Source organism: Delphinapterus leucas, chromosome 10, assembly GCF_059928025.1.
Source record: "Delphinapterus leucas isolate spDelLeu-1000000601 "Yukka" chromosome 10, BTC_Dleu_Yukka2, whole genome shotgun sequence".
Taxonomy (NCBI): Eukaryota; Metazoa; Chordata; class Mammalia; order Artiodactyla; family Monodontidae; genus Delphinapterus; species Delphinapterus leucas.
Window position 1 is genome coordinate 39,990,633 of NC_143138.1, and position 111,020 is coordinate 40,101,652.

General features: G+C 52.6%; 2 protein-coding genes across 2 annotated transcripts; one reads left to right on the top strand and one right to left on the bottom strand.

Annotated features, from left to right (window-relative positions):
- Positions 1–19,621: 19,621 nt before the first annotated feature.
- Positions 19,622–27,501, top strand: SPDEF (SAM pointed domain containing ETS transcription factor). The gene is made up of 5 exons (XM_022581658.3): positions 19,622–20,984; positions 23,107–23,304; positions 24,703–24,750; positions 24,863–25,009; positions 26,926–27,501. The coding sequence occupies exons 1-5, from the start codon at positions 20,459–20,461 to the stop codon at positions 27,102–27,104; spliced, it is 1,098 nt and encodes a 365-aa protein (XP_022437366.2). The 5' UTR covers positions 19,622–20,458; the 3' UTR covers positions 27,105–27,501.
- Positions 27,502–30,252: 2,751 nt separating this feature from the next.
- PACSIN1 (protein kinase C and casein kinase substrate in neurons 1) lies at positions 30,253–94,328 on the bottom strand. Its single transcript, XM_022581656.3, has 10 exons — positions 93,546–94,328; positions 38,379–38,503; positions 37,299–37,455; positions 36,126–36,361; positions 35,571–35,726; positions 35,291–35,466; positions 34,797–34,917; positions 34,570–34,697; positions 33,418–33,605; positions 30,253–32,924 (listed from the first exon to the last, which is right to left on the bottom strand). The coding sequence occupies exons 2-10, from the start codon at positions 38,439–38,441 to the stop codon at positions 32,815–32,817; spliced, it is 1,335 nt and encodes a 444-aa protein (XP_022437364.1). The 5' UTR covers positions 38,442–38,503; positions 93,546–94,328; the 3' UTR covers positions 30,253–32,814.
- Positions 94,329–111,020: the final 16,692 nt, after the last annotated feature.

A 111,020-nucleotide genomic window follows, 5' to 3' on the forward strand; every position in this document is an offset into this window, starting at 1 on the left:
CATATTTTAGATTCCACATATAAGTGATATCATATGGTATTTGTCTTTCTCTTTCTGACTTACTTCACTTAGTATGATAATCCTTAGGTCCATCCATGTTGCTGAAAACGGCATTCATTATCTCACTCTTTTTTATGGCTGAGTAATATTCCGCTGCATATATATAGGTGTGTGTATATATATATATTCTTTATCCATTCATCTATTGATGGACACGTAGGTTGTTTCCAGTGAACACTGGGGTGCATATGTGTCTTTTCTAATGAGAGTTTTGTCCAGATATATGCTCAGGAGTGGGATTGCTGGATTATATGGCAACTCTCTTCTTAGGAGGACAGGGCCTCTTAATCTGGGGTTCATGGAGGGGCTGCAGGGGGTCTGTGAGCCCCTGGAATTGTGTGTGTATTCTGAGGTGGGAGATCTACAGCTTTTAGTAGATTCTCAAGAGTGACCAGCTCCCCACACAGGTCAAGGCCCACATGTGTAGGAAAGAAAGTTGCTTTCCCAGCATTGCATCTGGTTGCTGTTGAGAGACGTCAGGTCCCAGGACCTCCCAATCTTAGCTTAACCCTGACTCTGCCCTGGACCCCAAACCCTGCCAACCCTGTGTCAGGAGCTGGCCATTCCTGGCAGCAGATGAGAGCCCCAAGCACTTCCTGCCTGGTGGTGCAGCTGCCTGGCCGGGGTGTGCCGCCCACAGCCCTGGCCCCTGGAGCAGCTTTAGCTGGGTCAGCTTAGGATGGTTCTGGGAACCTGTGGCTGCCACTGTATCTGGAAAGTCACCATGGGGGAGGGGCAGGACTCAGGGTCAGGGCACGGGCAGTAGGATCTGAGGATCGGATCCACACAACCAAAGGGCACAGCGGCTCCCTGACTGCAGCAGCTGGCAAAGGGACATCTTTCAACACTAAGTCCCACCCCACCTTCCCCCAACCTCTCCCTGCCAGCCCTCAGAAATGCTTTATATTTTTTTCTTTTCATATCCCTTTTCCCCTTTTAGCATCTTCATTCATTTCATTCACTTATTCATTTCTTTCATTTATTCTTGAGCACCTAGAAGGAGAATAGGAGACTGACTAGGAGCACCAGGCTCGTACGTCACCAAGCTGGGCTGGAGGAAGCACTTGGTGGGGGGTGACGGGGAGAGGAGGCCAGGGGAGGCCAGCAGGGAGCATGGGGCCAGCCAGGGTACTCCCCACGGTGTCCCCAGGCATCCAAGCTGGGGCCCTGCAGGGAGGTGGGGGCTGAGCCCATGACTGTAACCCCCTGAGCTGAGCTACAGAGCATGGCAGGGGTGGGGTGGGGCTCATGTGGGAACCTCATCATCTAGGGCTCTGGAGCAGAACAGGAGTCAACTGGAAGAATGTACCCAATGAATCTCCAGCACCATTCAGTGGAGAGGATGCCCTGAACCCTCAATTGTGCCTCAATTTCCTCATCTGTAAAATGGGGACAAGTTGGGGGCAAAGTATAGGAGGATTAATGTGAGAAATAAGGGACTTCCCTGGTGGTCCAGTGGTAAAGAATCTCCCTTACAATGCAGGGGACGCAGGTTCGATCCCTGGTTGGGGAACTAAGATCCCATGTGCTGCGGGGCAACTAAGCCCGCGTGCCACAACTACTGAGCTCGCACACCTCAACTAGAGAGCCCGCGCGCCACAGCTACAGAGCCCACACGTCCTGGAGCCTGCGTGCCACAACTGGAGAAGAGAAAACGCGCATGCCACAACTAGAGAGAGGCCCGCGCGCTGCAATGAAAGATCCCGCATGCCTCAACGAAGATCCTGCGTGCTGCAACTAAGACCCAACACAGCCAAAAATAAATAAATAATAAATCTTTTTTAAAATGTGAGAAATAAATGAATTAATTCACGTAGCATTGCTGGTAATAACCTTGTTTCTGGGTTGGCAGTGGGTTCCCTGTGTTCATTGTATGATTAAAAATTGAGGGCTTTACTGGTGGCACAGTGGTTAAGAATCCGCAGGGGACACGGGTTCAATCCCTTGTCCGGGACGATCCCATATGCCGTGGAGCAACTAAGCCCGCGAGCCACAACTACTGAGCCCAAGCGTCACAACTACTGAAGCCTGTGTACTCTAGGGCCCGTGTGCTGCAACTACTGAGCCCACATGCTGCAACTACTAAAGCCTGTGCACCTAGAGCCCGTGCTCCGCAACAAGAGAAGCCACTGCAATGAGAAGCCCGCGCACTGCAATGAAGAGTAGCCCCCACTCGCCGCAACTACAGAAAGCCTGCATGCAGCAATGAAGACCCCAACACAGCCAAAAATAAAAAATAAATTAAAAAGGGATATCCCTTTAAAAAATTTTTTTTGAAAGGGCCATGCATGGACTCTTGGTGAGTGTGGGTCATAGACCCAGGATTATGGTTAATCCAATTAACATTGGTCCTAAAAAAAGCCTCTAAGGTGCTTGACACATGCTGAGTGCTCCCTAACCCTGGCCACAATGTAGATGACAGAGACAGAGGTCCCCACAGGGAGAACCTTCCAGTGTCGACAGGGCCTGGCTGTATGCCAGGCACTTGCACTTTCTCTCGTTTGCTCCTTACAGCATCCCTTTGAAGAAGGAATCCTTGTTCCTCTTTCACTGAGAAGAGAAACTGAGGCTGAGAGGGGAAGTGACTTGCCCAAGGTCACACTGTGGGACTGCAGCAGAGCTGGGATTTGAACTCCATTTCCAGACTCAGTGCTCTTCCCCAGCAGCCCAGATGCTTCGGGCTTCTCCAGCTCAATAGAAACAGTGCCCTAAGGGTCTCTGGACCGCTTCCGCCACCACCCCAGGGCCCTGAGGGGATGGCCTACCCAGCAGCCCACTAGTTTGAGCCCCCTCAGCTCTGTTTTCTCATCTGTCTCCTTAGAGCTCATCTGGCCTGAGCCAGGCCCTGGGGTCTGCCCATCCTGGCCCCATGACTGCACAGGCCACCATGCCCGTGGCTGCCCCTTCTTCCCTCCAGGCCACTCATCCTTCGGGAGAGCAGGTGTGTGTCAGGAGGGAGGGGGTTGAGGGGTAGAAAGGGGCTTCTACTGGAAGAACATGCTGTCAAGGTCAGGCCATTGGTGGACCTGGACATCCAGAGGCAGATGGAGAACACAGAGGGTGGTAAGGGAGCCAGAGGACCATGACACTGGGCAGGGGGCACTGAGGGCAGACCCCCCAGCCCACAGCACCATCCACATGCACCCTGCAGTCCTCCAACCAGGGCCTGAGCCCCGACCCTCAGCCTCAAACACGACGTGGTGGGCCCCTTGTCTACAAAAGGCAGAGTCAAATGGCTGTGAGTGCTGCACTCCCAGGCTCAGCCCAGCCCCCAGACTGTCCAACAATGGCCAGACTGTCCTGCCCAGGGCCCCAGCAGTGCCCCAGGCTGGGGGCAGCAAGCATGCAGAGAGAGATCCTGGCTATCTCTAACTCCTGCTCGGCTCTGCTGCCGTTGTGCTGTGTGACCTTGGGCACTTCATTGCCCTCTCTGATCCTCAGTATAAAGGGATCTTGGAGGACTGGTTGATCTCTATCCTCCTGGCTCAGCCCTTCTGTGTCTGTGATTCTAACCCCATGGAGGAAGAGAGTTAGAATCCTTCAGGTCTTGATTCAAATATCACCTTCTCAGGCAGGCTTTCCCTGACCCCTCACCACCACCCCACACACACACACGCTTAAAATTGCCCGACACTTCCTATCCTACACCCCTGCTTCATTTTTGCCCCATTGTACAGTCATCACCTTCGGACACCCTCTTAGCTTACTTATTTGTGTTTATTTGTTGTCTCTCCCCATGGGGGAGTGAGACTGGGGGAGTGAGATTGGTCTGTCCCTTCACTGCTGCGCCCCAGCGCCTGGCGGGCAGCAGGTGCTCAGCAAATAAACGTTTGCTGAGGGTGTGACTCGGGGGTCGGCCATGTAACAGGCCTGGGCGGCCAAGGAGGGGGACTGGAGAGTGGGTGCTGCAGTCTGGGCGTGAGGTGCAGTGTCAGGGCAGGGTGAGAGGGGGCGCCTGGGCAGGGTGTCCCTCTGCCTGGGAGGCGCCCACCGGGCAGTGACCGGGCAGCCTGAGCCCGTGTGAGAGAGGGGCCCCTTCCCAGCTTGCGGCCCCCCTCATCATCTCCTGGGGCGGGCAAGCGGGCGGAAGGCAGCCTCCTGGTCGGGACACGAAGGCCCGCCTGCCCCCGACTCGGAAAGCACGCAGCCCTGATAAGGTGGGTAAATTTCAAAGGGGCTAATGGGGCAGGGCCGCTGATAGCAGGACCGGGGCGCTGCCAGCGGCCTCCCCTCACTTCCCACCACCCCTCGGCCCAGCCCCCCTGCCGGCCTGCGAGCAAAACAGGTTCAATTGTGCTCTTATCTGGGCCTGCGGTTTTGTCAGGGCTGCCAGCCCCGCACTAATGGGGAAAAGGCAGCAGCCAGCTCGCGGGCGTGGGTAGTGACGCGGCCCCTCTACCTCCACCCCCCACGAGGGGCCGGGCCAGGGGGTGTACCTGGCACCCGGGAGCGGGGTCGGGAGGGGCGACTGACGCACCGAGGTGGGGGGGGGCTGCCACGGCCGAGGGCCAGGCTTGGCTTCGGCTCCTGGCTCCACGGCTCGCCAGGTGAGCTGCCTCCCTCTCCCTGCCTCAGTTTCCTCACTGATGTTTGAATAGGGACACTGATGAGAGGGGTGCTGCCTCCAAGGGCTGTCAGGACACTGACATGAGTTACGCTCTGTAGAGCAACTGACGTGGCCCCGGGCTCATAGTGAGCCCCGGATAAGGGAGGTGCTTGGCAGGAGGACCCGGGAAATTGAGGGGCCAAGGCTTCCAGGCCCTGCCATCTGGCCACGCTGCCTCCCTGGCCTTTTCCCTCTCCACTCCCCGCTCTCTGCGCAAGCCACACCGGCTTCCTGACGTTCCTCAAACACACCAGGCATGAGCCCACCTCAGGGCCTTTGCTCAAGCTTTGCCCCTACCTGGAATGCTTACAGGTTACTCAGGGCTTCCTGTTTTTGCTCAAATCCCACCTTCTCAAGGAGGTCTGCCCTGACCACCATATTTCATGCTGCTCCCCATGCCCCACCCAGCACCCCTGACACCCTGTTTTTCATGGCACTCATCAGAGTCTAGGGTACTATATAATTTACTCATTTATTACTTTTCCTGTTGACTATCTTTCTCCTCTAGAATGTAAACCAACCAAAGTTCAGTGCTATGTCCCAGGGAACCATGCCTGGCCCACAGTAGGCCTTCAGCACATATGTGTGGAGTGAATGGATTCAGAAGGCAGAGATCAGGCCAGGGCTGAGGTTGTATCTTGGGACAGCACCCTGCTGTACCATCGCAGGGGCCTAAGGGGGAGGAGAGGATGTTCCGTGTGTGTGTGTGTGTGTGTGTGTGTGTGTGTGTGTGCGTGTGTTTGTGCATGTATGTGTGTGTCTTCTTTGACCCCCAGATAGGCCTGCAGTGTTCCGCAGGCTTGGAGCCCATCTCTGGCAGGAGCTCTGCATGACTCAGTTCACAGGGAAGTCTGGGTACCCTGAGAGCTGTGCTGGGGCCCTGGGGTGGAGTGAGGCCTCCTTAGATGGCATCCCAGGTGTGAATCAGTGATGGGGTGGGTGGATGAGGCTATAGGCAAGAGTGTGTGTCGGGGTTGGAAGGGTGGGTACAACCAGGCCTTGGACACAGGAAAGACTGGCCCATCTACTCAGCCACGGTTGGGGGGAGTGTCTGAGGAGGAGGAGGAGATGGCATTGGTGAGGAAGCCCAGGGCCTGGGGAGCCAGGCCCCGAGCTGGGAAAGCCTTTGGCATCTCCTACCTTTTGGTTTTTCCCAGAGTGGAGAGGGTCATGCACACAGTAAGGTGCTCCTGAAACCAGTAACCCACAGATGGGAGAGATGCTGGAGGTCATCTGTGCCCTCTGAGGCCACCAGGCCATGAACACCTACAGGACAGATTGTGCCCGGCCACCCTGCCCCTAGTGCCTGTCCAGGGCCTGGCACAGAATAGGTGCTCAGTAAATGCTTGCTGGCCTGCGCAGAGCACCATGTCATGGCCCAGGGGGCCCTGCGTGCTCCAGGTGATGGAAATGCAATGCATGGATATGTGGGCCTGAGGACACAGCCCCCCCGCCCGTTGGCTATTCCTGGTCTCCTCGTCCACCATCCAGCTGCAGTACAGTGTCCTGGAAAGACGACTCCAGCAGACCCAGCCCGAATCCTGCCTCTGCCACTTCCCAGCCTTGACTTTGGAGCCTCTGTTCCTCATCTGCCGTGAGAAAGGTCAGTGAAGCCGCCAGTTGCTGGACTTACTAGGATGAGATGAGATAGTGCATGCCCCCCATCCAGAGCATGGTTGGGGTCTGGACTCAGATCCCCACCCTACTGTGTGTCCTTCAGGTCTGTCCCCTAACCCCTCTGGTCTCAGGGGCTTCCTCTGGACTGCAAGGGCTGGGTGGTCTCTGGGTCCCACAAACCAGGCTTTCTGCCCACACTGCCCCCACGGCCCCATCTGGGTGACCAGCCCCAGACTCTTCAGCAAGGGAGCCCTTTCCCAGGCTGTTCCCTTCTCATAGCTGGAGTCTGGGGCAGGGCAGGGCCTGGTGTCCACCAGGCAGGGGGAGGGCAAGAACCAACTGGAAGCCCTGTCTCTCTGTGGCTGACGCAGGTCCCAGCCTTGTCCTTGCCATCACTCCCAGGCTACAGCTCCTAGGAGGGTGGGGATCCAAGGAGATGGAGGCAGCAATCTCACTGACCAACTGACCAACAGACAAAGACAGACTGCCCTTTCCAAAGTACATCCACTTCCTTTGTCATTTGTCATTCACCCATCACAAGGCCCCACCAGGATCCCCCAAGGCAGGATCAGCAGGGCAAGTATTATTTCCATTTCACAGGGGAGGTGAGGGAGGCCCAGAGGGGGCTAGTAAATGGCAGCGCCAAACCAAGCCCTGGGGCCTGCCTCCCATCCAGCGCTCTTCACTCTCTGATGGACTAGTGCAAGAGAGGATGCACGCAGGGAGGGAAGCTCTGGAGCTGGCTGCTCCAGAAATCATAATCTGTGTTGGGTCTGAGGCTGCGGGCTGCTCGAGGGTCCCTGCCCTCGAGGAGTAGAATCTTGGGAAGAAAAGAAGCACTGGGAAACAATTAGAGCACAAAGAATTGGGACATGTGAGGTCTGCAAGCACTAGAGGGGACGTGGGAAAGCTTTCTGGAGGAGAAAGCTCTTGAGATGGGGCTCGAAGGATGAGGATGCTTTCAATCGAAGTAGAAGGAACTCAGCTCCATTTGAACAACAGAAAAAGAGCATTACTGGTTCATCCAGGTGTCCATGGAGTGATGGCTCTGCCAGGCTCCTCTGGCTGTCTCAGCTCACACCCCCTGGAGGTGACAGCTCCCAATACTCACTCTCAGGGCTTAGAAACCCCAGTGACCAGAGGGAATGTTATCTCAGTAGGTCAGAGCAAAGTTCCAGGATGGAGTGGGTGGTGTGTTGGACCCCAGGTCTGCAGCAGGTGATGTAGAGAAGGTATTGCCCGTAACAGATGGGTGGGGTCTGGATGGGGGAGAACAGGAGGGGGCACATTTCACCCCCTGAGGGTTTGGCCAGAGGAGAATTGAAGAGGAGGACCAGCCTTGAGGAGCTGTGGGCAGGAGGCAGGAGGTCTAGTAGACCAAATGACCTGTGCGAGAGACCTGGGACTTGACCCCAAGGGGACAAGGCGGGTAGTAAGAGGGTCCTATCAGGCGCAAGGTGATTGAGGAAACTTCAGATTTGAGCTTATATCTGCTTCCCAGCTATGACCTTGGGCAAGGCATTTTAAACATTTGGGCCTCAGTTTCTTCACCTGAAAAATGGGCACAGTAATAGTTACCTGGAAGGGCTGCTGTGGGGAGTAAATGACGTGGCCTGTAGTTGGTGGTCAGCAAGCCCTGGAACTTGCTTGTTCACAGAGCACTTTCACAACATTATCTCACCCCTCACCACAGCTCTGAGGGTTCCCAGGGCATGGGCAGAGGGGAGTCCAGCAGGTTCCAGCCAAAGTCACAAAGCTGGAAGGCGACAGAACTAGGATGTGTATTCGGGTCAGATCCTGAGCTGGTGTCACAACACCATGCTGGATGGATCAAGGTGCTGAGGGGTGTGTGTCACCCAGAGTCCCCTAATTGGCCCTCCCTTCCCCTGGAGCCCACCGGAGTTGCCCCAGGTGGGCACCAAACTGCCTTGAGCCCACCACTGACATCCACCCCAAGCAGCCTCTTAGCACCTTAGCCCATGTGAGCCCCAGCTGAGCAGATGGAGAGTCCTCTCCTTGCTACCTCTTGGATCTTTCGAGCTTCCAGAGGCACCCTTTGTTTCCTTACTCCAGGCCTGGGCTGGTAGAATCACAGTCCATGCTTAGCACAGCTTAGTCTGGCCCATCCATTCAGGCCTACTCATTCCTGAGGACACCTATGAAGTGCTCCTTTGGTCCCAGAGCAAAGCTGTACCAGCATTCAAGGGGCAGCCTTCCCAAAATCAGGGTTTTCTGTAGTATAATCAGTCCCCTTACAAATGCCACCCAGCAGTGAAATATCCTCTCTGGCTGCAAGAGTATTCTATCTTCATCTATCTCCCCATCTTCTGGTCTATCTCAAATAGAATCAGACTGGGCTTTGAATAATAAAGACCCCACTTAACAAAAGCCAAAGGTCTATTTTTCTCATAAAAGTCCTGAGGCAGGCGGTCCAAAGCCAGTTTGAAGGTTTTATGCAGTCCTCAGAGACCTAAGCTCCTTCCAGCTCACTGCTCCTCCATCTTGTCTTCATGGTCCAAAATGGCAGCCAAGATTCCAGCCATCACAGCTGCATTTTGGACCATGAAGACAAGTAAGGTCTTGTCTTGAAGACAAGACCATGAAGGCAGTAAGACAGAGGAAGGATAAAGAAGAAGGAGGTGAATGGTACATGCTAGTTTACTTTTTTTTTTTTCTTGGTACTTTACTTTTAAGAAAGATTCCTAGGGCTTCCCTGGTGGCGCAGTGGTTGAGAGTCCGCCTGCCGATGCAGGTGACATGGGTTCGTGCCCCAGTCCGGGAAGATCCCACATGCCGCGGAGCGGCTGGGCCCGTGAGCCATGGTCGCTGAGCCTGCGCGTCCAGAGCCTGTGCTCCGCAATGGGAGAGGCCACAACAGTGAGAGACCTGCGTACAGCAAAAAAAAAAAAAAAAAAAAAAGAAAGATTCCTAGAAAATGACACATGACACTTCTACTTAGTCACACAACTAGCTGCAAGGGAGTCTGGGATAGTTTTAATTCCAGGTAGCCAAGTTCCCAGGTGAAAAGTAGGGCTTGTTTACAGAGGAAAATGGACATTGGGGGTAACTATCTCTGATACCCCATCCCTTCAATAAGCATTTATTGGATACTCCTTGTACTTACCCATGCTATAGTACTAATATGATTAATACCTTAGTATCTCATGAGCTATGAACAGTGCCTGGCATATAATAATTGCTCAGTGACCATTAGTATTACTGCATCAGAGTGCTGATATAAGCACAAGCTTCTGTGAGAGTGGAGAGGAGGTCCCACCTGGGAATGTAGGAGGTCTTTCTTTTTGCTTGATCCTGGAGGGCTGGGATGGTCAACTGTAGCCACTTTAGGACCTTGTGTTACCTCCCTGACCTCCATCCCATCCCACCTCAACCTTCTCTGGGGAACGACTCTGATAACTCTGATAACACCTAAGCATAGGCTCTCCAGGGTGAAAAGTGCAACCATATGTTGGAGAAATTTGGCATCGGTTAGGGTGAGGGGGCTAGTTCTGAAGACCCTGGAATCTTCCTGAAGCCCTAGAATACTCATACTGTAGGCAGTCACACAGTTACTTCTGAAATTGGAAAATAACACTAAAACGCCTCCATCTGACAGCATGGGGGTTGCAGATGCTCTGCGCCCTTCTAAGGTGATCCAGAGGAAGGAAATGCCAGACTCTGCCCTCCGGGGACAACCCTCAACCCAGGGCAGGATGAGGAAGAAGCTGAGAGCTCAGCTACACGGCCTTCCTTGGACTCGTGGAGGTGGAGGAGCCCGGGCAGTGGGTGCCTGGGCTTGGGTACCTCATTCCCTCCCTCTACAGGGACTGTGGAGAGCAAGCTGCTGCTGGCTGACCGCCACTCCAGGCCTGGGAAAACGAGCTACCAGTCCTTCCTGAGCACCAGTGTATGACAGGCCTGTGCCAGGCCTGTGGGGCACAGAGAGCATGGGGTGGGTGAGCCCATGAGCCTCAGGTCCCTTTCCCCAGGGTTCTCTGAAAGCTCCCTCCATCCCTGACCTGGGGAGCCAGATAACACCTCCTCCAGGAAGCCCTCACTGATTTCCCTTGCCAGGTGCCCACCCTCATTGTTCTCCCACAGCCCTCCACTGGGCTTTTTCCAATGCTGCTTGCTCAACTGTCCCCCACCCTTGGCTGATCCCTCTCAATATATCCCCAGTGCCTTGCACACGAGATGAGCTCTGTAGCTATGCATCAACTAATGAACAAGTGAGTGAATGAATGAATGAGTGAGTGAGTGAGTTCCCTGGCTGCCAGGGTGTGGGTCCCCCAGCAAGGAGGCAGAGACCTGCAAGGGTTAACCAGGAGCCCGCCTGTAGTCTGAGGTAAGCAGGGAGCGTATTTGTTCAGGTAAATAAGGAAGGATTACTTATAATGGGAAATCAGGCCCCAGCCAACTCTTCATCTCATGCTGCCTGACTTCCTCCCAGCACATTCCTGCACTCTGCCCGTGTCCACACTGCCTCACAGACCCAGTCCCCTGAGCCCACCGTGGCCTCCCTCGTAAGCCCCTCCGGCTGGGTCTTGCTGTGGTGTCAGCAGGTGGCCCTGGACTGGGGGCAGGGGGCTCCCTACAAGGGCACGCAGCCCTGAGATCTCAGAGGGCCACACCTCGAGGGTGGCCAGGCCCCCAGCGGCCCACCCGATTGCCACCTCTGACCCCAGCCCTGCTGGCCCCTGGTACCACTGGCCCCCCAGATGCCTGGCTGAGACCCAGCAGTGACCCAAGCTGCCCACACCTCCTCCTGGCCCCTGAGGTTGGCACTGCAGCAGACGACTCCTTGGGCACCAGGCAGCTAACGGGTAAGTCCAGTGGGGGGCAGTGCCCTGCCATGGCGGCCTTCCCCTGCCAGCAGTGGGGAGGTGGGTGGTTGAGGGTGCTTTCAAAGCCAGAACTGGTCTCCTGGACATCAGTGACCCTGATCTGGGTCCTTCACCTTCAGAAGCCCCTGATCCCTCTGCATGCTGCCCAGTCTGCCTCCCTGGGCTGACCCCAGAGCCTGGGTGAGCCCCCCTGGCCTGGAGAGGCCTGGGGTACCCCATGTCTGTGACGACCCCATCTGGGCTCCACATTGAGCCCAGCCTTGTCCAGCCTGAGGGGAGGCAGCTTTGTAGGTGCGGAGCCGCAGCCCTGAGACCGGGCCAGTTCTGCTTGGCTAACGAAACACAAGCAGCCTTTCTGCTGCTGCCAGCCACAGCTGCTCTGCCAAGGGAAGGGTCTCTCTGGGGCCTAGTCACGAGTTGGCAGGGGTTTGCTGGAGCCTAGAGGCTCAGGGCCAGGGCCAGGGTCCAGGTTGCAGCAAGGGGTACAGTCCCAGAACCCAGGGGCTGGGTGGGGCAGTGGTGGGCACAGGAGCCAGGGGATCTGGGAAGCTGGGGAGTAACCACCTGGGTGCTTGGGTCCCCAGGGAAGCATGGGGCCTGTGGACCGGAGTCTGGGCACGTGAGGAAAGCAATGGGTTGTGGAGGGACAGGGGTGCTTGAAGGTGCTCATTTCTAGATTTGCCAGATGCCTCCTGTGGGGAGAGAGGGAAGTGGGTGGTGAGGATGACAGGGTAGAAAGCTGAAGGGTCTGGATGGCTGGGGGCTCCCCCTAAGCTGGACAAGGTGTGTGCATGCGTGCGTGCTTGTGCATGTTGGGGAGGGGGAAGCACCCTGAGCTAGTCCCGGGCCTCTCACCTCGCTGCCCTCTGGGCCCAGCCAGCAGCCCGCACCCAGGCCACAGGCGTCGAGTGGCCTGTCCCCTGTATGATGGTCATGGCCTTTCTGTTCCTTCTTGCTTAGGCCTGGGACTTGGCCTCATTTCCTGCCCCCACCTCCCCAATAAACAGCTTCACAGCAACCCCCAATAAAGCAACATCTCCCCACACCAGCTGCTCGGCTGAGTAACAAAGCAAACAGGCATCCGAGCTGCGCCAGTCCCAAGGTGGCGGGCAGGGATGGGCAGGAGACCCCCCACCAGACGGGGGTGCCCAGGCCACGGCTCAGCCTGGCTGGCCAGTCCCACTCGACCCCTGCCCACCTGGGGGAGGGGTTGGAGCCAGGAACTCCCAGCTTGGAGCCCGCCCACCCCCAACTCAGGGAACTTCGGGGAGAGGGAGCATCCTCAGAGCCCCCAGGGAGGTTGGGGTGGTCTCTCGCGGGGTGGGCGACCACCCTCCCCTTTGAGAGCCTGACAGGCGCTATGAGGGTCCCAGAGCTGAAAACTCAGTCCCTGCCAGACTTGGTTATTGTATTACTGATTATAAAACACGTTGGCAGATGTGATGTCATTTGGTTGTCACAAGGACCCTCTGAATTATAGAACTTCTCTTGTCAACCGAGCCTGAGAGAATAGGGTGGCACTCAGTAGATGCTCAGTCAATGCAGAATGTGTGATGCTGGCAGTAAGTAGAAGAACCAGGAGAACCCACTGTCTGCCACTGAGGTCACTGCAGTTAAAACATTAATAACCCTGAAACAACTAGAGCACAACTTTGTGCTAAACGACTTGGTGCAGCTTGAGTATAACCTGGGGACAAGGCCCTCCGGTGGAGGGCAAGAAGGGGCAGGTTAGGACCCACAGTGTGTGACCCTAGGCAAGTCACTTTTCCTCCCTGCACTTGCAGCTCCTTGTCTGTGAAATGAGAGGGTTGGACAAGGTGGCCTCCTTTGTTAACGGAGGCTTCATGGAAGAGGCAACCTGGAGTGGGGTTTTGAAGGCTGTGTAGGAGCTGGTGGAGGCAGGCTGTCTGTCTGGATTTGCCAGCTTTACAAGACTTGTGTGCTTTCCCAGCCTTGTCTCCTAGGCTGAGGTCAGGGGAGGTAGGGGACTCTGGCTCTGGCTCCTCCTAGAGGCCAGGGAGGAGTGAGTGAGGCCAGCAGCTGCCCTGGTCTGGGCTAGAGAGCAGGCTGACCTCGGAGCAAGGTCCAGGCCTCTCCCACCACCGTTTTCAGCTCTCCCCCAGACTCCACCCTTTGGCCCTGCCCCTCCCTCCACCATCACCACCTGCTTCTTCCTTTATTCCCCTCACTCTTCACCTTATTACCTTTCCCTCCCCTCTTCTCCAGTCCCATCCCCTCACCTGCTCCCAGGTGCCACCTTCATGCCTGCTCAGCCCATCATAATTCACAAGGAATTTCCATTTGCCCTCCCCCTCAATCACCACAACCCCTTTAAGACATGCTCTTGACAGACAATTCAATAGATGGGACAACTGAGTCTCTTGCCCCAGTGCCAGACCTAGAGAGCAGGGAGTCAGGGCTCCAAACAGTGCGGGACCCTCCCCCTGCCCCCACCCACACCACATTTCATGCCCCACCCTGTGCCCCCAGCCAGGTGAGTGACCTGTCGGGTGGAACAACTCTTCCCAAAGCAAACTTTGCACAAGCCGAGTTGCCCTGGGCTCTTCCTGACATTTAATGCCAATCTCCTTCCCCTGCCTCGTTTGCATGTTCCCAGCCCAGGAGGTGCCCCCTGCCAGATTCTCCTCTCCCGCTTCTCAGGGGCCTCTGGACTAGGGGAAGGTGAGCCTCCTCTTCCCTCTGGATCACTCCTTCCAGGCCAGGGACTCTGGTGGGGGCCTAATGGACCAGAGCCCACCCCGGGCTGTAGAATGGAGTAATGAGGTTTCTCTGGGCACCACCAGAATCGAAGGGGCCCTTCCTTTTCCCTCCAGCTCTGGGGTTGAGGAGAGTGGTCTGGGAGTGACAGTCTGGGTTAGGGTCCCAGCACCTGGGACTGGTGACAGGGGTGGGGCCCAGGTCTCTGCTCTTGGGGCAGCGAGTTGGTCTGAGGGCTGCTGAGATCCAGCTCTTCCTGCCTCTGACTTCCATTCCAAGTCAGGCTGACAGGCAAGACGGAGGTCATGGGGTCATAGACTCCAGACAGTGTCTGGGCCAGAAAAGCTCTGGGAGATGACTTACCCAGTGGGAGAACAGAGGAGGAGACTGAGGCCCAGAGGGGACCAGGGGCTGCCCAGGGCCTTACATATGGTGGGAACAGGGCAGAATATGAATCCACATCTCCAGATGCTGAGGCCTCGAGTTCTTTCCAGACCACACACCCTTTGGAGCAAACTCAAATACAGGGGTGAGCTTGGGGCTGAGGTGGGTCCCCGTACCTCCAGGCTTCAGGCATCGGTGCCACCCAGACCCCCCCAGGGCGACTTTTGTGGGGCTGGGGTTTTCTAGGGCTGGGCCCGCAGGTAGCCTGAGCGAGGCGACAGGGGTGGTCAGCAGGGGTGATCCTAGAGGTCGGAAAATGCCAAGTCATCAGCACCATCTGGAAAGAGGGCACCTTGAGTTCCAATCCCTGCCCGGTCACCATGGACACGTGCCCTGAGGCAGCCACCGCCCCCTGCCTGTCAGGTGGGAATAATCCTGGCTGCGCCACTGCCCCAGAAGACAGTGGGAGAGCCAAAGCAGTTTATTTAGTTGGACTTCACTTTGTCCCTGGAAGAGTTGGAGGCGATGTCAGTGGCGGGGTGTGTGGGGGGGGATTGGGGGTGTTGGATGCCCATGGTACCCACACCACGGGAGCAAATGGGAGACAGTGCTGGTACAAACGTGCCTTCGGGCTCCTGGCTGCCCCTGGGAACTGTGGGCAAAGCAGACCTGACCATAATTCCTTGATGTTACCTGACTCGTTTGTTTCCTGTCCCCCATCCTCCTGCTACCTGGCCCTGTTCCCTAACTCCCTACTCCCAAGTCTCCCTGGGCCCGTGGGCTGGCTCCCCAAGTTAAATCTTCCCAAGTTGAACCTTTGCTCCTGCTAATTGGATCCAGCTAGTTTCTCTTCTTTTCTTTTCCTTTTTTTGCCCGCGCCACGCAGCATGTGGGATCTTAGTTCCCTGACCAGGGATCAAACCCGCGCCCTCAGCAATGAAAGCGTGGAGTCCTAACCACTGGACCGCCAGGGAATTCCCTGGATCCAGCTAGTATGAAGAGCAGTTTCAAAGGACGAGGGAGCTGGGTTTTCATGGGAGGGCAGGAGTTGTCCAAGGAGCAGTGAGGGGGCTGGAGGGAGAGTAGCAGCGTGGGAAGGGAATGTCTAGGGGAGCAGGAAGGCTGAGGCCAGAGGCAGGGAGGGTTCAAGGAAGCTAGACAGGTGCAGGCAGGCCCAGGGCACTGGATTGGGCAGGCCCGGCTTCTCTCCAAGGTGCTGACCAGCTGACTGGGGGTTGGGGGGACAGGCCCCTGTGGCCCCTGCCCACTCTGCATGGCTCCTGGCCAGGTCCTGATCGCACCCCCAAAGCCCCCTGATTCCAACCCATGAATGCAGGCCCAGAGGTTTGGAGGGAGGGAGGGAAGGGCTGACAACAGTGGGGAAACTGGAGGAGGTCTGCCCCCAGTTGGTGGAGTAGGCGGCTCTGGGCAGAGTGGCAGGCTCTGTCTCACCCTGGCCCCAGCCTCTCGCCCTCAGCGCTCTTCTCACGGGGCCTGCAGCTGGGGTGCTGGGCTCTGGGCAGACTAAGGTTGTGTCTCAGGATTGAGGTGGGGGCTCAGGCATATTTACCCTACCCACCACCCCCTTGGGGGTAAGATCTGAGCCTGGATTGAGCAGGACGTGAGAGACAGGCTCCAACCCCATGACAGCCCAGGGCCTTAGTAAAGACTCTGGTAACTCCATTTCCCTGGGGCTGTGGTTTTAGGAGATATCTGAGCATCTTTTGCATGTCAGGATGGGAGTGAGAACCTGGAGGCCGGGGAGTTGCCTCCCAAGGGGCAGGAAACAGCTGCTGTAAGTCTCTAACTTTGGGTCCCTCTGCCTTCTCTCCTTGCTCTGCCTTCCTGGGAGAATTCGAGGCACTGAAAAGAAGTGGCCCAGGTGGCTAATCCCTCTGGCTGCTACCCTGCGAATCCGCCTTGTTTCTGGGCCTTGGCCTCCGCCAGCTGTTATCAAATTTCTTTGTCTGGAGTCAGAGCCAGTACCTCTGAGGCAGGAGGGAGGCAGGACATGCTGAGCCTTAATCCAGACACGTGGCTTAATCCAGAAAAGACCAGCTCGAGGTTTGGAAGCTGGAGCCATTGCTCAGGAGACGGGCAGCCCCTCGGGGCCAGAGGCTGTCAGGAGGGACCTGGACCTGGCAAAGCCTGGGCTTGTCCCAGGACCCTAGGCCTATGGTGCAGTGGTCCTGGCTCTGCTGTGTGACTGTGGACACATCCCTGCCACTCTCTGAGCCTTATTTTCCCAGGGCACATGTGTCCCCATGGGTAGACAATCACCCATGAATGTAATCACAGCTGAATTGCATGGCACAAATGGGGAGAGCTGGAAAGTCAGAGGAGAAAGCTGCTGGGGACGGCTCCCTGGGGGAGGAGGGTTTTGGGCTAAACTGTGATGAGAAGAAAGGGGCATCTTGGGCAGGGGGACGACAAAACAAGAGAAAATAGCCATGTCATGCCCACAGCACAGGGGCCAAGGGAGAAGCACCGTTCTCATCAGAGCCTGGATATGTGGTCACCATGTTGATCTCTGGTTCTGGTCCAGACCCTGCCCTTAACCACTGAATACATCTGTTTCCCGCTCTGGCCTTCACTGTTCCCATCTATAGGGATCACATAGTATACGGTCCCTTCCAGCTCTGATTATCTGGCTCAGAGGTAGGCGCCAGCCACTGGGATCAGGCAGGGCAGGCAGTGGGGAACCATGGGAGGTTCTAGAGCCCAGGGGTGCCTGATGAAAGGGTTTTGGAGGGAAATGAACTTGACAGTGCAGTGGAGTGAGCAGCTAGGAGGCGGGCAGGAACTTTGGAGGACCAAGCTACCTGATCAGGAGGTGGGCAGGACCCTGGGAAGATGGGACCGTCCGGAGCCTCAGAGGGAACGTGGTACAATGAGCAGAGCCCGCACATGGCCAGCTGGGGACCTCGGGCAAAAGCTGCACAACCTCTCTGAGCCTCACAGTCCACGTCTATAAAACAGGGCTCTCGAGTCCCCTGTGGGTAGTAAAAGGGTAACATGTACCAACGCTCTGGGCCCAGGAGGTGCTCCCCGTGTGTTCTCTTCCCTCCCAAGTCCAGTCCTAGAGCCTGGAGGAGGTGCCAGGGATGCAGGCTGGGCACACCAGCCCCTGGCTCCCTGATCAGTAAACCCAGGTCCCCCACGCTTGGCTGCCGGGGTCCGAGCCTTCTGCACCACCTCCCCACCTGCGGACAATCGGCTCTTGCCTCCTGCCGCATGGTTAATCATTAACTTTTTTTTCACTAGATAGGTGTTGGAGCTGGGACCAAGCCTTGGTTGAGAGCAGGTTCCTTGGCGTTTAGGAGCAAGGTGACGGGGAGCTGGAATGTGGGGTGTGGAGGAGGAGGTGGGAGTTCTCTGCTGGTGAAGGAGCCCCGGGCCAGGAGCCGGAAGTCTTTTAGTTCTCTGCACCATAACTTCCCCACCACAGCGTAGGAATGAGCCTAAGGCCTGAGCTGCCGCTCTCCCGGGAGGGAACGAAGGCGAGGGCTTCAAAGCTCACTTGACAAATGTGTCAGGGATGTGTCATCACGTCCCCACCTGGCAAATGCTGCCACCTGTCCTGCCCATTCATCCTCACTGACCCCTCACACTGTGCCCCGAAGCACAGCAGCTGCCTCCCATCCTACCTGTGGCCGAGGCCAAGCAAACAGGAGGGCCACGAGGGAAGCAAGTTCCCCCGCTTCTCGGGAAAGGTTCCGTCTCCCTGGCACCCGGCCCAAGGTGTTGGCAGGGACTGTCCTAACGTGGCAGGCCGGGGAGTTCTGGGGACGTGGATGGGGCGGGAAGCAGGAAGGGGGTGATGAGGGAAGGGTGGGGTTGAGAGGGGCTCTCCAGGGGTGGGGCCACCCAGGGGGTAGGGTGTGGACACAGGCTGGGGCGGGGACCCAGGGATAGAGCGGGCTGTTGGCTCTGCTTGGGTAAATAATGTGGACCCACAGCACACACGTGTGTTTGCACAGAAGGACTTGAAATGATTCCAGGCCTGCCCTCTGTCCCCCGCAAGCCCGGCTCCCCGATGCCTGCCCACCCCACCCCACCCTGACCTCTCCTTCCTTGTCACTTAAAGGAGCCCTTGAAAGGGAGATGCAAAATGAAAGTGAACAAACACTCTTCTCTCTTTCTTGCGTTCTCTCCGCCACGGAAAAGCAGGGCCGCCGTGTACAGTTGGGAAGGTTGGGCACTGCACAAGATGGGGGACAAGGGTGAGCTGAAGTTCCACTTGGGCTCCATTTACCAAGCCACGCCACCCAGAGAGAAAAGGGCATCATTTTCTGAGTTGTACGCAGTTGCACCAGCTGCGGCCCTAGAGAAGCCAGAGCCTTCCAAACGGGGTTCTCTCTCTGCCTCACTTGCACGTTGAGGCTGAGCAAGTCAGTCTCACGAGGTGACTGGAGAAGGGCCAGGGAGCCCCCGCCCCACGGTCCTGGTGCAGCGCAGCAAATCCCACCGTTAGAGAGTCTACCACTCGTTCCAGTAAAGCCTACCCCTCTTACTGGCCAGATGCCTTCAAAGCAGCAATTTGCAAACTTGAGCACTCATCAGAACCACCCAACGGACCTGTAGAAACGCATCGCCAGGAATTCCCTGGCGGCACAGTGGTTAGGACTCTGTGCTCCCACGGCAGGGGGCCCAGGTTCAATGATCAGGGAACGAAGTTCCCACAAGCAGTGAGGCGCAGCCAAAACAAAAAGAAAAAAAAAGAAAGAAATGCACTGCTGGAAAAAAAAAAAGAAACGCATTGCTGGGCCTCCCCCCGCCCTACTTTCCCCCCCCCACCCCCCACCCCCGAGCTTCTGATTCAGTTACTCTGATGAGGGCCTAAGAATTCAAGTTCCTCAAAAGTTCCTGGGTGGTGCTGATGCGGCTGCTCCCGGCACCACATTTTGAGAACACTGTTTAAAATGTAAATACCCCCAAGAAAGGACACACATTAACTTGCCCTTAACAGGTTTACCTGCTCCTTTCCTCCTTTCGGAATGATCCCCTGTGTTATGGGGAACATATGTTGTTGGTAATCTTCCACCTCTGTCCTGATTTATTCTTGAGTTTTGAGCCCACAAATCATGGAAATATCCCAGGGACCCCAGTTCTTTGGTGTATGTACATCTCGCAAGTTCCCTGCCTCACCCAAAGCACGGACTCCAATATGGGGCTCAGAGAAAAGGGTCCAGGGGAAGCAGAGCCTGGAGACCCATGGGGAGGGACACTGTAGTTCCTCGTGTTGAGGCCAAATGGTGCCCCTTGGGAGCTATTGGGGCGGCAGGTAGGAGAGGAGTGGGGTCTGACTTGCTGAGGGACCCATTTGTCCCCCAGGGCCTGGGCCTTCTGACCAGCCCCTGCAGCTGTGGGGAAAGTGGGCCTGTAGGTCTGCACCTGGCACCTCCCACCTTGGGAGCTGTGAGTTCTTCTGGGCGTGAGGGGAGAGAAGAGGGCCTGGGAGCTGGGAGGGGCTGGGCAAGCACCTTTCAGGAAAGGACAAGGAGGGTAGGTACCAGGAACCCAACCCTGAGTAGGGGCGGGGCCAAGCACACGTGTACGTTGTTGTTCAGTGACCACCTCAGCAGCGTTAGGCCGGGAATTTATTCGCACCCGCCAAGTGGCCCTGTGGGAGAGGAAGGGGGTCCGCCTCCCCAACCTGGGAGGAGATTCTACCCTGCCACACCCCTCACTTGCTCCTTTCATTCTTCACCCGGCTGGTGGAGATGATGGTGACCTTCTCCCTTCCCTACCCGCTCCAAGGTCAGAGTAAAAGAAAACAAGCTTTGCTACAGCAGAAAAGATTAGGTTAGCTCTTAGAAGGAGCTTCCTCGACAGGACAGGGGACTGGGATCTGGGTGGGGGCCGGCCCAGGGACAGAGGGCTGGATATTAAAGACTTCTTGTCCAGGCCTCAGTTTGCTCATCTGCCAAATGGGACTAATTGTGCCTTCCATTGTGAGGACTGAAAGAGGTCAAGAGCCTCAGAAGATTGTTTTAAACAGGCTACACGTGTAAAGATTTGCTGCTTGCAGCCAACCTGGCTTCCCTGGGGAGTAAGGGAGCTGTCTGTTTACCGTCCTGCCCACTCCCACCCCACTGGCTTTCCAGCCACAAGACCTGTCTTCCCAGCCCTGTCCTAGCTGCCCAGTGACCCGGAAGCCCCAACTCTCTCCCAGGCCCAGCCACTGCCCGCTGGGCTCCTCATCTCTGTAACCAGCTTAGCAGCCCCCATGGGGATGGGGAAGCAGCCAGGACCTGACTCTCCTTCCTTTTTTATTTCTGTAGACGCAGCCGCCAGCCCAAGCAGCAGCGGCATGGGCAGCGCCAGCCCGGGCCTGAGTGGCGTCCCCCCAAGCCGCCTCCTGCTGCCCCCCGACACTGTGCTACGGACTGGCCTGGAGAAGGTGGCAGTAGGGGCAGGGGCAATGGGGCCCGAGAGACGGGACTGGAGCCCCAGCCCACCTGCCACACCTGAGCAGGGCCTGTCCACCTTCTACCTCTCCTACTTCGACATGCTGTACTCCGAGGACAGCAGCTGGGTGGCCAAGGGCCCCGGGGCCAGCACTCGGGAAGAGCCGCCCGACGAGCCCGAGCAGTGCCCCGTCATCGACAGCCAAGCCCCGGGGGGCAGCCTGGACCTGGCGCCGGGTGGGCTGACCCTGGAGGAGCATTCACTGGAGCAGGTGCAGTCCATGGTGGTGGGCGAGGTGCTCAAGGACATCGAGACGGCCTGCAAGCTGCTCAACATCACGGCAGGTGAGCCCCTCCTCACGCCCCCCTCCGCCAGGGGGACACAGGCCAGCGGAGGTCACAGGGAGGTGTGGGGGCACCGCCTGGTGCACTGTGGTCACCCCCAGAGATGCTGGTGCTTCTACACGTACACTCAGCCCCTAACACACAGCAGCTGCGAGCCTGGGATCCAAGGTTCCCACTCTCTCTGTGCCCCAGCCGCACCAGCCCAGTGTCCCCACTTGGTAGGTGCCGGGTGAAGCAAATACGAGCTCTACACCGTCTGGCCCACCTCCTCCTCTCACACTTAAATCCACTCTCCCCTTATTCACTCTGCTCCAGCCACTCCTGCCCCTTTGCTGTTACCGCAACACACACACCTCAGGACCTTTGCACTTGCTGGCCCCTTAACCCAGAGCACTCTTCCCCTACATACCTACCTGGCTCACCCCTCACCTCCTTCAGGTCTTGATTCAAATGGCACCATCTCGATGAGGCCTTTCCTGACCCCTCTATTGAAATTGCTGCCCATACCCCCACGTCTTATTCCTCCAACCTGCTTTATTTCTCTCACGTTTCCTACCGTCTGATATGCTGCATATGTATCTTGTTTACTGACTGTTTCCCCCACTGGAATGTACATGCCCCGAGGGCAGGGATTTTCATTTGTTTTGTTCACTGCTACATCCCCAGTTCCTAGGATGTTACCTTGTACATAATAGATGCTCAATAAACAATCACTTAACATACCAAGCCCTGTTCTAGCACTGGGGAATTCAGCGTGAACATAGCACAAAGGCTCCTTCGTTCACGAAGCTAATGTTACAGTGACAAAACAGATCATAAATAAATAGGATAATGTATCACTGGTCCAGTGGGGATGAGGGCTCTGATGAGGGGGGGCACATCAGGAGGCCAGGCACGTGTCTGCGAGGGCCTGGAAGGTGTGGTTACGGAGCTTATGCTACTGGTTGAGGGGCTGCTGGGTCTCCAGTCCCCTGTCCCTCCATCATCTCTCCAGCTTTGGGCAAGCCTGACCCATCTCCTTGGCCTTTGGGCCCTGGCATCTGAGACTCGCACACAGGAAGGGTCTTCAGGCATCGCTTAGGCCTGGCTCCTCCTCCTCAGTCACCCAGGCCCAGCCCCTGCCACCTAGTAGTCCCAGCTGAGGTCCCGCCTTGAGGCAGCTCCTGCCCAGGCCCCATCCTCCAGTGGCCCAATGCCAGCCCCCAACCCAGGAGCTTTTCCCACGGTGCCTCCGCTCCCACACCGAGTTGGGGAGGGCCCTGCCCTCTAAACAATAGGGACAGAAACAAATTGCTTTGACCCTGAGGAAGAAAATAGGTTTATTAAGTGAGGGCAGGCCAGTCTGCAGGTCACCCAGCTTAGACCACAGCGTTCACTTGGAGGCCCCATTGTGTCTGTGCCTGCAGCTTGGCCACCACCCACGTGCCCTGCTGGGCTCACCCCAGGGCAGCTCCCCAGGGAAACTTATAGGACCAAGCCAGCCACTCGCCTCCGGGCCTTGGCCCCATGGCCACCCTGTACCCTGCCACCGCTCCCCCACATTTGGTGCACGTGCACTGAGCAGCTCCCCAGCACCCAGCCCTTTGTTAGGTGTTGGACGAGGGAATGGAACTCTCTCTGTGCCTCAGTTTCCTCATCTGTAAAACACAGTGCGGGTGGAGAGTGGGGTTTGTAGAGCTAATTCTTGGTTGGGTTTTTCTCTGGTTCTTTGAAGGGTTTGGGGAAGGCAAGAGGCATCTGGGAAAGAAAGAAGCTTGGGTGTTTCTGGTTTAATGTCACTGTCCCGTCCAGGGCTGTGGCTCCCCAAAAGGCCCTTTGGAGGGGCTGGAGGGGTCTGGGAGGACCTGAGGTCCAGGTGAGATGGGGGTGCAGAGGCCCCAGGCTGCCCTGCCCTGAGCCATGTTTGCTTCAAGGGCCCTGGTTCCTTCCTGTCACTGCCCCCTTCTTCGGTACCCCCTCCACAGAGCCCCTCAAGGCCCCATGTGGCCTGGCCTGGCCCCATCTCAGGAGTGCGTGGTCCCAGGCCACCAGTTCCTATGGAGGCTGCATCAGAGCAGAGGGGCCACCTTGGGGGTGGTGCCCTCAAGCAGCCTCCAGGGCTGAAGGAGTGTCTCTTGCCCAGACCCTGTGGACTGGAGCCCTGGCAACGTGCAGAAGTGGCTCCTGTGGACAGAGCACCAGTACCGGCTGCCCTCCGTGGGCAAGGCCTTCCAGGAGCTGGGGGGTAAAGAGCTGTGTGCCATGTCGGAGGAGCAGTTCCGCCAGCGCTCGCCCCTGGGCGGGGACGTGCTGCACGCCCACCTGGACATCTGGAAATCAGGTGGGACAGGCGTGGGTAGAATGCCCCACCCCCCACCCCCCACTGCGGGCTGCAAGCCAGGGACACCAAGGGGAACAGTTAGGTCAGCATGCCTGTCCGGAGGCTACACTCCACTGGGTAGGCAGCCCCTTGTCCCAATCTGGGTTCTGTTCTGAATCCCAACCCCAATGACAGCTGCCTCCCCGGATCCTGGGTGAACTCTCCAGCCCTGACCCACTGCCTACCCTGGTCAAGGCCACAGAACTTAGGACAGAGCACATGGGAAGTTAAAATTAGAAGTTAGACTGTGAGGACACAGGACATCAGATACTCTAAGTCCTTCTTCTTTGTCCTTTTTAAAATTTTGTGTTTGTTTTCTGTTGTTTTCATTAAAGAAGAAATGAGGTAATAAACGTGCAGGATTTTTTAAAAGACCATCGTGAACAACAGTATACCATGAAGAATAATCCTCCCTCCCACCTACCCCGGCCCTCCAATCCCCCTCCCTAGAGGCAACCACTGTTGCCAGTTTTGTGAGTACCTTGCCAAGGAAAGTCTATGCATATACAAGCAAGAGTAAGTGTGACTTCTACCCCTTTCTAACATGAATAGTACGAGTATCACGCTGTTCTGTACTGAACAGCGTATCCTGGGTCTTGTTTCCCATCACTCTCTATACAGCTGCCCCAGTTTTGATGGCTGCATGCCAACCCCTTAATGTTTACTTGGTCTCAATCTTATCGGGCGCCCAGTGTGCCCTGCACAGAGCCGTGCACTTCAGAGGGGTCAGTCCTCGCTCCACGAGTCAAGGCCCCTGCCCCTCAGGGCCCAGGGTGAATAAAAGGACAGGTCCCACTCTCATGGCTCAGAAACCAGTGTCCTGCCCCAGCCCAGGCCCCTTGCCGGGGTCTGGCAAGAGCAGTGGACAGTGCCAGGCTATAAGCCGGGTGGTGGTGTGGATAGAAGCTGGCAGCTTCCGCCTCCCACTGCTTGTCTGGGGAGGGGGTCAGGTGGAGAGCAGGAGGGGATGGTGGTGCTCGGGGAGCTTGGCAGCTGGAGGGCAGGAAGTGTTTTTATTATGCTGGGCACCGTGCAGGCTTCACCACCCTGCATCCTTGCAAGACCTGTGAGGGGGTGTCCCAGCCCCATTTCACAGGTGACAGAAGGGAGGCAAAGCAAGGCTTGACTTCCACTCCTCTCTGAACAAGGGGCTGCCTGCAGGGCCTCTAAGGCCCCTCCCAGCTCCGAAATCCTACCTTTTCTTCCAGGAGGAGGCTTTGTAAACAGCTGGTCTTCACAGGCTGGCAGGAGGGAGGGAGCCACGGGGGGGCTTCTCTGGCCCCACAGTTCCACCCAAATGCCCTCCTCCTCCCTTGGGGGGGTCTCTCTGGCCCCCAACTTCCTCTCCTTGTCCCGCAGCGGCCTGGATGAAAGAGAGGACGTCCCTGGGGGCGATTCACTACTGTGGTGAGTCAGGCAGGGCAGGGAGGCGGCCGGGGCTCTGGGGTCTGGGGGTGGGCTGGGGCAGCCATTGGAGAAGGGGGCTCCCCACTCACCGCCACCCTCCCTGGCTGCCCAGCGTCGACCAGCGAAGAGAGCTGGACGGACAGCGAGGTGGGTTCATCCTGCTCCGCGCAGCCCATCCACCTGTGGCAGTTTCTCAAGGAGCTGCTGCTGAAGCCATACAGCTATGGCCGCTTCATCCGGTGGCTCAACAAGGAGAAGGGTGAGCAGTGCCAGGGGCAGGAGGGGAGGGGGCTGCTGGGAGCCTGTGGTCCTGCCAGGCGCTGGGCAGGGAGGGTTGGGGGCAGGGCAGAGGGCTGGAGCTGCCCCCACCTTTGCCCTGAATGCCGCACACGCACTCTTACTGGACCGGCCCAGGGTCTGTGTGCCGTCTGTGTCCACGCGTGTTCCCCGGCTGGGCTCTGCCTGTTGAGGGTCCCCAGTGACACACGGTGCCTGGGACATAGCAGGGCCTTAAGACTCTGCTGAGAACCGGACACGGTCTTTACCCTCAAAACATCAGAGCTTGACGGAGGAGACTGATGGTATCCAATGAAAACTACAGTGCGGGCAACAGAGGTAATATTAGATTTTCAAGTAGCCACAATTAAAAATTTTTTTAAACAGGTGAATTTAATTTTAATAATACATCTGTTTAATCCAATGTTATAAATTCGTATAATTTCAACATATGATCGATACAAAAATTATTAATGAGGTATTTCCTAAGTCTTTGAAATCTGGTATACATTTTATGCTTACAGCACACCTTACTTCAGACCAGCCACATTTCAAGGGCTAAGAGCCACATGTGGCTAGTGGGGACCACACTGGACAGCAACAAGGCTGGATGGTGTGCGGGTGTGTGTTTTAGAAAAGGCTCGGAGCCAAGAAACCTGGGTTCTAGGCCCCCTCCTGCCATTAGTAGCCGTGGGCTCCTGGACCCCAGTCTTCATGTTTGTGAAATGGACTAGATTCATTCATCCAGCAAACCTTCCCTGTGCACCTCCTCTGGTTCCACACTTGCTCAGCCGACATTTATGGAGGGTTACAGTGTCCTGAGGGTGTGGGGAGAATTCAGCGGTACCCCATCCTCCAGGGACCTACAGTCTTGCAGGAGAACCAGCAGTGAAATGAGCTGGTGTGCAGAATGTGTTGGGCTGTGATGGGGTCAGCTGTGCCTGGGTCCAGGAGGGCTTCACAGAGGAGTGACTTTGGGGCTGAGTGTGGAGCACGGGAAGGGGTTAGGAGGGGTGGAAAAGTTCCTGCACAAGGTGTGGTGATCCCGTGTGTATATTTGAGACTGAGAGTGAGCCGGTACTCCAGGGAGACTGTCCCATGAGGGCAGGGAGATCAGGGAGGGTGGCGTGGTCTGGGGAGCCTGCCTGGAGAGGGTGTGCTGACCTGGGCTTTGCCAGGTGGTTTAGAATGAGAACTGGGGGTATTAATGAGTAATAGTTCATCCTAAGGGGTACTTCCTTCAGGCTCTGCTCTAAGCGCTTTCCGTACGCACTCAACAACACGATGATCACTACAACCCCCTCTTACTGACAGGAAAACGGGGTCTCAGACAACTTCTAAAGGTAGAAAATGGCAGAGCCAGGATTCCAACCCAGGTCAGCCTGGCTCCAGATCCACTCTTTCCACCATCTCCTACCAATTAATCCTGCCAGAAAGGGCTGTGTGGGCTTGAAGTGTCTGAGAATCGCAAAGCGGTCTTTCAGGCTCGGGAACTGCACGGGTGACCTTGCCAAATGAGCCATGTCTGCAGCCCGGAGCCCCGCAGGGCTTCTGCGTAGGGTGTGCACACCCCACACTTAGGAGCAGAGGCTGGCAAGGATCAGGCCTTCAGGGCCCTAAGTCGCCAACCAACGTAATGCAGGTTCACCCTGCACCAGGAGGTCTGTGAGTCCGTGGTAGGATTTACCACTTCCTGGGCCCTGTGGAACACCCTTCCCACATGTTCCTTTAACCCTCACCACAACCATGGGAGAAGGTATCGTGGCCCAGCGCCTGGCCCTACCCCGGGCGACTCTAGCCCCCCTGGCTGCGAGAGACTGACCTGCTGGTCTTGGTCTTTCTCCTTCCTGCCGCCCCGCCTGCACTGCTGGCTCTCTCTGGGCCCTCCTGCTGCCCCAGGCATCTTCAAAATCGAGGACTCCGCGCAGGTGGCCCGGCTGTGGGGCATCCGCAAGAACCGCCCCGCCATGAACTACGACAAGCTGAGCCGCTCCATCCGCCAGTACTACAAGAAGGGTATCATCCGCAAGCCGGATATCTCCCAGCGCCTGGTCTACCAGTTCGTGCACCCCATCTGAGTGCTGCGGCCGGGCCCCGGGCCCGGACCTTGCCCTCGCCAGACCTCCCTCCTGCCTGCCCGCCCTGCCTCAGCCAGACCCGGAGCTGGGCGACAGGGCAGTCTGCTGGCATCCGGAGTTCAAGGTCAGGGAGGGGATGGCCCCTCGCTCCACGGGTGTCAGTGAGCTCTCCGGGGCCCGAGGGACCCCGGGGTGGGCGTGCTTTCTCTTTGGGCCTCGCTGCTCCTGCGCCCAGTCCACTGGAGGACGGTGGAAGCCAGGGCTGTTCTCAGTGTTCATGGCACCCCAGGGAAGGCCCTCCCTCCACCCAGCCTCTGACCCCAGAAGTTCCAGAGCAGAGCCGACAGAACCGCAGTGACTTGGCCAAGGCCACTCGCAGTCCAGTGCCCTCTGCCACCCATTCTGTACCATGCCTGGCATGGTGCAGGGACCTACACCCCCCAAGTTGGGAAGCCAGGGGTGCCCTGGGGATGGATAATAAAGATACTAGAGAATTGACATGGCCCCAGTGTCCTACGTACGGTGAGGGAGTGGCACAGCCTGGAGGCCATCAATGCTCAAAAGGCTGTGGTCACAGGGGCCTGGGGTGGTCAAGGGAGGCTTCCTGGGGGAGGTGGCATTGAGCTGAGCCTAAAAGGAAAGGGGCAGTTGATTGGTAGAAGCAGTGGGAAAGAGGCAGTGAGTCCTCAAGGCCAACGAGGGGCTGGACTGGCCCTCATCTCCCCTGACCTGGTGTCAGCTGGAAGGAGGGCGTGGGCTGGGGCTGAAAAGGGTCTACGGCAGGACTGGAGAGATGGTGGCGTCCTTCCCATCCTCCTGCCCTGCTTTAGATCAGGACTTTCCCCTGGGGTGGGCCGAGGGCTGCCCCTCTCGTGAGGGGGTCCACAGCCCTTGCCTCTGCTTGGCCACCTGAAGGGGCTCTGGGCTGGGCAGCAGGGCTGTGGGAGAGGATGGAGCCTTCAGTCTTCCTCATGGGACACTGGCTCTGCAGCAAACAAGAGTGGAAGAGAGGTTGGCTTGCTGGCAATTCCTCTCTTGAGAGAAGCCACAGACCTCCTCAGGGGCCCGGAAGCTGTGAGCCCTGCAAGCTAGGTGTGAGGGGCCAGGGCTCCTGACGGGAAAAAGGGGTGGGTCTGAGTGTTCATCTGTGTGCTGAGGGAGATGGAACCCACCGCCTTCTTTCCTGGGCAAAGCAACTCGGCTTCCTCATGCTCCCCTCACGTTTGTTCATCCAGCTCAGCTGACCTGAGGGCCGACTAGGCAGCCAGGTGCTTCCACTGCTCTTTGTCATTAACCTTCCCAACAAAACTGTGAGGTGAGGGTCCCCCCCACACGCTACTCGGCAGCTGGTGAACTGAGGCTCAGAGCAGTTAAGTGCTCGCTCACAGTCACACAGCCAATCAGCGGCAGAGCCGAGAGCTGAGCCCACAAGGACAGGGCTCTCTCTCCCTGTTCCTCCATGCCTCCTGCTCTGTCAGCGCCCTTAGCCTCTGTAACGCTTAGCTTCTGATGACAGGCTTCCAGGAGACAGCCCAGCGCCACCCAGACCACTGAGGGTTAAATGCTGCCCTGTACTGCACCTTCTGCCCTCAGCAATTTTATTGTCTCCAGAAGAAAGTTTACTCCTGGCAGTGAGCAAACAGCACCTTGGCATCTGTCAGCTGGGATTGCACTGGGAGGAGGAGGAGGCCCTGCCCCAGGCCAGTGCCTCGCTGGGCCCCTGCTGTCTGCCCACCCCCGGGGAGGGGGCAGACTGGGCCCTGGCCAGAACCCAGCTCGGCTCTGCTGAACTGCTGAACTGGTTTTGTCTCCGGCCTGCCCACCCTGCCCCCAAGTCCCTGGAGCCACCTGCTTGCACGTCCCCAGCTGGGCCTGGGCCTGGAGAGGCCTCGGATCTCAGGCTGGGCCTGGGAGGGAGGGAGGAGGATTAGGGGTGAGGAGTGGGGAGCTGGAGGCACTCCAGAACGCGGAGCTGCGGGGGGGCTTGGGTGGGGCAGCTCCCTGCTGTGTGGATCTGCACGAGGCACAGAGGCACACACGCATCCAGTGACACCTCGCGTGCTGGCAGCAAACTCCGGAATCCTTTTTCTCCTTCACACACCTGCCTGTCAGAACTCCATCTAGCCTAGGTACTCCCTGACCTTCTGCAGGGGAGCCTGCCTCCAGGGCTCCCCATAACTGCATGGAACAGCCTGTCCAAATAAGGCAAACTTTTATCTTTACTTGAAGAGTCCTCTGGCTAAAACCAGGGGTTTGGCCCTGGAGGTGGATCTGGGGGATGAAGAATACGGGGGAGAGAACAGATCCAATCCCCAAATGGACCTTTTCTCCCTGCCCTGAGCATGCCCCGAGGCTGGGGGAAAACAGTAGGGGTGAGGGGACTATAGTATATTTACCTTGAACGAGGGTTTGTGTCAGGACCCTGTCAGGCTGTCAAGGCCAGAAGGGCCTCAGAGAGACATCTAACCAGACGGGGGAGGCTGAGACCCAGGGTGGGGACACAGTGACCTGATGGCAGGACTGGGACAGGGACTCCTGCCCTGCCCCAGAGGGGATCTGGCCGGAGTGGGGAAGATGGAGCAGGGGCTAGGACTGGAGCTGAAGCTGGGCTGGGGGCTGAGCCCCGGTTATAACAGAGTTAGGAGCCCAGAGCCTCTGTCCTGTCCCACAAGGGGCCCCACACAGAAGTGCTGTCCGAGGTCAGGCAGGACACAGGAAAGTGTGGCATGGCCTGATGTCACACCACAGGGAGCCGGGACTGTGAACACCAGAAGCCACAGGCCTCAGCGGCCACTTTTAGAATTTTGCTTTAAAAATGGAAACCTATTTAGGGGTCAAATTCATCCTTGAACCATGAGTTTGGGACCCCGGATGCCCCAGGTCTCCTGGTCAGTGCTCATCACCAGGCACCCGGATTCTAAAGGCCACAGCCTTGGAGCCTTAGAGAGCATCAGGTGTGACCTTCCCTGTACAGACAGGACCCAGGGCCCTGGAAGGTGAAGGGACCAGCCCTCAGGCCCCCAGCCCGTGGTGGTCGCCAGGACAGTACCCAGCATGCTCCCCAACAGACGTCCAACCGCAGGCAACTCTCAGAGCGCTCGCAAGACACACAAGACTCAGGATGACAACGTCCAGCCAGGTTGACACAGTTCTGGATTTTATCCACAGTCATACAGTCACAGCTTATATATATATATATTTGTATTTATATACCTTTAAATTACACAATCATGTACAAAACGGGTGCATTGCTGAGACCACAGCACTTCTCGGAGTTTCACAGGTGTTGGACTAATGGAGTCAGGAAGCCTAGGGTGGCAGGCGGCGGGGCAGCCCCGGCTCCTCGCAGAGCCAGGCCGCAGAAAGGGCGCTTAACTGGGGACAAAACACGGTACACGCCGAGCCCCGCAGAGCGCCCTGCGCAGCATCCAGGGGGCGGACGGGGGCTGCAGGAGGCGGTGGGCGTTGAGTGACTGACACCAGCACTGACAGGTGGGGCTCAGGGGGACTTCCGGGTGGGAGACCCTCCTGCCCTGGGGTCCTGAGGAGCCTGGGGACTGAGAGGGAGTGGTCCCCAACAGGGCCGTGGAGGTGGTTGCTCAGAAGGAATGGGTTTCGAGTCCCTGCCCCGGAGTGGGCTGCTAGAGTGCTGAGGGGGACAGGCCTGGGGTCCAGCCAGGGCCACAGCCCCTCCCCAGGTACCAGGAAGCCGCGGGCACAGAGAGGGGGAGCCCAGACCCAAGGTGCAGATGTGCTCGCTTCCTGCCTTCCAAGGGCAGAGGCCTCCAACCCCAACTCCTGCCCTTGGGGAGAGGCTGAAGAGGCTTTTGTTCTGGAGTCCGGAGGCCTGAGGCTTCCGAAATCTTAGCTCAGGCTCTGAGGGGCCTAGGGCACATCTCAGGCTGCAGCAGAGGCCCAGAAGGCAGACAGTAACAAGAACAGGGGTGCTGAGAGGGGAGTCTGCCCGGCCCTGGGGGTGCCATTGTCCCCAAACCCCCAACTCCCCTGGCCCCAAAGGAGGCCTGCACCAGCTCAGGCCCCTGTGACTCTGCCCAGGTCCTCACATGACCAGGCTCAGGGCCCTGAGGCTGGGGTCTGCGACCTCCTGAGTGGGCTGCTGGGAGAAGAAGCACGGAGCAAAAGAGGACGGAGGCTGATGGAGGGGCTGGGGTATCACACTGTCTTTACCTGGAGGCCCGGGGTCCAGGTGCTGCTGGAGCTGAGCGGGTAGGGTGTCTGCAGGCCCGAAGCTCAGAAGTGGCGTCAGCTGTGAGCAGTAACCTCACCTGGTGCTGCAGGAAGCCTCAAGGCCTCACCCCGGAGGTTCCCGAGACTCCTCTTCCCATCATTCCCCTACCTCATTGGGTCTTGTCCTGCCCTGGTCGGCTTCTCAAGCACCCTCGCCCCACTCCTATGGGCAAGGCTGGTTGGTACCTGGTACGAATACCTGGTAATCCAGCACCACTTCCTTTCACCAACCACAGGAAACACTCCTGCTCTTGCAGGAGGCCCTTTGCCTCCTCCCACCCACAAAAGTTCTTTAACTGAGACCCAGGCTTGGAGAGATGGAGGGGCTGCCAGCAGGAGGGGCTGCCAGGGGCTGGGGTTGGGCGAGAGGGGACGAGGAAGAAAGACCTGGCGACTGTCCTGCTCCTGAGGCCGGGGCTCCTCCCTCCTGCAAACCCATGCCTCTCCCATTGGCCACAGGCACCGGGTCCCCAGTGCCTCCGCAGGCAGGCCAGAGCAGGGGAGAGAGGCATGGGAGGCCAGCTTAGCCCAGTGGTTCTACAGTTTTAGAGGGACATGGAGGGAGGGAGGGAGGCAGGGAGGGCAAGAGGCCCTCCTCCCCAGGAGGCTGCTACTGTTGTTGGCTTTGCGCTGGGCTTTGGGGCCCCTCCCCACGGCCTAAGGCCTTACAAGAGCAGGGGCGGGGGTCTGAGGAAGAGCCTGTGCGGGAAGTACTGACAGCTGCAAAGAAGGGCCCCAGCAGGGTCCTGGTCCTTCCGCTGAGCCTGCTCCCCGTTCACTCACCCTCCTACACCCCAGTCACACTGTCACCAACTCCAACTCACCCCTCTTCATGTCCTGGGGAGTCTAGGGACCCCTGGAAAGCTCTATAGGAGAAGAGGGTGACTATCCCTCCTCCAGCCCCACCAGTCCGGAGGCGCAAGGCTAGGAGAAGGGTACTCCCCAGGCAGAGTGGAAGACTAAAGAGGAGGCCCCCTTCTTGGGGGTCTGCAGGGGAGGTCTTTCACAATAGGGAGGTGGTGGGAGGGGAGCAGGGTGGGGCTGGAGGCAGAGGTCATAAAACCAGGCCCAGAAAATGGAGGCAGGTGCTGGCAGCCTGGGGTGGGCAGGGGAAGGCTGGGGGGACTGAGGCAGGGTGAAAGGGTCCAGGAGACACCCCTCTGGGCTCAGGAGACTCTCTGGTGGGATCTGAAGAGAGGATGTTGTGATGTCGCTGTTGGGCTAAGTCCTAAGACCCTCACCTACCCTGGGGCCATCACCCCAAGTCCCACCACCCTGGCCTCCAGGCAAATGCTCTGTCTCTTAGTATTTTTTTGTTTTGTTCTGTTTTGACTTTTAAAAAAATAAAAGCTTGATTGGAAAATATGTCTGGAACTCTATGGCGAGGGGAGGAGGACAAGAGTGGGCAGGGAGGGGAGGCGGTGGGTGAGTAGTGGGAGTGATGTGGAGGGGAGCGGGGTAGCTAGATGGCCTCCACGTAGTTGGCGGGATAGAGGCCCAGCTGCCCGCTGTCCAGCCGCCCGCGGCACCAGCCCTGCTCGTCCTCCTCGCCAAGCTTGGTGAGCTCATCTCCTAGGGAGGGGACACAGAGGAGCTGGTTGACAGGGACTCAGAGAGGACTGACGCCCACCCCCACCTGCTGGGCAAGCCCTCTGATTAAACTGGGCCGACCCCAGTGCCCCTCCCATTACTGCCCGGATGCCAGCCCCCCCCCCCACCACGAGATCAGCCCCACCCACACCTCAACGCCCACGGGCGGCCCAGCCAACCACCTAATCTCGGCTCCACCCCAGAAACCCAGGCCCCGCCTCCAGCTTCACTGCCCTAGTCCTGTCCGTCCTCCTGGCAGCCCTGCCCTCAGGCTCCGCCCCCAATACTTGTTCTGGCCCTACCCCCACCCTAGTCTCAGGTCCAGATTCTGCCCCTGGCACCCAGTTGCCACTCTCAAGCCCTGCCCTTGCTCTCCAATTGAAGTCTTGCCCCCGAGGCACAGGTCGCCCTCCAGGTCTTGGCCGCGCCCATGCGCCAGGCCCCACCCCAGGTTCGACCGGCCCCGCCCCCTTACCAGCCTTGAAGCTGAGCTCGTCCTGCTCCTGGCCGTCGTAGTCGTAGAGCGCCCGCACACGCACTCCCTTGGCGTCTTCATCGAAGGGGTTGGAGCCCCCGTTGGCTTCATTTCCCCCAAATGGATTCCCGCTCTCGTCGTCCGACCACTCAGTGGCGTAAGTCTGGCCCCTGTCGTAGCTGCTAACACTGAGAGGCAGAGAGAGGACCCAGCATGAGTGGCCTCTCACCCTGTCCTTCGGGCTGCCCCCTCCTCCCAACCAGAGCCCTGACCCTAAAGTCCACCAAGGCCAGTGGTTCTATAGAGCAGGGGTCCGGAGCCAGTGACCCTCACTGACAGCTCTTTAACCAGATGGGAGGCAGGACTATTAGCATTACTCAGCCCTTGAGTGAGGAGGTGCTGAAGGAGACCCCAGAGAACATCTGACCCCTCATCTGAAAGGGGTATTATTACAGCCCAGTGGGTAAGAGTGAGGATCACTAGCACTAGGGATGTAATGTACAACATGATAACGCTGCTGTATGTTATCTATGAAAGTTACAACAGTAAATCCTAAGAGTTCTCGCCACCAGGAGAACAATTCTTTTCTAATTCTTTAACTTTGTATCTATATGAGATGACGGATGCTCACTAAACTTATTGTGATAATCATTTCATGACATATGTGAGTCAGACCATTATGCTGTACACCTTAACCTTATACAGTGCTATGTATCAATTATATCTCAATAAAACTGGAAGAAAAAAAAAACAAAACAAGAAAAAAGAAAGAAGGCCAAGGCAAATATATGAGTGAGGATTCTGGAGCCAGACCTCTTGGGCATCATATCTTGGCTCTGAGGCTTACTAACCAGCTGTGTGACCTTGGGCAAGTCACTTAACCTCTCTGGGTGTTGATTTCTCCATCTGTAAAATGGGAATATTTACACACTCCTCAGAGTGTTGAGAGACATCAAGGAGCTAATCTATGGAAAATGCTTAGAACAGTACCTGGCACACAGTAGGTGCTCTCATGGGGTTATCTATCACTACCTTTGAGAGGAGCCCAAGCTTGCCATGATTTAGACCATTTCTTGTCTCCTGAGGTAAAACTCAGCTGTCCCAGTATGTGGACCCCCCTGGCCCCCAGGAAGCTCCGTAGGAGGCACTTACCTGCCACGGTCCCCAGCCTGGGATGTGGACTCCACCATCCCAGCAGCATTGGTCAGCACTACCCCCTCTGCCTTCTTGGGCTGTTTCTCCTTCTTGGTGGTGGTGTGCGGGAGGTCTGGGTTCCACTCCTGGGGGGTGTCAGGGGAGCAGTCAGGCTGGGGGGGCTGCCCCCCGAGGCTCCTTCCAGCTGTTTCAGATTCCCCTTCCCCATCCCCACACATCCTCACCTCAAACTGGGGCCAATTCATGGGCATGCCAGGGCCGCTGGTGCTGCGGAACCATCTGAGGTCGTCCTGGGCGTCGGCCCCCCGGATGGCCTGCTCCAGCTCCCGGTACACTTGAACATAGCTGTGCACGGGGGAGATGGAGAGGTGCAGGGCAAGATGCACCATGGCCCCATCTCAGCCTCAGTGAGGGCCAGGGCCTGTTCAGGAGACCAGGGTGCTGGCGTGCCCCCCAGCTGGGAATCAGGCTGCTTCCCAAGGAGCAATCTCTGAGCGGGCAGCTCCAGGTATGCCCAGTGGGCACCTTTCTCCATCCCCACCTTAGCCACTCACCCATCCATCCAAGCACGTTTCTTGAATATCTGGTGTGCGTCAGCTTACACCCAGGCAGCTACTGGCCCCTGCAGCCCCGCCCTCCCCTTCCTGTCACTATAACATAGGGCCCAGGATGCCCTGCTGCCTCTGCCTGTGCCCACCGTGCCGCCACGCCCAGCTACCTGCTATTCTCAGCTAGGTTGAGGTGACGTTTGATGTCTAGCAGCACCTCCTTGAGGAAGACCAGCCTCCTTTCCTCAAATTGCTGGCACTGTTCAAACACCTGCTCCATGCCCTCCATGTACTGGGGTGTGGTCTTGCCCACGTCATCCAGCACCTTCTCATACTTCTCCTGTGTCTATAGGAACCAGGGCAAAGTGGGGGGTGGTGGTGAGAGCCAGGCCTGCAGCTCCCAGCTGCCACCCACTCCAAGGGGCCCTGAGACCCCAGCCCGACCAGCACCTTCTGCACATCCTGCTTGCACTTGTCCACTTTGTCCTGCAGCTTCTTCTGCTGCTCAGGTGTCACCGACTGCTCCGTCTTGCTATTCATCTCCCGGGTCATGGCCAGCTTCTCCTCTTTGCAGGCCAGATGGTAGGCCTTCTTGGCTGCCTCTAGCTGTGGGGAGGGGGGAGAGGGGGCAGGGTGTAAGCAGAAGCAAACGTGTTCACTTTCAACCCCTCCCACCTGCCCACTCCACCGGGAGCTGTGAGCACACATTCTTAAAAGGCAGAAGGGATGCAGGCCCCAGCTCCAGGTATTCAGGAGCAGTGCCCACCCATCTGTGCATTTCCCTGCACCGCCTGCCCCTATGGACGCCCTCCCCTCGGGCACTGCAGTGCCTGCCCCATCTGTGGGTGTTTCTCTCTGGCAGGCAGTGCTGCTCTCCTGTGGGCCCAATACCAGCGGGCAGTGCACTGCCTGCCACATCTGTAGAGACCCTCCCTCTGATCAGTCTGCCCCTCTGAGCCCAGCTGCCCAGCCTCGCCCCTTCCGTGGCAGCCGCCCACCAGGCACCTCCTTCATCTTCTTGGCCCAGGGCTTCTGGGCCTTGCGGAAGCCGTCTTCAGCCTCCTTGCTCTCCTTGAAGCCGCCCATGATCTGCTTGTGATAGGCATCCTTCTGCCAGTTCTTGACCTTCTCCAGGTCCTCGTTCAGCAGGCTGTTCTTCACCTCCTGGTGCAGTTCGCTCACCTTGTCCGCCTCCGTCATCATGGCACCCCAGGCCCGTTCCAGGCTGCCATACTGTGGGCCTGAGGAAATGGCCATGTGGTCACCGGGTCCTCATTACCCCTGGCCCAGAGGCTCGCCTCATGCCTCCTTTCTCTAAGGCTTTCCCCATACTTCCCATGGCAGCAGAAATGCCCTCCTCTGCTCTCCCTACAGTTTTATCCATCTTCCAGGGCCCAAGAACAACCACCTCCTTCAGGAAGCCTTTTCTGAGTACTCTATCCTCACACACCTCGGCCTCCAGCCCTCATGAATTCTTCTTACAGCGTCCATCTCTGGGCCTACTCCCTGTCTCCCCCATCAGCTTGTGAGCCCCATGGGCGGCAGCCTGGACCCCCATGAGCTCTCACAAGCCAGCACAGCACCAGGCACACAGTCGGTGCTCCAGGAATGTTGACTGAAGGTAAAACTGAAGAACCAACTGGTGACAGATAACAGGAAGCCACCGGGACCAGACATCCCACAGGATCTGGACCAGCAAGAACAATTGCTATAATAAAATTTGCATATGGGCCACATTAAACGCCCTGAATTTGATAGCTGAACTATGGTTATGTAAACAAATGTTCTTATTCTTTGGTGATACATGAAGAATTTAGGGTGAAGGGGCATGTCTCTAACTTGAATGGTTCAGAAAAGCTATGCCTATAAATAGAGAGGGAGTGAGAAAACAAACGTGCTAAAATGTGAGCTGGTGAGTCTAGGTGAAAGGTATGTAATTCTCTGTACTATTCTAGCAACTGTTCTCTAAGCTTAAATTATTTCAAAATAAAAAGTTGTTTGTTTTTAATCCAACCTAAAATTGCAGAAAGTAGAGTTGACCGGGGACAGGGAGGTCTGCGTGGTTTGGGAGGGGAAGTGTGCAGAGGCAGGGCGCTCCCGGGACCCAGACAGTGGGGGGCCGGTTAGCGCCTGGGGTGTGCGCGAGGGCTGGGCATGGGGCAGGAGGGGGAGGTGCACCTTTCTCGATGAGCTGGCGCCAGCGCTTGGCCCAGTCGGTGAGCTGCTGCGCATACGCCTTCTCGATCTTGGCGCGCTCCTGCACGCAGTTCATCAGGTCGTTGCACAGCCGGTGCCCGTCATCGATGCGCTTCACCGTCCGCTTGTAGTTCCCCACCTGGCGGCCGAGCAGCGAGCACGACTCCCGCGGGCTCCCCGCCTCGCCCGCCCGGCCGCCCTGGCCACCCTGTCCTGCAGGGGGCGCCCGCCGGGCCACCCCGCGCTCACACCCTGGGGGCTCTGGACCCTCAAACTGATGGAGACTTGGACACCCCCCTCACACCCCACCGTCTATACACTCCCTCATCCCACTTTAAACAGAATTTCCTCACTGCCACCAAGTGCAGAAGGATATTTATAATTTGGACTTAGACTCAGATGAATTATTCATTTTGTACTTGCCGTGCTAAATCTATTATATTTATATAGAGTCATATAAGCGTTGAGCTGATCTGCAGCTTCCTGACACAATATTATGTTTTGTAGACATCTCACTAAACACTTATTAATTTAGGTTTGGCAGTTTTTACTTTGGGTTTTGGAAGCCGATGGAAAACTTCTTTCTGGGTCTCCAATATTTTGGAAGGCTCCTGCAATGCTGACTCCACCTCTTTGTCGCTGCGGGGCTCCCTGAACTTGTAACACTTCTCTGTGACCAGTGCTCCGCCCCCTGCCCACTGCATAGGGTAGGAGGCAGGGCACAGCTGTGAAAGGCCACGTAAGCTGTAAAGTGCTGCACCTGCCTGCGTGAAGCACAAGGAGTCTGAGCCGCGGCCCCCAGAGCAGAGGGTCAGGAGGGCCCTGTTCCACATCATAAATTCCACAGGATCTCTCCAGGGGCAGCTGTGAGGCAGAGGGGCTCTGGGCTCAATGGTCTGTAGGAACCACTTGGTGGCAACAACTGCCCGCTGGACATGGAGGGCTTTGGAGGGGTCCGTGGGGCTGGGGAGCAAGATCTGAGGTCACGGGTGGGTGGGAGCCTGGGCCTCCACACAGCCAGGCTGCCTGGTCCCCAGGACCTGGGGAGCATCTAAGCCTCACCTCCCAGAAGCTGTCGGTGGTCTCCTCTGGAGCGAGCGAGGCCTCATCGTAGGAGCCAGACATGGTGTGGCCGTTGCGGGGTGGACAGGTGTGGAGTTGCGGTCAGCAGGCTGGCTGCTCATGTGCTGGGAGGGCAGGAGAGAGATCCTGGAGATGAGGGCAGCTCCCCGCATGCCCCATTCCAGGGCCGGGGCCCCAACTTGCTGTGGGGGCTCTACAGGCATGAGCTCGCATTGGATGGGGGCTTCCTGCCCAGAGACTGGCTCCCCATCCCTAGGGTAACCCCAAGAGCCACCCTGTAGCACCCCTCGTGCCCACCACCCGGTCTCTCCACCATAAGCCCTTCACTCCACATCCTGTCCCTTCCCTCTCCCCTAAGTCCGTCATCCAGCTCAAGCGTGGGCACCTCTTCTCAGAAGCCTGCTGCAGCCACCAGAACCATGGTGCCTGCAACTGTTTTTGTGCTCCTGGACTCTGAGAGCTAAAACCTAGGGCCACGTAATTACATATTTGCTTTATATAAATCCGCAGTTTGCTTCACAGACACACACAACTCCTCAAAGCCAGCAATCAGACTTATCTCTGTGCGTGTCCTGCACTCCCTCCCCAGGACCTGGCACCTGGGGCTCAATGATGAACCCTAGAAGGCTTCTCAATCTGCCCACCTCAGTACTGCCCACCCTGACATAGCTGAATCCTTGCACCTGGTGCAAAAGACCCACCTCAGCTCCCCCCCAATCCCCAATTGACGCAGAACCCCTGGTCTCAGCCCCTAGAACCTCCCTGAACCCCCCACCACCACCTGAAGCCTGGACCCAAGCCCCTTGGAAAGCTGGCAGCAGGGCCCCTCCTACCTCCCACCCAGGCTCAGCGCCTCCTCAGTTCTCTGAGCTACTGGGCTCCTGTAAATGCCCTTCCGGCTGCCCTGGTGCCCAGCCTCAAAGCCTCCATTAGCCGCTTACGTATCTCCTGAGTCCCAGACATGTGGCTTCCTGGCCCACAGGTCAGAGCACCGCAATCTGCGTGAACATCAGGGTGGCTGCGTGTGCCATGGATCTGTCAGCAGGCATCACGGCTGTTCAATCTAGGCCATGTGCTGCCCCCGGGCCAGGACAGGCACTGCCCTACTCCCATCCCCCAGTCCTCATTGCCACCCTGGACAAGAATGGCTCAGTAGTTAGGAGACAGGACTCAGAGAGCTAGGGGCCTGGTCTTCAAAGGGGCAGCGAGTCCAGGCTGGGTCTGACCCTGAAATGGAGCAGGACCCTATGATCCTTGCTGCCCATGTCCTCAGCCTGCCTTTTGTCTGTGGAAAAACTTTAGCCAAACAGTAAAGTTTAATCAGATAAGTGAGAAAATGCAGAAACAAGACTAAAAATCTGAGTCTAAACAAGTCCAACAAGAGAAAATAGTAATAGTTTAGTCATTAAGCATAGTCAAGGACCTTTAGTTCTTCTTCAAGGGCTATAGATAATATTCTGAGCCATATCCTGTGAGCTGTCTTACAGATACTAAAACCCCCACCAGGTGGAAGAAGTTAACTACATGATGACCAGGCTGTAGCCATGACGTAAGCTGCCACAATTCCAAGAGCTGGCCTCAAAGAAACGGGAACAAACCGACCCTGGAACTGAAAACTAACTGTACGTAATCAAGATGACACTGATCAGGCCACCGATGACCAATTTCAAGATGACTGTCACAGCTGACTGTGCTGTTTCTGCAAGTAGCCCCTTCCCTTCACCTATAGAAGCTCTTGCCCACTGATTGTCAGTGGGGGAGAATTGGCCTTTGGACAGGAATCCGCCCTCCCCCCAGGTTGCTGGCCTCCAAAATAAAGCAAACTTTCCTTTCCACCAAACTTGCCTCTTAATTGGCTTTACAGCAGCCAGCAGCCAGATCCCCAATTTCGGTAACAGTTTTTGGCACCCGACGTAGGGCTGCCGCACTCTCACAGCATCTGGCTCCCTGGGGTTTTCCCGAGCAGACCCGCCCACCATGACCGAGTGCTGGGATGGCTGCGAGGAGCCCGCTGCTCGTGGCTAGCTGGTCCTGAGAGAGGGATTTCGGGGGGCGTTCCTAGCAGCTGCCAAAACCATTTGTTTCAGGAATCCTCCCTGTTTCTCCCCTGCTCAGCACTGGCTGCCAATGTACGTTTTTCCTTGGTGGAACGGAAACATGCATCTAGACGACCTGACAAGCTCCAAGACAGAGTAAGTCCACTGGTGTGTACCCAGGCAAACTTCTATTTTGAGCACAAAGTGCTATCTGGGCATTTTGCCAATTGGTTCTGACATGTGTCTGACACTGAGGACCATTTGTGTTGGGGAAATATTTGTTTGGGACTCTGTACCAGTCATCCTCTTGGAGGATTTGTGACAGTTCTGTCTTCTGGTGTGTGAGTGTATATATATTCCATTTGTGTGATTGGAAAAATTTTAGCTATGAGATTATGGCTAAAGAAAAAAGACAATTTTTTTTTGGCCACACTGCTTGACATACAGGATCCTAGTTCCCTGAACAGGGATCGAACCTGTGTCCCCTGCAGTGGAAGCACAGAGTCTCAAGAACTGGACCACCAGGGAAGTCCCAAAGATATTTTTTGTTACCAATATAAGACAACAGTATTCTTTAGACTCTGGAGAAAACTGGTTAAGATGAAACTCTTTTGAAATTCCAAGAGTTTTGAAATTCTTCTGGTTCTTTCTGCATCTGCAGTTTGAGAAAGCTAGCTTGATAAAATACTCTTTTCAGAATTCTGACCCTCAGAGAACAAAAATATGCCTAGGAGAAAACTTGAAGTTAACTCTTATCATGTCCTTGAAATACAAACACAGCCCACTTTGCCTGAGACTTCAGCCTTGGGTTAATTAGTAGAACTTCAAAAGATGTTTGGGTTTATTAAACATGCATTTTGTACCACAATAAAGAGAAACTATGCTATGCGAAAAAATGTGAGTTTTTAGAGGTTATGGAATATGTTCTTTTAAAAATTAATTATTTTATTTTTGGCTGCGTTGGGGCTTTCTGTAGTTGCGGCGAGTGGGGGCTACTCTTCGTTGCAGTGGACGGGCTTCTCATTGTGGTGGCTTCTTTTGTTGCGGAGCATGGGATCTAGTTGCACAGGCTTCAGTAGTTGTGGCAGGCGGGCTCAGTAGTTGTGGCTCGCATGCTCTAGAGCACAGGCTCAGTAGTTATGGCACATGGGCTTAGCTGCTCCATGGCATGTGGGAGCTTCCTGGACCAGGGATTGAACCCGTGTCCCCTGCATTGGCAGATGGATTCTCAACCACTGTGCCACCAGGGAAGTCCCAGAATATGTTCTTAAGTTTGCCAATCAGTAAATGCTGGTATAACAGTTCAATTACTTATTTCTTGGTTTTTTTAAGGCTTTTAAGTGTTAAAAACTGAAATATGTAATTAAAGCTACTAAAAATGATAAGGGAAGCATTTCAGTTGTGTAAAGCAAGTAGGATATGCATGGTCGGCAGAGAAGGTATAAAGAATGGAGATATTTTTGTTGAGGAAAAATGATGGTAATAATCTTGTCTTAGAGCTGGTTATTTCTGGATGGGGAAATCATATGGATACAAAAGTGATAAAAGGTTTGCAAAAAAAGGGAACCTTGAGAAAAGAATTTTGTACACTGTCAGGAGTGATTAAGATTAGATTGGATTTAATTAGGTAAATATCTATAGTAAGCTGGTAAAGACTGGAATTTGGTTTCTTTCTCCCTGTTAAGAGAACAAATTTTCCTGGAATACTGAGCTGCTTTTAATAACAGATTATAAGTTTCTTTCTTTTTTTTTTAAATAACACCAATATTTTTAAAATTAATTAATTAATTAATTTATTTATTTTTTGGCTGCATTGGGTCTTCATTGCAGTGCATGGGCTTTCTCTAGTAGCAGGGGCTACTCTTCGTTGCAGTTTGCAGGCTTCTCATTGCGGTGGCTTCTCTTGTTGCAGAGCGCAGGCTCTAGGCGCGCCGGCTTCAGTAGTTGTGGCACACAGGCTCTAGAGCACAGGCTCAGTAGTTGTGGTGCACGGGCTTAGTTGCTCCACAGCATGTGGGATCTTCCCGGACCAGGGCTCGAACCTGTGTCCCCTGCATTGGCAGGCGGATTCTTAACCACTGTGCCACCAGGGAAGCCCATAAGTTTCTTTCTCTAGCCAACTTTGAGTATTCCAAAAGGCCTCTAGGCATCTCAGAAGAAATATTAAAGCAACTAGAATTTCGTAAGTTAAATTATATGGACAACATTTGATAACTTTCAGATCGTACTGCTGAACTGGGTAAGAAATTTAAAGAATTCTAATGAAAAGCTATTGTTTTGCTTCAAACCATATGTATATATGTATTTGGCTGTGCTGTGCAGCATGCAGGACCTTAGTTCCCTGACCAGGGATTGAACCTGTGTCCCCCTGCATTAGGAGTGCAGAGTCTTAACCACTGGACTGCCAAGGAAGTCCCTAAAACCATATTTTTGACCCCAATGCTCAGGATGGAAAAAATTGGCTAGTTAAGTTATCATAGAGTATAATTACTTATGATGTGTATCACTGCTGGCTTTAAGTTTACTACTAAAAGAACATGTACAGGGACTTCCCTGGTGACACAGAGGTTAAGACTCTATGCTTATAATGCAGGGGGCCCAGGTTTGACCCCTGGTCTGGGAACTAGATCCCACATGCATGCCTCAACTAAGAGTTTGCATGCCACAACTAAGGAGCCCACAAGCCGCAACTAAGGAGCTGGCGAGCCACAACTAAGGGGCCCTCGAGCCGCAACTAAGGAGCCCACCTGCCGCAACTAAGACACAATGCAACCAAATAAATATTTTTTAAAAATAAAAGAATATGGGGCTTCCCTGGTGGCGCAGTGGTTGAGAATCTGCCTGCTAATGCAGGGGACACGGGTTCGAGCCCTGGTCTGGGAAGATCCCACATGCCACAGAGCAATTAGGCCCATGAGCCACAACTGCTGAGCCTGCGCGTCTGGAGCCTGTGCTCCGCAACAAGAAAGGCCACGACAGTGAGAGGCCCGCGCACCGCGATGAAGAGTGGCCCCCACTTGCCACAACTAGAGAAAGCCCTCGCACAGAAACGAAGACCCAACACAGCCAAAAATAAAAATAAATAAATTAAATGAAGGCTCAACATTAAAAATATATATATATATATTTGAAAAAAAATAAAAGAATAAAAAATAAAAGCACATGTACAGTGCTTGTGTGACAATTGGGTATTAGTGCTAAAATGTGTAGCCTATAAAATGTTTCCCCATCAGCATACCCCTGTATTAGTTTGTTATGTCTGATTAGTTTTCCCCCATCATGGATAACTAGGCCAATATATAACCAAAAAGTAGGTCTAGCACTGAGGGACATGAATGAACCCAGAGCAGGCAATGGAGCTACATCTGGCAGTGCTGGAAAAATATATTGATTATCAATGCTTTCTATGCAAACATTTGCAGTTAAAGTGGGGGGGAAATGATGGAAGAAATTTTCACATATTGAGGTATGGGGAAGTCATTCTGGCTTACACATGATTTAATATGAACTTTAGACTAACCAAAACAGCCTGTTTGTGGCCTAGTAAACATACATTGTATATCTGCTTTAACCATTAAGGGAAAAAAAAAAAAACACATTCAGAGAATAATACAAAGATGCATTTTTACTGTTATCCTCATTGTAATATGTCTACTAATTTTCAAATGTTTGTCCAGGTACTATGACAAGTAATCAAAGAGAGAGTTAATGTTTTCATAATATAAAATGTTGGGGACTTCCCCAGTGGCGCAGTGGTTAAGAATCTACCTGCTTGGGCTTCCCTGGTGGCGCAGTGGTTGGGAGTCCACCTGCTGATGCAGGGGACACGGGTTCGTGTCCCGGTCCGAGAAGATCCCACATGCCGCGGAGCGGCTGGGCCCGTGAGCCATGGCCGCTGGGCCTGCGCGTCCGGAGCCTGTGCTCCGCAACGGGAGAGGCCACGACAGTGAGATGCCCGCATACCACAAAAAAAAAAAAAAAGAATCTACCTGCCAATGCCGCGGACATGGATTCGATCCCTGGTCCAGGAAGATCCCACATGCTGCAGAGCAACTAAGCCCGTGCGAGACAACTACTGAGCCTGTGCTCTAGAGCCCGCGAGCCACAACTACTGAACCTGCGTGCCACAACTACTGAAGCCTGCGTACCTAGGGTCCACGCTCTGCAATGAGAAGCCACCACAATGAGAAGACGGCACACTGCAACAAAGAGTAGCCCCCACTCGTCACAACTAGAGAAAGCCCGCGCGCAGCAACAAAGACCCAACGCAGCCAATAAATAAATTTTTTAAAAAATGTTGATGCTAAGCTTGCAACTTGAGATTATTTCCAACTCTATGTCCATTCCCAAAATGAGGCAGGACTATGCCCCACTTCAGCAGGAAGTAGCGAGAGCAGTTGCAACACTCAAAGATTTGGGGGAAACTGGAACAGAAATGGAACTAAAACAGAACTCCTCTACCAAGTCTACAATTAACCTCTCTATCCAAAACTTTATTCCCTTTCTTGTTTTGTACCTGTCCCTCCTCAAGACTAAGGAGTATCAAAGAAAACGGGGTATTGAAATGGAGCAGGACCCTATGGTCCTTGCCCCACATGTCCTCAGCCTGCCTTTTGAGTGTGGAAAAACTTTAGCCAAAGAGTAAGTTTAATCAGAGAAGTGAGAAAATGAAGAAACAAAGGAAAACAGTCCAATAAGACTAAATAATAATAGATTAGTCATTAAGCATAGTCAAGGACCATTAGTTCCTCCTCAAGGGCTATAGATAATACTCTGAGCCATATCCTATGAGCTGTCTTATAGATACTAAAACCCCACCAGGTGGAAGAAGTTACCTACATGATGACCAGGCTCTAGCCATGACATAAGCTGAGAACTGGCCTCAATTCTGAGAGCTGGCCTCAAAGAAATGGGAATAAACCAACCCTGGAACTGAAGATTAACTGTAGTTAAAATAATCAAGATGCTCTATGTCAAAAAAACAAACAAGCCAATCAGAAAATGGGCAGAAGATCTAAATAGACATTTCTCCAAAGAAGACACAGAGATGGCCAAAAAGCACATGAAAAGATGCTCAATATCACTAATTATCAGAGAAATGCAAATCAAAACTACAGTGAGGTATCACCTCACACTGGTCAGAATGGCCATATCAAAAAGTCTACAAACAATAAATGCTGGAGAGGGTGTGGAGAAAAGGGAACCCTCCTACACTATTGGTGGGAATGTAAATTGGTATAGTCACTATGGAAAATAGCATGGAGGTTCCTTAAAAAAACAAAAATAGAGCTACCATATGGTCCAGCAATCGCACTCCTGGGCATATACCCGAAGAAAACCATACTTCAAAAAGACATGTGGGCTTCCCTGGTGACGCAGTGGTTAAGAGTCTGCCTGCGAATGCTGGGGACACGAGTTCAAGCCCTGGTCCGGGAAGATCCCACATGCTGCGGAGCAACTAGGCCATGCACCACAGCTGCTAAGCCTGCACTCTGGAGCCCGCGAGCCACAATTGCTGAGCCCATGTGCCACAACTACTGAAGCCTGCGCGCCTGGAGCCCGTGCTCCACAACAAGAGAGGCCACTGCAATGAGAAGCCCGCGCACCACAACGAGGAGTGGCCCCTGCTCACCACAATTAGAGAAAGCCCATGCACAGCAACAAAGACCCAATGCTGCCAAAAATAAATATATATATAAAAAGACACATGCACCCCAATATTCATTGCAGCACTATCTACAATAGCCAAGACGTGAAAGCAACTTAAATGTCCATCCACAGAGGAATGGATAAAGAAGATGTAGTACATATATACAATAGAATATTACTCAGCCACAAAAAAGAACGAAATAATGCCATTTGCAGCAATATGGATGGACCTAGAGATTATCATACTAAGTGAAGTTAAGTCAGACAGAGAAAGACACACATCATATGATATCACTCATATGTGGAATCTAATTTTTTTAAATGATACAAATGAACTGATTTATAAAACAGAAACAGACTCACAGATTTCTAAAACAAACTTATGGTTACCAAAGGGGAAACATGGCGGTGGGGGGGGGAGGATAAATTAGGAGTTTACGATTAACATACACACACTACTATATATAAAATAGATAACCAACAAGGACCTACAGCACAGGGAACTCTACTCAATATTCTGTAATAACCTATATGGGTAAAAAATTGGAAAAAGAACAAATATACTATATGTAGAACTGAATGACTTTGCTGTACACCTGAAACTAGCACAACACTGTAAATCAACTCTTTCAAGATGACTGTCAGAAGTGAATGCTGTTTCTGCATGTAGCCCCTTCCGTCTGTCTATAAAAGTTCTTGCCTACTGATTGTCATTGGGGGCGGGGGGTTGGCATTTGGACAGGAATCCACCCTCCCCCCACAGGTTGCCAGCCTCTGAAATAAAGCAAACTTTCCTTTCCACCAACCTTGCCTTTTAATTGGCTTTAGAGTGGCGAGTAGCTGGACTCCACTTTCAGTAACAACACTACTAGGAGCTGTGAGCCTTGAGCAAGGGACAGCTCACTACTTCTGCACCGCAGCCTTGGACACTGTGAACCCTGACCAGTGAGGATGCTGGGCGAGGGCTAGTCTCTGCAAGATTCAGCCCAACCAGGGGATCCAGGCTGGCCCTCAGGCTCTGGGCAGACATGTGGCACCAACACCTAAGGATACTTGGTCAAGGGTGTCTCTCCCCTTCTCGGGCCTCAGCTTCCCCATCTGTTCAGAGGCTGGTGCTCTTTTGCTCCTTGCTCCTCTCAGGCACTAAATATATTTTGTTCCTTTTGCCTTAGCAAAGCCTCAGACACACCTTCCCACACTCACGCACAGTGGTGGTAGGTGGGCAGGAAGGCAGCTGAATTCATCAAGGGACAAAGAAATGAGTCTAAATTTTTTTTCTTCTTCATTTGGCACTTTTCACTTATAAAGCAGTACTTGCTTCATAAAGAACATTTTGAATTTAGGTTTGAAGAAGTAAAGGGCAGGGATATTTAATGAAAGACTTAGACCATCTAGAACCCTTGGAGTCACAGAGCTCTGCTCTTTGGGATCTCCAGCACGTACAGCTGTTAGCAGCTGGCGGTGGGGGCGGGAGGGGGGGTAGGGACATTTGGTTATGGGAGCAACGGCGACACGGTTGAACCCACCCCTGGTAGTGGGGAAGTGACTCCACACAACCTTGACGGAGGGCAACTTGGTGCTCTCTCCCACCCTTAGAGGCACACACCCTTCACCCAGCAGCACCACCCCTAGGAATTTACCTGGAAGGTAGTGCCACCCAATTTTATCTACTGCAGCACTGCTTGTAAAAACCAAAGGCTGGAAACAACCCAAATGCGAGGCCGCAGGGGACCAGTTAAGTAATTTACCATGCAGGCCTGCAACACAATGCTCCGGTCTTGAAAGGAAGGAACCCTCCAAGCCATGTCACTAAAGCAGAACGAGCCAGGTTCAGCACAGTGTGGCTGGATGCTTCCATTTTTATGGGGGGAAACATATGAGCAGAGAATATTTTTGGAAAGCTGAGTAATGGTAGTTGCCTTCAGGGAACTAGGTGGCTGGGGAACGGGAACAGGGAGGGATTTTTCACCATGGGTCCTTTTGTGTCCTTTAGATTTTGCCTTGCATAAATTGTATATTTTTTTAAAAAGCCTCCAGCCAGTGCTGGAGAAGAGCTGAGGGAGCTGGGAGCCAGGACCGAGGGTGCACTTGAGCCGTGGAGGGAGGGGACAGAGCAGTGCAGATCTGGCAAGTCAGGCTAGAAGGGAATGCAAGAAGGCAGAGGCCACTCTCCACCTTGTCCAGATCCAGGGAGGGTGGGACTGGCTGCGGCCCCACCCTGGGTGTAGGCAGGGTTTCCCAGCCTCCCGGCTGAGGTAGCACGTCTAGTAGAAATAGCTCTACCCTTGGGGTCCCTGCTCTGCCACCAAACTGCTGTGTGATGCTGGGTGACTCACATGGCCTTGCTGTGAAATGTGGGTGATGCAACCAGACTTAAGGATTAGATGAGCCAGCGGTGAGGGTCCAGCCCACACCCTGGGAAAGACCCACACAGAGGTGGCCCAGGAAGACAGGCAGGCAGCGTCAGGGAAGGGACGTGGGAGGGGGCATGGGAGCACCCCATCACCCCGTGGCCAGACATGCCACCCCACCCCGCCCTTGCCTCCTCCAAATCAGCCGCACACCGGCACCCAGGGGCTTAACTCTGGCAAATGCCAGGTCCTTCCTGAATGGCGGTCAAGGGCTGCCATCACTGAGAGTGCGGCATCTCTCAGGTCAGGAAGCTGGCGTGGCCGCAATCTGCTGCTCCCGGTGGACAAGCCCCATCTGCTCTCAGCTGTCCTCAGCCCATCAAACGGGCACAACGCCTATCTGACTTTTCTCATTGTGGTTGTACAGCTACTGTGGTCCTGGAAGCCCTGTATCGTTAATAATAACAGCTGGCATTTATGGAGCACGGACTTGGTGCCAGGGCCTGTCGGCATGTCTCAGTGCCTCTAATCCCCACTGCAGCCCTGTAAGGCGGGGGCCGTTCTCACCCCCACATTGTAGATGAGCGCCCAGAGGCTGAGACCCGACTGAAAGAGCCTGTCAGCTCTCACTTCTGATTTGTCACCTCTGTTGCTGGAATAGGGGTGAGAGTCCCATTTCAGGATGGGCCCTCTCTGTCTGTGGAGCCAGGGAAGGTGCCGGGCCTTTCTCACCCCCAAGGATGCTGTAGCCCTTGGCACACATGTGGCACGGGTGGTATTGGGCTCTGGCCCCAGCTTGACCTCTTTTACCAGTGAGATCTCGGCCGGGTTGCGTCATGGGTGTCTCAGTTTTCTTACTCGTATGATGAGAAAACAACACTTGAGTCTTCAAAGAGCAAATGATAAAAGGGTGGTAAGTTCTTTTTGAAAAACACAGACCACTATGGAAATTTGAAGTTTTAATGCAGGCCTTGAACTTGCCTTTAAGGAGAAAAGAGCCTGAAGGTGAAAGGTGTTCCCCCTCAGGCCCCAGGCCCACTGCCAGCTGCCTCTAAAAGACCTTGGGGGGCAGAGGCCTTGGTCATGTTCCCTTGACCCCTGGCTTGGAGAAGGGATAGAGGAATTAAAAGCATGAGCCCAGGGAGGGCAGGAGGGTGTGGACGGCACCGTGTAGATTCCTAGGCATTAGCCACTAACAACCACAGGCCTCGGAGTCACCCAGCTCCTCTTTCTTCTCGCACCCCACACCCAACCCATCAGCAGATCCTGAGCAGTGCCTGGCACGTAGTAAGTGCATGATCCTTATTTGTAGAATGATGAATAAATGCTAAGGACCTTCTGGAACATTCCTTCATTAAATAGCAGAAACACTGAATTCTGTACCCTAGAGCCAAACATAGTCACCTGCACACAGTCGGTGTTCAATCAGTGTTGATAATGATGGTGACACAACCAAGAGCCAAATCCCAGAGGAGGGGGTCCCAGATCCCTCCTGTCCTCTGTTTCCGAGCCCCTCCTCTCCTCTTGGTCAACCCTCAGGGTCCAGTTCCAGGGTCTCTTCCTCCTTGATCCCCCCGTGATGATTCTGCCCTCGGGATGGTGCCCTCCATCCCTAGGGATCCCGCAGCACAGACAGAATAGGTAGCAATCGGGCTGTCACGTCACCCTCTCTTCACTCTCTCTTCATATTAACCACAACCATTTTTGAATACCTACTATGTGCCAACCTCTTGATGCACTTTATTTCTAATTCTCATAACAACCCATTGAGATGAGTGATGACTTCCCTGCCTTCTCCGAGACTCAGAGAGGTTAAATAACATGTCCAAGGTCACACAGCAGGGAGGGGGCAGAGTCGGACCCAGACCCTGACACATTGACAGGTGCCCGGTCCAGAGCCCATACTCCATGGGTGTCACCCCAGCCCTCCTGGCCTAAGGGACTGGCTCAGCTCAAACCTGGGTGGGGCCATGAGAAGCCAGAGCTGCCTCCCCCTCACCCAGGGTGGGTCTCCGATCCCACAAACATTCCCAGCAGCTCCCCCACCCCTCACCTCACCCAGAGATGGACGGGCTCACTGTGCCTGACGTGGGGCCGCCCAAGGACACTTACCAGCCTCTGCTGGGGCTTCAGATGCAGCGAGAAGGATCCAGGTCAGCTGGAATATGCTGTCCTTCCACCCCTCCCTGTGATACACACCCCAAGCTCATTCCGGGCTCTGCTCCTTTGCTCACGCCTTCTCTCCTGCCTGGGGCGCATGCTATCCTCCCTCCCATGGATCACCCCTCCCCAGAACAACCCTGCTTCCCTTCAAGGGCCAGCTCAGTCCCCCGCCAGAAGCCTACCTCAGCCCCCACCCGGGTGCGGTTCCTCATCACACCCCACCGTCAACCACGTCCTGCTGGCTTCAGGATGCAGCCTGCTCTCCCGACATGCACAGCACCTCCCACCAGATCAGCACTACGAACAAATTAGTTAAGGGCCCTGCCTTGGGGCCAGACAGAGCGACTGGGTTCAAATCCCGGCTCTGCCACTTTACTGGCTGTGTGACTTTGGCAAATTGCTTAAACTCTCTGCGCCTCAGTTTCCTCATCTGCAAAATGGAGATGACGATACCACCAACCCCATGGGGTTGGCGTGAGGGTGAAGTGAGTAGCCACGGGAAGCACCATGTTAACTGTTATTATTACTATGGGTTTTATTACCCGCTCTTGCCACAGCTGCAGAGCTTTCAAAACAGGAGACTGTCTGGATGATCTCTCTGGATGACCTCATGTCTCCTTCTCCCCTCTTTGGACTAACATCCCCACAGACCTTTGCTAAGGACTGACTTGTGTTCCCCTCCAATTTATATTTTGATACTCTACCTCCGCAAAGTGACTGTATTTGGAGATAGGGCTTTAGGAGGTAATTATGGTTAAATGAGTTCATAAGGATGAGGTCCTAATCCAACAGGATTGGCGTCCTTATAAGAAGAGGAAGAGCTCGCCCCCTCTCCCCGGGATCAAGCAGAGGGAAGGCCGTGTGGGGACACAGCGGGAAGGCTGTATCTACAAGCCCGGAAGAGAGGTCTCACCAGGGCCCTGATAGGCTGGCATCTTCATATTGGACTTCCAGCCTCCAGACTGTGAGAAATAAGCGTCTGTTGTTTAAGCTGCCAAAACTGTGGTATTTTGTTACAGCAGCCTGAGCTAAGACCACCTTCCATGACGGTTGGGTCTCGTCTGGAACCCCAGGTCTCCAGGTCCCCTGTGAAGAGAAGATCCCAGGCCTGGCTTTCTCTTGCCTTCTCTTCGGGTCTATAAAACAGGCTCCCCAGCCTCCATCTCCTGTGAGGTAGGTCCCCAGGGCAGTCCCCAAAGCGCCCTGCCTTCAGAAACAATAAACTCCAAGGTGGGGAGGCAGGAAGAGGATGGAGGTAAATGGGGAGACTGAGGGAGGCAGAGCCTGGGTCTCACTTGAGGCTGGAGGGCCCCAGAGGGACGCAGAGCTGAGGGAACGGGTGGGCCACGGGGTTCATCCCTGCGGGAAAGGGTTGAAGGCACTGCACCCCAGCCGCCCCTGGCTGGCCTCCCCTCCCCTCCTCCCGGCCACTCCCCTGACTCCAACCTTCAGCCCTCACCACCCCTATCCTATCCCTTCTCCCTCCAGCCCCATCAGGCCCCAGGCCCTCTCTCTCCTCCAGAAAATCACCCCCAAAGGCAGCCCTCCACACTCCCCTGCTCCCAGGCCGCGGATGGGGCCACGTCTCCTTAGGCCCACCCGTCTCTAAGACCATTCTAGGTGCTTCAGGCTCAGCAGGGAAGGAGACCAGGCCTTCCCCCCATGGAGCCTACACCCCAGTGCAGACAGGAAGCCAGGCAGTGGATAAACATCACCACATTAGGTGATTAACATTAACAACAGTTGAAAAAACCAGGCAGGGAAGAGGGTGGTCAGGGGCAGTCTCAAGTAATGACTGGTGGAACAGGTGTACACACACCCCAGCTCCGCACCTTCCTGGCTACACTGACTCTCAGAGGTGCCCAGTGGGATCGAGCCCCAGCTGCCCACAGTGGGAACCGGCTCACTCAAGCTCCCTTCATGCCTCACCTCCACACTCTGTGTTTCCAGGGACCACCTCCCAATGAGCCACTCTAATCATAGCCTTGTCTCAGCCTCCACAGATGAGGAGGCAGGAGTGGGAGCCGGTGGGAAGACAGGCCCCCATCCTCCCTGCTCTGGATGCGTCTCCTCGAGACCAGTCATCCCACACATGGGCCCTCTGTCCTCACAGGGTGTGTCCTGTCCTGAGCCCTCTGCATCTGTGGTCTCCTGGAGGGCAGGAACCAGGTCTGCCCGCCCTGTGGATGATGCTCCTGGTGGGTGCACAGCAGGCTTTCCCGAGGCACAGAACTCTGACCAGGAAGAAGGGGCCCTCCATCTTGAGCAGCACTGGGGGTGGGATGCATGCAGCCCACTCTTCTCCCCTTCCTGGCCGGGTAGAACTGTCCTGGCCATGGCTGGGTCAGAAAAAGGCAAGAAGTGTGCACCCAGTCCATGCAGGACATCCTGTCCAACTCGATGCCCTGGGGCAACTGCCCAGCCAGGGGGGCATTGCATCCCTTCCCCTGTGAGGGCTGAAACCATTACAGCACGGATGCAGGGGGCCAGCCACTGAGGCAGAGACTCCTGGCTTTAACTGCAGCCCTGATCCTCATAGTGCAGCTCTGGGCTACAGCATGAGCAAACCAGAAACCCGCCTGCCTCATGGAGCTGACATTCTAGAGGGCTAGACAGACAAGAAACCAGATGAAAAAGTAAATGATCAAGTGCGGTAGAAGGTGACAAAAGCTCTGGAGAAGAATAAGGCAGTGAAGGGGTCAGGGAGGGATGGTGGGGACTTAGGAGCAATGCTGTTTTACACAGGCTGGTCAGAGAAGGCCATTCTCAGAAAGTAGCATTTGAGCAAAGACCTGAAGGAGGTGAGGGAGGGCACCATGCAGATATCTGGGGGAAGAGCATCCAGGTTGAGGGAACAGCCAGTGCAAAGGCCCTGAGGCACAAGCATGGCTGCCATGGTTAAGGAACAAGGGGGCCATGTGGCTGAAACAGAGGGAGTGAGGAGAGGGGAAGGCTGAGGTCAGAGAGGTTGGTGGGGAAGGCGGGGAGAGAATGCAGACACGTGATGCCTTGTAGGTCAGAGCGAGGCCTGTGACTTTTCCCCCATCAAGTGAGATGGGAGCTACTGCAGGGTGTGAGAAGAGGTGGGATGTGATCTGGCTTAGAGTTTTTGTTGTTGCTGTTGTTTTTAATATTTATTCATTTATTTATTTGGCTGCACCGGGTCTTAGTTGCCGCGTGCGGGATCTTTTAGTTGCGGCATGCGGGATCTTTTAGTTGCGGCACGTGGGATCTAGTTCTCTGACCAGGGATTGAACCCAGGCCCTCTGCATCGGCAGTGTGGCGTCTTAGCCACTGGACCACCAGGAAAGTCCCTGGCTTAGGTCTTAAAGGATCCCTGGCTGCTGGGGGCATAGGAATAGGGGACTATAGGGGGCAAGAAGTACAGGGCACCTGCTGGCAGGTGGCTGTAGCCCTCCCATCAGGGAAGATGGGGGCTCAGACCAAGGTAGTAATGCCAGAAGCAGTGAGGGGTGGGTGGGGTGGGAAGTACTCTGACGTGGGGCCAACAGAATTTGCTGATGGTTTGGCTGTGAGTGCGAGAGGGAGGAGGAGTCAAGCGTGGCATCAGGGTTTGGGCTGGAGCAGCCAGCAGGTGGGGTGCTGTTTCCTGAGCTGGAGAGCACAGTGGGAGGAACGATTTAAGGGAGGTGGGAGCTCAGTTTTGGCGCCCTGAGAGCCAAGTGGAGATGTTCCTTCTTCTCCCCAGAGCTCCTGCACTGGGGGCACGTGGGGAGGGGCCCCCCTGGGCCAAACTGTTCCTCTAGTCCTGGGGTCCCGGCCTCTGAGTGATCCTGGGGCTTCCCTTCAGCTCCCTCTGATGCTGGGAAGGCTGCTGGAGGTGGGGGGCATGTGCCCTGGGCTGTGAGCCCACTGGGGGTGATGGGGTGGGGCTGGGAAATGGGCCCCAGAAGGCCATTCTGCTGGCTAACTGCCCCAGAGCCTGGGGGCAAAAAGGGTAGGAGAGAGACAGAGCAAGCAAAAACAGACCCCGGGGGGCACGGGACAGAAAAAAATTGAAGAGAAGGGGAATGTGGCCTAGAGAAGGCCAAACAGGAGTGGGGTGGGGGCAGTGGTCAGGGCCAGGCCTGAAGGGCCTGGGGAAGGGACAGATCCTTCCAGCTCTTGACCTCCAGGCCTCACGGGCCCTTGTTGTGGCCGGGATGGAGGCTGGCCCAGCTGTAGGAGGTGAAGCAGGATAGACGCCAGTGCCAGCCCCAGGCCCTGATCTGTGCCGGGGCTCAGAGAAGCAGGGGGCAGATGGTGACAGTGCACACGGGTTACTGGACTGCCAGCTTCTGGGCAGATCTGCAACCCACACCCAAGCTCCTGCCATCTGAGACCCGCCCTCTCACCTCCTGGGCCCTTAACCCTGAAGTGGGAGGCCCTTGTGCCTATACTCAGCAGGTGCAACTAAGGTTTGCAGAAATGAATGGAGCCACGTCAGCCTCTCAGCACGTATTCCCCGGCCCCATCACACTGGGCCCTGTCCCGGGTGCTCTCACTCCCCAAGTGCCCGAGACGGGGAAGCTCCACAGAGTGGTACCAGGACCCAGCCAAGCTCTCAGGGGGTGCTGGGGACTGAAGGCAGGCAGGAGAAGGGGGCAGACCCTCCAAGGCCCAGGCACCCTAGGCACGCCTGAGATTGCACACACCACCCCCGCCCCCTCAGGCTGGGATCTCCTCCCCACGCTGGCCGAGGCACTTTAGCTGTGGCCCAGGGCCCGCCAGGACCAGGTGCACTCCACCCACTGCGCTGCTGCAGGCCCTCCTGCCCCCTCTGTGCCCAGAGCCAGGCAGTGCGGCCCAGCTCCTCCCCAGGCCCGGCCGCACCCCCTCCTGGGCAGCAGGCAGCGGCTCCTCTGCAGTGCCCCGAGCTCCCCCAACAGCAGTGGAGTCATCCCCAGAAGCAATGCAGCAGAGGCACAGAGAGAGGGGGAGGGAGGGTCACAGGCACCCCCCACCCAATCAGGGACCGCTCTCCTATACCCCAGCATGGAGTCCCTGGGCTTGCTGGGGCGGTGGGACAGGGGTCCTGGGGGAACTGGGTCTGCAGGGGAACAAGGAGGGGTAAGGGCCTCAGCTTGGGGGAGAAGAGAGATGCCTCTCCCCTGACCGGGGCTCTAAGCCCAGGGCCTGAGAGCAACGGGGCCAGCAGGGAGGCTGCTGATGGTGGTGGTGGTGGGGTCTGCTGGTTCCAAATGGCCAGGGCCCAGCAGTGCCCTGAGCGGGGCCGGGGGGTATCCTCACCCACGCCCCCCCCCCCCAGCCTCAGAATAGGGAGCAGTCACTTTGGGTTCCTGGGACTTCCAGCCCCCTTGGCCTGCTCTGCCTGGGAAGAGGCATTTCTCCAGTCGGGACCTGTGGCAGGGGTGGAGAGAGGGACAGAAGTGCAGAGGAGGAGAGGTAGCAGGGGCACAGTCCTCCTGATGGGGAGGACCCAGGTTCTGAAGAGGCCTCTCAGGATGCAGGCTGCTCCCCACCAGTTCTACTGGCCCTGGCTCCTCGGCCCCTGTGCTTGCCACCAGGTACTGCCGGTAGGAGGGCAGGGCAGCCCCGGGCCCCCACTCTCCGTGCAGCCTCTTCTGGCTGTCCCCACCGGAATGCCTACCTGGGCCCGTCTGGGCACCTAGCCAGGGGCACGTAGGAGTGCACTGTCCCCACTGGGCCAGGCCAGGGCCGGAGGGGCCGGCTGTCCTCTTCCTTCTCCGTGGTGGCGGGCAGGGAGGGGGCCTGGCGCCCGGGCCGGGAGCTCTGTCCTCTTGGGTTCCCTCCACCGCTCGCTGCTCGGGAAGGCAGCAGCGCCCGAACTGCAGAAGCCAGCTCCCCGCCCCCACGGCCGCCTCCTCCCCCTCCCGCCTCCCGACCCGCCTCCTTCTCCCGCCACCCACCTCCTTCTCGTTTCTATGGCAACCGGGCAATGCTCGCTCAGCCAGCCTCCTCCCCGCGTACACCCGGGGACGCCCGCCTACGTTGCGGCTCCTGCATCCCCGGGCTGTTGGGCACGCGCACACTTCACCTTCCCAGGCTCTTGCAGCCACGCCCCACGGGGTGGGGGGGGTCCCTGCTCCAGCCCCGTCTCCTCTTTCTGCCTGAGACCCTGCTCCCCCAGCATCCCTTCAAGGCACTGTAAGCTGCACCTTTCCACATGCTTCCCTCAGGTCCTTAAAACCTTACCGCGTGCCTCTCTGTAAAACATTTCCACTTGCTTAATCATTTATTCTCATTCAGTCATTCCTCAATTCCAAACTTTTACTCTGAGATTTTTCTGTGTCAGGCCGAGTGTGAGATGCTCGTCTACAATCTCATTCCATGAGATTCCATACCCATTTTACAGATTGGAAACTGAGGCCCACAGTAGTGAAACAACTCGTCTGGGCATCCAAGGCTCCTGGGCTTGTTATTGGCAGCAAGGCTTTGTGATCTGAATTCTGGTGCTGCTCCCACACGCCACAGCTGTCACACACCCCTTAGAGCAAACATCTAGGCTTGTACCACACACGTATGACTCATTAGCACCAACGTGTCCATGCACATGTGCACCCCAACGCCACATATATACACACATTACGTGTATTTGCACATGTGCATTTCCACAAATCTGTGGATCTACCTATACACGCACAGGTAACACACACACATTCTTACACATAACTCTAACACTAATATCAGTGTACACACATCTACACGGATCCAGAACATGTATCACACAAACCCTTCCTACATAAAATCACAGCTATACACGCAAGCCCCCAACCCTAGCCTTATGGGACGGATCGGTGACACCAGTAAGTGTCCCAACCAGGAGAGGATCTGTCTGCTCTTCTAGACACTAATCTGCCCACCGTGTCTTAGCTTGGCTGCTGGAGGGACTGGGGTTGGGAGGAGACGGGGTTCACCCTCCCCCACTCTCTCTCCCTCAGTCCTCTGCCTGGTCCAGACTAGATCCTACCTAGAGCCCCCTCAGCCTAGGAGGCTCACAGATATTCCCCCCACCCTCCTAGCTGCTGTCCAGTCCTGGTACTTGGAATTATGACAGGATTGAGTAAAATGGGACCCTCCTCCCCAGAGGGAGTTCCAGGTTCAAACAGCCCTGCCACCCCCTCCTCCCCAGGAGGGATAGCATGCAGTGGGGGCCAGAGCAGGGTCTGTAGATCAAGTGGAGAAAGGGGCCCGGGACACACAGTGTTCCCCACAGGATGTGCTGACCCCAGCCCAGCACTGCCTCAGAAAGACCTCAGGCAGGATCACTGCAGCCCCTGTGCCCTAGAGTGATTCTCAGGGACCCCACACAGCCTAGAGAGGGCACACACAATCAGAAAGAACGAGAAGCCCACCAAAAATTAAGCCAAAAAGTGCCTGTTAATAATGACAGCCTCTTCCATAGTTCATCCCATCTAAGACCCGTCTCAATCATAAGACTGCTGCCAATTAAACCAAGACATGCTATAAATTGTATGAAGCATCCTAATATCAGTGATGTCAAATGTGAGGCGGAGATCATCTTAGAATAGATGAAAATAGGGCATTTCATTCATTCAACCGATATTTACTAGGCACGCACCATGTGCCACGAACTGTTCTAGGTGCTGGGACACAGGCCGTGGGCAAAACAAAGTCCCTGCCCTTAGGAGTGATGAGCTAGTGGATTTACTGATTCCAGTTCTCCTGTAGCGTCTCTGTGTCCGGCTGTCACGGCAGCACTGCAGATGTGGTCACAGGATTGATTAGGAAACAAAGGCTCTGAGAGATTGAGCAATTTGCCCAAGGGAACAAAGCCAGAAAATGCCTGGGCTGGGATTTGAACCCTATGCCTGCCAAGCTTTTCCCGATGCTCTATGTTGGTTCCATTAGGAAAGATCTGATTAGGAAACACAGTAACAGCCACCCATTTTCTAGGAGTTTCACAGCCAGGGTGCTTCTCATCCTTAGGTCAAAGGCAGGACAGGGTCATAAGTACCTGAAGTGCCAGTGACATAGTGGGCGTGAGTGAGGACCCCTCCCCCAAACAACCTCAGAGGTGACTTCCAGCCTGGCCTACTTGGGCCAGAAGCCTGACGCTGCGTGTCCCCAGGACTGGAGGTCCTCAGTAGTCAGTGAGGTCAACACCCAGGCCAAGAGGGTGGGGATGCCTGGTGCCTGAGAGCAGATTCCCGGGAGAGCTAGGGGGTGGGGAGGGATTGAGTTCCCAGGCCCTGTAAGCAGAGGCCCCTGCCCACCTGCCAGCCCCCAGCCCCTGATCATCTTTCTCCTAAAGAGCCGGTTCCATCCAGGGATACCAAAGATAGCTGCCCCCGACCCACCGCCATCAGCCTGATCCAGCCCCATCTGCTGCCTGGCAGACCCCTGAGTTCTGCCCTCCCACACTCAGGGAGGTTCTGTGCTTCTGAGAAGCTGACCCCTTCTGTCGCCCCCCACCTTCCCCAGGCCAGAGAGCATCCACCCCACCCCACCCTACTGTCAGCCTGATCAGCCCCATCTGCTGTTGGGAGGGCCCCCAAGACAGGTATCATAGGGGTAGAAGACAAGATTGGGATATCCTTAGTTTTTGTCAAAGTTGACATCGATAAGAGGCTCCCCCAAAACCAGCAAAAATACGGGTAATAGGTTACGCCATGTCAGCCTGTGCCCTTTGAAACTACTCCGCCTTTAACTATCTCCTACCTCCCTCGTCTCCTTCTTCCCAAGTGAACCCCATTCAGGGGAAAATTGTCCTCTGCCACAGTTTTGTTGCAACTTTCCTCTGCATGTTAATTGGGCTAGAAAAATATCAAGGAGTCGCCATCTGCAGCCTCCACTCCCCTACTTGTAGGCCCTGGACAGGCCCAGGGACACCCCCCATGACCTCCCCCCCCCCACACACACACACCATGCCCGACCTCAGCCCCTGCTCCTGGACCTTAATCGTGTTCCAGTCCCACAGGTGGGATCAGTCTACAAATGAGGAGGGGGCCTCACCCAGGCCACAGGACAGCTGCTCTCGTGCCCCACAGGAGCAGCCAACCTGTTCTGTCACCACCTCCTTGTTCAACCCAAAGAGTATAATTGCCCCCCTCCCCAGCCCAGCAGTTATCCTCCGTGTTCCCCAGTGTTGGGCAAATGCAATCAGGGTTCATTAACTGCTGCTTTGTATCTCATTTGCATAATGCCCCCATGACTGTCAAAATGCCAGAATCCTCCCAAAACCTCTGCCCACGACAGGAGAATGGAGCAGATTGCTCGCCAGCAATGGAGAAATAAACTGGACAAGGCTCTGCTGAGGGTCTGTGTAGAGGACTAAACACATGGGGATGGAAAGAATCAGAGGGAGAAAACCAAGAACTGCTTTGAGTTTCAGACCCTGAAAGGTCCCCAGAGGAGGGGCAGTTGAAACTTACTGAGTGTGTGCTAAGGCCAGGCACCATGCACAGTGCTTTACACACTTCACCCACTTGTTTTCAACAATGAGCCACTTTACAGGTGTGGAAACTGAGGCTCAGAGCAGTTACGGCCTCACTATTCAAAGCCTGGGTCCCAGGTCCCACAGCTTGGGCATCACCTGGGAGTTGGTAGGAAAGGCAGAATCTCAGGTCCCACCCCAGACCTCCTGATCAGAATCTGCATTGTCACAAGATCCCAGGAGATTACAGTCTAAGGGACTTGGCCCGTGATATAGCTTGAAGTTGATAATGGTGTCAGAACTGAGGCATCTGACCAAATCCCATGTCAGTGTCTTTAATACATTTAACAAACATTTCCTGATCACCTACTACGTGCAGCGCTGCTCTAGGCAGCGAGACACAGCACATAACCATGAGATAACCCCATGGATGTTTCATGCCAAAGTGGGAGACACTCAACAAATAAAGAGTAAAAAGTTCAAGTGATGATGGGAACCATCAAGAAAAATAATGTGGGTAAAGGGATAGAGAGGGTAAGTGGGGGCCATTTTAGAATCCCTCTTTGAAGAGATAACATTTGAACAAAGACTTATATAAAGGGGAAAAGGAAGTATGTGATAATTTGGGGGGAGACTGTTTCTGGCAGAGGGGACAGCAAGGGCTCATGTCCTGAAGTGGGAGTGAGCTCGGCACACTGAAGGCACCCAAAACTGAATGGGTGGGTGGACAGGTGGGTGGGTCGGTGAAAGGACAGCAGAGAGGGGAGTAAACAAGGTAGGAACAAAGAACAGGCAGGGGCTAGATCCTGTAGGGCCCTGTGGACCATGGTGAGGATCTGGTTTTATTCTAAGCAAGAAAGGAAGGCACTGGTATTTTTGAGCAAGGGTGGAGAAGAGGTCCAGTTAATGTTTTTGAAAGATCACTGTGGCTTTGATATGGAAAAGTTACTAGAAGGAGGCAACAGGCTAAAACAAAGAGACCAGTTAAGAGGCTTTTGCAATATTTATTCCCAACAGAAATGAATGTTTGTGGTCACTGAAACCCATGACCAAGGGCACTTGTAGCAGCTTTACTCATAGTAGCTCCAAACTGGAAGCAACCCAAATGCCCATCCACAAAAGGACTGATCAAAAATTCGTGTGGGGGCTTCCCTGGTGGCACAGTGGTTGAGAGTCCGCCTGCCGATGCAGGGGACACGGGTTCGTGCCTGGGTCCAGGAGGATCCTACATGCCGCAGAGCGGCTGGGCCCGTGAGTCATGGCCGCTGGGCCTGCGCGTCCGGAGCCTGTGCTCCACAACGGGAGAGGCCGTGGTGGTGAGAGGCCCACGTACCGCAAGAAAAGAAAAGAAAAAACTCGTGTAGTTATTGCATGCAGTTGAGGTAGTTTGCTTTTTCACTGCTGTCTAGGACTCCACTGTGCAAATGCTACCGTGTGGTTTGCTTACATAGTTGAATACTATACAGCAATGAAAAGCATCCAACTACACACAACCACATGAAAAAAATCTCAAGACATCATGATGAGCAAGAGAAGCACAAACTGAGAAGAACATACATAGTGGATTCTATTTTTTTTTTTTTGAGCAGGGGTCAAGTGGAGAGCCTTGCCTGGCAGTAACCAGTGCCCCATCCCCTACCACCAGGGTGTGGGGTGGTGGGTTCGCTGGGTGGTGCTTTCCCACATGGCCTCAGCTGGGGCTAAAATGTCCAAGACAGCTTCTTCATTCACACAACTGACCCTGTCCCTCCCCCTCCCCCCTTCCCTCTCTGCCTTCCCTCCCACGTGCTCTCTCCAACGGGGTACCTGGCCCTACTAAACATGATAGCTCAGAGCTCCAAGAGCACACATTCCAAAAGGACAAGCTCTAATGTGTGGCCACTTACCTATCAAGCAAGCCTCTGCTTCTATCACGCTGGCCAGTACCTCACTGGCCAAAGCAAGTCAACATGGCCAAGCCCAGCGTCCATGTGGCAGGTGGACAGGGGTGGGGAAGTGGGGGGAATTGGGGGGTGAGGCTTACCTAGGGTGTGAATAGCAGGAGCTGGGGCTCACAGGTGGGGTTAGGGAGCACCAGTGTACCCGACCACCACAGTAGGTCTATAACAGGGCCCAAGAATTGGCATTTTTTATGACCTTCTTTCCACGTAGCTCCCCACTGTGATACAGGCAGCACAGTGAGCACACCTGCAGCACTGCTCCTATCCTATAACACCTATTCCATGACACCATCATCGAAGAGGCTTTTACACCTCCCCACCTGTCTGGGCACCGATCAAAAGGAATGCCACAATCGCTGTCCTGGGGGGCAGACAGCCCAGGACAGACACACACACACTGTGACACAAGAAGCCTGTTCAGGCACTGGCCTCTCCCACAAGCCTAGGGCTCTGGCTTTTAGTCCTGACTCAGCCCCATCCCAGCCCAAAGCCCTGGCATGGGTCTCCCCTCTCTGCCGGTATCAGATTCCTCCCTCAAAGTGAGGGGGTTGGACTAGATTATCAATTTCCAACTTCTGTACCACTCAGGGACACTTTGCATATTTTTTGACCCAAGGAACCCCACGTTTTGAAAGATTTTTGTCTACCAAACAAACCGCACATGCTAAGTAATTTTTTCAACTGGAAAACAAATTGACTTTTTTTTTTTTTTTTTTGCTGCACCATGCACCACGCAGGATCTTAGTTCCCCCAACCAGGGATCGAACCCACACCCCCTGCAGTGGAACACAGAGTCTTTTTTTTTATTATTATTAAATTTATTTCTTTTATTTATTTATTTTTGGCTGCGTTGGGTCTTCTTTGCTGCACGCTGGCTTTCTCTAGTTGCGGCAAGCGGGGACTACTCTTCGTTGCAGTGCCACGGCTTCTCATTGAGGTGGCTTCTCTTGTGGCAGAGCACAGGCTCTAGGCGTGCAGGCTTCAGTAGTTGTGGCACAAGGGCTCAGCAGTTGTGGCATGCAGGCTCAGTATTTGTGGCTTGCGGTCTCTAGAGCGCAGGATCAGTAGTTGTGGCGCACGGGCTTAGTTGCTCCGCGTCATGTGGGATCTTCCCGGACCAGGGATCGAACCTGTGTCCCCTGCATTGAAAGGCGGACTCTTAACCACTGGACTGCCAGGGAAGTGCCTTGGCTTTTTACTCAATTAATTACCAGGTAGAGTTCTTGACCGGTATGGTATAATCAACATTTCTACGCTGAACTGAGAAAATTCTCACCAAAAGCAAAGAGCTCTGAAATATTGGGTGGACTGAGCTGCCTCAGCTGGGAAATGCTCAATGTTGGGGCAGCTTTTCACAACATTCAAAACAACCAAGCCTCAGGAATTCCCAAGCAGTCCAGTGGTTAGGACTCGGCGCTTTCACTGCCAAGGGCTCAGGTTCAATCCCTGGTCGGGGAACTAAGATCCCACAGGCCGCATGGCGTGGCCAAAAAAAAAAATAATAATAACAAAATAACCGAGCCTCTCTCTGGAATCTGGGGCCGGTGGGCAGGGGATGCCAGCTGAGATCGGCTGAACAGGGAATCCTCTGAGTATGAACCCATCCAGCTCTAAGTAGCCTGTATGCTGAGTGCTTCTCGGGGCCCACCACAAGCCAGCACACTGTGGAGAACCATGGGGACAACTCAGGGCACCTAAGGTGACACGGTCCATTACAGTTGCCAGTTGCCACTGTCCATTCAGTTAAATAGATTTAAATAAATTTGAAAATTCAATTCCAAAAAAAAAAATCAATTCCTCAGCTGCACTAGCCACATTTCATGTGTTCAACAGCCACATGTGGCTAGTGGCTACCATCTTAGTGCAGAAATAGAACATTTCTGGGCTTCCCTGGTGGCGCAGTGGTTATGAATCTGCCTGCCAATGCAGGGGACACGGGTTCAAGCCCTGGTCCGGGAAGATCCCACATGCCACAGAGCAACTAAGCCTGTGCTCCACAACGACTGAGCCTGCACTCTGGAGCCCGCAAGCCACAACTACTGAGCCCGCGTGCCACAACTACTGAGGCCCATGCGTCCTGGAGCCCGTGCTCCGCAACGAAGAGTAGCCCCTGCTCACCGCAACTAAAGAAAGCCCGAGTGCAGCAACAAAGACCCAATGCAGCCAAAAAAAAAAAGAGTCCATGCGCCACAACTACTGAGCCTATGCTCTAGAGCCCACGAGCCACAACTACTGAAGCATGCGCACCTAGAGTCCATGCTCTGCAACAAGAGAAGCCACCGCAATGAGAAGCCCACGCACTGCAACAAAGAGTAGCCCCCACTCACCGCAACTAGAGGAAGCCCACGTGCAGCAACAAAGACCCAATGCAGCCAAAATTAATTAATTAATTATTTTTTAAAAAGAAATAGAACATTTCCATCATTGCAGAAAATTTAAAGAGACAGTGCTAGAAGGTAGTCCATACAAATGCAGGCATGTTCCAGTGTCACACACTTGATGGGGCCCAAAAGACGAGTTCCCTGCACATTACGTTCTAGTTGTTCCCCTGCTCATACGACACGATGGGGCTGCATTTCTTAGACCAAAAAAAAAAAAAAAAAAGAAAATGGTTCCAAAACAGTGCAAAAGTCACATTTAGGGATATAGCCAACCTTTAAAATCATGTGTTATGTTTACAGAGAGATGATTAATCTCCTGACAAAACTGCATGACCAATAATATTTGGAGCAAGCCACCAAGTATGACCCCTGTCAACACCCCCCTCCCCTGGCCAGGATCCCCCCCCCACCACCACCAAAAAAAAGGAGAGAGCCAGGGGCTGTGTGTTTGCTCCTCCTGACAAACAGAAACTTCTTTGACCCTGCCAACCCCATTCTTTGTATTTCTCTATTTCTCATTCTATAGTATTTCTCTATTTCTAAAGAAAGGGCTTCGCCACAAGGGGGCAGGGTGGGAAAGATGGTGGGGATGTCTGATTTATTGTGAAAGTAATTTCCAGGAGCAGACACTGTTGGTTCTGTAACCAACAGTCATTCCTCTTTGGCTCTTGCTGACCAGAGTCCTGACTACATAACAAGTGACTCCGAAGAAATGCTGACTGGCCTAAGACAGGGTCTCTCAACTTCAGCACTGCGGGCACTTGGTGCTGGATAATTCTTTGCTGGGGGGTTGTCCTATGCATTGTAGGATGTTGGGCCTCTACCCACTAGATTTCAGTAGCACCTACCCCCCAGTTATAACAAACAAAAGCTTCTTCAGATGCTGAATGTCCCCTGGGGGGGCGAAATCAACCCAGATTGAGAACCACTGGTCCAAGATACAAACTCTAAGCCAGTGGTTCTCAAACTTGAACATTCAGCAGAATCACCCGAAAGACTTGTTAAAACAGATTGCTGGGCCTCTGGGCCTCACCCCCAAAGTTTCTGATTCAATAGGTCTGTGGTGGGGCTCAAGAATTTGCCTTCCTATTGAGTGCTCAGGTGATGCTGATGATCCTGATCCTGATGCGGGGACCCCACTTTAAGAACCACTGCTCTCTAAGTGATTTGTGGCACACCTGTTCCCCTGGCCAGTGAGACCAGAGAGAAAGACTTTCCAGGAGAGGATTCCTTGTTGATGATAAGAGACATTTAGGAAGAAATAGTCTCATCTTCTTAGACATTGTGGAGTCTGCATGTGATGTCTGGAGCTGTGGCAGCCTAAGAGGAGCTAGGAGGAAGGCCAGAAAGAAGTGGTTTCTGGAGGTGATTGAATCACAGAACTAACCAATGCTGGAGCTGTCCTTGGGAGATCCTGGTAACCAAGGTAATGAGTCTCCCTTTTTGTTTAAGTAAGTAGTTCCCAAACTTTGCTGCCCATTAGAATAACTGGGAAGCTTTAAAAACTCACCCCATATGAATTAAGTCAGAATCTCTGAGTGAAGGACCCAACAATCAGCATTTTTTAAACCTCCCCCAAGTATTTCAGCCAAGTTTAAGAACCCTTGCTACTGAAAGTGTGGTTGGTAGACCATCAGCATTAGTATCACCCGACAGCTTATTAGAAATGGAGACTCTCAGGCCCCACCCGACACTCTGAGACCTACTGACTCAGAGTTTGCATTTTAACAGGTAATATGTGATCTATTCACACAATAAAATTTGAGTCACAATGATTTAAGCCATTTTGAGTTGTTTTTTCTGTTACTGGCATCCCAACTGTTACCATCTGCAAGGCTCACACGTCTGAACACAGGGTTCACATATTTTAAAATATCATGTTGAAATAATTCTTTCAAGAGACCCCAGTAGTTTCCCCAACACTGGAGAGCACTGTGATGGTGGGCACACACCACAATGGTGGGTCATAAAGTTGACCATGCCCATCCCAACAACTTAGGATTCTACTTCTTGGCATACATTCTTGAGAAAATCTTATGTCCTCAAGAAAACAAACACAAAAATGTCCTTTGCAATTTTGTTAAATCAGAAAAGGAAGAAAACCTAAATGTCCATAGTTGGCGAAATTGATAAATTATGGTATATTCATTACCATAATATTATCTAACATTTACTGAGCAGGAACTGTCCTAAATGCTTTACATGGATGGCCTTGTTTAACTTCATAGCTTCCCTATAAGGCCGGCATTATTATTATTCCCATTTTATAGATGAGGAAACTAAGGTACAGAGCAGTAACTTGCCTAAGTTACTGCACAGAACTCACTGAGCTAGACAGGATTTGAGACCAAGCAGTCTGGCTCTAGAACTGACCGAGTCATTACAGTAGCCTGCCTCATGGGGAAAAAAATCTTCCCTGACCCTCTGACCTTTTTACACAGATATGCCCATCCTTTCCACATACACACTCATGTCTATCCCAGCACCTGTAGTACTTAACTGCAACTATTATTTTCATACTGGTCTGCTGGCCCTTCTTAGAGTGCTCTCAACCCAAACGCACATGAGAATCACCTGGAACACTTTTTTTTAAAAAACTGTGGTGAGGGAATTCCCTGGTGGTCCAATGGTTAGGCCTCCGCGCTTTCACTGGCAGGGGCTAGGGTTCCTCCCTGGTTGGGGAACTAAGATTCCGCAAGACACGTGGCGTGGCCAAAAGAAAACCTGTGGTGAAATATATATAACATAAAATTTACCACTTTAACCTTTTTTTTTTGGTACGCAGGCCTCTCACTGTTGTGGCCTCTCCTGTTGTGGAGCACAGGCTCCGGATGCGCAGGCTCAGCGGCCATGGCTCACGGGCCCAGCCGCTCCATGGCATGTGGGATCTTCCCAGACCAGGGCACGAACCCATGTCCCCTGCATCGGTGGACTCTCAACCACTGCACCACCAGGGAAGCCCTTTAACCATTTTTAATCGTACAATTAGGTGTATTCACATTGTTATACAACCATTACCACAATCCATCTCTAGAGCTTTGCATCACCCCAAACTGAAAGTCTGTACCTATTAGAAACTCCCCATTCCCTGCCTTCCCTCCAGCCCCTGGCAACCACCATTCTACCTTCTGTGTCTATGAATTTGCCAATTCTAGGAACCTCATATTAGTGGAATCACACAATACTCGTCCTTTTGTGTCTGGCTTCTTTCACTTAGCATAATGTTTTCAGTGTTCATCCATGTTGCAGCATGTATCAGAATTTCATTCCTGTTTAAGGGTGAATCATCTTTCATTGTATGGATTTACCACATTTTGTTTAGCCTTCATCCACCAATGGACATTTGGGCTGTTTTCACCTTTTGGCTATTAATAACGCTGCTATGAACAATGGTGTTTCAGTATCTGTTTGAGTCCCTGCTTTCGATTCTTTTGGGTAGATACCTAGAAGTGGGATTTTGGATCATATTCTAACTTTTTGATGAACCATCAAACTGTTTTCCACAGCAGCTGTACCCGTTTACATTCCCCATCAGCAATGCAGAAGAGTTCCAATTTCTCCACATCCTCACTAACACTTGTTATTTTCTGCTTTTTTTGATAATGGCCATCCTAATGGGTGTGAAGTGGTATCTCATTGTAGTTTTGATTTGCATTTCCCTAATGATTAATGATATTGAACATCTTTTCATGTGCTTATTAGCCATCTGTATATCTTCTTTGTAGAAATGTCTATTCAAGTCCTTTGCTTATTTTTTAAACCGGTTGTTTGGTTCTTTGCTGTTGAGTTGTAGGAGTTGTTTATACATTCTGAATATTAATCCCTAACTAGATATATCATTTGCAAATATTTTCTCTCATTCTGTATGTTGTCTTTTCACTCTCTTGGTAGAGTTTTAAATTTTGATGAAGTCCAATTTATTTATTTATTTTTTCTTTTGCTGCCTTGCTTTTCGTGTCATATCCAAGAAATCACTGCCAAATCCAATATTATGAAGATCCCTCCCTTTATTTTCTTCTAAGAGTTTTATCACTTTAGTTCTTACATTTAGGTCTTTGATCCATTTTTGTATATGGTGTCAGGTAAGAGTCCAACTTTATTCTTTTGCATGTGGATGTCCAATTTTCTTACCTATGACTCTTTATTTGTTTTTAATATCCTCAAGGGTTTTTCTTTTTTTTTTTTTTTTTATTTTTGGCTATGTTGGGTCTTCATTGCTGCGCGTGGGCTTTTCTCTAGTTGCAGCGAGCAGGGGCTACTCTTCCTTGCGGTGCGCGGGCTTCTCATTGCGGTGGCTTCTCTTGTTGAGGAGCACAGGCTCTAGGCACGCGGGTTTCAGTAGTTGTGGCTCGCAGGCTCAGTAGCTGTGGCTTGCAGGCTCTAGAGCACAGGCTCAGTACTTGTGGCGCACAGGTTTTGTTGCTCCGCGGCATGTGGGATCTTCCCGGACCAGGGCTCAAACCCATTTCCCCTGCATTGGCAGGCGGATTCTTTCTTTCTTTCTTTCTTTTTCTTTTTTTTTTTTTTTGCGATACGAGGGCCTCTCACTGTTGTGGCCTCTCCCGCTGCAGAGCACAGGCTCCGGACGCGCAGGCTCAGCGGCCATGGCTCACGGGCCCAGCCGCTCCACGGCATGTGGGATCCTCCCAGACCAGGACACGAACCCGTGTCGCCTGCATCGGCAGGCGGACTCTCAACCGCTGCGCCACCAGGGAAGCCCTGGCAGGCGGATTCTTAACCACTATGCCACCATGGAAGTCCCTTACCCATGACTCTTTTAAAACTCCTCAAGTCCATGCTGCACCCCAGACTCTCTGTGGTGGGGCCCAGGCATCAGCAATTCCAAGGTCCTCAGGTGGTTCCCAAGAGCATCCCAGGCTGAGAGCCACTGTCCTACTGCACTGAAGCCTTCTTAGTCCCAGGCCATCTCGTGTTGGTCTCTGTATTCCCACTTTCTAGCACAAGGCATGGTCCATGAGACATTCAATGGGGTTTATGCTGGGCTTGGGGTGATCATGGTAGACTCTAGCCCTGGAACTTCTCAAACACATGGGCTTCTCAAACACATGTCCAGGCCCAGGGCTGTGACAGGTGCATCCAAGGAGATGAAGCAGGATCAGCCAGAGGCTCAGCCCCAGGGGAGCATGGGTGGCCTCAGGAGAAGTCACAGAGTCCAATGGAAACAGCCTACTGGACGGTGCGGGACAGGCTGGAATCAGAGAGGTCTGGCTGCTGGGGAGGGCTGCCAGGGGCAGGGCTGGGGTGCAGGCTTGGAGGGGCAGGGAGGAAGGGGAGCTCAGGGCAGGAGGAGCTTGAGCAGAGGTGTAGAGGTGAGCTCATATGGAGCAAATGGGGGAGCCTCCCAAGGAGCACAGAAGGAGTAATCTTAGCAGCAGCCGACATCTATTGGAAACCTGTCTGCTTTCCACCATTATGTTTCCTCATCTTAAAATGGGGGTAATGGCAGCACTGACCTCACAGGGCAGCTGGGGGGACAGGAAAAGCCCCAGAACCATGCCTGACGCAGAGGAAGCACTCAATTATGCCAGCTACAGAGTCCATTGTTATTGTCCCCTTTAATCTCAAAAACAACACTAAGAGATGTCTACCATTATCTTTTTTTTGCGGTACGCGGGCCTCTCACTGTTGTGGCCTCTCCTGCTGCGGAGCACAGGCTCCGGATGCGCAGGCTCAGCGGCCATGGCTCACGGGCCCAGCCACTCCGCAGCACGTGGGATCTTCCCGGACCGGGGCACGAACCTGTGTCCCCTGCATCGGCAGGCAGACTCTCAACCACTGAGCCACCAGGGAAACCCCTATCTTTATTTTTTAAAGAGGAAACTGGGGGTCAGGGAGGTGAAGTCAGCAGGCCAATGTCACACAGCAGGAATGAGCCATGATTCAAACTCTATTCTGACTCCAAAGCCCATGCACGAATCTTCCACAAAACTGGGGCACCAAAGGCTGGATTCCTGGGATCCAGATCTGGAAGGGCCACTGTGTCTGGACCAACTCTTTCGTTTTGTAGAGAAAGACAACCAGAGAAGGGAGGTGAGCACAAGGCCCCACAGCATGTCAAGCTAGAGGGATCTGGGGCTGAAGCTTCTAGAAAGACCGATGAGCAGAACCAGTCACTGCCCCCGCCAGTGGTCACCGCTCACCAGGTCAGCGAGCACCACCTGCCCTGCTTCCAGCCAGCCCAGCCCGGAGAGTGCTGGGGAGCTGGAGCGTCACCCAGGGGGAGGAGGCTGCCTCTGCGCTGAGAGCTCACCACCTGCCTCCCCATTCAGGCTGGCAGAGATCACCCCGAGCGGGCTCCCAGCTCCCAAACCCCTCAGTCGGGGCCTGCAGCCCAGAAACCCCCGGACAGGCCCCCACTGCAGCCCTGTACTCGCCACAGGGAGGAAGCAGGGCAATTATAGATGACCTTTGCAGGGAGCAGAATGTAAACTGGAATCCGTTTGCCTGTACAATCTTCATCGTTACCACAGCAATTATCTGCAATGAGCCATTGTGACCAAGGCTTCAGTGCAGGTGCTGGGCCCCCAACATGCTTTAGCCCCTGCCTTCCCCCTCACAGGCTGTCCTTTGTCCCACGGCATAATCTCCTGCATCTGCATGACCGGCTGCCTCTCCAGCTACAACGGCAGGGTGGGCTGGGGGCTCAATCATCAACCTAGGTTTGGGAAATGTTAGGGGGTACAGGAAGGGATTCCTGAATATTTCCTATTCTTTCCCTCACTGTCAACTTTTCCAACAACTGAAAGCTCCTTTTTGTCCCACATCTAAATAACCACTGGAAGAGTTAAGGGACAAGATGTGAGTCATTCACACGCTAGTATAATAAGTTTACACAGCCAGCTTTCTGCCTGATGCCTAGCTGACATCCTGCCCATTTGGGGATGGGGGTGGAAATTAGGAGTGTTGATAGAAGAGGAAAGAGAAGAGAGCAGGAAGTGGGAGAGGAAAGAGGTGCTCCTGAGAGAGGTGTCAAGAGTAAGGGACTTTGAACTGAGCCAAATGACTTGAATGGTACATCCCATAAGGGGAACTGGAGACAGGCTTGAACTTGTAGTAACTAACACTCATGCCAGAATCCAGACAGAAACTAACCAGTGTTTGCCCACGTTCCAGGAGGCATTCCAAGCACAGCATAAAGACCCGCCTATAAAGCCCTTGGCTGGGAAGTGGTCTGAATCCTCACCACCCGAAGTGTGGTCCATGGACCAGCAGCACTGACATCACACGGGAGTTCGTGAGAAATGCAGAATCTTGGGCCCACAAGACCTCCTAACTCAAGATCTTCGAGCAAGGTCCCCAGGAGACTGCTGAGAACATCAAGGTTGGAGAAGTTAGGCCCAGAGAGCCCTTGGAATTACCTGCTTCTAAGAGGACCTTGATGGGCAACAGGCAGGGGTACACCATGAAACAAGGAAGGGGGTTGCTGTGGGGCTGGCCCTGAGATGCTTTCTAAAGGAAGGGGGGAGCCAAAGGCCAATAAAACTAAGAAGGAAATCTGGGGCCCTGGACTTGGAATCCACTGCTGGGTTCATGGTCACTTTGCCACTAACTTGCTGCATGACTTTGTACACGTGATTAGCCTCAGTTTCCCCTTCTGTCCTATGGGGCTGATACTATGTTCTCTTGCTGCCTTTGGGGGCTGCTGTGAAGCCCAAAGGAGCTCGGATGAGAAAGCATTTTGGAAACCATGAAACACTGGACAGGGTGCGTCACCGTGGATGCTTCTGGCTGTCCTCATGAGATCCACAGAAGCGTGGCCTCACAGGCAGCAAAATTGACCTGCTTCCTTCCACAACCCTTCAGAGCTGGAATCTCAGGCTGAAAGGAGATGGCCAAACCAAGTTACCTGAGGGTGTTATTATCTGATAACATTTTAATGTATCTGCCGGGATTCGGTTTTGAAGAAGACACTTGGAAATGAATATCAGGTACAGTCAAGTGGGGGTGGTCCTGGAATTCCCTGGCGGTCCAGTGGGTAGGACTCGTGCTTTCACCGCCAAGGGCCTGGGTTCGATTCCTGATCAAGGAAATAAGATTCCACAAGCTGCATGGCACAGCCAAAAAAAAAAAGTGGGGGTGGTCCCAGGGCTCCCCAAATCTCACACCCACCCACCTGCCAGGGAGCAGTGGTTTCCCACCCTGACTGCACATAAGAATCACTGATGTCTGGACCACCAGGATGGCTAAAATAAAAGGGCAGACAATACCAAGTGTTGGTGAGGATGCAGAGCAACCAGAACTCTGGAACACTGCTGGTGAGAATATAAAATGGTGCAGAGGGCTTCCCTGGTGGCACAGTGGTTGAGGGTCTGCCTGCTGATGCAGGGGACACGGGTTCGTGCCCCGGTCTGGGAAGATCCCACATACCGCGGAGCAGCTGGGCCCGTGAGCCATGGCCACTGAGCCTGCGCGTCCGGAGCCTGTGCTCCGCAACGGGAGAGGCCACGACAGTGAGAGGGCTGCATACCGCAAAAAAAAAAAAAAAAAAAAAATGGTGCAGCCACTTTGGAAAACTATTCAGCAGGGATTTCCCTGGTGGTGCAGTGGTTAAGACTCCGTGCTCCCAATGCAGGGGGCCTGGGTTCAATCCCTGGTCAGGGAACTAGATCCCACATGCATGCCACAACTAAGAGTTCGCATGCCGCAACTAAGGAGCCAGTGAGTCACAACTAAGGAACCCATGAGTCACAACTAAGGAGCCCACCTGCCACAGCTAACACCCCATGCAACCAAATTTAAAAAATAAGAAAGAAAAAGAAAACTATTTGGCAATATCTACTAAAGTTCACCAACCCTGCCACTCTCGAGTAGACACCCAACAGTAACGAGTGCACACGGCCACCGAAAGACATGTACACGAGGGACATCCCTGGCGGTCCAGTGATTAAGATTGCACACTTCCACTGCAGGGGGTGTGGGTTTGTTGGACCATGGTCAGGGAACTAAGATCCCACATACCGTGGGGCGTGGCCAAAAAAAAAAAAGGGCATGTACACAAATGCACACAGCAGTAGGATTCACACTAGCCCCCAAACAACCCAAATGTCCACCAGTACATGAAAAACTAAATATTGATAAATTGTGTGCTGGCCTGTGTGCTGCACCGCCCGGAAGCCCTGCTTCAGGACAAAAGTATCCCCCAGCTGTGGGGAATACTTACTGCTGACAAGTCTCAGTCCCTCCCCAAGGACTGCCCTCCACCTTACAGCCCTGTCGCAGGGGAAGCTCGCATCCAATAACTGGTTGACACGGGCCTGGATCCCTGGATCCTTAATTCAGGACGACTCTGAAGCACCATCCCAGCCTCAGCGCTCCCCAGGCGATCAAGTGAGGCCGGTGTTAAAAGTGCACCGTCGGTCCAACCCCTCCCTCTCTCTGGCCTGTCCTGCTTCCCTGCCCTCTTACAACCAGAGCAAGATCCCATGACCCTCCCTCGCACAAATCATTTCAGAGTCTGTTTGCCCGGAACCCAACCTAGCCAGTAGCTCTAGGAAGCAGCCCCTGAACAGTGGGATGGAGCTGGGTCACCCACTGATGGCGGGCAGTGAGGACCACAGCTGGGGCAGGACTGGCAGCCTGCAAGTAGCAGCAATGAAGCTGCGCACACCTTTCCAGGTTGGACTCGGAGGGAGCGCGCTGAGGGGGCGGGGAATTTCTCTGGAGTTTGAGAGGCTAGGGGAGTCATAATTGATTATAAAGCCCAAGGAATGGGCCGGCTCTTGCTGGGGCTCTTATGCACCCGAGAAAGACAATTCTAAAAGGCTGAGAGTAATTAATCACTAATTCAAGGCCAAACGTGGAAGCCAAGGACCTCCTTAGCTGCATATAAATTCTCCTCTCCTGCAGGCGCAGGGGAGGGAAAAGCTGAGGGGCAGGCGCAGGGCTTAATTATAAGCAGAGCAGAATGTCAGAGAAGGTTGGAGTCTCAGCCAACCATGAGTCTGCAGCACCAAGGTCAGGCCCTGCTCCGGAAACAGTGGGACTTGGAAGTGACCCCTCAGAGCACAGAACACGCCCTGCTTGAGGATGATGCTGAGGAACCTCCCTTAGAATTGCCCCCCTCCTCTCCTGGCCACCAGAGCAATAGCTAAGGTAAGCCACACCTCAGCCGGTGGCTTGAAGGAGCCCTGCATTGGCAGAACCAGGAGAGCACAGGGGATGCGATCTAAGGGGCTGGATCAAGGTTGGGGGTGGGGATGTAGAGCCGGATAAGAGAGAGTTAATACCATAAACAAGCACTGACACCCTGACAAGGACCCCGAATGATGGTGTTAGCACATTGCTTGGAGAAAGTGGTATCCCAGGGAGTTCCCTGGAGGTCTGTGGTTAGGACTCCACGCTTCCACGGCCAAAGGCACGGGTTCGATCTCTGGTTGGGGAACTAAGATCCCGCATGCTGCGCAGCGGGACCAGAAACAAAGTGGTATCACAGCACAAGAAGTAGAAATGCCAGGGCTGCCAGGTCAGACGGTGGAAGAGGAGCCAAAAGGCTCAGAGAAGTCACAGTGTCAGGTGAATATGGCGTGTCAGGCTGGAAAACCCACCAGATGTCCATCTTCTGCAGGACAGTCTGACCGACTCTCCATTTGCCAAAGCCATAGGAAAGTGCTGGTTACGGGGCAGGGGGTGTGTGCCAGCAGCCTGACAAGCTCAGGGATGAGTGTCCTCTGAGGACCTGAGACTAGGAGCCGCTGTTACGGAACTGGGCACCCTGACAGCAATGGAGAGGACAGGATGCCCAAATAAGAAGCCAGGTGGCAACACATACTGATCAGAAGCAAGGTGAGTGCATTTATCACAGCTTTTGGCGAGGTCAGAGGGCAGTTGGGAGGGCCTGACATGCACAGCTTTGGAAATGGTTACTAGAACCGGCATCCCTAGAGGCAAGCCAGATGGGCAGCCAACCAGGACACTGCCCACTCTCTGTAATCAAAAGAAACCAAGGCCTGGGAATTCCCTGGCGGTCCAGTGGTTAGGACTCAGCGCTTTCACTGCCAAGGGTGCAGGTTCAATCCCTAGTGTGGGAACTAAGATCCTGCAAGCCTCTCATTGTGGCCAAAAGAAAGAAAGAAAGAAACCAAGGCCTGATGATCTGGATCTGAGGGCTGCACCCCAGTAAAAAGTCCTGATCCTTTGCCCAGTTTCCACACGTGAGCAAGGTTTCAGGTCCAACTGACTGAAGGAGAGCGAGGGCCCTGCGACCCCAGAACAAGTATATATGGTAATGATTCCACCAGGCCCTCCCCAGAGGGACTCACACAGCCATTCATTAGGGAAACCACCAGTGGAGAAAGAGGATACCCAAATACCCAGGCAATTCAAGGACTATTAGACACAGGGTCCAAATGGACCTAGGTACCAGGGGCCCTGAAAGTCATCATGGGCCCTTGTTAGGATGGGAGCATATGGGGACCAGGTGATAAATGGATTTCTGGCCCAGGTCTAGCTCCCAGGGAGTCCACTGGATCTACCCTGTGTCCCTCTGTATTATGTGGGGGCAGTCACCTCGCTGTCTGGGTCTGATGTCTGCCCTGCAGGTGAAGGGCTGCCCTAGGCAGAGAGGCTGGAAGAGTGGGATGTAGATTCACATCCTGATATCCACACTCCCCTGTGAACACCCAGAGGAGTGTCCTTGGAACCCACCAGACCCTGTTCAAAATCCCAGTCCTGCCCCTTCCTGGCAAGTGACCCTTGATTTCCTCACCTGCAAAGCGGGGCGAGGGCACCTGCTCCACACAGAGGCCATGAGAACCATGGTGAAGACCAGCGCTTCACACCACCTCCTCCTCCCGAGCTCTCAGCCGAGGCTGTGATGAAGATGCTGAGAAAACAGGAGCCTAAAGAGAACGGCCCACACTGGCTCCCCCGCCACTGCTCCCCACCCCAGGCTCCGCCTCCCTCCCACTGGGCACCAACCCCCCCCAGCTCCCCAACTGCATCGCCCCAACAATTCTCTCCCCGCCCCCACATGATCGGTTTTTCCCTCACATAGGGAAACTTTCCCATCAAGGGAGAAACGGTGGTTTTTCTATCACTAAAAAAAAAAAAGTCTCTCCGCAGACTGCAAGCTGCCCTCAGCCCCTGCCCGGTGGGACTGCTCCTTGGCTCCTAGAGGACATCCCTGGGAAGGCCGCCCACCCGCCCTGTCTCTACCCCTTCCCGAAGCCCCTCCAATAGGGCTCTGGCCCCCACCGTGCCAAAGCACCCCGTCCCCGTCTAATCCTCCTCCTGCCGTGCTCACCGGCCACCCCATCGTTGGCCCTGAAACACGTGGCCCCTCAGCTTCTCTGACACCACGCCGCCACCTGGGTCACTCCTTGGTCTCTCCAACCTCTAAGCCTGCGCACCCAGCCCAGGCCTGGGGCCCCTCGTCTTCCCCGTCTACACCTGCTCTCAAGGGGAGCTCATCCGGCCTGTGGCTTTAGTACCTCACTCATATTTCCAGCCCCAACTCTGCCGCTGAATTCCAGCCTGTAAACCCAACCACCTCCTTAATGCCCCATTTGGATGTTGAACAGGTAGACACGTCCCAGTGGAACTCTCTATCGCTCTGGTCTTCGCCCTTCAGAAAAGGACACCACTGTTCACCCACATGCTCAAACCAAAGACCTAGGTTCCTCTCCTTCCCTCACCCCCATAGCCCCCACTGACTCTCCCTTCACCAGACCCAGAATCCAGCCACCCTGCAGCCCCCTGCCATGGACGGTGGGTCCGCACCACCATCGTCTCTCCCCTGGAGGATGTGTAGTTTCCTAAAAGGTCTCCCTACTTCCACCCTTGCCCCTTCTGTCTGTTTGCATGACAGTCATCTTTTTAAAATATAAGTATAATTTTGACGTGTCACGCCCCTGCTGAAACCCCCCAGTGACTCACCATTGCACTGAGAACAAGTTGCTCAGGCTTGCCAGGCCTACAGGCCAATGTGGAACGGACCGAGCTGTTTGCTTGTCTTCACCTCCGACCTCTCCCCACACCCCCTCACTCCCCTCCTGGCAGTTTGTCCTTACTGTGTCCCTGACACAAATCAGGCTCCGCCCTGCCTCCGGGCCTTCGCATTTGCTACTCCCTGTGCTGGGCTGCCCTTCCCCTGGTATCCGCAGGCTTATTCCCTGCCCTGTTTAGGTCTCCGATCAATGTCCCTGACCCCCCACCTCATCTAAAACAGCCAGCCCACCCCCATGGCTCCCTAGCCCCTTTCCCCTGTTCTATTTTTCCATTGTAACACTTATCACTCCCTGATGTTACTTTTTTAAATTAACAGACTTTATTTTTCAGAGCAGTTTCAGGTTCACAGCAGAATTGAGCAGAAAACAGAATTCCCACATAGCCCCCCCGCCCCCACCAACACACACACACATATACTCCCCTGCCCTCAACATCCCTCATCAGTGTGGTTCATTTGGTACAATCCACGAACCAACACTGACACATTATTATCAACCAAAGTCCATCCTGTACATTAGGGTTCACTCTTGATGTTGTAGTCTATGGATTTTGGCAAATGTATAATGGCATGTATCCACCACTATAGTATCATACAGAACAGTTTCATTGCCCTAAATATCCCCTGTGCTCCATTTATTCCTCCCTCTCTCCAAACCCCTGGCAACCATGGCCTTTTTATTGTCTCTGAAGTTTTGCCTTTTCCAGAATGTCATATAATTGGAATCATACCGTAGGTAGCCTTTGCAGATTGGCTTCTTTCATTTAGTAATACGTCTTTTAAGGTTCCTCCATGTCTTTCACGGCTTGATAGCTCATTTCTTTTTATCATGGAAAAGCATTCCATTGTCTGGGTGTGCCACAGTTTATTTATCCATTCACCTATTGCAGGACATCCTGGTTGCTTCTAAGTTTTGGCAATTAAATTCCTTAATGTTCACAATACACAACAGCAAGCTAAAGGCACGGATGAGTCCTGCAGTAAAGAAAATTCTTTACCTTGGTTGAATTTGCTTTTTCCCAAATTTGACCACTGACAATGTGTCCAAGTGCAGCTTCCCACCTCCTGGAGCTCATCCTAGGAGGGCCCTTCTGGGCTAGGGCAGCCAAAGTAGGGTTTTCCTTGAAGGAGAAGAGCTGAGAGCACCAAAGCAGAGTGGGAGGCACCCAGGGAAAGGAAATGGTTGAGTTTGGGGGTTTGGAGGATGGAGGTTGGGCTGGAGTGAGGACCCCAAGAGAAGCTATGGGAACTAAACTGGAGACCTGACTCTGGTGCCCTGCAGCCACATAGCAGCTGGGTGCCCCTGGGCAGGCCACCTCCCTCCTCTGTGCCTCAGTGTCACTGTAAGATGAGGCCCTACTGCCCGGAACTGCTGAGGCTATAAGTGAGTCCTTAGGTTGGTTTCTAGAATTCAAAAAGCCTAATGCCTCCAACACCCAGACTGAGTCTCAAAGACCATTCCCATTAAATGGATCCACAAGGAAAAGACAACCCACGGAAATGGGGAAAAAAATATTTGCAAATCATCTATCTGATAAGGGGCTGGTATCTAGAATACATAAAGAACTCTAACAAGTCGACAATAAAAAGACAAATTACCCAATTTAAAAATGGGCAGGGCTTCCCTGGTGGCGCAGTGGTTGAGAGTCCGCCTGCCGATGCAGGGGACACGGGTTCGTGCCCTGGTCCGGGAAGATCCCACATGCCGCGGAGCGGCTGGGCCCGTGAGCCATGGCCGCTGAGCCTGCGCGTCCAGAGCCTGTGCTCCGCAACGGGAGCGGCCACAACAGTGAGAGGCCCACGTACCGCAAAAAAAAAAAAAATGGGCAAAGTATATGAAAAGACATTTCTCCAAAGAAGATACAAAAGGCCAATAAGCACAGGAAAAGATGCTCAATATTATTAGTCCTTAGAGAAATGCAAATCAGACCCACAATAAGGGGGAATGTAAATGGTACAGTCTAGAGAACAGTCTGGCAGTTCCTCAAAAGATTAAACATAGAGTTATGAAATGATCCAACAATTCCACTCCTAGATATATATCCAAGAGAAATGAAGACATGTCTACACAAAAACGTGTACACTAGTGCTCACGGAAGCATTATTAATAATAACCAAAAAGTGAAAACAACTCAAATGTCCATCAATGAATGGATAAACAAAATGTATATACACACAATGCAATATTATTTAGTCATAAAAAGGAATGAAGTACTGTTATATGCTACAACATGGAAGACCCTTAGAAACATTACGCTAAGTTCAAGGAGCCGGACACAAAAGATATGATTCCACTTATATGAAATATCCAGAACAGGCAAATTGACAGAGACAGAAAGTAGACTGGTGGTTGAGGAAGGGGGAACTGAGCAGTAACTGCTGATGGGCATGGGGTTTCTTTCTGGAGAAATGGAAATGTTCTGGAATTAGATAGTGGTGATGGGTGCACAACTTCGTGCATGTGCTAAAAGCCACTGAATTATACATTGTGAAAATTATGGTATATGAATTATATCTCAATTTAAAACAACAACAAATTATATATATATATATATATATATATATATATATATAATCTCCAGCTCTTTGGAGAAATGGCTGATTGCAGCTCAGATGAGCCAGGAACATCTTCATTCCAGAAAGCAAGGACACTTCCAAAGTTGTGTGAATGGATGCCAGAGTCAACTTCAAGAGGCTCCCATGGCCAAAGATGGGAAAATTTGAGCATCACTGAGAATAATGAGTCCAAGGACTGAAACTCATAAGATTTATAAAAATCCATAATGATAATCAAAATCTAAAAAAAAAACAAACCAAAAAAGTCCACTAATAACCAAATATCTGCAAGAATGTGAGCACTGGGGGCTTCCCTGGTGGCGCAGTGGTTGGGAATCCGCCTGCCAATGCAGGGGACACAGGTTTGAGCCCTGGTCCGGGAAGATCCCACGTGCTACAGAGCAACTAAGGCCGTGTGCCACAACTACTGAGCCTGTGAGCCACAACTACTAAAGCCCGCGTGCCTAGAGCCCTGGCTCTGCAACAAGAGAAGCCACCGCAATAAGAAGACCGCACACTGCAACAAAGAGCAGCCCCTGCTCACTGCAACTAGAGAAAGCCTGCACGCAGCAACGAAGACCCAATGCAGCCAAAAATAAATAAGTAAATTAAAAAAAAAAAAAGAATGTGGAGCACTGGGATCCTGCACACACTGCTTGTGAGTTGGTACAACCACTTTGGAAAGCAGTTTAGCATTATCTAGTAAATTTGAAAATACACATTCCCCATGACCCAGCAATTCCACTCCTAGGAATACACCCTGCAGAGCTGCACTCATGTATTTACCCAGAGTCGTGCATAAGAATGTTCTGAGTAGCATTTTTCACAAGAGCCACAGTCAGAAAACAATCCTGATGTCTGTAAACAGTAAACTGGATAAGTAAATCATGATACATCTACATATCAGAACACTATGCAATGATAAAAAACGAAAGGACTGGGACTTCCCTGGTGGTCCAGAGGTTCCTGTTCTCCCAATGCAGGGGACCCAGGTTCAATCCCTGATCGGGGAACTAGATCCCATATTCATGCCGCAACTAACAGCCTGCATGCAGCAACTAGAAACATGCTGCAATGAAGATCCCGCATGTCGCAACCAAGACCCGGTGCAGCCTAAATAAATAAATAATAAAAAACAAACAAAAAAACAAAAGGACTACCGCTACAAAGAACGATGTAGATGCATGGTAAAAAGAAAATGTTGATTGAAAACAACAACAAAAAAAGGCATAAAAGAATACGTAATTCCATTAATTAAAATTCAAAAAGAGACAGAGGGCTTCCCTGGTGGCACAGTGTCCGCCTGCCAATGCAGTGGACACGGGTTCGTGCCCCGGTCCGGGAAGATCCCACATGCCGCGGAGCGGCTGGGCCCGTGAGCCATGGCCGCTGAGCCTGCGCGTCCAGAGCCTGTGCTCCGCAACGGGAGAGGCCACAGCGGCGAGAGGCCCGCGTACTGCAAAAAAACAAAAAACAAACAAAAAGAGACAGAAAGAACTATTCGGTTTTAGATGCAGACTTACGTGGTAGAACCAAAAACAAAGCAGATAATAACCCCAACTATTTAGAATGGTGGGTCCCTCCAGGGAGAGAGAGGGGCTTGTGGTGGGGAAGGGTCCGTGGGGGTCTTTTGAAGCAGCAGCAATTCTCTATTCTTGACCTAAATGGTGGGGACATGGGTGTTGGCTTTATATTAATTTGTTAAAATGTATAACCTATTTTATATACTTTTGTATTTTAAAACTAGGAATATTACTCACTGGTCACCTTTGGAGGTTGCTAAAGCACCAACTCATTTCTCTAAAAAATGATAAAGGGAAAGAATCGAGCCTTTATCCTACTGTATATGTCATATTTCAGAATAACACAATCGGTAAAGAGGGAAATTTCTTTATAGAAGTCCAGCAAACGAAATGATCAAATTAGAAAATTCACCATCTGGTGGGAAGAAAAATGTGCTGGAAATCTGACGTTAACTTGCAGCGAAGGTGGGAGGGCCACGGCTCTCAGGGCTACTCCCGTCTTCCAGCCCCTGCATCCCCCCTGCTGACCGCAGCCACGGCGCCCAGGCTGTGAGCAGACTAACCACTCCAATGGCCATGCCAACAGGGAGATGGGCTTACCTGCATGCCCTTTCTATGCTATTTTGTTTCCAAAATTTGCACAAATATTCTCAGAATTCTGCCAAAGGGGGCGGGGGGGCGGGCAGGCACCTCCTTAGCATGGCCCCTGGAGGAAGCCTCCAGGCCTGAAGCAAAGGACAGAGGCCCAGCCATCACGGCCCAGCACAGCTGAGCAAAGGTTCAGAGCAGCCTAGTGGTGGGGCAGTCAGGGGGTCCTAGGAGGAGCAGGGGACTGATGCAAGCTGGGGTGCCCACCCCCATTCTACTGCTTCATAAATCCCCATCACCAAGGCAGCCTGAGGGGCCCTCCCCACACCTCAACCCCTCAGGTGGAAATGTCGTGACTTGATTTCTCCCTGCTGGGCTTGTCTTGGCCCTGCTTGGGGAGTGGTGAGAAGGGAAGGAAGCCCCACTGTGATTTGCCACCCCGCCCCTGTGGCCCTGTCCAGGGGCACCTGAGCCAGCTTTGCAGCTTACCAGGCCAGCTGGTGTGAGGGGGGAGGGGCCCCCAATGCCCGGGCCCAGCTGGGGCTGGCTGAAGGGCCACTCAGTCAGTCGGGGCCAGTGACAAAGGTGCTGGGAACGGGGGCAGAGGCAGGGATCCTGGGCCCTGTATGGTGGGGAGGCCTCCCATCAGAAGTGCCCCAGCTGGGGCAGGGCCAAGTGGGGCAGGTGAGATGGCAGCTGGTCACCTTACACTCGGAGAGCAGGCGGCGGTGGCAGCCTGGTGTCCGATGGAGCTGCTGATAGAGGTGACACCAGATATCCTTCTGTAGGTGGGGCCGTGGGAGGGGAGGCAGGAGTGGAAAGAGCAGTGTTCAGAGGGCTCTATAACACACTCATGGAGGGACCTGGACTAGGAGCCTTAGGCCCCTCTGCAGCCTCAACTTACCCATCTGAAAACGGGGCGCTGGGAAGGTGAAGCGAGCTCATCAACACAAAGAGCCTTACACAGTGCCCAGCACATAGTAAGTGCTCAACAAACATCACATGCTGTCATTATGGAAGCTGGGGCTGCTGAGGGCTCAACAGGGGTAAGCAGGGGGCCAGAGGGGCGGTCAGCTAAATGCTGGCAGATCCAGAGTGAAAGCTCCAGGGGGCAAGGACAAGGTGGGTTTCATTCACCACTGAATGGCCGGTGCCCAGTTCAGCCTGGGCACACAGCACTCAATACATATTTCCTGAATGAATGCATGAGAGTAAAACAATGATCCAGTAGCCACTAAGACAATTTATCAACTAATCAGGGGATCCCAAGTAAGAATGAATCGAATCCCAGGTCTGCCCTGTTCCTGACTGTCCAACCCCAGGCAAGTCATCCCTGCTCCCAACCTCAGCTTCCTCATCTATCAAATAGGAATAATGCTAATTAATAAATACCTTCCTCACAGGCTAATGGCAGGGCTCAAAGCAGAAAATGGATATGAAGGTGGAGGAGGTACTGTCAGCAGCCCTTTATCATATGGGGTACCATCCCCAAGCTGCTGCAGGTGGCTCACAGATGCCCCCTTCTCCTGACAGATGTTATTTTTTTATTGAAGTATAGTTGATTTACAATATTAGTTTCAGGTGTACAGCATAGTGATCCAGTATTTGTATCGTTTATACCCCATTAAAAGACATTATAAGATAATGGCTGTAATTCTGTGTTATATAATATATCCTTGTTGCTTATCTATTTTAAACATAGTAATTTGTATCTCTTAATCCCATGCCCTTATCTTGCCTCTCCCCCTTCCCTCTCCCCACTGGTAACCCTAGTTTGTTTTCTATATCTGTGAGTCTGTTTCTGTTTTCTGTATACATTTGTTTGTATTATTTTTTAGATTCCACACATAAGTGATATTATACAATATTTGTCTTTCTTTCTGACTTTATTTCACAAAGCATAATACTCTCTAGGCTCATCCACGTGGCTGCAAATGGCAGAATTTCATTCTTTTTTATGGCTGAGTAATATTCCATTGTGTGTGTGTGTGAGTGTGTGTGTGTATACACCACATCTTCTTTACCCATTTGTCTGTTGATAGGCACCTTGGTTGCTTCCATATTTTGGCTATGGTAAATAATGCTTCTATGATCACTGGGGTGCACGTATCTTTTCAAATTAGTGTTTTGATGGCGGCTTATAGGTGAGCAGCCTCACCTAGAAGTGCCTGGGAGGTTATGCCCTCCCCCAGGCCTGATAAGAGGGTACAAAGGCCTGGCCCCTTGCCTCAAGGAAGGCCAACCCTGCACTTGCTGCTCCCACTCCAGAGCTCCCTGTGGGATCACAGCTAGCCTTAGCTGAAAGCACATCTTTCTCCAGCTCCTTCCTGGCCCCATCAGGCACCCTCTCTCCCTTCCGCGCGCATGCCTGAAGGAAACCAGTGACCCAGGAATCCCTGTCCTAGGTACAGCTTCCAAGGAATCTGACCTAAGACAGGAAGTATTTTGTAAACTATGAAGTGCCACGCGCAAGTACGGGGTTGTTTTATTTTCCAGGAAATGCTGGAAGGAGAGGAGCTGACAGGGAGGGATCTAAGTGGCAGAGGAGGTCTGCTCTGTAGGCAGAGTCGTGCCGCCCTGCCCTCATGGGACTCACAGGCAGGTAGGGGAGACAGACCAGAAACTAACGAGACTCTAACACGAGGGATGCATAAGTGCTATGATGGAAAACAGAGCAGGGTCAGGGGATGGAGAATAACAGGGGCTGTTTTAGATGACGTGCTCTGGGAAGGCCTCTCTGAGGAGATGACATGTGCAGGGATGCGCCATGTGGACCTCTGAGGTCAGGCACAGGGAAGAGCAGTGCAAAGGCCCTGAGGCAGGAGGATATTTGATATGCCCAAGAAATGGCTAGGAGCCCAGTGAAGAGGGAATGACATGACATGAGGTCAGAAGTACTGGACAGCCACATCACACAGGGTCTTGTAGGACCTGTTATAGGACTTTAGGTTTTATACCAAATAAGAGGGAGTCATTGAAGTTTTGAGCAGAGGAGGGATATGATCACATTTAGGTTTTATAAGGATCTCTTTGGCTGCTGGGGCAAGGGATGCGCACAGAGACCAGTTAGAGGCTGCTGCAATGATCCAGGAGAGAAATGGTGGGGGCTTAGAGGGAGGGCAACAGTGTAGGTGGTGAGAAGTGGTGGGATTCTGGGTGTCTTGAAGATAGAGCTGGAGGATTTATGCGTGACTGCACAAGGAGGGGTCAGAAGAGGGGTGAACCCAACTACCAATTTGCAGAGGGGACAGAGGAACATGTTAAACTGCACCATGGGGATGCAATCCACAAAATCCAGACTGTGGGAAATCCTACGAGACAAACAACCTGGCTTCTCCAACAGATAAATTGCCAAGGACAAAGAAAAGGATGGAGCGGGGAAAGTATGGATTAATAGAGACTAAGACTTATCAACCAATCACACTGTGTGTGGACCTGATTTGGATCTTGAGTCAAACTAGACGTAAAAAAAAGACATGTCTGTGACAACAGGGAATGTGAATGCTGAGTGGATATTTGATGATATAAAGAAATGGTTTCTTCTAAGGTGTGATGATGGTATTGTGATTATGTTAGGAAAAGTCCTCATCTTTGAGAGATATATCTTGATATACTTACGATGAAATGATGCCTGGGATTTGAATTATTCCAGGGTGGGGGGTACAACAAGACTGGCCATGAGTTGATAGCATTTGAAGCTGAGTGGTAGGTACATGATGGTTTATTACACTATTCTCTCTGCTTTTGTAAATGCTTATATTTTTCCATGATAAAAAGTTTAAAAATAAAAGAGGAGGAAACCAAGTCCAAGGGGGAGGTGTTGAATGTCCCAAGGCCCCTCCGTATGTCAGTGTCAGGTACAGGACCTCACCCTGGGCCTCCTGACACCCAGCCCTTGCTCCTGCCCCACCTCAGCTGTCTCTCCTCTCGGGAGGCCAGTCAAGGCTGGACACAGGCAGGCCAGGGATAGGGTGTGTGGTCCCAGAGAAGGCCCATGTGGGGCAGAGTGGGCCTAGGGATGCTGGGCCTCTGCCAGGCCCTGCAAGGAGCAGGGAGAGCCCTGGGCCACCTGCCCCAGCCAGGCCAATGAGGCCAATCACCTAAACTATCCAGCACCTGCCCCACCAGCCCCATCTCCCACTTCTTCCTTTGGGTTCCTGTGCTGATTCCTCCCCTGCCCCAGTGTCCACCACTCTGGATCTACCATCTTTTCCCTCCAGGTCTACTCCTGCCGAAGACCTGCCATGATCAATCACCCCCAGCCTTAGGGAGCAGGGCCTGCCAAGGACTCTCTTCTCTGAAAGTGGTCATCTCTACTCCCTAACGAGAAGGGCTGTGGCCTTCAGGTTAAGAGCACAGCCTCTGGATCCAGACTGCATGGGTGTGAATCCTGCCTCAGCCACTTACTTGCCAGCCAGTGTGACCTCAGCCAAGTCACTTAACCTCAGTTTCCACATCTGTAAAATGGGATAACCTCATAAAGTTACTGAGACAACTAAATGAGTTAATAAACATGAATAAATAGAACAGTGCCTGGCACAGGTCAGAGGATCTCGGCCCCCTCAGGCCCCCTGGCACTGCTGTCCAGGGCCTGCCTCCCTTCTCTGTGCCCTCCTGATACCCACACTTAACTCCTTTCCCATTCCACCAGTTTTCATCCACCCCAGGATTGGGAGGAGGAAGGAGAGGAGAAACAAGCCCATGAGGAAACCAGTGAGAAACCAGCCACAAATAAAAACTCTTCAAACACAGGTGGCAGCATCCGACTCAAATGGCATCAAATTTGCATTTGAGGGGAGTGCAATTCAAACGCTCACTTTTTTTAGATTTCCAAGAAAAATCCCAGGTATTATGAAGTAGAGTTTTAATGACGTTTTGTAGGAGCAATGATGTTTGCTGTATAAAACGCAAACAGCACAGGGCGCTAAAATAAAGAGGAAATATTCCCCCTCTTGCCTGGCATTTGACCTCCCAATACCTGCCCCAGAGATAAGCTCTAATAACCATCAGGTGTGCAGCCTTCTCGACATTTTTACACAAATGTGAACACAACATACATATGTATATTTCGTTAAGTGGGATCATACTATACACATTGTTCTACAAAGCTACTTGCTTTGACTTGCCAATACGTTCTGACCATCTTTCCATCCTGATATTAAGCCCTGCCCATTCTTTTCTCTGGGTCCCCAGCACACGGAAAACATTCAGTCCACATTCACTGACCAAATGAAAGAATGAACAGCTGCCAAAATCACAGCATCTCGCGAGGTCCTGATACGTCACCAGCCCTCCTGATGGATGTTTAGTTTTGCCACACAGACCATTCCACCCAGCTCTCTGTATCCTACTAAGGGGGTGCCTGTAGGAGAAATCCTGGGACGTGGAACTGCCGGGTTAAAACTTTGGTGGCTACTGCCAAAGAGGTACTGCCGACCTATCCTCCAGCTGATGGGAGAGTTCCAGTTTCCCACACCCTCTGCCACCTAAGAGCTTTATAATGATGATGGCTTTCATTTCCTCAATGGATTAGTCTTATTTAGTGACTCCACCCTTGATCATCAAATCTCCTTTGTCCCTCCTGAATAAATAATGGGATGGATCAGTTTATTATTTCTGAGCAGCACTGGGGAGCCAAAATCCACAAATGGGGAGTTACTCTCTGGACAGTGAACAGAAACAAATGCAAAATTTTACAGGTGCAGGGACTTCCCTGGTGGCACAGTGGTTAAGAATCCGCCTGCCAATGCAGGGGACACGGGTTCAAACCCTGATCCGGGAAGATCCCACATGCCATGGAGCAACTAAGCCCATGGGCCACAACTACTGAGCCTGCGCTCTACAGCCCATGCACCTCAACTACTGAGCCCACGTGCTGCAAATACTGAAGCCCGCTCGCCTACAGCCCATGCTTCACAAGAGAAGCCACTGCAATGAGAAGCCCATGCACCGCAACAAAGAGTAGCCCCCTGCTTGCTGCAACTAGAGAAAGCCCGCATGCAGCAACGAAGACCCAACGCAGCCAAAATTTAATTAATTAAAAAAGATTTTACAGGTCCAAACATTTACAGATGTAAAATTTTAAAAATCTCATTCATTTCTAATAATGGACATGTTAATTTTTTTAAACTGTCAACTTCAAACAAGTATCCATTGACCTTTCCCCCAAAACAAGAGAAAATTAGGACCCCTAGGCTCCCTCCCTCTCTCTCTACCCCTCCCCCCAGCCCCCCAGCCCCCCAGCCCAGTCTAGGGTAGCCAGATTTAACAAATGAAAATACAGGACACTCAGTTAAATCTGACTTTCAGATAAACAAAATGGTTGGGACTCTGCTCTCCCAATAAATAAATATTAAAAAAAATAATTTTAGTACAACTATGTCCCATGCACTATTTGGGACATACTTATACTAAAAAAAAAATTTCAGATAACCACCAAATTTGTTGGTTATCTGAAAGTCAAATTTAACTGAGTTTATCTGGCAAGCCGACCACAGCCCCCATCCAGTATTTAAATATCAAGTAATTTTTAATTTTTTTCATAAATTTATTTATATTTTATTTATTTATTTTTGGCTGCGTTGGGTCTTTGTTGCTGCGCATGGGCCTTCTCTAGTTGCAGCAAGCAGGGGCTACTCTTCATTGCGGTACGTGGGCTTCTCATTGCGGTGGCTTCTCTTGTTGCAGAGCACAGGCTCTAGGCGAGCGGGCTTCAGTAGCTGTGGCACACGGGCTCAGTAGTTGTGGCTCACGGGTTCTAGAGTGCAGGCTCAGTAGTTATGGCACACGGGCTTAGTTGCTCCACAGCATGTGGGATCTTCCCAGACCAGGGATCGAACCTGTGTCCCCTGCATTGGAAGGCCGATTCTTAATCACTGCGCCACCAGGAGTGTCCCAGTATCAAGTAATTTTTATTTTTTTGGCCACGCCACATGCCACGTGGGATCTTAGTTCCCCGACCAGGGGTCGAACCTGAGCCCCCTGCATTGGGAGCACGGAGTCTTAACCACCAGACGGCCAGAGAAGTCTCAAGTAATTTTAGAATAGGAGCCGAGGGACTTCCCTTGTGGCGCAGTGGTTAAGACTCCGTGCTCCCAATGCAGGGGGCCCGGGTTCCATCCCTGGTCAGGGAACAAGATCCCACATGCATGCTGCAACTAAGCGTTTGCATGCCACAAGTAAGGAGCCAGCATGCCACAACTAAGGAGCCGGCGAGCCGCAACTAAGCAGCACACGTGCTGCAACTAAGACTGGGGGCAAACAAACAAACGAATATTAAATGCAAAAAAAAAAACCCCACATAATTCTCAATTTTAAATAAATAAATAGGAGCTGAGGCCCCCTCTGCCCTCCCAGTCTTTAGGCATCCTGCTACCCCCACACCCAAGCTCGAGGTCTCCACAGGCATCCCCCAACCCCCACTGACAGGCTCCCCACCCAGAGATGCCCCACCAACTTCCTTGGCATTAGAGTTCCTGTCTCCCCAGAGCCACCTGGGGCCAGCTTCCTGCTGGTCTTCTCCATTCGGCCCATCTCCCGCCTTCCCACCCATCCTTTCTGTTGGGGGTGCAGTCAGCACATGACCCTCAGCTGGCAGCCCCTTCAGGGATGGCAGCTGCTGCAGAGCCACCTGCCTAAGGGCACACCGTGGGCCACACCCAGTGCTGAAAGGACGCTGAGGTCCTAAGGCCCAACCATTCCAAAGCAACTGGGAAGGGCCCCTCCAGCTCCAGAGCGCCCTGGGGTTCCCTTTTGGGCCTGCAACAGAGCTCCACTTTTTAAAAATCTATCTATCTATCTATCTATCTATTTAGTTAGTTAGTTAGTTTGGCCACGCTGCATGGCATGCAGGATCTTAGTTCCCCAACCAGGGACTGAACCCGTGCCCTCTGCAGTGGAAGCGTGGAGTCCTAACCACTGGGCCACCAGGGAATTCCCAGAACTCCACTTCTCTTTCCACCCGTCCTGCTTCCTTCCTCTGCTATGCACAGGTCCGGGGACCACTCCCCTGCCCGCATAAGTCCCAGTCCTGGGACCCTCACCTGCCCCACCAGACCCCAGTCCCCACCTCCCCCTTCCGGTCCACGGGTCCCTGGCTAGAAACCAGCCACAAAGTGCCCACAAGTGGGTAGGTCTGGTGCTAGCTAATAGTTTTTTCTAATCTGGCTTTCCAGTACATTCTAGATTTTCCACACAGGCACATATTACTTTGGTAATAAAAAGAAAAACCCAATAACCATTGTAAAGCAATTATACTCTAATAAAGATGTAAAAAAAAAACAACCCAATAATAAAAGCCTTTTTTTTCTTTAAGAAAAATGTAAAACCAAACCAAGCAGCCCTCCTCCTATCTGACTCGCCCACTCCTCCCCCCTCCCTCCTACCTGCTTCCCCAGGGAGGACTTCCCCCAGATCAGCCAACTCCCACCCAATGCCTCCCCTGTCCTGCCAGGCCCACAAGCAGTTTCACTTCTCCACTGAAGGCTTTCCACCACCAGCCCATCCTTGCTGGGGGTGTTATAGGCAAATTCTGAAGGGGTCCTTAGCTCCTCTTGGGAGGAGAATGCTAAAAAGTCCTGAAATTGGTGAGGAGAGAAAGTGTATGAGGGGGACCAATATTTGCTAACTTATCCCACAAGTAGGAGCTGGGCTACTGTGTGCTAGGCACTGGGGACTTCGGGAACAGGACACAGACCCTGCCCCCAAGGACTCCACAGCTGGGGGTGGGTGCGAGGAATGAAAAGCCAGAGAGGATATTGTGTGAGGTGAGGTGAGCTAAGTGTGGGGAGGAGGAATTCATGGAAGCTTCTGGAAGGAAGAAAAGTTTCAGCAGACTCCTGAGGGTGAGGAGGAATGGGTAGGGAGGAGGGGGGAGGGAGCGTGTTTTAGGCAGGGGATCAGCCTGTGCAAAGGCCTGCAGGTGAGAGAAGTGTGATTTATTTGAGGAACTGAAAGCAGTTCAGAGCAGCTGAGGGCAGAGGTGGGGTGAGAAGGGAGAGGAAACCCAGGCTTGCGGAGGGCAGCAGGGCCACAGGAGGGAGACTGCACTTTGTGCTCAGGGCAATGGGGAGCCAATGAAGGATGCAGGGCAGGGGAGTGACAGACTCAGATGTGCATCTTATAAAGATTTCTGCCTGCCACACAGTAGGTGCCCAAAGATCCCCACTACTATGGGTGTTATTATTCTGGGCATCCGAAACCATCACAGTCACACTTAATCATGCACACACTACCTAACATGTGGGGACTTTAGCCACAGAGTACCTGAAACCTGTGTCTCCACAGAGACGAGCCCTTCAGCAGTAAGGTCCACAGCCCTCTTGCTCTTGCATTAGGGAATGTATTAGGGAATAAAGGACTCTGGAGCCTAGGCTCAAATCCTAGCTCCTCCAATTTCAAACCGTGTGACCTTGGATAGATGACCTCTCTGTGCCTCAGTCTCCTCATTTGTAAAATGGGGGTAATAGTAGTACCTACCTCATTGGGCTAATGTGAAGACTGAATGACTCCATTCACGAAAAATAGTTGCCTTCTGACACGCGGCAGACGCTGTGCACTGTTAGTTTCTACTGTTTTTACTGTATCCCTCCCCGAAAGGCCCCCAGGGCCAGCCACTTGCAGGCACTAACCTAACCATCCTCCACCTCCCCCCGCTAGCCCTGAAGCAACACGCCCTTACTCTCCATTACTAGGGGCCAGGACAGAGCCAGACGGGACTGAGGACAACTAGACACTCTGACCTGGGTCTGGGGCCTCACCCCAGCTCCCTCGAGCCCAGTGGAGAGAACACTGGACTTGGGGCCAGGAGCTGAGTGCTGGCCCTGGCTCTGCTGCTGACCCTCTGTGGGCCTCAGTCTGCCCCTCTGTGAGATAAGAATAAGAACATCTTGCAGGTATTTTAGCAGCATGGCTGTCAAAGGAGCAACAAGGGCTGGGGAAGCTCTGAGGATGTCCCTGTCACAGACAGAGCCTTGTGGCTGGGCCAGAACCCTTGCTGGCAGCCTCCTCTTCTGGCCTGGGTCGGCTCCTCCACACAATCTTAAGATCTATTCAGAACTCACTATGAGGACCTCAGGGGCTGAAGATGATCTGGCTTGGGCCTCACAGACGCCCTGATGCTGACCGGGACCCTCCCAAGGGCTGGGACAGAGACAGAGACCCTGGAGTGAGCTTAGCACCCCAGGAGAAAAGTGCCAACCCAGGGGCCTGAGGAAAGCCATATCTTCACCAGGGCCTTCCACCAAGCCTGGACCAGCCAGGGACTCATACCAGGGGCCCAAAAAGACCCTTTGGAGCCCTCAGGACTGCAGTGTTTATCTCTGAATGCCGTAGATGCGCATCACTTCTAGGCCCAGGAAGGGCCTGAATGGGACTGTCTGTTTTTGGTAGCTCTTCGGTCCTGGGGGATGGGAGGAAAGCTCACGATAGCCTCACCCTCCTCCTTCAGGCTGCCAGCTATTTCTCAGAGTTCAGGTTGATTCATTCACTCATCCCACATTTACGTGGTGCCAGACCCTGGTCAGGTACAGGGGCGATGACAGATAAATGAGACACATTCCTACCCTAAAGCACTTCCAGTGCAGTGGGCGACAGACAAGGCATAAATAACCAAGCCGCAGGCAGGCTAGGCTGGAGAATGCAGGGCAGGAGGCAAGGATCTCACCTGGGGTATCAGGAAGCTGCCTGGAGGGGGGGCTTGTGAGTGGCTTATGGACCTGTTATGGGAAGGCCAGGTGGGTGAGGGATAGAACCTCCAAAATCATTGACAGTTCTGTTTGCACACCCGCCATGCCAGAGCGGGGACAATGTGAGTTATTTATGGTTGTGCCCAGAGAAAAGCATCCATGTGTGTCACTGCACGTGGGGTGCAGAGCTGGGCAGTGGAGTGTGGGGGGCAGCTGGTGCTTGAAATTTGGACTGGCCAAGCTCTGTGGTTTGTCTCTGTGTCTCTCACACCCTGATGACCTTTTAATCTCTTCATGGCCTCCCCTAAGGCAAAAATAAGGAGAGAGAGTTCTAACAGGCAGCAAGTGGCCCGGGGGTGGGGAGGAGGGCAGTGCCAGACAGACCCTGGCTTCTGCTGCATCTGCGGGCCCTTCATCGTCACCTCCTGTTCCTCTTCCCCCCTCCCATCCAACTGTGGGGGAAGGGGTAGACGGACGGAAGAAAATACCTTTAATTGTAAACCAGACAGGACATAGGGCACGGATCAGCTGCTGTGTTTCTCCCCAGCCCACTCTGGTCCACAAACAGCCTATGCACCAAGCTGGCATCAGCCCGCCCACCCTGCTGGTACCGGAACAAGCCAGGCCAGAGACTCGGACAGGACCCGGGGTGTGCGTCCCACCTTCCCAAGGAACCTAGTTCCTGCGTTTTCCCCCAGGTAAAGGTCTCCGCCAGGTCCCTCTCCCAGGGGGCCCAGCTTAGGGATACCCTGATACTACCCGGGTGATGCCCGCGAACCCCGGCGTTTGCAAAGCACCCCCGGCCGCGCGCTCACCTCTCTGCAGGTAACTGTCCAATTCTCCCCTGTCAGTCTCTGCGCCCACCGCACACACGCACCCCCTGACTGGAGCCCTCCCTCCCCACCCTGTAGCCAAGGGCCAGACCTCCTACCTGGGGGCAGGCGCGCCCGGCACCATCCGCGGCGCCGCGGGGCCAAACGGCGCGTTGGGGGCCCGGCCTCAAGCCCGGACGACTTCCCGGGGTAAGAGAGGCTGCGCCGCCGTCGCCGCCACCGCGTCCCTCCAGATCTCGCAGGGGCTGCGCTAAGGAGGAAGGTCAGAGCCGAGGAGGAGGAGGAGGCGGAGGGAGGAGGCGCGCACAGATGGGCGCAGATTAGCGAGGCATTTTTAGCGAGCCAATGGCGGCGCGGCGCAGGGCTGCGCAGGTGAAAGCGCTGCGGCTGCTGAGGCGGCTGCAACCTGCTTAGGAGGTGCGGGGGCGGGTCGGGGGAGACACGCAGCCCCCCCAGCTCGCAGGCCGGCGCCCTCCTCCGAGGGGGTGCTCGGTGGTCCGGGGGCAGAAGAGCTTTGCGGCGGGCGGGTGCAGAGAGCACCTCCCTTGAACCCTCCTTCCCAGCCCTCCAGCGGGAGCATCGTAGACTCCGGGGTGTCTCTCCCCTCCCCCTCTTTGCCCTTTCCCTACTTTTTAGGACATTCTTCCGGCCCCATCTGTTTCTGCCCTCTCTTAATCCTGCGTCTTCTGGTACATGCGGGGGCGTGTATGGTGGGTACGTCTGGCGCTAGTGTGTGTGTTTGGCGGGGGGTGGTGGGGGTGCTCTGGATTGAGTGCCCCTCCTCCACCACCATCCCACCCATAACCCCCCACCCCCACCCCACATCAGCTTCGCCCAGAAATGCCCCATTGGCCCCAGGGTAGTCACTAACCCTCCTGCCCTGCTTCTAGCTGGCCCTGCTGTCACCAAGACAGACCAGGCCACCTCCTGAGGGCTCTTTGCGGGGCTCGTTCGTTGTGACCCCCATAAGCCTTCACCCTTCCTGCCTTGAACCCTGAATGCTTCCGGAAGCCTGGACACTGCAGCGGGCCCTGGGGCAGCTCTGTTCACTGCAGACTTGCAAAGAACTCTCTTGGATTTATAAATAGGATTTATTCAACACCTATCTATTGTGCAGGGCACTGATGAGAGGTTGGACTGCACCAGAGTACAAAGCAGACAAAATGGGGGCGGGGGGGGCGGATAAATTGGGAGATTGGGATTGACATGTACACATTACTATCTAAAATAGGTAACTAATAAGAACCTACCGTAGAGCACAGGGAACTCTACTCAGTACTCCATAATCACCCATATGGGAACAGAATCTTTAAAAAAAGTGGATATATGTATATGTATAACTGATTCACTTTGTTGTACAGCAGAAACTAACACAACATTGTAGATCAACTGTACTCCAATAAAAGTTACTCGAAAATACTTTATTGCTAAAAAATGCTAACCATCAGGGGGAAAAAAAAAAGCAAAATCTCTGCCCTTAGGTACTTCACATTGTGAGGGGAGACATGTTAAATATAATAAATAGTATGTAGTGTGTGCTTTAAAGTGATATGCACAGAGTAGGAAAATAAAGCTAGAGAAAGGGAAAGAAAGTGAGGGTGGTCAGGGCGAGAATAGGTCCCAGCCACCTGCGGGGAGTGGGTGCAACTGAACGTGGTGGTAGGCCCCTCAGGGGAGCACGCAGACTCTAGTTTGCCACAGAGCTCACCACTCCCTCATCTCTGCACCTGGGCTTGTCACGCGTTTGTATTTCCTACCTCCCTCTCCATCACCCCTCACCAGAGGCACTGAAATTCATGACCCCAGTGACCCAGGGGAGTCCCCAGTGCAGCATGTATTCCTTCAAAAAGAATTCTCTGAGCACTGATCATGTGTTAGGCGTTAGAGTCTAAAGGAACTCAGTACCTGGTGGGGGAGGCCAGATGGCAGTACCTACCCCCAAGGACGAACAGGACAGCCAAGTGAGTGGACAATGTTCCGGAGAAGGTCAGATGGCTCTGGGTTAAAACCATCCAGGAGGCTTCCTGGAGGAGGCAGCATTCCAATGGGGTGCTGAACAATAGCTGTGATTCTAATGAGCCAGATGGGCAGGAGTCAGGGAAGGATTACTGGGAGAGGCCAGCAAAGCCAGGGACTTTTGGCAGGTGTCTGGAGTTGGGGTCCTGGAGCATTTCTGGACACCCTCTGTGTCAGGGGTATGCTGATGTCTGGAGCTGACGAAGTCCCACCCCTATCTCCACCCCAGCAGTTCTTGGTCCCAGCTGCCCTCACCTCAACCTGGCATTTTCCATTGCCCCAGGAGGAGGCATGGTGAGCATGTAGTGGGGAAAACATAGACTTTTCTCCATTGCTTGTTTGCTGGGTAAAGATGGACATGTTACTTAAACTCTCTGAGGTTCAGACCCCTTATTTTATTTTATTTTATTTTTTCAGACCCCTTATTTTAATAGCTGTGTGACAACTTACTTAACTGATCTATGCCTTGGTTCCCTCGTTTGGAAAATGGAACAGCAATAGCACCTACCTCACAGGCTATGTGTTATACAGGACAATCCAGGTGAACCGCTTAGCATGTAAGTACTCGGTTAATTTTGTTGTCTTTATTATGATGATAATTACACTTGCCTCATAGGGTTGTCGGAATTAGATAAAGAATGTAATGCACCTAGCATAGTGCCTGGAACCTCACAGTTGTGCAGTTATTGGTGTCGATTATATTATCACTAACTACATGTTAGTGATAATAAATCTCTCCCTTTTGGTCTCCTTCAGTGCTACGAAATTCCCCTGTTAGACAGAACTTTTTTTTTTTTTTTTTTGGCTGTACAGTGTAGCATGCCGGATCTTAGTTCCCTGAACCTGTGCCCCTTGCATTGGGAGCGCGGAGTCTTAACCACTGGACCACCAGGGAAGTCCCAGACAGAACATTCTTTCCGTGAGAGGCTAATTCCCTAAGAGGGTCTTAAAGTGCAATCTAGGATGGAAAGACTAGAATATGTGCCCCTCCCCTACTATGCGTGTGTCATCCGGGGCTTTGGTATAGATGGAATGGAGCCCAGGAGGGGTAAGTTTTGAAAAGGCAGTGAAGTCCAAAACACGGGACACTCAATGTCCCTTGGCAGCCGGGCATTTGGTGGAGGATGGCAAGAGCAGGAAGGGCGCAGGTATTCACAGGTGATGGGGTCATAATTCAAAGCGCTCAGAGAGGCTGGAGACTGGAGGTTCACAGAAGCTGGCCCGGTTTGGGGCCGTCGTGGGGCGGGTCTTGGAGGTGGAGACCTGATTAGGCAGATGATAGAGAGAGGGGGTAGGTGGTGGGGAGAGGGGGTGATGAGCAGAAGAGCTGGGCTTATTCCATTTGAAGTTGAGGTATGCCTAGCATTGAATTAAGACCTTAGCAGCCCCAAGCCCTGAAAAAAATGAGTGGAAAGCACACACACACACACACACACACACATCCCTTGCCCATGTGTAATCCAAAATAAAATGTTATTTTGGAAACTGACACAGAACTTCCATGCTTCCTAAAATTAAACTAGCTTCCTTCTAGATTTTCTGACTGCAAAACTTAGCATTCATCAAAGCTAAACTAACCCCCCTCCCCATCTCCCTCTCTTATTGTGTTGTGCCCTTGTCCAGAGACTAAGACTTTCTCCCATTTTCATAGTTCTTTTCACTTTCACTTTTTTTTCTTTTACTTTTTCTTTCTTTTTTTTTTTTTTGGCTGCACTGCACAGCTTGCAGGATCTTAGTTCCCTGACCAGGGATTGAACCCCAGCCCTCGGCAGTGAGAACCCGGAATCCTAACCACTGGACCACCAGGGAATCCCCTCTTTTCACTTTTCAAAGTGCTTTTCCCATCTCTGATCTCCCCCAAAACTTACTTTTCTCAGGCTTATTAAGTTCTTTTAAAAAAAATAATAAATTTACTTGTTTATTTATTTATTTTTGGGTGTGTTGGGTCTTTGTTGCTGTGTGCCAGCTTTCTCTAGTTGTGGTGAGTGGGGGCTACTCTTTGTTGCGGTGCGCTGACTTCTCATTGTCGTGGCTTCTCTTGTTGCGGAGCACGGGCTCTAGGCATGCAGGCTTCAGTAGTTGTGGTACGTGGGCTCAGTAGTTGTGGCTTGCAGGCTCTAGAGCTCAGGCTCGGTAGTTGTGGCGCACAGGCTTAGTTGCTCCGTGGCATGTGGGATCTTCCTGCACCAGGGCTCAAACCTGTGTCCCTTGCACTGGCAGGCGGATTCTTAACCACTGCACCACCAGGGAAGCCCTCATTAAGTTCTGATCCATCTGGGATTCCATGGGACCTTCGTTTCTCACCTGGAGCCCCGAGCCATCCCTCAGTCAGAGGCCTCCTCTGCTAGACTCTCCATGCCATTCAGAGCAAGGAGGCAGGCACAGCCCACTTCAGAGGAGTTTTGCAAACAAGACAGAAAGGACATGTAGACAGGAGGGCAGACCAGCACTGAACATGCATGTGGATTCAATTAATCAACGAGCGAATTGGTGGTTAATATTGCATGTTTAGCCTGGGAGAGATGGAAGGAGGTGGGGAGGATTTCAGTTCCCTTTAATTCTGTCTGATATGGAAGGCTTCAAGGAGGAGGTGACATTTTGAGGAGTTCCTCTATTCTCACCATATCTCTGGTTGGAAAGGAAGGACAGGGAGTGTGTCCCAATTTTGGCAGAGCAGGACTGAAGCCCAGAGAGGAAAAGTGACTCTTTCAAGGTCACACAGCACATCCGTAACAGAGCTGGGCTAAAAACAGATCTGACTTCCGGTCAGGTGCTGTCGTCACCAGATTCCTCTACCTCCCCCGCAAATCTGCATGGAGGTGGGGCCCGACCCAGCGGGAAAGTGATTGGCCCTGTAGCCCCAGGGTGTTTCATTTTCTGAGCTGCCTCCCAGCAGTAGGCACAGAGGTGAGCAGCACACCGCCAAGGAACAAAAGTACTTTAAAAAGAGCCTCACAGGGCTTCCCTGGTGGCACAGTGGTTGAGAATCCGCCTGCCAATGCAGGGGACATGGCATCGAGCCCTGGTCCGGGAGGATCCCACGTGCCGCGGAGCAACTGGGCCCGTGCGCCACAACTGCTGAGGACCGTGTGCCTGGAGCCTGTGCTCCGCAACGCGGGGAGGCCACCGCAATGAGAAGCTCACGCACCGCGAGGAGTGGCCCCCACTCCTCGCAGCCTGGGGGGGCCTGCCAGCAGCGACGGAGACCCAACGCAGCCAAGAAATTAATTAATTAATTATTTTTAAAAAGAGCCTCACAGCCCTTTCGGCCCCCTCCTTGTCTTCCCACCAGCTGGCTTCACACTTGCAAATTGGTTTCTATCACCTGCCTGGTGGACAGAGGCTGTTGCCAGCTGTACCTTGAATCCGGAGACCAGGGTGTTAGGACTCTTGGAATTGTAGCTTTCTCTGTCCATGACTGATGCCAGGGGTGTTAAAAAAGCCCTGAAGACACATGATCTTGACAAGGCACTGAATCTTAGGAGGTGCCCAGGGTTAGGACCCAGACTATGCTTGAGAGAGGGTTCACCCCAGCACATACATAGACAATGGCAAACTCAAAGCACTTTTCTTGGACCAGGCACTTGTAAGCACCTTACACATATAAACTACGATTACTAGATCCATTTACCAACAAGGAAACTAAGGCCCAGAGAGGCTAGGTAATTTGCCCAAGGTCACACAGCTGGTAAGTAGTGGAGCTGGGATTCAAACCCAGGCATTCTGGTTCCAAAAGCCAGGGTCATAATCACTCAGCTAGGAAAGAAGCAGACATTTACTGAGTGTCTTGCTGTGCACAGGAGGATTTTACATGATCTTAGTACTATTATCCCCATTTTACAGATGAGGAAACTGAGGCTCAGCGGGTCCTTTGGTGAAGCTGCTCAAAGTATAAAAAGGAAGGACATTGCAGATGATCCTTAAGGAATCTGCTCTGGAATAGACTTCAGAGCCTGCACACTATCGCCACCTAGTGGCAGTATACCTTAAATGCAGGCAGAATACCTAAGCAGGTGCTGGGTGCCGAGTTCAACATAGATTTTGTATTTGTGTTTGCTTTGGTTTTTAGTTTCTGTGTCCTGAACAACAAAGAGGTGTGGTTTGCTCATAATAATCTTTTATAATGAAGACGTGGTTGTGAGCAGAGTTCAACATTTGTAATATCAGCTTCAGAATTAATACCTGGGGGAAAGGGAATCTGTATGATGTGTTGATTTTTAGTTTTTCCAAGGGCTTCCATATACATTGTCCCATTGGACTCTTACTGCACCCAGCATTACTTTGACTCCTACTTTTTTTGATGAGGAAATGAGACTTGTCAAGGAAGCTCGATTGCGTTGGCATTGGAACCTACCCCTGGTGGCTCCAGAACCTGGATCTTGTGACAGGAAAGGCCCATTGGGTCAAAGCCCCCACTTCCAGGCCCAGAGAGTCTGGGTGACTAGATCTCGTGAGTCAGTGGCTGTCCTGGGTCTCGATCCTGGGCCTCCTCAATTGTAGGGCTGAGTTCCTCTCCAATCCTGGGCAGTGTTTCAGCTTCTACTTCCTCCAAAGCAAACCTCACCTGAAGGAGAAAATGAGGTCAGTCAAAAGCACTGCCACGAGGCTCACTTTTGCAAAGCACTACTCCAGCCCATGGTCTCTGCTTTGCTTCTTTTCAGTCTGAACCTGGGGTGTTCCTTCCTCCCGTTTCTCCTTCCTCATGCAGCCAAGTGTTAGACCAAGGAGAAGAAAACAACAGCTCTGGTACATTTGCCTTCTCAACACCCTCACCCTCTGGCCCCCATCCCTTTTCATGCCAGCTCCTCCATGTCCCAGAAACAGGAGGTCCAAACCCAGATGAGATAGGAATACATCATGGGGTGTAGGGCCGGGCACTGCGATCTGGTCCTGGTTCTGCCACAAACTCACCACGTGGCCTGGGGTAGGACACTTTGCCTCTCAGATCTCAGTTTCCTCACCAACACAATGGGGATGCATCACAACATGGTGTGTTAGAATGAAGACTGCAAACCACCTGAGTCCCCCCATGGCCAGTTTCTTAGACACATCATGGTGCAGCCATGCAGTGGAATATTATACAGCTGATAAAAAAGAATGAGGACTTCCCTGGTGGCACAGTGGTTAAGAATCCGCCTGCCAATGCAGGGGACACAAGTTCGAACCCTGGTGGGGGAGGATTCCACATGCCACGGAGCAACTAAGCCCGTACGCCATAACTACTGAAGCCCGTGTGCCTAGAGCCTGTGCTCTGCAACAAGAGAAGCCACCGAAATGAGAGGCCCATGCACTGCGGCGGGGAGTGGCCCCACTCGGCACAGCTAGAGAAAAGCTCGCGAGCAGCAATGAGGACACAATGCAGCCAAAAATAAATAAATTAATTAATTTAAAAAAAAAAAGACTGGGGCAAAAAAGTGATGCAGAAAAGGCTTCTGACAAAATTCAACATCCATTTATGATAAAAAACTCTCCAGAAAGTGGGCATTGAGGGAACCTACCTCAAAATAATAAAAGCCGTATATGACAAACCCACAGCAAACATCATTCTCAATGGTGAAAAACTGAAAGCATTCGTCAGTGGACAAGGATGTCCACTCTCACCACTATTATTCAACATAGTTTTGGAAGTCCTAGCCATGGCAATCATAGAAAAAAAGGAATAAAAGGAATACAAATTGGAAAAGAAGAAGTAAAACTGTCACTGTTTGCAGATGACGTGATGTTATACATAGAGAATCCTAAAGATGCTACCAGAACACTACTAGAGCTAATTAATTTGGTAAAGTAGCAGGATACAAAATTAATGCACAGAAATCTCTTGCATTCCTATACACTAATGATGAAAAATCTGAAAGAGAAATTAAGGAAACACTCCCATTTACCATTGCAACAAAAAGAATAAAATACCTAGGAATAAACCTACCTAAGGAGACAAAAGACCTGTATGCAGGTCTTTTGAAAGAAATTAAAGATGATACAAACAGATGGAGAGATATACCATGTTCTTGGATTGGAAGAATCAAAATTGTGAAATTGACTATACTATACTACCCAAAGCAATGTACAGATTCATTGCAATCCCTATCAAATTACCAATGGCACTTTTTACAGAACTAGAACAAAAAATCTTAAAATTTGTATGGAGACACAAAAGACCCCAAATAGCCAAAGCAGTCTTGAGGGAAAAAAACGGAGCTGGAGAAATCAGAATCCCTGACTTCAGACTATACTACAAAGCTACAGTAATCGAGACAATATAGTACCAACACAAAAACAGAAATATAGATCAACGGAACCGGATAGAAAGCCCAGAAATAAACCCACACATCTATGGTCAACTAATCTATGACAAAGAAGGCAAGCATATACAATGGATAAAAGACAGTCTCTTCAATAAGTGGTGCTGGGAAAACTGGACAGCTACATGTAAAAGAATGAAATTAGAACACTCCCTAACACCATACACAAAAATAGACTCAAAATCGATTAGAGACCTAATGTAAGACTGGACACTATAAAACTCTTAGAGGAAAACATAGGAAGAACACTCTTTGACATAAATCACAGCAAGATCTTTTTTTTTTTTTTTTTTTTGCAGTACACGGGCCTCTCACTGTTGTGGCCTCTCCCATTGCAGAGCACAGGCTCCGGACGGGCAGGCTCAGTGGCCATGGTTCACGGGCCCGGCCGCTCCGCGGCATGTGGTATCTTCCCAGACCGGGGCATGAACCCGTGTCCCCTGCATCGGCAGGCGGACTCTCAACCATTGCGCCACCAGGGAAGCCCAGCAAGATCTTTTTTGATCCACCTCCTAGAGTAATGGAAATAAAATCAAAAGTAAACAAATGGGACCTAATGAAACTTAAAAGCTTCTGCACAGCAAAGGAAACTATAAACAAGACAAAAAGACAACCCTCAGAATGGGAGAAATTATTTGCAAATGAATCAACGGACAAAGGATTAATCTCCGGGGCTTCCCTGGTGGCACAGTGATTGAGAGTCCACCTGCCGATGCAGGGTACACGGGTTCGTGCCCCGGTCCGGGAAGATCCCACATGCAGCGGAGCGGCTAGGCCCGTGAGCCATGGCCGCTGAGCCTGCGCGTCAGGAGCCTGTGCTCCGCAGCAGGAGGGGCCACAGCAGTGAGAGGCCCGCGTACCGCAAAAAAAAAAAAAAAAAAAGTATTAATCTCCAAAATATATAAACAGCTCATGCAGCTCAATATTAAAAAGACAAACAACCCAATCCAAAAATGGGCAGAAGACCTAAATAGACATTTCTCCAAAGAAGACATACAGATGGCCAAGAAGCACATGAAAAGCTGCTCGACATCACTAATCATTAGAGAAATGCAAATCAAAACTACAATGAGGTATCTCCTCACACCAGTTAGAATGAGCATCATCAAAAAATCTAGAAACAACAAATGCTGGAGAGGGTGTGGAGAAAAGGGAACCCTCTTGCACTGTCGGTGGGAGTGTAAATTGATACAGCCACTATGGAGAACAGTATGGAGGTTCCTTAAAAAACTAAAAATAGAATTACCATATGACCCAGCAATCCCACTACTGGGCATATACCCAGAGAAAACCATAATTCAAAAAGAGTCGTGTACCACAATGTTCATTGCAGCTCTATTTACAATAGTCAGGACATGGAAGCAGCCTAAATGCCCATCGACAGACGAACGGATAAAGAAGATGTGGTACATATATACAATGGAATATTACTCAGCCATAAAAGGAATGAAACTGGGTTATTTGTAGAGACGTGGATGGATCTGGAGACTGTCATACAGAGTGAAGTAAGTCAGAAAGAGAAAAACAAATATCGTATATTAACGCATATATGTGCAACCTGGAAAAATAGTACAGATGAACTGGTTTGCAGGGCAGAAATAGAGACACAGATGTGGAGAACAAACGTATGGACACCAAGGGGGGAAAGTGGAGGGGGTGGTGTGGGGGTGGTGGTGTGATGAATTTGGGAGATTGAGATTGACATACATACACTAATATGTATAAAATGGATAACTAATAAGAACCTGCTGTATTAAAAAATAAATAAAATAAAATTCAAAAATTCAAAACTACAAATAGCTAGAAAATATCATGTTAGATAGTGATTAAAAAAAAAAAAGAATGAGGCAGTCCTTAACATTCTGGTATGAAACAGTCACCAGATATCTGCTTCAAGAGGAAAAAACAAAGGTGCAAAGCTGTGAGTATAGTCACTACACGCCTATATATGTGTCCGAAGTGATGGCGGAAGAATATATATCCATATCTGCTTGTAAATGCAGAGGGCGTTCCTGGCAGGACACAAGGACCTGGAAAGAGTGGACACCTCCCCAGAAGAGAGTTGGGTGGCCAGATGCAGGGCAGGGAGACTCCGCTCTGTGGACCCTCGTATTCCTTTTTGATGTTTGAACCGTTTGAATGTATCACCTATTCCAAAAAATTCAATTGTACATTTAAAGATAAAAATGAATACAAGGGGAGAGTAATGATAAGCACCGGTCACGTGGTCTTGCTCTATCCTCGATCCTATTCCAAGCGCGCCACAGCCAATATCTCACTTAGTTCTCACAACAAGGCTATGAGGAACTCGTTGTCGTTATCCTCCCATTTTACAGATGAGGAAACTGGGGCACAGAGAGGTGGAATAGCTTGCGCAGGTCATGCAGGAAGGAAGCAGTGGTGCTTGGTCTGGCCTCCCACTGCTGTACTGTCTCACATTCACAGCCAGTCCACGCCCCCCACGGGTATGTGATGAGAGTGGGCATGAAAGCCCTTTGAAGAGTCGAGTGGCCTGCAAAGTGGGAAATCTTTATTTATCTTGGCTCTGACTGAGTGTATTTTCCCAAGCTGTCCCCAACAATAGCTCCCATCCGCGTGCTCATCCAAGTGGTGGGGTCTGTTTCTCCACCTGCCTTCATTCTGGGTGCCCAGTGACTACTTGAGATGGCAGCTCAAGTGTTGTCCGAGCTCCACCCCCTTGTCTCTCCTTTTGCCCTCATAGTCTGGTGGCACCATCACACCATCTCCGGTCTTGCTGACCATGTGCCCTGCTGCCCCTAAGCCATAAATCACCACTTTATCGCATCAGTTAAGTCAACCAGTGGAGCGGAGGCTGCTCTGTTGATTATTTGTCTCCCTGGGAATACTGGAAGCTCCTTGGGACTTGGCCTATCCTCAGTGTGGAGTGGGATGGTTTGGCCCCATCATGTGGGCCCTGGACCCTTCTCCATCCTGCATCATTTCTCTCTCTGTCTAATAAAGTTCCTTGTGATTTTACTCATAGACTAACTAAGACACAAATACAGATTGGTAGCGTTCTATCCAAGCCATACTTCATTTTTTCCTTGATTCCATCTATTGAGGGCCTACTGTGACCCATGAACTGTTCTGGGTGCTGGGAACACAGTCATGAATAAGACAGTCAAAATTCCCACCTTCACGGAACTCACAGTCTGGTAGGAAGATAGATGATAAGCATATACACAAATAAATATAAAATAATGTGAGGTGGTGATAGTGCTATGAAGAATAGCAGGGGTTCAAGAGTTCGAGACGGCATATTCTTTGTAAGGGAGGTCAGTGAATGTTCTGAGAAATCATCAGTACGTCAAAACTTGACAAAACTCACATCTGCAAAATTTGATCGGGGAAATTACACTTAGTTGAAATACAACCACAAAGAAAACTCACAATTGCAAGACCTCTAAACAGTGGAACTTAATATGTACTCTCCCCCAGGAAAAAAAAAAAAAAGGCAATACATCATATGGAATTTTTTAAATGATTAGAAAAGAATGGATCCCAATGGCAATAATCTCAGCGTGGTAAAAATCAAAATGGAAAATTTTTTACTGCATGCTATAGAAAATTGCTCGAAAAATGATCTTGTGTTAATACCATTTACTCTGGAAAATATTTTCTCAATGATAATTGACAATGGAAATAAATCTGTTTAAAATTTTATATTAAAAAAAATAAGGTCAGTTGACAAATTCATAGAGACAGAAAGTAGATCAGTGGTTGCCAGGGGGTGAGAAGAGGGGTGAAGAGGGAATAACTGCTAAAGGGTATGGGATTTCTTTTTGGGGTGATGGAAATGTTCTGGAATTCAGCAGTAGTGATGGTTGCACAGCATTCTGAATATGCTAAATGCTACTGAATTATATGCTTTAAAATGGTGCATTTTATGTTATGTGAATTATCTCATATAATTTATTATGTTAAGTGAATTATATCAGTTAAAAATGGCAAAAACCAGTCAGATTTTTCCCCTACTTTTTTTTAATTAAAAAATGTTTAAAAATTTTTTATTGAAGTATATTTCTTGTACAGTAATATTACATGTTACAGGTATAAAATATAATGATTCACAATTTTTAAAGGTTATACTCCATTTATAGTTATTATAAAATATTGGCTATATTCCCCATGTTGTACGATATATCCTTGTAGCTTATTTTACACCTAATAGTTTGTACCTCTTAATCCCCTCCCCGAATATTGCCCCTCCCTCCCCTACTCTCTTGATAGTGTCCTTTGATGCACAAAAGTTTTTAATTTTTTTTTTTTTGGCTGCACCGCGTGGCTTGTGGGATCTCAGTTCCCTGACCAGGGATTGAACCCGGGCCCCAAGCCGTGGAAGTGCCAAGTCTTAACCACTGGACCACCAGGGAATTCCCAAAAGGTTTTAATTTTGATGAAGTCCAATTTATCTATTTTTTTCTTCTGTTGCCTGTGCTTTTGGTGTCATATCCAAGAAATTATTGCCAAATCCAATGTCGTGAAGATTTTCCCCTATGTTTTCTTCTAAGAATTTTCTAGTTTTAGCTCTTATGTTTAGGTCTTTGATGCATTTTGAGTTAATTTTTGTACATGGTGTTAGGTAGGGGTCCAACTTCATTCCTTGGTGTGTGGATATCCAGTTTTCCCAATGCCATTTGTTAAAGAAACTGTCCTTTCCCTATTGCATAGTCCTGGTACCCTTGTCGGAAATCATTTGGCCATATCCACAAGTGTTTATTTCTGGGCTCTCTATTCTGTTCCATTTGTCTCTATGTCTGTCTTTATACCAGTACCGTACCATCTTGATTACTGTCACTCCATAGTATGTTTTGAAATCAGGAAGTGTGAGATCTCCAACTCTGACCTTTTTCAATGTTGTTTTGTCTATCTGGAGTCACTTGAGATTCTATATGAATTTTATGATGAGCTTTTCTATTTCTGTAAAAAACACTATTGGGCTCTTAACAGGGATTACACTGAATCTGTTTATCATGAAGCCCCTTTTCTTACCTCTTTGAGGCCCCCTGGCCTGTCCAGGAGAAGCCTGCACAGCCTTGGGCCCAGGTGGTCCTAAGCCCTCACCCTGGCCCTGCCACATGCTGGCAGTGTGAGAGTGAGCCTGGGCCCAGGCTGATCCCCCAGGGCTCAACTTTCCCATCTGAAAAATGGAGTGAACAGCTCAGTTCACTTTGCTGTGTTGTCAGAAGGACTAGCAATACTGTGAGGGCAGAGTCGATGCTCCATAAAATTGCTCTGCTATTCGAGTAGGCACTCCACCTCCTGAAGGGAAGGATTTTTCTCCTGGAAACTTGGGATCTGTACTGGGAAGGAGAGTGTGGCACTTGCTGCAGAAAAGAGTCCCTCTCCCTTCTTTCACTCGTCTCTGCCTCTGGGTTCCTGTCCCAGACAGCTGAATCTGCAGTAGCCCTAAGGGGAGGGAGGCTGGGCAGGACATAGAGGCGCTGAGCCCCATCAGTTCCCCTCACCCCACTTTGTCCCCTTCACCCCACCTGCAATGCATCGAGTCAAGGAAGGAGCTGTGGACTCCGGGTCCCTGGGCCTGGACCCCAGGGACTGAGGCACATGTGACTGTGGCCTGGGAGCCGTGTCCTCCTCCTGGCTCTGGTGCCGGATTGGGGGGTGGGCTTAGACCTGGCATCTCCCCACTCTGGGCCTCAGTTCCCTTCGGGCAAAAGGAGGCGCTCGATTTTTGATAGTCATGATATATGCATGGATCAAGTGCTTTGTGATTATTAACTAATTTAATCCTTACAGCACTCCTATCTGTGAGTCCCATTATGCAGATGAGAAAACTAAGGCACAGAGAGGACAAGTCGTTTTTCTAGGGTTGTTTGGGTTGCCCAGCAGTTTGATTTCAGGGTCTGTTTTCTTTTCTTTTCTTTTTTTAATTAATTATTTTTGGCTGCGTTGGGTCTTAGTTGCTGTGCGCAGGCTTTCTCTAGTTGCGGCAAGCAGGGGCTACTCTTTTTTTTTTTTTTTTTTTTTATTTATTTATTTTTGGCTGTGTTGGGTCTTCGTTTATGTGCATGGGCTTTCTCTAGTTGCGGCAAGCGGGGGCCACTCTTCATCGTGGTGCACGGGCCTCTCACTGTCGCGGCCTCTCTTGTTGCAGAGCACAACCTCCAGATGCGCAGGCTCAGTAGTTGTGGCTCACGGGCCTAGTTGCTCCGCGGCATGTGGGATCTTTCCAGACCAAGGCTCGAACCCCTGTCCACTGCACCGGCAGGCAGATTCTCAACCACTGCACCACCAGGGAAGCCCCGGGGCTACTCTTTGCTGCGGTGTGCTGGCTTATTACTGTGGTGGCTTCCCCTGTTGCAGAGCATGGGCTCTAGGTGCGCGGGCTCAGTAGCTGTGGCTCGCAGCCTCCAGAGCGCAGGCTCAGTAGTTGTGGCTCACACACTTAGTTGCTCCTCAGCGTATGGGATCTTCCTGGACCAGGGCTTGAACCAGTGTCCCCTGCGTTAGCAAGCGGATTCTTAAGCACTGCACCACGAGGGAAGCCCTAGGGCCTGTTTTCTTAAGCACGACATCTAAGACAAGAAATATTACTGGGCTTAAGAATTACTTGAGGACTTGTTTAAAAAGCAGCTTCCTGAACCTCTTCTGTAGGTATTATGATTCTAGAGGTCTGGCAAAGCCCAGGAATTTGCCTTTTTTTTTTTTAATGTTTGCATTTCCAAATGTAAATGAGTTCCCTTTTTTAAAAAAGTTGTGGTAAACACACACACACACACACACAACATTAAATTTACCATCTTAACTAGTTTCTAGTGTACAGTTCAGTCGTGTTAAGTATATTTACATTGTTGTGCAATAGATCTCGAGAACTTTTTCATCTTGCAAAACTGAAACTCTTAAAAAAAAAACAAAACTGAAACTCTATACTCATTAAACGCTAATTCCCCTTCTCCTCTCCCCGAGCTCTTGGCAACCACCATTCTATTTTCTGTTCCTATAATTTTGACTACTTCAGGTACTTCATATGAGTGGAATCATACAGTATTTGTCCTTTTGTGACTGGTTTATTTTGTTTAGCGTAATGTCCTTGAGGTTCATCTATGTTGTACCATGTGACAGAATTTCCTTTTTAAGGCTGCATGATACTCCATCACATACATACATACATACCACTTTCTCTTTATCCTTTCATCCACTGATGGACATGTGGGTTGCTTCCACCTCTTGGCTATTGTGAATAGCTGCAATGAACATGGGTGTACAAACGTCTCTTTGAGACCCTGCTTTCAATTCTTTGCGGTATATACCCAGAAGTGGGATTGCTGGATCATAGGGTAATTCTATTTTTAATATTTTGAGGGGGCTTCCCTGGTGGCGCAGTGGTTAAGAATCTGCCTGCCAATGCAGGGGACACGTGTTCGATCCCTGGTCCAGGAAGATCCCACATGCCGCAGAGCAACTAAGCCAGTGTGCCACAACTATTGAGCCCGCATGCCGCAACTACTGAAGCCCGCACACCTAAAGCCGGTGCTCCACAAGGAGAGAAGCCACCACAATGAGAAGCCCTGGCACTGCAACGAAGAGTAGACCCCCGCTCTAGTAGACCTCCCAACTAGAGAAAGCCCACGCGCAGGAACGAACACCCAACACAGCCAAAAATAAATAAAATTTATTTTTTAAAAAAAATTTTTTTGAGGAACCTCCATACTGTTTTCCATAGTGGCTGCCCCATTTTACATCACCACCAATAGTGCACCAGGGTTCCCATTTCTCCACACCCTCACCCACACTCTGTTTTCTGTTGTTTTTTTAAATAGTAACCATCCTAACCGGTGTCAAGTGGTATCTCATGGTGGTTTTGATTTGGAAGCTGACATTTTGTAAAGCTCCCCACGTGATTCCTTGATGGCACCTGGGCTAGCGAGAATCAGAGCTGTAAGGTGTTTCCCAGTTCAAAACAACTCAATGACACCGAGTTTGGGGGGAACAAGCCCCACAAAGGGAGGAGGGAGCACGGAGCTCCCACAGTTCAGGGTGCTCATCCGCGCTCATCTTTGCCCCCTCTGATCCTCCTGACAACAAGAGCCTGCCGGCAAAGATATCTGGGGAGTTCTGGCAGGAGGAACTCCCTGTTTCTGCTTCTTAAGGACGAAAGGCATAGCCTGTGGAATCTGCCCGGAGGCAGAAAGTCAAATCTTCACCTTGAAGGCACAGAAAGACAGCTGGAACGGCTCTCCAATCTGCTAAAATCCACTTCTCTTGCTGAGGACGTGGAACTGCCATATGGCCTCAGCCTTGCCGGCGCTCCGAGACAGCCGCAGAAAAACGCTGAGGTGTCAGAGAGGAAAATGCCCTGCCTTTCGTCCATCACAATGTCAGGGCTCCAGGCGGACTTGTCTCCACACTCAGTCAGTAGGCTCAGCCCCACGCGCGATGGAGCAGCGAGGTAGGAACAGAATCGTGACTGCTGGAGTGGCCCTTACACGTCGTCAAATCATCTTCCTTCCCTTTCAGCAGCCCCGGCCCTGCAGACCACAAGGAGCTAGTCTGCCAGGCGGCGTGGTCGAGGGAGGGAGCCCAGCCTGGATACTCCAAGGCCGGTGAACCGGGACCGCAGAGCTGCCACGCGGCCCGGGAGCGTTAGCCACGGGGTTGTTCTGCGCCTGCCTCCTGCTCCATCTGCCTCTCCCTGGCCGGCCTCCCGGCTTGATTTACCACCGGCAGGGCCATATGTCCTGCCAGCCCTCGAGGGCCTGTAAGTGACAGGGGTTGAGAGGAAAGTTGAAAGCTAATTCCTTTCCTTTGCACAGCTCTGGTCCCGCGGGAGGAGGGCCCCACCCATCCCCCTGTGCCCCAGAGCCCCAGGTGGAAACTCCATACCGGGTGAAGTTGAACACTGGAATTTCCTTCTGGGACTGGCGGCCACCCCTCCCTCCCTCCCCGCCCCACCCCTTAGTGGCTGGTGCAGGCCTCCGTTGGTCCCAGTCTCCTAAGGGCATCAGCTTGGGCTCCGGTTCAGACCAGCCGGCACCTGCTGCTCCTCCCATGGGGGGTGGGGTCTGTCTCCTCCCCTGGAATCTGGGCGGGTCTTGTGACTTGCTTTGATCAACCGAAGGGAATGAGAGTGACCTTTCTCGGATACCTAGCGGCTTCTGCTTCTGCACTCTCTCCCTGGGAAGCCACCACCATGCTTTAAAGAAGCTTACATGACTGAACGCCCAGCCTCCACATGGGGAAGGAAGGCCACGTGGAGGAAATGCCAGGTGAGGCCTG

Excerpts from the sequence above, each read along its gene's own strand:
- SPDEF (XM_022581658.3), top strand. The coding sequence starts at position 20,459 with ATGGGGATGGGGAAGCAGCCAGGACCTGACTCTCCTTCCTTTTTTATT. Across the intron at positions 23,305-24,702 it reads CCTGGACATCTGGAAATCAG|CGGCCTGGATGAAAGAGAGG; the intron begins GTGGGACAGGCG and ends CTTGTCCCGCAG. Across the intron at positions 25,010-26,925 it reads GTGGCTCAACAAGGAGAAGG|GCATCTTCAAAATCGAGGAC; the intron begins GTGAGCAGTGCC and ends CTGCTGCCCCAG.
- PACSIN1 (XM_022581656.3), bottom strand. The coding sequence starts at position 38,441 with ATGTCTGGCTCCTACGATGAGGCCTCGCTCGCTCCAGAGGAGACCACC. Across the intron at positions 34,698-34,796 it reads TGAATTGGCCCCAGTTTGAG|GAGTGGAACCCAGACCTCCC; the intron begins GTGAGGATGTGT and ends GACACCCCCCAG. Across the intron at positions 32,925-33,417 it reads CGAGCTCAGCTTCAAGGCTG|GAGATGAGCTCACCAAGCTT; the intron begins GTAAGGGGGCGG and ends TCCCCTCCCTAG.